Source organism: Carcharodon carcharias, chromosome 5, assembly GCF_017639515.1.
Source record: "Carcharodon carcharias isolate sCarCar2 chromosome 5, sCarCar2.pri, whole genome shotgun sequence".
Lineage (NCBI taxonomy): Eukaryota > Metazoa > Chordata > Chondrichthyes > Lamniformes > Lamnidae > Carcharodon > Carcharodon carcharias.
In genome coordinates this window covers 4,233,186-4,360,099 of record NC_054471.1, presented here as the reverse complement: position 1 = coordinate 4,360,099, position 126,914 = coordinate 4,233,186, and the positions used below count along the sequence as shown (strand labels likewise).

The window sequence follows — 126,914 nt, the reverse complement described above, 5'->3', positions numbered from 1 at the left end:
CAAAGTCTATTTGATTGGCACCACACCCACAAACATTCACTCCCTCCACCACCGACGCACAGTAGCAGCAGTGTGTGTACCATCTACAAGATGCACTGCAGGAACTCACCAAGGCTCCTTAGACAGCACCTTCCAAACCCACGACCACTACCATCTAGAAGGACAAGGGCAGCAGATAGATGGGAACACCACCACCTGGAAGTTCCCCTCCAAGTCACTCACCATCCTGACTTGGAAATATATCACCGTTCCTTCACTGTCACTGGGTCAAAATCCTGGAATTCCCTCCCTAACAGCACTGTGGGTGTACCTACACCACATGGACTGCAGCGGTTCAAGAAGGCAGCTCACCACCACCTTCTCAAGGGCAATTAGGGATGGGCAATAAATGCTGGTCCAGCCAGCGAAGCCCACATCCTGTGAATGAATTAAAAATTTTAAATAATTGGCAAGGTGCCACATCAAATCTGATTATGCAAAATAAGAGCTCATGGTGTTGGGGGTAACATATTAGCATGGATGGAGGATTGGTTAGCTAACAGGAAGCAGAGAATGGGGATACATGGATCTTTTTCAGGGTGGCAAGGTGTAATGAGTGGAGTGCCACAGGGATCAGTGCTGGGGCCTCAACTGTTCACAGAATATATCAATGGCTTGGATGAAAGGACCGAATGAATGGTTGCTAAATTTACTGATGACGCAAAGATAGGAAAGTTAGCTGTGTGGAGAACAGAAGGAGGCTGCAAAGGAACATAGACAGGTTACATGAGTGGGAAAATTCATCAGGTGGAGTGGGAAAATGTGAACTTATCCACTTTGGCATATTATTGAAATGGAGAGAGATTGCAGAACTCTGAGGGACCTGGGTGTCCTGGTACATGAATGACAAAAGGTTAGCGTGCAGGTCCAGCGAGGGATTAGGAAGGCAAGTGGAATCCTGTCATTTATTGCCGGATGAATGGAATGTAAGGGTAGGGATGTTTTGCCAAAGTTGTACCAGGCATTGGTGAGGTCACATCCTGTGTACAGTTTTGGTCTCCTTATCCAAGAAAGGAGATAAACACGTTAGAAGCAGTTCAGAGGAGGTTCACTCACCTGATACCTGGGATGCAGGGGTTGTCTTATGAGGAAAGGCTGGACAGGCTGGGCTTGTATCCATTGGAGTTTAGAAGATTGACAGGTGATCTTATTGAAACATGGAAGGTCCTGAGGGGATTTGACAGGGTGGATGCTGAGTGGATGTTTTCCCTTGTGCAGCAGACTAGCACTAGGGGACACAGTTTAAAAATAAGGGGTCTCCCAGTGAAGATGGAGGTGAGAGGAAGTTTTTTTTTTCTCTGAGGGTTGCAAATCTTTGGACCTCTCTTCTCTGGAGAGAGTTGGGAGCACAGTCAATGAATATTTTTAGGGCAGAGGTAGATAGATTCTTGAGTAACAAGGGAGTCAAAGGTTATTGGGTGTTGGTGGAATGTGGAGTTCAGACCACAATCCGATCAGCCATGGTCTTATTGAATAGTGGAGCAGGCTTGAGGAGCCGAATGGCCTACTCCTGCTCCTATTTCGTATATTTGCATTATCAATTGTTATAAAATAACCCATCTGGTTCACAAACTGGAAGGAAATCCGCCCTCCTTACTTGGACTGGCTCACATGTGACTCCAGACCCACAGCAACGTGATTGGCTCTTAATTGCCCTCGAAATAGCCCAGTGAGCCACTTAGTTCAAGGGCAATTAGGAATGGGCAACAAATGCTGGTTTTGCCAGCAATGCTCACAGCCCATCACCCCAGACACTGCCTGAGAAATCAGCCAGGTCCCTCTGAATGTCAATCTTTTTACATGTATAATGCCTTTTAAAAAAACTCTGCTTTTTCTATCCTTACGACCAAAGTGAATAACTTCACACTTCCCCACATTATACTCCATCTGGCATCTTGTTGCCCACTCACTTACCCTGTCTATATCTCTTTGCAGCCTCTCAGTGTCCTCCTCACAGCTTACCTTCCCAACTTGCCTTGTATCATCAGTAAAGTTAGCTACATTACTCTCCAACTCTTCATCTAAATTTTTAATATTAATATTAATGGTTTGGATGAGTGGACAGAAAAGTGTCCAATGGAATTCGACCCGGAAATGTGTAAGGTAATGCATTTGCGGAGGACAAACAAAGCAAGGGATTACTCAATAAAGGGGAGGATATTGAGAGGGGTCGTGGAAGTGAGAGACCTTGGAATGCATGTCCACAGGTCCCTAAAGGTGGCAGGACAGGTGGACAAGGTGTTCAAGAGAGCATATGGAATGCTTTCCTTTGTTGGGTGAGATATTGAATACAAAAGCAGGGATGTAATGTTGGAACTGTACAAAACTCTGGTTAGGCCACAGCTGGAGTATTGTGTACAGTTCTGGTCACCACATTACAGGAAGGACATAATTGCTCTGGAGAGAGTACAGAGGTGATTTACAAGAATGTTGCCAGGGCTTGAAAATTGCAGTCATGAGGAAAGATTGGATAGGCGAGGGTTAGGTTTGGGGTCAAAGTTAGGATTTGGGGTCACAATAAGTGTTCGGTATTATGGTTAGGATTCGGGGTCACGATTAGGGTTCAGAATCATGGTTAGGGTTTGGGGTTACAATTAGGGTTTGGGGTCATGGTTAGGGCCTGAGGTCACAATTAGGGTTCAGGGTCATGGTTAGGGTTCAGGGTCACAATTAGAGTTCAGGGTCATGGTTAGGGTTCAGGGTCACAATTAGGGTTCAGGATCATGGTTAGGGTTCAGGGTCACAATTAGAGTTCAGGGTCATGGTTAGGGTTCAGGGTCACAATTAGAGTTCAGGGTCATGGTTAGGGTTCAGGGTCACAATTAGGGTTCAGGGTCATGGTTAGTGTCTGGGGTCATGGGTAGGGTCCGAGGTCACGGTTAGGGTTCAGGGTCACAATTAGGGTCCCAAGTCATCATGAGGGTTTGGGATCAAGGTTAGGGTTTGAGGTCACAGTTAGGGTTTGGGGTCATGGTTAGGTTTTGGGGTCACAATTAGGGTTTGGTGTCACGGTTAGGGCTCAGGGTCACATTTAGGGTTTGGGGTCAAGGTTAGGGTTTGGGGTCAAGGTTAGGGTTTGGTGTCACGGTTAGTGCTTGGGGTCACAGATAGGGTTTGGGGTCACAGTTAGAATTGGCGGTCTGGGTCAGGGTTAGAGTTAGTGCTTTCAGTTTACTTGGTGTTGAGGGTATTAGGGTTTGGAGTCAGGAAAAGAAGCTCTGTGGTTTCCCTAGTGATGGGGTTAGGGGTCAGGGTTCCTGTTGTTTCCTGGTGATGGGGGGGCTGTGGGCAGTTAGAAGTAGGGTTCCTATTGTCTCCCTTGGGGGGGTGGCAGTTAGGACTAGGGTTTGGGTCACAATACTGGGTCAGGGTAAGGATTAGGGTTGGGATTTCCCTGGTGATGGGGGGGTTAAGGTTTGGATTGGGGATAGGGTCAGGGTTAGGGTCTGGGTCAGGGTTAGCATTAGGTTCAGGGTTTAGGTTAGGGTCAGGGTTTGGGTTAGGATCGGGGTCAGGGTTATGGTCAGGGTTTGGGTTAGGTTCAGGGTTAAGGTTTGGATTGGGGTGGGGGTCTAGGGTTTGGATTAAGGTTAGGGTTAGGGTCCGGGTTAGGGTTAGAGTTAAGGTTAGGGTTAGTGTATGGGTTAGGGTAATGGTCAGGCTTAAGGCATGGGTTAGGGTTAGGGTCTGGGTTAGGGTCTGGGTCAGGGTTAGCATTAGGTTTGGGGTTTGGGTTAGGATCGGGGTCAGGGTTAGGGTCAGGGTTTGGGTTAGGTTCAGGGTTAAGGTTTGGATTGGGGTGAGGGTCTAGGGTTTGGATTAAGGTTAGGGTTAGGGTCTGGGTTAGGGTTAGGGTTAGTGTATGGGTTAGGGTTAGGGTCAGGGTTAAGGTATGGGTTAGGGTTAGGGTCTGGGTTAGGGTTAGGGTCTGGGTTAGGGTTAGGTTTATGCTTTGGGTTAGGGTCTGGGTTAGGGTTAGGGTCTGGGTTAGGGTTAGGATTAGGATAAGGGTTAGGTTTATGCTCTGGGTTAGGGTCTGGGTTAGGGTTAGTGTCTGGGTTAGGGTTAGGATTAGGATATGGGTTAGGTTTATGCTCTGGGTTAGGGTTAGGGTCTGGGTTAGGGTTAGGATTAGGATATGGGTTAGGTTTACCCTCTGGGTTAGGGTCTGGTTAAGGGTTAGGGTTAGGTTTGGGTATGTGTTAGGGTCTGGGTTAGGATTAGGGTTTGGGTTAGGGTTAGGATCTGGGTTAGGGTTAGGGTTAGGGTATGGGTTAGTTTATGCTCTGGGTTAGGGTCTGGTTAAGGGTTAGGGTTAGGTTTGGGTATGTGTTAGGGTCTGGGATAGGGTTAGGATCTGGGTTAGGGTTAGGGTATTGGTTAGTTTATGCTCTGGTTTAGGGTCTGGTTAAGGGTTAGGGTTAGGTTTGGGTATGTGTTAGGGTCTGGGTTAGGGTTAGGGTCTGGGTTAGGGTTAGGGTCTGGGTTAGGGTTAGTGTTTAGGTTAGGGGTCAAGGTTTAGGTTAGGGTTAGGGGTCAGGGTCCAGTCAGTGTTTGGGTTAAGGTTCGATTTAGGGTCAGGGTCCCTGCTGTTTCCCTGGTGATGGGGGGCAGTTAGGGTTAGGGTATGGGTTTGGGTTAGGGTTAGGGTTTGGGCTAGGGTTAGGGTTAGAGTTAGGGGTTAGGGCTAGGGTTTGGGTTAAGGTTAGGGTCAGGATTAGGGTTTGGGTTAGGGTCAGGATTAGAGGTTAGTGTTAGGGTTAGTGTTAGGGTTGGGATTAGCATTAAGGTTAGGGCTAGGATTAGGATGAGGGTTAGGGTTTAGATTTGTGTTAGGGGTCAGGGGTCAGGTTTAGGGCTCAGAGTTCCTGTGGTTTCCCTGGTGATGGTGGGGTGACTGTGTTAGGGTTCGGGTTAGGGGTTAGGTTTAGGGGTCAAGGTTCCAATGGCTTCCTTGGTGATGGGGGTTTAGGGTTATGGTCAGGGTTAGGGGTCAGGGATTGTGTGGTTTCCCATAAGACGATAAGACGAAAGAGCAGAGGTAGGCTATTTGGCCCATCGAGTCTGTTACGCCATTCAATGAGATCATGGCTGATTTGATAATCCTCAACTCCACTTTCCTGCCTTTTCCCTGTAACCCTTGATTCCATTACTGATTAAAAATCTGTCTATCTCAGCCTTGAATATACTTAACGACCCAGCCTCTACATCCCTCTGCGGTGAGGAATTCCACAGATTGACTTCCCTCTGAGAGAAGAAATCCCTCCCTATCTCTGTTTTAAATGGGCGCCCCCTTACTCTGAGATTATGCCCTCTGGTCCTAGACTCTCCCACAAGTGGAAACAACCTCTCAGCATCTACCCTGTCAAGCCCCCTAAGAATCTTATATGTTTCAATAAGGTCATCTCTCATTCTTCTAAACTCCAATGAGTACAGACCCAACCTACTCAACCTCTCCTCATAAGAAAATCCCTCCATCCCTGGGATCAACCTAGTGAACCTTCTCTGGACTGCCTCCAATGCCAGTGTATCTTTCCTTAGATAAGGGGACCCAAACTGTTCACAGTCTACTAGGTGTGGTCTAACTAGTGCCTTGTATAGTTTTAGCAAGACTTCCCTATTTTTATACTCCATTCCCTTTGAAGTAAAGGCCAACAGTCCATTTGCCTTACCTATTACCTGTTGAACTTGTATGCTAGCTTTTTGTGATTCATGCACGTGGACCCCCAAATCCCTCTGTGCTGCAGCTTTCTGCAGTCTTTCTCCATTTAAATAATATTCAGCTCCTCTATTCTTCCTACCAAAGTGCATAACCTCACATTTTCCCACATTATATTCCATCTGCCGCATTTTTTTCCACTCACGTAACCTGTCTATATCCCCCTGTAGACTCCTTGTGTCACTCTCACCACTTGCCTTCCCACCTATTTTTGCGTCATCCGCAAACTTGGCGAGAGTACATTCATTTCCCTCGTCCAAGTCATTAATATATATTGTAAATAATTGTGGCCCCAGCACTGATCCCTGTGGCACTCCACTAGTTACAGGTTGCCATCCTGAAAATACCCTCCTTATCCCAACTCTCTGTCCTCTATTAGTTAGCCAGTCCTCTATCCATGCTAATATACTACCCCCAACACAATGTGTTCTTATCTTGTTAAGTAGCCTTATGTGTGGTACCTTATTGAACGCCTTTTGGAAATCCAAATATATTACATCTACTGGTTCCCCTTTATCTATCCAGCTTATTACCACCTCAAAGAATTCTAATAAATTTGTCAGGCATGATTTCCCCTTCATGCTGACTCTGCTGGATTATATTATGTATTTCTAAATACTCTGCTACTACATTCTCTGCTAATAGACTCCAACATTTTCCCAATGACAGATGTTAAGCTAACTGGCCTACAGTTACCTGTTTTTTGACTCCTTTTCTCCAGTCCTCTGGGACTTTTCCAGAATCTAAGGATTCTTGGAAGATTACTACCAACGCATCCACTATCTCTGCGGCTACTTCCTTTAATATCCTAGGATGCAACCCATCAGGTCCAGGGGACTTATCGGCCTTTAGCCCCATTAGTTTCCCTAGTACTTTTTCTCTAGTGACAGTTATTGTATTTAATTCCTCCCCCCTTTTGCCCCATGATTATTTAGTATTTTTGGAATGTTATTAGTATCTTCTACCATGAAGACTGATGCAAAGTATTTATTCAACTCCTCTGCCATTTCCTGGTTCCCCATTATTATTTCCCCAGCTTCATTATCTAAGGGACCTGTGTTCACTTTGCCCCTCTCTTCCTTTTTATATATTTAAAGAAGCTGTTACTGTCCGTTTCTATATTACTTGCTAGTTTACCCTCAAAGGTTATTTTCTCCCTCTTTATTATGTTTTTGTTCATCTTCTGTTGGTTTTTAAAACATTCCCAATCCTCTGCCTTATCACTGATCTCTGCCACATTGTATGTTTTTTCCTTCACTTTGATACTATCCTTAACTTCCTTGGTTAAGCTTGGTTGGTTTATCCCTTTCCTAAAACCCTTCCTCACTGGGACATATATTTATTGTGAGTCATGAATTATTTTCTTGAACGTCTGCCATTGTTCATCAGCCGTCTTTTCTGCTAAACTCCTTTCCCAGTCCACTCCAGCCAACTCTGCCCCCATTCCTTTGTAATTACCATTATTTAAGTTTAGCACAGTTGGTTCTGAACTAAGTTTCTCACTCTCAAACTGAATGCTAAATTCCACCATGTTATGGTCACTGTTTCCTAGGGGATCTTTTACTCTGAGATCATTTATTAAACCTGCCTCATTACACATTACCAGATCCAAAATGAGCCTGATCCCTGGTTGGACCCACAACATATTGTTCTAGGAAACTGTCCCGAATATACTCTATGAATTCTTGCTCATGGCTACCTCTGCCCATTTGATTTTCCCAATCTACATGGAGATTAAAGTCACCCATGATTAATATACTGCCTTTTATTACATACCCTCCTGATTTATTCTCTGTCCTACAGCATAGCTACAGTTAGGGGGCCTATAGACTACTCCCACCCCAGTGTTGTCTTCCCCTTGTTATTTCTTACCTCCACCCATATGGATTCGACATCTTCCAATGCAAGATCATTTCTTGCTATTGAACTTATTCCATCTCCTACTAGCAAAGCTATCCCAGTACCTTTTCCTTCCAGCCTGTCCTTTCAAAAAGTCACATACCTCTGAATATTTAGTTCCCAGCTTTGATCTCCTTGTAACCATGTCTCTGTAATGGCTTTAAGATCATACCCATTCATCTCTGTTTGTGCCGTTAATTCATTTATTTTGTTCTGAATACTGCGTGCATTTAAGTAAAGAGCCATTAATTTTGCCTTTTTATCAGTTTTTCCCCCTTTGACCCTATTTGCTGCTGTTTTTTATGTTTGTACACTCAATCCCTTCCTGTCACACTGTGAGTATCATTACCTAAGTAGCAGCCCTGCAATGGCGCCATATCCTTTTGCTTTGTAAGCCTACTTATCCCTTCTCCAGAGCCCTCCCCCAATATTTAGTTTAAAGCCCTCTCTACAGCCCTAGTTATTGGATTTGCCAGGACACTGGCCCTAGTACGGCTCAAGTGAAGCTCATCCCACCAGAACAGCTCCCTTCTACCCCAGTACTGATGCCAGTGCCCCATGAACTGAAACTCATTCCTCCCACACCAATCTTTGAGCCAAGCATTTAACTCCTTGACTTTACTTACCCTATACCAGTTTGCCTGTGGTTCAGGGAGCAATCCTGAGGTTACCTTGGAGGTTCTCCTTTTAAATTTAGCTTCTAACTGTTCAAATTCTTTCAGCAGAACCTCCTTTCTAGCCCTGTCAATGTCGTTGGTACCAAAGTGGACAACGACAACTGGATCCCTCCCCTCTCCCTCCAACTTCCCCTCCAGCCCTGAGGAGATGTCCTTAACCCTGGCACGGGACAGGCAACACAGCCTTCGGGACCCACGTTTCCCTGGTGATGGGTTAGCGTTAGGGGTCAGGGTTAGGGGTCAGGATCAGGGTTAGGGGTCAGGGTTCCTGTGGTTTCCCTGGTGATGGGGGGGGGGGGCGGTCCCTGGGTTAGGGTTAGGGGTCAGGGTTAGGGTTCCTGTGGTTTCCCTGATGATGGGGAGGGGGGGCGGTCCGTGGGTTAGGGTCAGGGTTAGGGGTCACGTTCCTGTGGTTTCCCTGGTGATGGAGGGGGGGAGGGGCGGTCCCTGGGTTAGGGTTAGGGTTAGGGGTCAGGGTTCCTGTGGTTTCCCTGGTGATGGGGACGGTCCCCGAGTTAGGGTTAGGGTTAGGGGTCAGGGTTCCTGTGGTTTCCCTGGTGATGGGGGCGGTCCTGGGTTGTCTGGAGCATTGATCTCAGAGGGGAAAGGTCAGGTTGCGTCACTCTCTCGCCCCACCCCCTGTAACCATGGTGATGGCTCCTGGTTTCCACTCGGACCTCTTATCCCGCCGGACCGCCAGCAGCGGCGGAGCGCAGCCAGCGGTAGCTTCCGGGCGGAAACAATCGGCAGAGACAGACCGGAGTGTTCAACCCCTTACCCGGGGAAGCTGAGAGAGGCCAGGCCGCAGGATAGAGCCGCTGTGAGAGGCCCCGACCTCAACCTCAACCTCAACCTCCAGAGAGAGAGAGAGAGAGGGAGACAGCTGGAGGAGGAAGGGGGGAGGGAGTGAGGGAGAGGGGGGGAGGGAGTGAGGGGGAGGGGGAGGGAGTGAGGGAGAGGGGGGGAGGGAGTGAGGGAGAGGGGGGGAGGGAGTGAGGGGGAGGGGGAGGGAGTGAGGGAGAGGGGGGGAGGGAGTGAGGGAGAGGGGGGAGGGAGTGGGGGGGAGGGGGAGGGAGTGAGGGAGAGGGGGTGAGGGAGAGGGGAGGGAAAGGGAAGGAGTGAGGGGAGGGGGAGGGAGGGAGGGAGGGGGAGGGAAAGGGGAGGGGGAGGGAGTGTAGACTGGAGTGAGGTAGCCACCTGGAGTGAGGGGGAGGGGAGGGGAGGGAGGTAGACACCTGGAGTGAGGGGGAGGGGGAGGGAAAAGGAGGGAGTGAGGGGGAGGGAGTGTAGACTGGAGGGAGGTAGACACCTGGAGTGAGGGGGAGGGAGTCAGGGGGAGGGAGTGTTGACTGGAGGGAGGTAGACACCTGGAGTGAGGTGGAGGGAGTCAGGGGGAGGGAGTGTTGACTGGAGGGAGGTAGACACCTGGAGTGAGGTGGAGGGAGTGTTGACTGGAGGGAGGTAGACACCTGGAGTGAGGGGGTGGCACAGTGGAATGAGGGTGAAGAGAAAGATTGTAACAGAATTGGTGAAGAAGAGAGTGGACAGTGATATCTCATTGTAAAAGGAGGGCGAGGCACATTCAGCATCTGAAGAGAGAGGATTGCAGCTGGTGGTGCAGAGCAGTGACACACGGGTCAGTTGTCGGACTGCCAGAACTTAGCAGGATCAAGGGGAAGTCAGACAGGTAAGCATCAATTCCAACAACTCACTATAACAACTTCATAACGTCAACACATCTTGAACATCAGATAGATTTCTGATCATTCTGGATTTCCATTTTGCCCAAATCTTTCTTTGCCTGCGTTTTATTTGTTCAGCAGTGACACAAGTGCACTGCAACAACTGCCCTGTACACTGGGACTATGTTGACTTGCGGAGGTCTTTGTTGTCAAACACACACTGCAGTAGCAGAAGGCTGAGCTGGTGCAGCTGATCTGGTGTTGGATCTCCTCGTCACTGGTGGCCTTTTGAGAGAGGTGGCTGCCAAGGTGTGGGAAGTGCTCAACATATTCCAGAGTCGCTCCTCCAACATATATGGGAAGTGGAATATTTGGCTGACCAGGTGTGGATGAATGAGTTTTGTTTTGGCAACTTTCAAGGACTGACCAAGCCTCATGTACGCCGAATTGAAGAGATCCAGAGAAAAGCAAAATACTGCGGATGCTGGAAACCTGAAACAAAAACAGAAAATGCTGGTAAAACTCAGCAGGTCTGGCAGCATCTGCAGAGGGAGAAACAGAGTTAGCGTTTCAAGTCCAATATGACTGTTCTTTGGAACTTGCGAAGATCTGAAGAAGAGTGGTTTGCAAATCTGTTGCAGAATGGGTAACAACACTAGTCATCCACACACTAGATCGTGCTTGCCTATGGTGGTCAGTTTAGTTCTGGTGTGGAGGTGACTGAGGTTAGAGTTTTCCATCTCAACAGTATTTAATACTCACACCTGAGGACGGGTTAATCTTTGATGAGGTAAATAACCAATGTCCGGTAGATTGCAAATAATATGGGGGCTGTCAGGAAGCAGTTGCAGGATTGTCATGAAGTTTTTTGGACATCCAAATCTCTGGAGCACAATCCACAGAGCCTCCCGATTTACTGAGCCAAATGCTTTGGTCAGGTGATGAATGCAATGAAGAGTTCCTGGTGTTGTTCTTAATGCTTTTTTTGGGATTTATCTGGCAACTAAAACCATGTCGGTGGTTCCTCTGGAAGGTCTAAAGCCTCACCGTGTCTCTGCGAGGATTTCTTCAGCCACATGGACTAGGCAATTCAGGAGAGAATGGCAGGTTTTTCCCTACTATGGACAAGAGGGAAATACCTTGTTAGTTTCATTGGCGTGGTGGTATTGTCGCTGGACCAGTAATCCAGAAACCCAGGGTGATGCTCCCAGGACAAAGTCAACATGGATTTATGAAAGGGAAACAATGTTTGACAAACTCACAGGAGTTTTATGAGGACCTAACTAGCAGAATAGATAAGGGAGAACCAGTGGATGTAGTGTATTTTGATTTTCAAAAAGCTTTTGATAAAGTCCCACATAAGTGGTTAGTGCGCAAAATTAAAGCACATGGGATTGGGGGTAATATATTGACATGGATTGAGAATTGGTTAGCAGATAAGAAACAGAGAGTAGGAATAAATGGGTCTTTTTCAGAGTGGCCAGTGGTGACTAGTGGGGTACCGCAGGGATCAGTGCTTGGGCCCCAGCTATTCACAATATATATCAATGATTTGGATGAGAGATCCAAATGTAATATTTCCATGTTTGCTGATGACATGAAACTTGATGGGAATGTGAGCGATGAGGAGGGGGTTAAGAGGCTTCAAGGCAATTTAGACAGTTTGAGTGAGTGGGCAAATGCATGGCAGATGCAGTATAACTTGGATAAGTGTGAATTATCCACTTTGGTAGGAAAAACAGAATGGCAGAGTATTATTTAAATGGTGATAGATTGGGAAATGTTGATGTATAAAGGGACCTGGGTGTCCTTGCACACCAATCACTAAAAACATGCATGCAGGTGCAGCAAGCAGTTAAGAAGGCAAATGGTATGTTGGCCTTCATTGTGAGAGGACTTGAGTACAGGAGCAGGGATGTCTTACTGCAGCTGTACAGGGCCTTGGCGAGACCACACCTGGAGTACTGTGTGCAGTTTTGGCTTCCTTACCTGGGGAAGGATATACTTGCCAAAGAGGAAGTGCAGCAAAGGTTCACCAGACTGATTCCTGGGATGGCAGGATTGTCGTATGAGGAGAGATTGGGCCGACTAGGCCTGTATTCACTGGAATTTAGAACAATGAGAGGGGATCTCACTGAAAAGTATAAAATTCTGACAGGGATGATGTTTCCTCTGGCTGGGGGTCTGAAACAAGAGGTCACGGTCTCAGGATACAGGGTAAGCCATTTAGGACTGAGATGAGGAGAAACTTCTTCACTCAGGGGAGAGTGAGCCCTTGGAATTCTCCACCACAGAAGCTGTGGAGAGCAAGTCACTGAATATATTTCAGAAGGAAATAGATTTCTGGACTCTAGAGGCATTAAGGGGTATGGGGAGACAGCGGGAGTACGACATTGAGATCAGCCATGGTGGAGCAGGTTCAAAGGGCCAAATGAACGATTACTGCTCCTATTTTCTTTGTTTTTATAGAGGCATATTGATTATGGCTGAGCTGTAGGTGAATTATCTTGAGCCTTTAAAAAATATTTTCACGGGATATGGGCATCGCTGGCTAGACTGGCATTTATTGCCCATCTCTAGTTATCTTTGAGAAGATAGTGGTGAGCTGCCTTCTTGAGCCGCTGCAGTCCATGTGGTGTAGGTACACCCACAGTGCTGTTAGGGAGGGAGTTCCAGGATTTTGACCCAGCGACAGTGAACAATAATACAATTATATTTATACAATTGGGGAATTCTGGCAAGACCAACTCTGTGGACACAAGGGTCACTATCAGCCTTTCTTGCCCACTGCAGGGTCTTGGAGCTATGTGGATGTTCATCACTGAATGAACAAGTCTGCCCAGCAGGCGACAGACCCCCACATGGATCGAATGCTATAGATGTCACTTAGATTGTTGACTTGAACAATGACGGCATCCAGAAAGTGCCAATGTTTTGATGGCGGATCCCTCCAAGTGGATTTTTATTTGCCCTTCTGGCAGGTGGACACTTGTTCCTTCAGCTGCCTCTTCCCATGTAGGCGTGTCTCACTGAGGGCAGTGATGTCAATCTGGAGTCTCAACAGCTCCTATACAATTGCAGTTCTTTCATGAGATTCTCCATGTGCGTTCTAACATTCCAAGTTGCAAAGTTTAAAGTTTCCTTTCTTTGACCATGAAGACGGTGATCCCTCAGTAGATGGTTTTCCAGCCAGGAGGAAGTGGGACAGCCTATTTTAAGAGCAGCTTTTCTAGATCCTTCCCCATTTGAGGTGAGCAGCGGGTATCCTGAAGAGGACAGCTCAGTGACAGTTGCTGCTGTCCAAAGATGACTCTGTCCCAATGCAGGTGTCCAACAACCTTCATGCATCTGTTGTCTGTGTGCAGATTCTTGACTCGAGACTCCCAGGTCACAGCCCTGTCCCCATTCCAATCGTCCATCGCCAAAACGCTTTAAGGGAAGACGATGGCATAGTGGTATTGATGCTGGACTAGTGAGTTTAAATCCTACCACAGCAGCTGGTGGAATTTAAATTCAATTGATTAAAAAATTCAATTCATAAAATATGTGGAATTGAAAGTGAGTCTCAGTAATGGTGACCACTGATTGTCATAAAAAACCGGTACAGTTCACTAACCCTTTAGGGAAGGAAATCCGCCCTCCTTACCTGGTCTGGCCTACATGTGACTCCACACCCACAGCAATGTGCTTGACTCTTAACTGCTCTCAATTAGGGAAGAGCACCAAATGCTGGCACCCCATAAATGAACAAAAAAACCAACTGGGCAGCTGGGCCCTGGTAGAAGCCTGGGCATGACTTTGTTAGCGAGGGGAGCTTGGGGTGCCCCCATTGTCCACCAGTTGGTAGTCAGATTTTGGTGGTGTGTCGAACCACAATGACTACGGCTACCTTGCTGCTGCAACCTTCACAGCTAGTCAGGCTGTTCACTCGACTGATATCTGATACCTGGAATGGAGGGGTGGGAGACAGTTATCTTCTGTGGAAAGGCTGGACAGGCTGGGCCTGTATCCATTGGAGTTTAGAAGACTGAGAGGTGATCTTATTGAAACATAGAAGATCCTGAGGGGACTTGACAGGATGGATGCTGAAAGGATGTTTCCTCATGTGGGAGAGACTAGAACTAGGGGATAGGGTTTAAAATGAGAAGAAACTTTTTCCTTCAGTGGGCCGTGAGCCTTTGAAACTCTTCCCCAGAGAGCAATGGGGGCAGGTTCAGTGAATATTTTTAAGGCAGAGGGAGACAGATTCTTGATTAACAAAGATTATTGGGGGCAGGCAGAATGTGGAGTTGAGACCACAATCAGGCCAGCCATGATCTTATTGAATGGCAGGGCAGGCTCAAGGGGCTGAATGGCCTCCTCCTTCTCCTAATTCCTATGTTCATATGTATGTCTGTGTTTTCGTATTGTTATGATGTGGCCGGTGGTATTTGTCAGGCTGACCAAATCCACAAGGGAAACTTGGCCACAATATCACAATGATTTTGCAATTTGTATTTATTACCAGAAGGCCTATGCACTGAAGTCAGAAGTAATGAGTCCACTACCACCTTTAGAGGTTTTAAAGATTAAATTAAAACATTTATTAACAAAATAAGAAAATCCTTAAACACAAACACAAGATTACAGTTACACAATTATAACAGTTCCCAAAATTTCTACTTAACCAGACTCCTAACTACAAATCCCCTATAAGGCAACAGGCCAAATAGATTCCCAATTTATAAAGTCATCCAGCAATATTACCACAAGCCACTGGACAATGGACTTCCAAAAACTCTTAACACAACTTTGGTTTCTGGAACAGCAAACTTCTGTAGCATGGCTCGAGGCTTTTTCCCCAAGTCTGTTTCACACAGTCACCTTTCAAGATCTCACACAGCCACACCCCGCACAGCCTTCCATCCTTCTTTAAATATATTTTCTTCCATTTTGATCTGTAAATCCCATTGTTTCAACTTGCCTTTAGAAGTTACTTTTCCCAGAATATAATAATCTTTCACGTTATTATGGTCAGCACTTTTGGAAAAATCAATGTAATAACCTCGTCTTCTTTATCTTGCCAATTGTAAACGTTTTCCATGTCCCTGTGAAAATCAAACACCTTTCCCACTTATCTACAAATGCAAATTTCATTCACACCATCTCTGTTGAGACCTCACCCTAGTTTACTCATCTCCATTTCAAATGCCTGTTTTACCCCAACTTCTTTGATAATTTAAACCTTGCAGCCTAATCGTCTCTAGTTTAGTTAAATTAGCCACACACACAGAACCACACACACACACACACACACACACACACATATAAGCCTGCTTTAAAATACCCCACAGTAATATTAGGAAAAATATCATAGTTCCTTGACACCTCCCCCCTTATGGAAAAATGAACTGCCATAATTTTAAAAGACGGTTTAATTTTCTCAACCCATCTTACATTACTGACTATAGTTATCTATGTACACAAAGCTATTACACTACAATGTACACGCATTACATAACAATCTGTGTACAAATTCTTAGTATCAACAGAGGCCATTTCAGTCTATTGTTCACGTTTCAAATGTCCAATTTCCTTTGAACTTTAAACTCTTGACAATGCACCCGCAACTAAAATTTCTCATCCAGCTATATATATAATCTGTAAATTAAACAGTCGCAGCAATAAACTCTATCTGAACAGTTTAGCACTTCGGTCTTGAAATTTGTCCAGAAATATTAAAGGATTGTGGCCTGTATAAACAATTGTTTCTGACAAATTGCTGGCAACATAAACCTGAATGCTGCAATGCTAACACCAGACCTCGAGTCTCTTTCTCAATGGCTGAGTATCTTTTCTGAAGTACGTCCAGCTTCTGTGAAAAATATCAATTCCTGTTTCATCTTCTTGTGACAGCACCTCACCAATGCCCAAGTCACTTGCATCGATCACCAACTTAAATTGCTTGGCATAATTAGGTGCTGCCAAAACTGGTGGCGTAGTCAACACAGTTTATAAACTGTCAAATGCCTTCTGACACTCCAGTGTCCAATGAAATTTTTTGTTCTTTTTTAATAGCTCAGTCAGTGGAGCAACCACTTGGCTAAAGTTTGGTTCAAATTTCCAGTAAAACCCACTCATGCCCAGAAACCTCAAAGCTTCTCATTTTGTTGTAGGCATTGGGAAATCCACGATAACCTTGACTGTCACATCTCTCGGAGCCACCTTACCTTGTCCAATGGTATGGCCTAGACACATAACTTGCTCTTTTGCAAATTCATTCTTAGCCAAGTTAACCAAATTAGCTTCTTACAGTCGATCAGACAGTTCTTTCAGATTTTCTAAATACTCCTCCCACATCCGATTGAAAACCGCACAATTCCTCAGTCCTGCAATTACTTTGAAGTGTCGCCGGTGCATTCTTCATACCAAATGGCATCACTTTAAACTGATATAGTCTATCTGGTGTTATAAAAGTTGTCAGCTCTTTTGCTCTTACCGATGACAGTAATTGCCAATATCCTCGCTGCAAGTCAATCTTTCTGATAAACTCTGATTGTCCCACTTTCTCAATACAATCTTCAACCATTCCCCATATTAATATGAGGAGAAATATGATAGTTCCTTGACAGTATGAGAGACACAGCCTTCCTTTGCCTGTTCTGCTGTTGTGGACTTTATAGACCACACTTTGTCTCACACATCTCCCTGACCTTGCTGCTTGGAGCAAGGATCTGCCAACAGTGTCACTCGAGGGATGGACAAGCCTCTTCACCACATCAAGGTGATAACCCACAGAGGGGCATGTACACACACAACATTGGCATCTACTTGGCAATGTGGAAACTGCCCAGCAATGTCCTGTCCACAAAAGGGACAACTCCAACCCGGCCAATTACACAACCTCCCACCCGCCTCATCAGTCTACTCTTGATCATCATACAGTAATGGAAGGGGTCATCAACAGTGTTATCAAGTGGCACTTGCTTCGCAATAACCTGCTCACTGACATCCAGTTTGGGTTCCACCAGGGCCACTCAGCTCCTGACCTCATTACAGCCTTGGCTCAAACATGGACAAAAGAGATGAACTCCCGAGGTGAGGTGAGAGTGACTGCCCTTGACATCAAGACAGCATTTGACCGAGTGTGACATCAAGGAGCCCCAGCAAAACTGGAGTCAATGGGAATCAGGGGGAAAACTCTCCGCTGGTTGGAGTCATACCTAACACAAAGGAAGATGGTTGTGTTGTTGGAGGTCAGTCATTTCAGTTCCAGGATATCACTGCAGGAGTCCCTCAGGGTAGTGTCCTCGGCCCAACCATATTCAGCTGCTTCATCTCTGACCTTCATTCCATCATAAGGTCAGAAGTGGAGATGTTCGCTGATAATTGCACAATGTTCAGCACCATTCACGACTCCTCAGATACTGAAGCAGTCCATGTCCAAATGCAGCAAGACCTGGACAATATCCAGGCTTGGCTGACAAGTGGCAAGTAACATTCACGCCACACAAGTGTCAGGCAATGACCATCTCCAACAAGAGAGAATCTAACCACCGCCCCTTGACATTCAATGGCATTACCATCACTGAATCCCCCACTATCAACATTCTGGGGGTTACCATTGACCAGAAACTGAACTGGACTAGCCAGATGAGCATTGGCTACAAGAGCCAGTCTGAGGCTGGGAATCCTGCGATGAGTAATTCATTTCCTAACTCCCCAAAGCCTGTCCACCATCTACAAGGCACAAGTCAGGAGTATGTTGGAATACTCTCCACTTGCCTGGACGAGTGCAGCTCCCACAACACTCAAGAAGCTGGACACCATCCAGGGCATAGCGGCTCACTTGATTGGCACCCCATCCACAAACATTCACTCCCTCCACCACCGACGCTCAGTAGCAGTAGTGTGTGTACCATCTACAAGATGCACCAAGGTTCCTTCGACAGTACCTTCCAAACCCACCATCTCTACCATCTAAAAGGACAAGGGCAGCAGATCGATGGGAACACCACCACCTGCAAGCTCCCCTCCAAGTCACCCACCATCCTGACTTGGAAATATATTGCCGTTCCTTCACTGTCACTGGGTCAGAATCCTGGAACCCCCTCTCTAAGACCACATGGTGTGCAGCAGTTCAAGAAGGCAGTTCACCGCCTTCTAAAGGACGATTAGGGATGGGCAATAAAAATGCTGGCCTCACCAGCGAAGCCCACATCCCATTAAAGATTTTTATAAAAAACACACGCTCCCAAGTGAGTGCCAAAGAGCATTCCAACAAGGTCATGGCCAGGACACTTTGGATGACGGGGGAGTTTGAGAACTAAAAAAAAACCGTGGACGATGTATGTCAAGTGAATTCTTCAAGTGTAAACCATGGCCAACAATAAGTTTAGCGGGGAGGTGAAGAGGAAAATAAGACTTGCAAAGAGAGAGCCTGAGATTAGAATGGCTGTTGTGACTGGGCTGGGAGGAGTGCACTGTCTGTCTCCAGATCCACTACTGCACAGGTCACAACATCGATTTGAATAATTTCCCCCGTTAGCTATACAGCCAAATCTGTGCTTTACTTGTGAATCTCAGAATGACCACTCCACGCCCAGGTTCCTTCAATAAATAACAACATTATTAGCTTATTATAAAACCAGACTTGTCAAGTAGAATGCAAAGCTTATTTAAATACAGTATAAAACATGGAAGCCTAATCATTATTCTTTCTAAATACCCTAACTTATACACACCGTGCACATGCACATATCAAAAAAATAATAAAATAGAGGAATTCTGCCAAACGGTCAAAAGCCAGTGGTTCAACGGGAAGAGGATAGATGATGGAGTCTATGAAATGGTGTCCGGGTTATATGGTTGGGGTCTCAGCACTGGTCTGCGAAACAATCGATGACTTTTGCACTACTTTTCAGGCGGCCTTTGCGGAGTATAGTAAATAAGATTGGGGAGTTACAGGCACAGATTGCCATGTGGAATCATGTTGTTGTGGCGATAACAGGGACCTGGCTGAAGGAAGGGCAGAACTGGGTGTTAAATATTCCCAGGTACAAGGTGTTTAGAAAAGATAGGAAAGGAAGGAAAGGAGGGGTGGTGGTGGTATTGGTTAAGGAGAGCATTGCAATGCTGGAGAAAGAGGATGTCCCAGAGGGTTCAAGGTCTGAATCAATTTGGCTCGAGCTCAGGAACAAAAAGGGTGCAATTACATTGCTCGGTGTAGTCTATAGATCGTCAAACAGTGAGAAGGACGTAGAGGAACAAATCTGCAGGGAAATTACAGAGAGATACAAGCATTATAGAGTAGTTATAATGGGGGACTTTAATTACGCGGATGTAGACTGGGACAGTGGTAGTGTAAAGGGTGGAGAGGGGCAAAAGTCGCTAGATTGTGATCAGGAGAATTTTCTACAGCAGTATGTGTCCAATCCAACAAGAAATGACGCACTATTGGACCTGGTTCTTGGAAATGAGGCGGGCCAAGTAGATCAAGTGTCAGTGGGGGAACATTTAGGAGACGGTGATCATTGTATTGTATGTTGTAGGATGATGATAGAAAAGGACGATAGGTAATCCAGAGTAAAAATAATTAACTGGACAAGAGCCGACTTTGATGGGGCAAGAACAGAGCTGGGCCAGATAGACTGGAATGAAAGATTGGCAGGAAAAACTGTAGCTGAATAATGGGCTACCTTCAAAAAAGAATTGGTTTGGGCACAGTCAAGGTATATTCCATCGAAAGGGAAAGGTAGGACTAACAAATCCAGAGCTCTCTGGATGAATAAGGAGATTGAAATTAAGATAAAGAAGAAAAAGTGCACTAATGACAGGTGTCAGGTAGAAAATACAATTGAGAACCAAGAGGAATACAGAAGGTTCAGAGGGGAGGTGAAAAAGCATATTATAGAAACAAAGAGAGACTGTGAGAAAAGACTGGCAGTCAACATAAAGAGGAATCCCAAAGTCTTCTATAGGCATGTGATTGGTAGAAGGACGGTAAAAGGAGGAGTAGGGCCGATTAGGGACCTAAAAGGGAATTTACACATGGATGAAGGGACAATGCCTGAGGTATTAAATGAATTCTTTGTATCCGTCTTTACCAAGGAGGTAGATGGTACCCGGGTCATGGTGACAGATGAGGAAACTCTGTCACTAGAAGGGTTCAGAATTGATAAGCAGGAAGTGTTGAATAGACTGTGGGTGTTTAAACAAGGCACTGGGACCGGATGAGAAGCATCCAAGGATATTGAAGGAAGTGAGAGTAGAAATTGCAGGGTCACTGGCCATAATCTTTCAGTCTTCCCTAGACTCAGGGGAGGTGCCAGAGGACTGGAGAATTGCAAACATTACACCCTTGTTCAAAAAAGATTGTAAGAAGAAGCCCAGCAATTACAGACCAGTCAGTTTAACTTCAGGTGGGCAAGATTCTAGAAACAATTATTCGGGATAGAATTAGTAGTCGCATGGTAAAATATGGGTTGATAAGGAAGAGCCAGCATGGATTTCTAAAGGGGAAATCATGTTTAACTAACTTGCTGGAGGTTTTTGAAGAGGTAACAGAAAAGGTCAATGAGGGTAATGCTGTTGATGTGGTGTATATGGACTTTCAAAAGGCATTTGACACAGAGCCACACAACCGACTTGTGAGAAAAGTTATTGCTCATGGAACAAAAGGGACAGTAGCAACGTGGAGACAGTGTTATACAGTTCCACGGAAACTGACTCTCACTGGGGTACGGGTCCCACACACACTGACTCTCACTGGGGTACAGTTCCACACACGCTGACTCTCGCTGGGGTACAGTTCCACACACACACGGACTCAGTAGGGTATGGGCTCCACACACACTAACTCTCACTGGGGTACGGGTCCCAGACACTCTGACTCTCACTGGGTTACAGTTCCACACACACGCTGACTCTCATTGGGGTACAGTTCCACACAGGGACTTTCTTTGGGGAACAGTTGATTTCAGTACTATACCCCAGTGTTATACAGTGACAGACCTGACCCCACCAGTACTGTACCCCAGTGTTATACAGAGACAGACCTGTCCACACTAGGACTATACCCCAGTGTTATACAGTGACAGACCTGTCCCCACCAGTACTGTACCCCAGTATTATGCAGTGGCAGACCTGTCCCCACCACTACTGTACCGCAGTGTTATACAGTGACAGACCTGACCCCACCAGTACTGTACCCCAGTGTTATACAGTGACAGACCTGTCTCCACCAGTACTGTACCCCAGTGTTATACAGTGACAGACCTGTCCCCACCAGTACTGTACCCCAGTGTTATACAGTGCCAGACCCGTCCCCACCAGTACTGTACCCCAGTGTTATACAGTGACAGACCCGTCCCCACCAGTACTGTACCCCAGTGTTATATACACAGTGACAGACCTGTCCCCACCAGTACTGTACCCTAGTGATATACAGTGACAGACCCATCCCCACCAGTACTGTACCCCAGTATTATGCAGTGACAGACCTGTCCCCATCACTACTGTACCCCAGTGTTATACAGTGACAGACCTGCCCCCTCCAGTACTGTACCCCAGTGTTATACAGTGACAGACCTGTTCCCCACCAGTACTGTACCCCAGTGTTATACAGTGACAGACCTGCCCCCACCAGTACTGTACCCCAGTGTTATACAGTGACAGACCCGTCCCCACCAGTACTGTACCCCAGTGTTATATAGTGACAGACCAGTCCCCACCAATACTGTACCCCAGTGTTATACAGTGACAGACCTGTCCCCACCAGTACTGTACCCCAGTATTATGCAGTGACAGACCTGTCCCCACCACTACTGTACCCCAGTGTTATACAGTGACAGACCTGCCCCCACCAGTACTGTACCCCAGTGTTATACAGTGACAGATCTGTCATCACCAGTACTGTACCCCAGTGTTATACAGTGACAGACCTGTCCCCACCAGTACTATACCCCAGTGTTATACAGTGACAGACCTGTCCCCACCAGTGCTGTACCCCAGTGTAATACAGTCGCAGACCTGTCCACACCAGTACTGTCCCCCAATGTTATACAGTGACAGACCTGTCCCCACCAGTACTGTACCCCAGTGTTATACAGTGACAGACCTGTCACCACCAGTACTGTATCCCAGTGTTATACAGTGACAGACCCATCCCCACTAGTACTGTACCTCAGTGTTATACACTGACAGACCTGTCCCCACCAGTACTGTACCCCAGTGTTATACAGTGACAGACCTGTCCCCCCCAGTACTGTACCCCAGTGTTATACAGTGACAGACCTGTCCCCACCAGTACTGTACGCCAGTGTTATACAGTGACAGACCCTTCTCCACCAATACTGTACCCCAGTGTTATACAGTGACAGACCTGTCCCCACCAGTACTATACCCCAGTGTTATACAGTGATAGACCTGTCCCCAGCAGCACTGTACCCCAGTGTTATACAGTGACAGACCAGTCCCCACCAGTACTGTACCCCAGTGTTATACAGTGACAGACCTATCCCCACCAGTACTGTACCCCAGTATTATGCAGTGACAGACCTGTCCCCATCACTACTGTACCCCAGTGTTATACAGGGACAGACCTGCCCCCACCAGTACTATACCCCAGTGTTATACAGTGACAGACCTGTTCCCCACCAGTACTGTACCCCAGTGTTATACAGTGACAGACCTGCCCCCACCAGTACTGTACCCCAGTGTTATACAGTGACAGACCCGTCCCCACCAGTACTGTACCCCAGTGTTATACAGTGACAGACCAGTCCCCACCAGTACTGTACCCCATTGTTATACAGTGACAGACCTGTTCCCACCAATACTGTACCCCAGTGTTATACAGTGACAGACCTGCACCCACCAGTACTGTACCCCAGTGTTATACAGTGACAGACCTGTCCCCACCAGTACTGTACCCCAGTATTATGCCGTGGCAGACCTGTCCCCACCACTACTGCACCGCAGTGTTATACAGTGACAGACCTGACCCCACCAGTACTGTACCCCAGTGTTATACAGTCACAGACCTGTCTCCACCAGTACTGTACCCCAGTGTTATACAGTGACAGACCTGTCCCCACCAGTACTGTACCCCAGTGTTATACAGTGCCAGACCCGTCCCCACCAGTACTGTACCCCAGTGTTATACAGTGACAGACCCGTCCCCACCAGTACTGTACCCCAGTGTTATACAGTGACAGAACTGTCCCCACCAGTACTGTACCCTAGTGATATACAGTGACAGACCCGTCCCCACCAGTACTGTACCCCAGTGTTATACAGTGACAGATCTGTCCCCACCAGTACTGTACCCTAGTGATATACAGTGACAGACCCGTCCCCACCAGTACTGTACCCCAGTATTATGCAGTGACAGACCTGTCCCCATCACTACTGTACCCCAGTGTTATACAGGGACAGACCTGCCCCCACCAGTACTGTACCCCAGTGTTATACAGTGACAGACCTGTACCCCACCAGTACTGTACCCCAGTGTTATACAGTGACAGACCTGCCCCCACCAGTACTGTACCCCAGTGTTATACAGTGACAGACCCGTCCCCACCAGTACTGTACCCCAGTGTTATACAGTGACAGACCAGTCCCCACCAGTACTGTACCCCAGTGTTATACAGTGACAGACCTGTCCCCACCAGTACTGTACCCCAGTATTATGCAGTGACAGACCTGTCCCCACCACTACTGTACCCCAGTGTTATACAGTGACAGATCTGCCCCCACCAGTACTGTAACCCAGTGTTATACAGTGACAGACCTGACCCCACCAGTACTGTACCCCAGTGTTATACAGTGACAGATCTGTCATCACCAGTACTGTACCCCAGAGTTATACAGTGACAGACCTGTCCCCACCAGTACTATACCCCAGTGTTATACAGTGACAGACCTGTCCCCACCGGTGCTGTACCCCAGTGTAATACAGTGACAGACCTGTCCCCCCCAGTACTGTACCCCAGTGTTATACAGTGACAGACCTGTCCCCACCAGTACTGTACGCCAGTGTTATACAGTGACAGACCGTTCTCCACCAGTACTGTACCCCAGTGTTATACAGTGACAGACTGTCCCCACCAGTACTATACCCCAGTGTTATACAGTGATAGACCTGTCCCCAGCAGCACTGTACCCCAGTGTTATACAGTGACAGACCAGTCCCCACCAGTACTGTACCCCAGTGTTATACAGTGACAGACCTATCCCCACCAGTACTGTACCCCAGTATTATACAGTGTCAGACCTGTCCCCACCACTACTGTACCCCATTGTTATACAGTGACAGACCTGCCCCCACCAGTACTGTACCCCAGTGTTATACAGTGACAGACCTGTTCCCCACCAGTACTGTACCCCAGTGTTATACAGTGACAGACCTGTCCCCACCAGTACTGTACCCCAGTATTATGCAGTGGCAGACCTGTCCCCACCACTACTGCACCGCAGTGTTATACAGTGACAGACCTGACCCCACCAGTACTGTACCCCAGTGTTATACAGTCACAGACCTGTCTCCACCAGTACTGTACCCCAGTGTTATACAGTGACAGACCTGTCCCCACCAGTACTGTACCCCAGTGTTATACAGTGCCAGACCCGTCCCCACCAGTACTGTACCCCAGTGTTATACAGTGACAGACCCGTCCCCACCAGTACTGTACCCCAGTGTTATACAGTGACAGATCTGTCCCCACCAGTACTGTACCCTAGTGATATACAGTGACAGACCCGTCCCCACCAGTACTGTACCCCAGTGTTATACAGTGACAGATCTGTCCCCACCAGTACTGTACCCTAGTGATATACAGTGACAGACCCGTCCCCACCAGTACTGTACCCCAGTATTATGCAGTGACAGACCTGTCCCCATCACTACTGTACCCCAGTGTTATACAGGGACAGACCTGCCCCCACCAGTACTGTACCCCAGTGTTATACAGTGACAGACCTGTTCCCCACCAGTACTGTACCCCAGTGTTATACAGTGACAGACCTGCCCCCACCAGTACTGTACCCCAGTGTTATACAGTGACAGACCCGTCCCCACCTGTACTGTACCCCAGTGTTATACAGTGACAGACCAGTCCCCACCAGTACTGTACCCCATTGTTATACAGTGACAGACCTGTTCCCACCAATACTGTACCCCAGTGTTATACAGTGACAGACCTGCCCCCACCAGTACTGTACCCCAGTGTTATACAGTGACAGACCTGTCCCCACCAGTACTGTACCCCAGTATTATGCAGTGGCAGACCTGTCCCCACCACTACTGCACCGCAGTGTTATACAGTGACAGAACTGACCCCACCAGTACTGTACCCCAGTGTTATACAGTCACAGACCTGTCTCCACCAGTACTGTACCCCAGTGTTATACAGTGACAGACCTGTCCCCACCAGTACTGTACCCCAGTGTTATACAGTGCCAGACCAGTCCCCACCAGTACTGTACCCCAGTGTTATACAGTGACAGACCCGTCCCCACCAGTACTGTACCCCAGTGTTATACAGTGACAGATCTGTCCCCACCAGTACTGTACCCTAGTGATATACAGTGACAGACCCGTCCCCACCAGTACTGTACCCCAGTGTTATACAGTGACAGATCTGTCCCCACCAGTACTGTACCCTAGTGATATACAGTGACAGACCTGCCCCCACCAGTACTGTACCCCAGTGTTATACAGTGACAGATCTGTCCCCACCAGTACTGTACCCTAGTGATATACAGTGACAGACCTGCCCCCACCAGTACTGTACCCCAGTGTTATACAGTGACAGACCCGTCCCCACCAGTACTGTACCCCAGTGTTATACAGTGACAGATCTGCCCCCACCAGTACTGTACCCCAGTGTTATAGAGTGACAGACCTGACCCCACCAGTACTGTACCCCAGTGTTATACAGTGACAGATCTGTCATCACCAGTACTGTACCCCAGAGTTGTACAGTGACAGACCTGTCCCCACCAGTACTATACCCCAGTGTTATACAGTGACAGACCTGTCCCCACCAGTACTGTACCCCAGTGTTATACAGTCACAGACCTGTCTCCAGCAGTACTGTACCCCAGTGTTATACAGTGACAGACCTGTCCCCACCAGTACTGTACCCCAGTGTTATACAGTGCCAGACCCGTCCCCACCAGTACTGTACCCCAGTGTTATACAGTGGCAGACCCGTCCCCACCAGTACTGTACCCCAGTGTTATACAGTGACACTGTATAACAGTGTCCCCACCAGTACTGTACCCTAGTGATATACAGTGACAGACCCGTCCCCACCAGTACTGTACCCCAGTGTTATACAGTGACAGATCTGTCCCCACCAGTACTGTACCCTAGTGATATACAGTGACAGACCTGCCCCCACCAGTACTGTACCCCAGTGTTATACAGTGACAGACCCGTCCCCACCAGTACTGTACCCCAGTGTTATACAGTGACAGACCAGTCCCCACCAGTACTGTACCCCAGTGTTATACAGTGACAGACCTGTCCCCACCAGTACTGTACCCCAGTATTATGCAGTGACAGACCTGTCCCCACCACTACTGTACCCCAGTGTTATACAGTGACAGATCTGCCCCCACCAGTACTGTACCCCAGTGTTATACAGTGACAGACCTGACCCCACCAGTACTGTACCCCAGTGTTATACAGTGACAGATCTGTCATCACCAGTACTGTACCCCAGAGTTATACAGTGACAGACCTGTCCCCACCAGTACTATACCCCAGTGTTATACAGTGACAGACCTGTCCCCACCAGTGCTGTACCCCAGTGTAATACAGTCGCAGACCTGTCCCAACCAGTACTGTCCCCCAATGTTATACAGTGACAGACCTGTCCCCACCAGTACTGTACCCCAGTGTTATACAGTGACAGACCTGTCCCCACCAGTACTGTACCTCAGTGTTATACACTGACAGACCTGTCCCCACCAGTACTGTACCCCAGTGTTATACAGTGACAGACCTGTCCCCCCCAGTACTGTACCCCAGTGTTATACAGTGACAGACCTGTCCCCACCAGTACTGTACGCCAGTGTTATACAGTGACAGACCGTTCTCCACCAGTACTGTACCCCAGTGTTATACAGTGACAGACTGTCCCCACCAGTACTATACCCCAGTGTTATACAGTGATAGACCTGTCCCCAGCAGCACTGTACCCCAGTGTTATACAGTGACAGACCTGTCCCCACCAGTACTATACCCCAGTGTTATACAGTGACAGAACTGTCCCCACCAGTGCTGTACCCCAGTGTAATACAGTCGCAGACCTGTCCCCACCAGTACTGTCCCCCAATGTTATACAGTGACAGACCTGTCCCCACCAGTACTGTACCCCAGTGTTATACAGTGACAGACCTGTCACCACCAGTACTGTATCCCAGTGTTATACAGTGACAGACCCATCCCCACTAGTACTGTACCTCAGTGTTATACATTGACAGACCTGTCCCCACCAGTACTGTACCCCAGTGTTATACAGTGACAGACCTGTCCCCCCCAGTACTGTACCCCAGTGTTATACAGTGACAGACCTGTCCCCACCAGTACTGTACGCCAGTGTTATGCAGTGACAGACCCTTCTCCACCAATACTGTACCCCAGTGTTATACAGTGACAGACCTGGCCCCACCAGTACTATACCCCAGTGTTATACAGTGATAGACCTGTCCCCAGCAGCACTGTACCCCAGTGTTATACAGTGACAGACCAGTCCCCACCAGTACTGTACCCCAGTGTTATACAGTGACAGACCTATCCCCACCAGTACTGTACCCCAGTATTATGCAGTGACAGACCTGTCCCCACCACTACTGTACCCCATTGTTATACAGTGACAGACCTGCCCCCACCAGTACTGTACCCCAGTGTTATACAGTGACAGACCTGTTCCCCACCAGTACTGTACCCCAGTGTTATACAGTGACAGACCTGCCCCCACCAGTACTGTACCCCATTGTTATACAGTGACAGACCTGACCCCACCAGTACAGTACCCCAGTGTTATACAGTGACAGATCTGTCATCACCAGTACTGTACCCCAGTGTTATACAGTGACAGACCTGTCCCCACCAGTACTATACCCCAGTGTTATACAGTGACAGACCTGTCCCCACCAGTACTGTACCCCAGTGTTATACAGTGACAGACCTGTCCCCACCAGTACTATACCCCAGTGTTATACAGTGATAGACCTGTCCCCAGCAGCACTGTATCCCAGTGTTATACAGTGACAGACCTGTCCCCACCAGTTCTGCATCCCAGTGTTATACAGTGACAGACCTGTCCCCACCAGTTCTGCATCCCAGTGTTATACAGTGACCGACCTGTCCCCAGCAGTTCTGCACCCCAGTGTTATACAGTGACAGACCTGTACCCCACCAGCACTGTACCCCAGTGTTATACAGTGTCAGACCTGTTCCCACCAGTTCTGCACCCAGTGTTATACAGTGACAGACCTGTCCCTCGTGTGAGTGGCTTTCCTGCCCTGATGTGCTTATTGTTGACTATCTTGCTCTTGTTTTGCAGCATGTTGTCATTGAAGGGAACTCTCATCCTGCTGTTGCTGTTCTTTAGCAGTTTCTTTGGCAGTATCTTCATGTTGGCTCCCTTTCTTCCCATCATGCTGCTGTCCCCGGCCTGTTATCGCTGGATCACTGAGCGTATTGTTGCTATCTGGCTCACCCTTCCTGTGGTAAGTGAGCATCTCTCGGTGAATGATGCTGAATCTGGCTCCTGTTTTCAATTAGATAACCTCGTTCCCATTCTCCCGGATTTCTCCTGAGCTTGTTCCTCAGCCATCTTAACCCTCTCGTCTTTCCCTTGTTGTCTCTGCCAGGCTCTGTTGGAGATGGTGCTTGGTGTGAGAGTGGTCATCACTGGGGATGGCTTCGTGCCTGGTGAGCGCAGTGTGATCATCATGAACCATCGAACACGCCTGGACTGGATGTATCTGTGGAGTTGTCTGCTGCGATACAGCTACCTCAGAATGGAAAAGATCTGCCTCAAGTCATCCCTCAAATCCATTCCGGGCTTTGGTTAGTGCACCTGACTGCTGGACGCTTACCCAATCACAGATACAAGGGCAGGGGGCTGTGCCGGAGGGATGGACAGGGCAGTTGGGCCTGCCTGCGTTGTGTGAATGAGCCTCGGGTTGACGTATTTGATGAGACCATGTAGGAGGAGCTTTGCTCTCTAAACCCACAGCCAATGCTGACTTCCCACCTAAACCCAGCCATCCATACAGGAGAATCATCCTCAGCCTGTACAGAGTTACTGACAGGTTCAGTGAGTGGGTAATAAGGTGGCGAAGTGTAAAGTTATTCACTTTTGTCCTAAGAATAGAAAAGTCGAATAATTTTTAAAAGTGGAGAAACTTGTAAATTTTGATGTGCGAAGGGACTTGAGTGGACTGGTGCAAGGAACAAAGAGTTAGCATGTGGGTGCAGCAAGCAATGAGGAAGGCAAATGGCTTGCTGTCCTTTCTTGCAAGTAGATCGGAGGACAGGAATAAGCAAGTGTCCCTCCAACTGTATAGGACCACACCTGGAGTAGTGCGCACAGTTTTGGTCTCTACATCTAAGGAGAGATACACTTCATATTGGAGGTGGTACAACAGTGGTATTCACTAGAAAATAGTGAGGGCTGGTTGGGATATTAGAAAATTTTAAACTAGCCACAAATAGAATTGTAAAAAATCTTATGGATTCATTGTGATTTTATTTATTCAAAAAGGTATCCTGATAAGTAAAACACAAAACAAATGATAAAAGAGGAACATGTCAGTAACTGTATACAGTACACCAAGTGTCATCTGATCCAGGCTCTATGTGTTGAGCAGAACTGCTCGAGTTCTCTTAACGTGCTAATTCTTAAATCTACTTATCCTCCTGCTCTCCACCCCTCCCGCTCCCCCGCTGCTACCCTCTTCCAACCCTTGGTGTGAGTGAGGGTGTAGGAAAGGGGGTGGCGGGAGGAGCTGTGAGTGGGATGGTGGGGGAGGGAGGGGTCAGCAGGACGAGACCACAAGCAAGACGAGCGTGTAGTGAACGCTGCTGCTGCTACTGCACAGTGATGGCTCACTCCATTGGACCCTGGCATGGGAAGGTTGTCTTATGATGAGAGGCTGAGTAAATTGAGTTTATATTCCCTGGAGTTCAGAAGTATGAGGTAATCCCATTGAAACATACAAGATTATGAAGAGGCTTCACAGGGTGGACACTGAGAGCTTGTTTCTCCAGCCGGGGAACCTAGAACACAGGGGCACGGTCACTGGATAAGGGGCCAAGGATTTAAAAAAGAGTTGAAGAGAAATGCCTACATTCGGAGGGTTGTCAGTGTTTGAAATTCTCTACCCCAGAGGTTGCTCGATGCTCCATTGTTGAATATATTTAAGGCTGGGGATGGACTCAGGGATTCGAGGGCAATTGGGGGGCAGGGTGAGAAAGTGGAGTTCAGGCTGATCAGCAGCCCTAAGGGTATCGAATAGCAGAGCAGACTTCAGGGGCTGAATGGACGACTGCTCCTAGTTCTAATGTTCCTACAACCCACGTGAGGGATTTCCAATGAGTAAATGAACCTAATGCTGTACCTGTCCTGGGAGTGTTTGATGGGGACAGTGTAGAGGGAGCTTTACTCTGTATCTAACCCTGTGCTGTACCTGTCCTGGGAGTGTTTGATGGAGACCGTGTAGAGGGAGGTTTACTCTGTATCTAACCCCGTGCTGTACCTGTCCTGGGAGTGTTTGATGGGGACAGTGTAGAGGGAGCTTTACTCTGTATCTAACCCCGTGCTGTACCTGTCCTGCGAGTGTTTGATGGGGACAGTGTAGAGGGAGCTTTACTGTGTATCTAACCCCGTGCTGTACCTGTGTTGGAAGTGTTTGATGGTGACAGTGTAGAGGAACCTTTCTACTCTTGGAAGATGGTGGCATAGTGGAAATTTCATTGGACCAGTAATCCAGAGGCCCAGGACAATGCTCTGGAGACATGGGTTCGAATCCCACCTTGGTAGCTGGTGGGAATTTATATTTAATTAATAAATACAATTAATTAAAAATACACCTGGAATATAAAGCTGGTCCCAGTAACGGTGACCATGAAACTATCAGCGATTGTTGTAAGAACCCATCTGGGTCACTAATGTCCTTTAGGGATGGAAATCTGCTGTCCTTACCTGGTCTGGCCTACATGTGACTCCAGACCCACGGCAATGTGGTTGGCAATTAAATGCCCTCCGCAAGCCACTCAGTTCAAGGGCATTTAGGGATGGGCAATAAATGCTGGCCTTGCCAATGACGCCCACATCCCAGGAACGAATAAAATAATCCTGGACCCCAAATCTCGGGAGGTTGTCAAGGCCTTAATGAGAGTACAGGAGAGATTGACCTGAACAGTACCAGGGACGAGAGGCTTCAGTTAACGTGGAGAGACTGGAGAAGCTAGGATAGTTCTCCTTAGAGCTGAAAAGATGAAGAGGAGATTTAATAGTGGTGTTGAAAATTATGAACAGTTTCAATTTAAAACAAAGTATGGAGAAACTGTATTCGGTGCCTGAGGGTGACTGACCAGAATCTGCAGGTTAAGGTGATTGGCAAAAAACTCAGAGGCAACCTGATGGGAAATGAAGATAAGAAATAGGAGCAGGAGTAGGCCATTCAGCCCTTTGACTCTGTTCCGCCATTCAATGAGATCGTGGCTGATCTACTTCAACACCACTTTCCTGCATGTTCCCCGTGTCCCTCGATGTCTTTAACATGTAGAAATCTATCGATCTCAGTCTTGAACATACTCAATGACTGAGCTTGCACAGCCCCCTGGGGTAGAGAATTCCAAAGATTCACCACCCACCCTCTGACTGAAGAAATTCCTCCTTATCTCAGCCCGAAATAACCTGCCCCTTATTCTGAGACTGTGTCCCCTGGTTCTATACCGCACCCCCCCACAGCCAGGGGGAAATATCCTTCCTGCATCTACCCTGTTGAGCCCTGTAAGAATTATTGATATTTGAATGAGATCACCCCTCATTCTTCTAAATTCCAGAGAATAAAGGCCCAGTCTATTTAATCTTTCCTCATAGGACAATCCCTCCATCCCAGGAATGAGTTTAGTGAACCTTTGTTGCACCCCCTCTGTGCCATGTATATCTTTCGTTAGGTAAGGAGACCAAAACTGTACAAAATACCCCAGGTGTGGTGTCACCAAGGCTGTATGTAATTGCAGTCAGTCATCACTACTCCTAGACTTAAATCCTCTTGTAATAAAGGCCAACATAGAAACGTAGAAACTAGGAGCAGGAGTAGGTCATTCTGCCCTTCGAGCCTGCTCCGCTATTCATTATGATCCCGGCTGAGCCTCTATCTCAACGCCATGCTCCCTATTTCTCCCCACACCTCTTTACGACTTTAGAGTCCAGAAATCTATCTATTTCCTTAAACATATTCAGTGACTTGCCCTCCACTGTGCTCTGTGGTAGAGAATTCCACAGGTTCACCACCCTCTGAGTGAAGAAGTTTCTCCTCATCTCAGGCCTAAATGGTCTACCCCATTTCCTGAGACTGTGACCCCTTATCCTAGCACCCCCCCCCGGCCAGAGGAAACATCATCCCTGCATCCAGTCTGTCCATCCCTGACAGAATTTTATATGTTTCAGTGAGATCCCCTCTCAGTGTTCTAAACTCCAGTGAATACAGGCCTAGTTGACCCAATCTCTCCTCATACAACAATCCAGCTATCCCAGGAATGAGTCTGGTGAACCTTCACTGCACTCCCTCTATGGCAAGCATATCCTTTCTTATCCTTTCATATCATTTGTCTTTTTAATTGTTTGCAGTCCCTGCATGTTAGCTTTCAGTGACTCATGAACATGGACATCCATGTCCCTTTGGAGTACAACACTTGGCAGCCTCTCACCATTTAAGAAATACTCTGTATTTCTGTTTTTCCTACCAAAGTGGATAACTTCACATTTTTCCACGTTATATTCTGTCTGCCATGTTCTTGCACGCTCACTCAGCCTCTCCAAATCTTCTTGAAGTGTCTCTGCATTCTCCTCACAACTCATACTTACACCTAGTTTTGTGTCATCAGCAAACTTGGAAATATTACATTGAATCCCCACTTCCAAATCATTGATATAGATTGTGACGAGCACTGAACCTTATGGTACCCCACTCATTACAGCCTGAAAATGACCCATTTATTCCTACTCTCTGTTTTCTGTCCGTTAACTGGTTCTGAATCCATACCGGGTATATTCCCCTAATTGCATGTGCTCTAATTTCATTCACTAACCTCCCGTGTGGGACCTTATCAAAAGCTTTCTGAAAATCAAAACATGCCACATCCACCAGTTCCCCCTTATCCATTCTGCTAGTTTCTAACATTTAGAAACGTTTTCTCACAGTGATTTGTTGTGGTCTGATCTTTATTGCCTGGGAAAATTCAAGAACAATTTTGAAAAAGTTATAAAGAATCAAATGGGAACTGTACAGGTCCATAGGGAAAGAGTAACTAATTAGGCAACTTGACCAAGGAGCTGGCAGGGACCAGCTCGATGTCTAAAGTTAAAACCCTGTGGCCAAAGCTGCTAATCGGAGCCAGAAGCAAACGGCATACTTCCTGTTGCAAGAACTGCAACTTTTGAGATGCAAACTAGTAGCCAAAGGATTTACTGTGTATCTGACCCGTGTTGTACCTGTCCTGGGAGTGTTTGATGGGGACAGTGTAGAGGGAACTTTACTCTGTATCTAACCCCGTGCTGTACCTGTCCTGGGAGTGTTTGATGGGACAGTGTAGAGGGAGCTTTACTCTGTATCTAACCCTGTGCTGTACCTGTCCTGGGAGTGTTTGATGGGAACAGTGTAGAGGGAGCTTTACTCTGTATCTAACCCCGTGCTGTACCTGTCCTGGGAGTGTTTGATGGGGACAGTGTAGAGGGAGCTTTACTCTGTATCTAACCCCGTGCTGTACCTGTCCTGAGAGTGTTTGATGGGGACAGTGTAGAGGGAGCTTTACTCTGTATCTAACCCTGTGCTGTACCTGTCCTGGGAGTGTTTGATGGGGACAGTGTAGAGGGAGCTTTACTCTGTATCAACCCTGTGCTGTACCTGTCCTGGGAGTGTTTGATGGGGACAGTGTAAAAGGCAGTGATTCTTACCCCGTAAGGAAGGACGTGTGAGTCCTAGGCTAATGCGTAATTACTGAAACACACTGAATGTGTTTGCAAATGGAGTGATGGAGTTATTAAAAGCCCGAGTCCTCTGTGAGGATAGGCTGTGGCTCCGTCATGATAGTCTTCACCTCCCGCCTGCACCAGGCCCACCTCCCACTCTCTGCCTGTATGCACAGACTGCACGGAAACCACAGGAGGAGGGTGGCTCCGATCTGCTCTGCTACAGGACTTCATGCTTTTCACTGCAGCGGTTTCTCTGCTCTCAGTAATTTACTGGAAACCTTCCGGCCACCTCTTCACATCTCAAAACTTTACAACTCTTAGAACAGGAAACGCTCAGCTCGCTGCCAACGCTGTTAACAATCTGTGTCACAAGTTGTCTTATCAGCCAATTCTCTCTAACTTCCCCTCAACTGAAAACTTAGCATCATTCGAAAATGCATTGCTTTGTTTTTAACCGAAGAGGAATCTCAGCACAGGGTTAGATACAGTGTAAAGTTCCCTCTACACTGTCCCCATCAAACACTCCCAGGACAGGTACAGCACAGGGTTAGATACAGAGTAAAGCTCCCTCTACACTGTCCCCATCAAACACTCCCAGGACAGGTACAGCACGGAGTTAGGTAAAGCTCCCTCTACACCGTCCCCATCAAACACTCCCAGGACAGGTACAGCACGGAGTTAGATACAGAGTAAAGTTCCCTCTACACTGTCCCCATCAAACACTCCCAGGACAGGTACAGCACGGGGTTAGATACAGAGTAAAGCTCCCTCTACACTGTCCACGTGAAACACTCGCAGGACAGGTACAGCACGGGGTTAGATACAGAGTAAAGCTCTCTCTACACTGTCCCCATCAAACACTCCCAGGACAGGTACAGCACGTGGTTAGATACAGAGTAAAGCTCCCTCTACACTGTCCCCATCAAACACTCCCAGGACAGGTACAGCACGGGGTTAAATACAGAGTAAAGCTCTCTCTACACTGTCCCCATCAAACACTCCCAGGACAGGTACAGCACAGGGTTAGATACAGAGTAAAGCTCCCTCTACACTGTCCCCATCAAACACTCCCAGGACAGCTACAGCACGAGGTTAGATACAGAGTAAAGCTCCCTCTACACTGTCCCCATCAAACACTCCCAGGACAGGTACAGCACGGGGTTAGATACAGAGTAAATCTCCCTCTACACTGTCCCCATCAAACACTCCCAGGACAGGTACAGCACGGGGTTAGATACAGAGTAAAGCTCCCTCTACATCGTCCCCATCAAACACTCCCAGGACAGGTACAGCACGGGGTTAGATACAGAGTAAAGTTCCCTCTACACTGTCCCCATCAAACACTCCCAGGACAGGTACAGCACGGGGTTAGATACAGAGTAAATCTCCCTCTACACTGTCCCCATCAAACACTCCCAGGACAGGTACAGTGCGGGGTTAGATACAGAGTAAAGCTCCCTCTACACTGTCCCCATCAAACACTCCCAGGACAGGTACAGCACGGGGTTAGATACAGAGTAAATCTCCCTCTACACTGTCCCCATCAAACACTCCCAGGACAGGTACAGCACAGGGTTAGATACAGAGTAAAGCTCCCTCTACATCGTCCCCATCAAACACTCCCAGGACAGGTACAGCACGGGGTTAGGTACAGAGTAAATCTCCCTCTACACTGTCCACATCAAACACTCCCAGGACAGGTACAACACGAGGTTAGATACAGGATAAAGCTCCCTCTACGCTGTCCCCATCAAACACTCCCAGGACAGGTACAGCACGGGGTTAGATACAGAGTAAAGCTCCCTCTACGCTGTCCCCATCAAACACTCCCAGGACAGGTACAACACGGGGTTAGATACAGAGTAAAGCTCCCTCTACACTGTCCCCATCAAATACTCCCAGGACAGGTACAGCACGGGGTTAGATACAGAGTAAAGCTCCCTCTACACTGTCCCCATCAAATACTCCCAGGACAGGTACAGCACGGGGTTAGATACAGAGTAAAGCTCCCTCTACACTGTCCCCATCAAACACTCCCAGGACAGATACAGCACGGGGTTAGATACAGAGTAAAGCTGCCTCTACACCGTCCACATCAAACACTCCCAGGACAGGTACAGCACAGGGTTAGATACAGAGTAAAGCTCCCTCTACACTGTCCCCATCAAACACTCCCAGGACAGGTACAACACGAGGTTAGATACAGGATAAATCTCCCTCTACACTGTCCCCATCAAACACTCCCAGGACAGGTACAGCACGGGGTTAGATACAGAGTAAAGCTCGCTCTACACCATCCCCATCAAACACTCCCAGGACAGGTACAGCACGGGGTTAGATACAGAGTAAAGCTCCCTCTACACTGTCCCCATCAAACACTCCCAGGACAGGTACAGCACGGGGTTAGATACAGAGTAAAGCTCCCTCTACACTGTCCCCATCAAACACTCCCAGGACAGGTACAGCACGGGGTTAGATACAGAGTAAAGCTCCCTCTACACTGTCCCCATCAAACACTCCCAGGGCAGGGGAGGTGTTGGCATAGTGATAATGTTGGTGGACTAGTAATTCAGAGACACAATATTATGCTCTGGGGACCCAGGTGGAATTTGAACTCAATAACAAACTGGAATTAAAAGTCTGATTATGAGTGTGAAACCATTGTGGATTGTAAACACCCATCTGGGTCACTAATGGCCTTTAAAGAAGGAAATCATCTGCCCTGAAGGAACTGAGGCCATTCTGGCTAAGTTTGCAGATGATACAAAGATAGGTGGAGGGACAGGTAGTATTGAGGAGTCGGGGAGGCTGCAGAAGGATTTGGACAGGTTAGCAGAATTGGCAAAGAAGTGGCAGATGGAATACAACGTGGGGAAGTGTGAGGTCATGCACTTTGGTAGGAAAAATAGAGGCATAGACTATTTTCTAAATGGGGAGAGAATTCAGAAATCTGGAGTGCAAAGGGACTTGGGAGTCCTAGTCCAGGATTCTCTTAACTTGCAGGTTGAGTCGGTAGTTAGGAAGGCAAATGCAATGTTGACATTTATTTCGAGAGGACTAGAATATAAAAGCAGGGATGTGCTGCTGAGGCTTTATAAGGCTCTGGTCAGACCACATTTAGAATATTGTGAGCAATTTTGGGCCCCGTATCTCAGGAAGGATGTTCTGGTCCTGGAGACGGTCCAGAGGAGGTTCATGAGAACGATCCCAGGAATGAAAGGCTTAACATATGAGGAACGTTTGAGGACTCTGGGTCTATACTCAATGGAGTTTAGAAGGATGAGGGGGGATCTGATTGAAATTTACAGAATACTGAAAGGCCTGGATAGAGTGGACGTGGGGAAGATGTTTCCATTAGTAGGAGAGACTAGGACCCGAGGGCACAGCCTCAGAGTAAAGGGAAGACCTTTCAGAACAGAGATGAGGAGAAACTTCTTTAGCCAGAGAATGGTGAATCTATGGAATTCATTGCCACAGAAGGCTGTGGAGGCCAGGTCATTGAGTGTATTTAAGACCGAGATAGATAGGTTCTTGATTGGTAAGGGGGTCAAAGGTTACGGGGAGAAGGCGGGAGAATGGGGTTGAGAAACTTATCAGCCATGATTGAATGGCGGAGCAGACTTGATGGGCCGAATGGCCTAATTTCTGCTCCTATGTTTTATGGTCTTAACTGAAATGGGCTACATGTGACTTCAGCAATGTGGTTGTCTCTGAAATGGCCTAGTAAGCCACTCAGTTGTATCAAACCACTACAAAGTCACAAGAAAGGAATAAAAGTCCTCCTTACTAACTTCTGGGGGCTAGTGCCAAAATTGGGAGAGCTGTCTCACAGACTAGTCAAGCAACAGCCTGACATAGTCATCCTCACAGATAATGTCCCAGACACCTCCATCACCATCCCTGGGTATGTCCTGTCCCACCGGCAGGACTGACCCAGCAGAGGTGGTGACACAGTGGTATACAGTCAGGAGGGAGTTGCCCTGGGAAGCCCTCAACATCGACTCTGGACTCCATGAAGTCTCATGGCATCAGGTCAAACATGGTCAAGGAAACCTCCTGCTGATTATCACGTACCACCCTCCCTCAGCTGATGAACATGTTGAACATCACTTGGAAGCACCGAGTGTGGCAAGGGAGCAAAATGTACTCTGGGTGGGGGACTTCAATGTTCATCACCAAGAGAGGCTCCCTGTCTCTCTCTCTCCCATGTCTCCCTGTCTTTCTCTCTGGCTGTCTCTCTCTCTCGCTGTCTGTCTCTCTCTCGCTGTCTGTCTCTCTCTCGCTGTCTGTCTCTCTCTCTCGCTGTCTCTCTCTCTCTCTCGCTGTCTCTCTCTCTCTCGCTGTCTCTCTCTCTCTCTCTCGCTGTCTCTCTCTCTCTCGCTGTCTCTCTCTCTCTCGCTGTCTCTCTATTTCTCGCTGTCTCTCTCGCTGTCTCTCTCGCTCTCTCTCTGTCTTGCTCTCGCTTTCGCTGTCTCTCGCTCTCGCTTTCGCTGTCTCTCGCTCTCGCTTTCGCTGTCTCTCGCTTTCGCTGTCTCTCGCTCTCGCTTTCGCTGTCTCTCGCTCTCTCTTGTCTCTCTCTCTCTCGCTGTCTTTCTCTCTCTCTCTCTCGCTGTCTCTCTCTCTTGCTGTCTCTCTCTCTTGCTGTCTCTCTCTCTTGCTGTCTCTCTCGCTGTCTCTCTCTCGCTGTCTCTCTCGCTCTCTCTCGTTTTCGCTCGCTCTCGCTTTCGCTCTCTCTTGCTCTCACTTTCGCTCTCTCTTGCTCTTGCTTTCGCACTCTCTTGCTCTTGCTCTCTCTCGCTGTCTCTCTCTCACTCGCTGTCTCTCTCTCTGTCTCGCTGTCTCTCTCGCTGTCTCTCTCGCTGTCTCTCTCGCTGTCTCTCATTCTCGCTGTCTCTCATTCTCGCTGTCTCTCATTCTCGCTGTCTCTCATTCTCGCTGTCTCTCATTCTCGCTGTCTCTCATTCTCGCTGTCTCTCATTCTCGCTGTCTCTCATTCTCGCTGTCTCTCATTCTCGCTGTCTCTCATTCTCGCTGTCTCTCATTCTCGCTGTCTCTCATTCTCGCTGTCTCTCATTCTCGCTGTCTCTCATTCTCGCTGTCTCTCATTCTCGCTGTCTCTCATTCTCGCTGTCTCTCTCTCTCGCTGGCTCTCACTCTCGCTGTCTCTCTCTCTCTGTCTCTCTCGCTGTCTCTTGTTCTCGCTCTCGCTCACTCTCTCCGCTGTCTCTCGCTCTCTCGGCCTCTCTCTGCACAGTCCCCAGTTGTTCTCCCTTTGCCAATCCCCCCTCTCCCTCTGCTCACTCTGCTTTGTTTCCCTTTCAGGCTGGGCAATGCAGATGGCAGCATTTATCTTTGTCCGGAGGAATTGGGAAGAGGACCAGGAGTACCTCAGAGACATGTTGGACTACCTGTGTGATATCAAGCATCCTCTGCAGCTTCTTATGTTCCCCGAGGGCACAGATCTCACAGGTAGGTTTCTCAACCCTTCTCTCCATCACCTCCTGTCCCATCAGCACCTCCAGCCTGCCAGGCACCGGCTTCCTTAGTTACTTATTTTCTACTTGAACAAAGTTAACGACTCACACTCAGTTTGCAATATCTAACTCTGCTTATTGCTTATTGATCATCTATTCAGAAAACCACTTTTAGCTGATTGACTGTTAACTGCACTGTAAAGTAGGTAGCTTAGCTAACTTGCAGTTTCTTTTATACTTTTTAAAGCTCACAGTCAAATCCTAAATGTGCAATAAAAGTTCAGCTTGTGAAGTAGAGAGCAGAGAATTCCCATGTGCACCATATCCCCAAGTCTAGCCTGAGCCCAGAACAGATTGCTGTGTCCCACTTGTTTAACCTTGGGGTTGGGGAAGGCTTGGGAAATGAGGAGCCAGGATAACATTAACAGTCACTTGACGAGAGTGGGTTAATTAAGGAAAGCCAGCATGGATTTGTTAAACTAGCTTTCTTGAGTTTTTGTTGAGGTAACTGATCGTTGATGAGAGTGATGCTCATGTTCATATGGTTTATATGGACTTAGAATTATAGAATGGTTAGAGCACAGAAGGAGGCCATTCGGCCTGCCTTGTCCATGCTGGCTCTCTGCAAGAGCAACACACCTATCCCCACTCTCCTGACTTTTCTCCATAGCCCTGCAAAATCTTTCCCTTCAGATAATTATCCAATTCTCATATGAAAGTCTCGATTAAACCTGCATCCTCCACACACTCCTAACCATTCACTAGGGAAAAATTGTGTTCCCTCAGGTCTCCACTGCTTCTTTTGTCAATCACTTGACATCTGTTCTCTCTGGTTCTTGATCCTTCCACCAACGGGAACAGTTTCTCCCTATCTATCCGTCCAGATCCCTCATGATTTTGAATACCTTGATCAGATCTCCTCTCAACTGTCCCTTCTCCAAGGAGAACAGTCCCAACTTCTCCAATCTATCTACATAACTGAAGTCCCTCATCCCTGAAACCATTCTCATGAATCTTTCCTGCACACTCTCCAAAGCTTTCACATCCTTCCTAGAGTGTGACATCAAGAGCGGATCACAATACTCTATTTGACGCTGAACTAGTGTTTTATAAAGGTTTATCATAACTTTGCTTTGTGCTCTATGCTCCTATTGATAAAGCCCAGGACACTGTATGCTTTATAAACCGCTCTCTGAGTCTGTTCTGTCAGCTTCAATGATTTATGCACATTTGTACCAGGGCCCTCTGTTTCTTTAGAATTGTACCCTTTATTTTACATTGCCTCTTTACATTCTTCCTACCAAAATAAATAACTTCACATTTCTCTGCATTAACTTTTATCTGCCACTTGCCCCGTCCATTCCCCCAAACTGTCTACATCCCCTTGAAGTCTCTCACTATCTTCCTCACAGTTCACATCGCTTCAAAGCTTTGTGTCATCCGCAAATTTTGAACTTGTGTCCTGTACACCCAAGTCTAGGTCGTGAATATATATCAGGAAAAGCAGGGGCCCGAACACCAATCCCTGGGGAACTCCTCCTCCAGTCCGAAAGCAGCCATTCATCACAACCCTCTGTTTCCTGTCACACTCAGAACTTTCTATCCATGCTGACACTATCCCCTCTATCCCATGGACTCTCACTTTGCTCACAAGCCTGTTGTGTGTCACTTCATTAGGTACCTTTTGGAAGTCCGTGTACACCACATCAACAGCATTACCCTCATCGACCCTCTCCTTACCTCATCAAAAACTCCAGCAAGTTAGCTGAACATGATTTTCCCTTAAATCCACGCTGGCCTTCCTTAATTTTGTCTCAGACTTTTGTTTCCAGAAGCTTCCCCATCACTGAGGTTAAACGGACTGGCCTGTAGTTGCTGGGTTTATCCTTCCACCCTTACTAGATGAAGGGTATAACGTGTGCAATTCTCCAGCCCTCTGGCACCATCCCTGTTTCTAAGGGGGAATGGGATTTCTTCCCTATTCCCTCAGTATCAGTCCTGATCTTTCTTCAGGCAGCTCTCCGATATTGCCATGAGATCATATTCCCTTCTGGTTATCTACAGCTGCAGCTCACCAACCTTATTTTCCATGGTTTGTGTTTACATGCATGGTAAGCCTAACTTAGACCTTATTACACTCCCTCTTCATCCGTCTCCTCTAGTGCCATCTGTCTCCCAATTCTTCCTGCATCTTGTTTCTCCTTCACAGTGCTGCACCCTGGCTCCCACCCACTGCCCAGTTCGTTTCAACCCACCTGAACGGCACTAGTAAATCACCCCACGTGAACATTGATCCTAACCCGGTTGAGTTGCAACCTGTCCGGTCTGCACAGCAGCCACGACAACATTCCCCCGCCCCCCCCTCAAACACTCCACCTCCCCCGCCCACTCCAAAGCCCCAGGCACCCTCAACATGTCCCTCACACTCCCTCATAACCCTCGCACTCTGACCTTCTCCCCCATGTCCCTCATACTCTGACCTTCTCCCCTATACCCCTTGCACTCTGACCTTCACGAACATATGAATTAGGAGCAGGAGGAGGACATTCGGCCCCTCGAGCCTGCTCTGCCATTCAATAAGATCATGGCTGATCTGATTTTAACCTCAATCCCACATTCCTGCCGACCCCCGATAACCTTTCACCCCCTTGTTAATCAAGAATCTATCTAGCTCTGCTTTAAAAATATTCAAAAACTCTACTTCCACCACCTTTTCAAGAAGAGAGTTCCAAAGACACTCAACCCTTTGAGAGAAAAAATTTCTCCTCATCTCTGTCTTAAATGAGCGACCCCTTATTTTTAAACAGTGACCCCTAGTTCTAGATTCTCCCACAAGAGGAAACATCCTCTCCACACTCACCCTGTCAACATCCCTCAGGATCTTATATGCTTCAATTAAGTCACCCCTCACTCTTCTAAACTCCAGTGGATACAAGCCTAACCTGTCCAGCCTTCCCTCATAAGACAACCCACCTATTTACATCTTTCCTTAAATAAGGAGACCAGTGCTGTACACAATACTCCAGATGTGGTCTCACCAATGCCCTGTGTAACTGAAGCATAACCTCCCAACTTTTGTCATCAATTCCCCTCACATTATATAACATTCTATTGTCTTTCCTAATCACCTGTTGTACCTGCAAACTAACCTTTTGTGATTCATGCACTGGGACACCCAGATCCATCTGAATTCAGAGTTCTACAATCTCTCACCATTTAGATAATAAGCCTCTTTTTTATTCTTCCTGCCAAAATGAACAATTTCACATTTGCCCACATTATTCTACATTTGCCAGGTTTTTGCCCACTCACTTAACCTATCGATGTCACTTTGTATCCTCCTTATGTCCTCTTCACAATTTACTTTCCTACCTATCTTTGTGTCATCAGCAAATTTAGCCACCATTCCTTCAGTACCTTCATCCAAGTCAGTTATATAACTTGTTAAAAGTTGAGCCCCAGCACTGAACCCTGTGGCTCACCACTCGCCACATCCTGCCAACCATTTATGCCAACTCTCTGCTTCCTATTAGCCAGCCAATCTTCTATCCATGCCAATATGTTACCCCCTACACCATGAGCTTTTATTTTCTGCAATAACCTGTGATGTGGCACTTTATCAAATGCCTTCTGGAAATCTAAGTACAGTACATCCACTGGTTCCCCTTTATCCACAGCACATGTGACTCCTTCAAAGAACTCCAATAAATTGGTTAAACATGATTTCCCTTTCACAAAACCATGTTGACTCTGCCTGATTGCTTTGAATGTTTCGAAGTGCCCTGCTATGACATCTTTAATAATAGCTTCTAACATTTTCCCTATGACAGATGTTAGGCTAACTGGCCTTTAGTTTCCGACTTTCTGTTTCCCTCCCTTTTTGAATAAAGGAATTATATTTGCTATTTTCCAATCTAATGGAATCTTCCCTGAATCTAGGGAATTTGGGAAAATTAAAACCAGTGCATCAACTATCTCACCAGCCACTCCTTTCAAGATCTTAGAGCGAAGTCCATCCGGACCTGGGGATTTGTCAGCCTGCAGACCCAACAATTTGCTCAATATCACTTCCCTGGTGATTGTAATTTTCCCGGGTTCCTCCCTCCCTTCCATTTCCTGATTCACAGCTATTTCCGGGATGTTACTTGTCTCCTCTATAGTGAAGACCAAAGCAAAATACCTGTTTAATTCATCCACCATCTCCCTACTTTCTATTATCAATTCCCTAGACGCACTCTCTATAGGACCAACGCTCCCTTTGTTAACCCTTTTCTTATTTAAATATCTATAGAAGCTCTTACTATCCGTCTTTATATTACTCACTAGCTTTCTCTCATACTCTAATTTTTCCCTCCTTATTAATCTTTGTCATCCTTTGCTGTGTTTTATATTCTTTCCAATCTTCTGACCTGCCACCCGTCTTTGTGTAATTATATGTTTTTTCTTTAAGTTTGATATTGTCTTTAACTTTTTTAATTAGCCACGGATGGTGGGTCCTCCCCTTGGGATTTTCCTTTCTCATTGGAATGTGTATATTCTGTTTATTCTGAAATATCTCTGTCAATGTCTGTCACTGAACCCCTATTGACACAGCCCTTAACCTCATTTGCCAGTTCACTCTAGCTAGCTCTGCTTTCACACCCTCATAATTGCCCTTATTTAAGTTCAAAATACTAGGCTTGGATGCATTCGTTTCTCCCTCAAAATGAAGGTAAAATTCAATCATTTTATGATCGCTGCTACCTAGGGCTGCCTTCACTGGGAGGTTATCAATTAACCCTATCTCGTTGCACAATGCCAGGTTTCTGGTTGGCTCCAGAACGTGCTGTTCTAAGAAACTATCCCAAAAACATTCTATGAACTCATCTACGCTACCTTTGCCCATCTGCTTTTTCCAGCCTATATGTTGATTAAAATCCCCCATGATTATTACCGTACCTTTCTGACAATCTCCCATTATCTCTCCTTTTATACTCTGCCTTACTGTGTAGTTACAATTTGGGGGCCTGTACATCACTCCCACAAGTGACTTCTTGTCTTTATCAGCCATCATCTCAACCCAAACCGCTTCTACATCCTGGTTTCCTGAACTTAGGCATCCCTCTCTAATGTGCGAATACATTAATTAACAGAGACCCCTCCACCTTTTCCTAGTTTCTAAATGTGGCTTACCCTTCAATATTCAGCTCCTTCCTAAATGTGACATACCCTTCAATATTCAGCTCCTTCCTAAATGTGACATACCCTTCAATATTCAGCTCCTTCCTAAATGTGACATACCCTTCAATATTCAGCTCCTTCCTAAATGTGACATACCCTTCAATATTCAGGCTCCTTCCTAAATGTGACATACCCTTCAATATTCAGCTCCTTCCTAAATGTGACATACCCTTCAATATTCAGCTCCTTCCTAAATGTGACATACCCTTCAATATTCAGCTCCTTCCTAAATGTGACATACCCTTCAATATTCAGGCTCCTTCCTAAATGTGACATACCCTTCAATATTCAGCTCCTTCCTAAATGTGACATACCCTTCAATATTCAGCTCCTTCCTAAATGTGACATACCCTTCAATATTCAGCTCCTTCCTAAATGTGACATACCCTTCAATATTCAGCTCCTTCCTAAATGTGACTGTACCCTTCAATATTCAGCTCCTTCCTAAATGTGACATACCCTTCAATATTCAGCTCCTTCCTAAATGTGACATACCCTTCAATATTCAGCTCCTTCCTAAATGTGACATACCCTTCAATATTCAGCTCCTTCCTAAATGTGACATACCCTTCAATATTCAGCTCCTTCCTAAATGTGACTGTACCCTTCAATATTCAGCTCCTTCCTAAATGTGACATACCCTTCAATATTCAGCTCCTTCCTAAATGTGACTGTACCTTCAATATTCAGCTCCTTCCTAAATGTTGCTTACCCTTCAATATTCAGCTCCTTCCTAAATGTGACATACCCTTCAATATTCAGCTCCTTCCTAAATGTGAAGTACCCTTCAATATTCAGCTCCTTCCTAAATGTGACTTACCCTTCAATATTCAGCTCCTTCCTAAATGTGACATACCCTTCAATATTCAGCTCCTTCCTAAATGTGACATACCCTTCAATATTCAGCTCCTTCCTAAATGTGACTGTACCCTTCAATATTCAGCTCCTTCCTAAAGGTGACATACCCTTCAATATTCAGCTCCTTCCTAAATGTGACATACCCTTCAATATTCAGCTCCTTCCTAAATGTGACATACCCTTCAATATTCACCTCCTTCCTAAATGTGACATACCCTTCAATATTCAGCACCTTCCTAAATGTGACATACCCTTCAATATTCAGCTCCTTCCTAAATGTGACATACCCTTCAACATTCAGCTCCTTCCTAAATGTGACGTACCCTTCAATATTCAGCTCCTTCCTAAATGTGACATACCTTCAATATTCAGCTCCTTCCAAAATGTGACATACCCTTCAATATTCAGCTCCTTCCTAAATGTGACATACCCTTCAATATTCAGCTCCTTCCTAAATGTGACATACCCTTCAATATTCAGGTCCTTCCTAAATGTGACATACCCTTCAATATTCAGCTCCTTCCTAAATGTGACATACCCTTCAATATTCAGCTCCTTCCTAAATGTGAAGTACCCTTCAATATTCAGCTCCTTCCTAAATGTGACATACCCTTCAATATTCAGCTCCTTCCTAAATGTGACGTACCCTTCAATATTCAGCTCCTTCCTAAATGTGACATACCCTTCAATATTCAGCTCCTTCCTAAATGTGACATACCCTTCAATATTCAGCTCCTTCCTAAATGTGACATACCCTTCAATATTCAGCTCCTTCCTAAATGTGATGTACCCTTCAATATTCAGGTCCTTCCTAAATGTGACATACCCTTCAATATTCAGCTCCTTCCTAAATGTGACATACCCTTCAATATTCAGCTCCTTCCTAAATGTGACTGTACCCTTCAATATTCAGCTCCTTCCTAAATGTGACATACCTTCAATATTCAGCTCCTTCCTAAATGTGACTGTCCCTTCAATATTCAGCTCCCTCCTAAATGTGACATACCCTTCAATATTCAGCTCCTTCCTAAATGTGACATACCCTTCAATATTCAGCTCCTTCCTAAATGTGACATACCCTTCAATATTCAGCTCCTTCCTAAATGTCACATACCCTTCAATATTCAGCTCCTTCCTAAATGTGACATACCCTTCAATATTCAGCTCCTTCCTAAATGTGACTGTACCCTTCAATATTCAGCTCCTTCCTAAATGTGACATACCCTTCAATATTCAGCTCCTTCCTAAATGTGACATACCCTTCAATATTCAGCTCCTTCCTAAATGTGACATACCCTTCAATATTCAGCTCCTTCCTAAATGTGACTGTACCCTTCAATATTCAGCTCCTTCCTAAATGTGACATACCCTTCAATATTCAGCTCCTTCCTAAATGTGACAGTACCCTTCAATATTCAGCTCCTTCCTAAATGTGACTTACCCTTCAATATTCAGCTCCTTCCTAAATGTGACATACCCTTCAATATTCAGCTCCTTCCTAAATGTGACATACCCTTCAATATTCAGCTCCTTCCTAAATGTGACATACCCTTCAATATTCAGCTCCTTCCTAAATGTGACTGTACCCTTCAATATTCAGCTCCTTCCTAAATGTGACATACCCTTCAATATTCAGCTCCTTCCTAAATGTGACATACCCTTCAATATTCAGCTCCTTCCTAAATGTGACATACCCTTCAATATTCAGCTCCTTCCTAAATGTGACATACCCTTCAATATTCAGCTCCTTCCTAAATGTGACATACCCTTCAATATTCAGCTCCTTCCTAAATGTGACATACCCTTCAACATTCAGCTCCTTCCTAAATGTGACATACCCTTCAATATTCAGCTCCTTCCTAAATGTGACATACCCTTCAATATTCAGCTCCTTCCTAAATGTGACATACCCTTCAATATTCAGCTCCTTCCTAAATGTGACATACCCTTCAATATTCAGCTCCTTCCTAAATGTGACATACCCTTCAATATTCAGCTCCTTCCTAAATGTGACTTACCCTTCAATATTCAGCTCCTTCCTAAATGTGACATACCCTTCAATATTCAGCTCCTTCCTAAATGTGACTGTACCCTTCAATATTCAGGCTCCTTCCTAAATGTGACTTACCCTTCAATATTCAGCTCCTTCCTAAATGTGACATACCCTTCAATATTCAGCTCCTTCCTAAATGTGACATACCCTTCAATATTCAGCTCCTTCCTAAATGTGACTGTACCCTTCAATATTCAGCTCCTTCCTAAATGTGACATACCCTTCAATATTCAGCTCCTTCCTAAATGTGACATACCCTTCAATATTCAGCTCCTTCCTAAATGTGACTGTACCCTTCAATATTCAGCTCCTTCCTAAATGTGACATACCCTTCAATATTCAGCTCCTTCCTAAATGTGACATACCCTTCAATATTCAGCTCCTTCCTAAAGGTGACATACCCTTCAATATTCAGCTCCTTCCTAAATGTGATGTACCTTCAATATTCAGGTCCTTCCTAAATGTGACTTACCCTTCAATATTCAGCTCCTTCCTAAATGTGACATACCCTTCAATATTCAGCTCCTTCCTAAATGTGACATACCCTTCAATATTCAGCTCCTTCCTAAATGTGACTGTACCCTTCAATATTCAGCTCCTTCCTAAATGTGACATACCCTTCAATATTCAGGTCCTTCCTAAATGTGACATACCCTTCAATATTCAGCTCCTTCCTAAATGTGACATACCCTTCAATATTCAGCTCCTTCCTAAATGTGACATACCCTTCAATATTCAGCTCCTTCCTAAATGTGACGTACCCTTCAACATTCAGCTCCTTCCTAAATGTGACATACCCTTCAATATTCAGCTCCTTCCTAAATGTGACATACCCTTCAATATTCAGCTCCTTCCTAAATGTGACGTACCCTTCAATATTCAGCTCCTTCCTAAATGTGACATACCCTTCAATATTCAGCTCCTTCCTAAATGTGACATACCCTTCAATATTCAGCTCCTTCCTAAATGTGACATACCCTTCAATATTCAGCTCCTTCCTTAATGTGACTTACCCTTCAATATTCAGCTCCTTCCTAAATGTGACATACCCTTCAATATTCAGCTCCTTCCTAAATGTGACATACCCTTCAATATTCAGCTCCTTCCTAAATGTGACATACCCTTCAATATTCAGCTCCTTCCTAAATGTGACATACCCTTCAATATTCAGCTCCTTCCTAAATGTGACATACCCTTCAATATTCAGCTCCTTCCTAAATGTGACTTACCCTTCAATATTCAGCTCCTTCCTAAATGTGACATACCCTTCAATATTCAGCTCCTTCCTAAATGTGACATACCCTTCAATATTCAGCTCCTTCCTAAATGTGACATACCCTTCAATATTCAGCTCCTTCCTAAATGTGACATACCCTTCAATATTCAGCTCCTTCCTAAATGTGACATACCCTTCAATATTCAGCTCCTTCCTAAATGTGACATACCCTTCAATATTCAGCTCCTTCCTAAATGTGACATACCCTTCAATATTCAGCTCCTGCCTAAATGTGACATACCCTTCAATATTCAGCTCCTTCCTAAATGTGACATACCCTTCAATATTCAGCTCCTTCCTAAATGTGACATACCCTTCAATATTCAGCTCCTTCCTAAATGTGACTTACCCTTCAATATTCAGCTCCTTCCTAAATGTGACATACCCTTCAATATTCAGCTCCTTCCTAAATGTGACATACCCTTCAATATTCAGCTCCTTCCTAAATGTGACATACCCTTCAATATTCAGCTCCTTCCTAAATGTGACATACCCTTCAATATTCAGCTCCTTCCTAAATGTGACATACCCTTCAATATTCAGCTCCTTCCTAAATGTGACATACCCTTCAATATTCAGCTCCTTCCTAAATGTGACATACCCTTCAATATTCAGCTCCTTCCTAAATGTGACATACCCTTCAATATTCAGCTCCTTCCTAAATGTGACATACCCTTCAATATTCAGCTCCTTCCTAAATGTGACATACCCTTCAATATTCAGCTCCTTCCTAAATGTGACATACCCTTCAATATTCAGCTCCTTCCTAAATGTGACATACCCTTCAATATTCAGCTCCTTCCTAAATGTGACATACCCTTCAATATTCAGCTCCTTCCTAAATGTGACATACCCTTCAATATTCAGCTCCTTCCTAAATGTGACATACCCTTCAATATTCAGCTCCTTCCTAAATGTGACATACCCTTCAATATTCAGCTCCTTCCTAAATGTGACATACCCTTCAATATTCAGCTCCTTCCTAAATGTGACATACCCTTCAATATTCAGCTCCTTCCTAAATGTGACATACCCTTCAATATTCAGCTCCTTCCTAAATGTGACATACCCTTCAATATTCAGCTCCTTCCTAAATGTGACATACCCTTCAATATTCAGCTCCTTCCTAAATGTGACATACCCTTCAATATTCAGCTCCTTCCTAAATGTGACATACCCTTCAATATTCAGCTCCTTCCTAAATGTGACATACCCTTCAATATTCAGCTCCTTCCTAAATGTGACATACCCTTCAATATTCAGCTCCTTCCTAAATGTGACATACCCTTCAATATTCAGCTCCTTCCTAAATGTGACATACCCTTCAATATTCAGCTCCTTCCTAAATGTGACATACCCTTCAATATTCAGCTCCTTCCTAAATGTGACATACCCTTCAATATTCAGCTCCTTCCTAAATGTGACATACCCTTCAATATTCAGCTCCTTCCTAAATGTGACATACCCTTCAATATTCAGCTCCTTCCTAAATGTGACATACCCTTCAATATTCAGCTCCTTCCTAAATGTGACATACCCTTCAATATTCAGCTCCTTCCTAAATGTGACATACCCTTCAATATTCAGCTCCTTCCTAAATGTGACATACCCTTCAATATTCAGCTCCTTCCTAAATGTGACATACCCTTCAATATTCAGCTCCTTCCTAAATGTGACATACCCTTCAATATTCAGCTCCTTCCTAAATGTGACATACCCTTCAATATTCAGCTCCTTCCTAAATGTGACATACCCTTCAATATTCAGCTCCTTCCTAAATGTGACATACCCTTCAATATTCAGCTCCTTCCTAAATGTGACATACCCTTCAATATTCAGCTCCTTCCTAAATGTGACATACCCTTCAATATTCAGCTCCTTCCTAAATGTGACATACCCTTCAATATTCAGCTCCTTCCTAAATGTGACATACCCTTCAATATTCAGCTCCTTCCTAAATGTGACATACCCTTCAATATTCAGCTCCTTCCTAAATGTGACATACCCTTCAATATTCAGCTCCTTCCTAAATGTGACATACCCTTCAATATTCAGCTCCTTCCTAAATGTGACATACCCTTCAATATTCAGCTCCTTCCTAAATGTGACATACCCTTCAATATTCAGCTCCTTCCTAAATGTGACATACCCTTCAATATTCAGCTCCTTCCTAAATGTGACATACCCTTCAATATTCAGCTCCTTCCTAAATGTGACATACCCTTCAATATTCAGCTCCTTCCTAAATGTGACATACCCTTCAATATTCAGCTCCTTCCTAAATGTGACATACCCTTCAATATTCAGCTCCTTCCTAAATGTGACATACCCTTCAATATTCAGCTCCTTCCTAAATGTGACATACCCTTCAATATTCAGCTCCTTCCTAAATGTGACATACCCTTCAATATTCAGCTCCTTCCTAAATGTGACATACCCTTCAATATTCAGCTCCTTCCTAAATGTGACATACCCTTCAATATTCAGCTCCTTCCTAAATGTGACATACCCTTCAATATTCAGCTCCTTCCTAAATGTGACATACCCTTCAATATTCAGCTCCTTCCTAAATGTGACATACCCTTCAATATTCAGCTCCTTCCTAAATGTGACATACCCTTCAATATTCAGCTCCTTCCTAAATGTGACATACCCTTCAATATTCAGCTCCTTCCTAAATGTGACTGTACCCTTCAATATTCAGCTCCTTCCTAAATGTGACATACCCTTCAATATTCAGCTCCTTCCTAAATGTGACATACCCTTCAATATTCAGCTCCTTCCTAAAGGTGACATACCCTTCAAAATTCAGCTCCTTCCTAAATGTGATGTACCTTCAATATTCAGCTCCTTCCTAAATGTGACATACCCTTCAATATTCAGCTCCTTCCTAAATGTGACATACCCTTCAATATTCAGCTCCTTCCTAAATGTGACATACCCTTCAATATTCAGCTCCTTCCTAAATGTGACTTACCCTTCAATATTCAGCTCCTTCCTAAATGTGACATACCCTTCAATATTCAGCTCCTTCCTAAATGTGACATACCCTTCAATATTCAGCTCCTTCCTAAATGTGACATACCCTTCAATATTCAGCTCCTTCCTAAATGTGACATACCCTTCAATATTCAGCTCCTTCCTAAATGTGACATACCCTTCAATATTCAGCTCCTTCCTAAATGTGACATACCCTTCAATATTCAGCTCCTTCCTAAATGTCACGTACCCTTCAACATTCAGCTCCTTCCTAAATGTGACATACCCTTCAATATTCAGCTCCTTCCTAAATGTGACATACCCTTCAATATTCAGCTCCTTCCTAAATGTCACGTACCCTTCAACATTCAGCTCCTTCCTAAATGTGACATACCCTTCAATATTCAGCTCCTTCCTAAATGTGACATACCCTTCAATATTCAGCTCCTTCCTAAATGTGACATACCCTTCAATATTCAGCTCCTTCCTAAATGTGACTTACCCTTCAATATTCAGCTCCTTCCTAAATGTGACATACCCTTCAATATTCAGCTCCTTCCTAAATGTGACATACCCTTCAATATTCAGCTCCTTCCTAAATGTGACATACCCTTCAATATTCAGCTCCTTCCTAAATGTGACATACCCTTCAATATTCAGCTCCTTCCTAAATGTGACATACCCTTCAATATTCAGCTCCTTCCTAAATGTGACAGTACCCTTCAATATTCAGGCTCCTTCCTAAATGTGACATACCCTTCAATATTCAGCTCCTTCCTAAATGTGACATACCCTTCAATATTCAGCTCCTTCCTAAATGTGACATACCCTTCAATATTCAGCTCCTTCCTAAATGTGACATACCCTTCAATATTCAGCTCCTTCCTAAATGTGACTTACCCTTCACTATTCAGCTCCTTCCTAAATGTGACATACCCTTCAATATTCAGCTCCTTCCTAAATGTGACATACCCTTCAATATTCAGCTCCTTCCTAAATGTGACATACCCTTCAATATTCAGCTCCTTCCTAAATGTGACATACCCTTCAATATTCAGCTCCTTCCTAAATGTGACATACCCTTCAATATTCAGCTCCTTCCTAAATGTGACATACCCTTCAATATTCAGCTCCTTCCTAAATGTGACATACCCTTCAATATTCAGCTCCTTCCTAAATGTGACATACCCTTCAATATTCAGCTCCTTCCTAAATGTGACATACCCTTCAATATTCAGCTCCTTCCTAAATGTGACATACCCTTCAATATTCAGCTCCTTCCTAAATGTGACATACCCTTCAATATTCAGCTCCTTCCTAAATGTGACATACCCTTCAATATTCAGCTCCTTCCTAAATGTGACATACCCTTCAATATTCAGCTCCTTCCTAAATGTGACATACCCTTCAATATTCAGCTCCTTCCTAAATGTGACATACCCTTCAATATTCAGCTCCTTCCTAAATGTGACATACCCTTCAATATTCAGCTCCTTCCTAAATGTGACATACCCTTCAATATTCAGCTCCTTCCTAAATGTGACTTACCCTTCAATATTCAGCTCCTTCCTAAATGTGACATACCCTTCAATATTCAGCTCCTTCCTAAATGTGACATACCCTTCAATATTCAGCTCCTTCCTAAATGTGACATACCTTCAATATTCAGCTCCTTCCTAAATGTGACATACCCTTCAATATTCAGCTCCTTCCTAAATGTGACATACCCTTCAATATTCAGCTCCTTCCTAAATGTGACATACCTTCAATATTCAGCTCCTTCCTAAATGTGACATTCCCTTCAATATTCAGCTCCTTCCTAAATGTGACATACCTTCAATATTCAGCTCCTTCCTAAATGTGACATACCCTTCAATATTCAGCTCCTTCCTAAATGTGACATACCCTTCAATATTCAGCTCCTTCCTAAATGTGACATACCCTTCAATATTCAGCTCCTTCCTAAATGTCACGTACCCTTCAACATTCAGCTCCTTCCTAAATGTGACATACCCTTCAATATTCAGCTCCTTCCTAAATGTCACGTACCCTTCAACATTCAGCTCCTTCCTAAATGTGACATACCCTTCAATATTCAGCTCCTTCCTAAATGTGACGTACCCTTCAACATTCAGCTCCTTCCTAAATGTGACATACCCTTCAATATTCAGCTCCTTCCTAAATGTGACATACCCTTCAATATTCAGCTCCTTCCTAAATGTGACATACCCTTCAATATTCAGCTCCTTCCTAAATGTGACATACCCTTCAATATTCAGCTCCTTCCTAAATGTGACATACCCTTCAATATTCAGCTCCTTCCTAAATGTGACATACCCTTCAATATTCAGCTCCTTCCTAAATGTGACATACCCTTCAATATTCAGCTCCTTCCTAAATGTGACATACCCTTCAATATTCAGCTCCTTCCTAAATGTGACATACCCTTCAATATTCAGCTCCTTCCTAAATGTGACATACCCTTCAATATTCAGCTCCTTCCTAAATGTGACATACCCTTCAATATTCAGCTCCTTCCTAAATGTGACATACCCTTCAATATTCAGCTCCTTCCTAAATGTGACATACCCTTCAATATTCAGCTCCTTCCTAAATGTGACATACCCTTCAATATTCAGCTCCTTCCTAAATGTGACATACCCTTCAATATTCAGCTCCTTCCTAAATGTGACATACCCTTCAATATTCAGCTCCTTCCTAAATGTGACATACCCTTCAATATTCAGCTCCTTCCTAAATGTGACATACCCTTCAATATTCAGCTCCTTCCTAAATGTGACATACCCTTCAATATTCAGCTCCTTCCTAAATGTGACATACCCTTCAATATTCAGCTCCTTCCTAAATGTGACATACCCTTCAATATTCAGCTCCTTCCTAAATGTGACATACCCTTCAATATTCAGCTCCTTCCTAAATGTGACATACCCTTCAATATTCAGCTCCTTCCTAAATGTGACATACCCTTCAATATTCAGCTCCTTCCTAAATGTGACATACCCTTCAATATTCAGCTCCTTCCTAAATGTGACATACCCTTCAATATTCAGCTCCTTCCTAAATGTGACATACCCTTCAATATTCAGCTCCTTCCTAAATGTGACATACCCTTCAATATTCAGCTCCTTCCTAAATGTGACATACCCTTCAATATTCAGCTCCTTCCTAAATGTGACATACCCTTCAATATTCAGCTCCTTCCTAAATGTGACATACCCTTCAATATTCAGCTCCTTCCTAAATGTGACATACCCTTCAATATTCAGCTCCTTCCTAAATGTGACATACCCTTCAATATTCAGCTCCTTCCTAAATGTGACATACCCTTCAATATTCAGCTCCTTCCTAAATGTGACATACCCTTCAATATTCAGCTCCTTCCTAAATGTGACATACCCTTCAATATTCAGCTCCTTCCTAAATGTGACATACCCTTCAATATTCAGCTCCTTCCTAAATGTGACATACCCTTCAATATTCAGCTCCTTCCTAAATGTGACATACCCTTCAATATTCAGCTCCTTCCTAAATGTGACATACCCTTCAATATTCAGCTCCTTCCTAAATGTGACATACCCTTCAATATTCAGCTCCTTCCTAAATGTGACATACCCTTCAATATTCAGCTCCTTCCTAAATGTGACATACCCTTCAATATTCAGCTCCTTCCTAAATGTGACATACCCTTCAATATTCAGCTCCTTCCTAAATGTGACATACCCTTCAATATTCAGCTCCTTCCTAAATGTGACATACCCTTCAATATTCAGCTCCTTCCTAAATGTGACATACCCTTCAATATTCAGCTCCTTCCTAAATGTGACATACCCTTCAATATTCAGCTCCTTCCTAAATGTGACATACCCTTCAATATTCAGCTCCTTCCTAAATGTGACATACCCTTCAATATTCAGCTCCTTCCTAAATGTGACATACCCTTCAATATTCAGCTCCTTCCTAAATGTGACATACCCTTCAATATTCAGCTCCTTCCTAAATGTGACATACCCTTCAATATTCAGCTCCTTCCTAAATGTGACATACCCTTCAATATTCAGCTCCTTCCTAAATGTGACATACCCTTCAATATTCAGCTCCTTCCTAAATGTGACATACCCTTCAATATTCAGCTCCTTCCTAAATGTGACATACCCTTCAATATTCAGCTCCTTCCTAAATGTGACATACCCTTCAATATTCAGCTCCTTCCTAAATGTGACATACCCTTCAATATTCAGCTCCTTCCTAAATGTGACATACCCTTCAATATTCAGCTCCTTCCTAAATGTCACGTACCCTTCAACATTCAGCTCATTCCTAAATGTGACATACCCTTCAATATTCAGCTCCTTCCTAAATGTGACAGACCTTTCAATATTCAGCTCCTTCCTAAATGTGACATACCCTTCAATATTCAGCTCCTTCCTAAATGTGACATACCCTTCAATATTCAGCTCCTTCCTAAATGTGACATACCCTTCAATATTCAGCTCCTTCCTAAATGTGACATACCCTTCAATATTCAGCTCCTTCCTAAATGTGACATACCCTTCAATATTCAGCTCCTTCCTAAATGTGACATACCCTTCAATATTCAGCTCCTTCCTAAATGTGACATACCCTTCAATATTCAGCTCCTTCCTAAATGTGACATACCCTTCAATATTCAGCTCCTTCCTAAATGTGACATACCCTTCAATATTCAGCTCCTTCCTAAATGTGACATACCCTTCAATATTCAGCTCCTTCCTAAATGTGACATACCCTTCAATATTCAGCTCCTTCCTAAATGTGACATACCCTTCAATATTCAGCTCCTTCCTAAATGTGACATACCCTTCAATATTCAGCTCCTTCCTAAATGTGACATACCCTTCAATATTCAGCTCCTTCCTAAATGTGACATACCCTTCAATATTCAGCTCCTTCCTAAATGTGACATACCCTTCAATATTCAGCTCCTTCCTAAATGTGACATACCCTTCAATATTCAGCTCCTTCCTAAATGTGACATACCCTTCAATATTCAGCTCCTTCCTAAATGTGACATACCCTTCAATATTCAGCTCCTTCCTAAATGTGACATACCCTTCAATATTCAGCTCCTTCCTAAATGTGACATACCCTTCAATATTCAGCTCCTTCCTAAATGTGACATACCCTTCAATATTCAGCTCCTTCCTAAATGTGACATACCCTTCAATATTCAGCTCCTTCCTAAATGTGACATACCCTTCAATATTCAGCTCCTTCCTAAATGTGACATACCCTTCAATATTCAGCTCCTTCCTAAATGTGACATACCCTTCAATATTCAGCTCCTTCCTAAATGTGACATACCCTTCAATATTCAGCTCCTTCCTAAATGTGACATACCCTTCAATATTCAGCTCCTTCCTAAATGTGACATACCCTTCAATATTCAGCTCCTTCCTAAATGTGACATACCCTTCAATATTCAGCTCCTTCCTAAATGTGACATACCCTTCAATATTCAGCTCCTTCCTAAATGTGACATACCCTTCAATATTCAGCTCCTTCCTAAATGTGACATACCCTTCAATATTCAGCTCCTTCCTAAATGTGACATACCCTTCAATATTCAGCTCCTTCCTAAATGTGACATACCCTTCAATATTCAGCTCCTTCCTAAATGTGACATACCCTTCAATATTCAGCTCCTTCCTAAATGTGACATACCCTTCAATATTCAGCTCCTTCCTAAATGTGACATACCCTTCAATATTCAGCTCCTTCCTAAATGTGACATACCCTTCAATATTCAGCTCCTTCCTAAATGTGACATACCCTTCAATATTCAGCTCCTTCCTAAATGTGACATACCCTTCAATATTCAGCTCCTTCCTAAATGTGACATACCCTTCAATATTCAGCTCCTTCCTAAATGTGACATACCCTTCAATATTCAGCTCCTTCCTAAATGTGACATACCCTTCAATATTCAGCTCCTTCCTAAATGTGACATACCCTTCAATATTCAGCTCCTTCCTAAATGTGACATACCCTTCAATATTCAGCTCCTTCCTAAATGTGACATACCCTTCAATATTCAGCTCCTTCCTAAATGTGACATACCCTTCAATATTCAGCTCCTTCCTAAATGTGACATACCCTTCAATATTCAGCTCCTTCCTAAATGTGACATACCCTTCAATATTCAGCTCCTTCCTAAATGTGACATACCCTTCAATATTCAGCTCCTTCCTAAATGTGACATACCCTTCAATATTCAGCTCCTTCCTAAATGTGACATACCCTTCAATATTCAGCTCCTTCCTAAATGTGACATACCCTTCAATATTCAGCTCCTTCCTAAATGTGACATACCCTTCAATATTCAGCTCCTTCCTAAATGTGACATACCCTTCAATATTCAGCTCCTTCCTAAATGTGACATACCCTTCAATATTCAGCTCCTTCCTAAATGTGACATACCCTTCAATATTCAGCTCCTTCCTAAATGTGACATACCCTTCAATATTCAGCTCCTTCCTAAATGTGACATACCCTTCAATATTCAGCTCCTTCCTAAATGTGACATACCCTTCAATATTCAGCTCCTTCCTAAATGTGACATACCCTTCAATATTCAGCTCCTTCCTAAATGTGACATACCCTTCAATATTCAGCTCCTTCCTAAATGTGACATACCCTTCAATATTCAGCTCCTTCCTAAATGTGACATACCCTTCAATATTCAGCTCCTTCCTAAATGTGACATACCCTTCAATATTCAGCTCCTTCCTAAATGTGACATACCCTTCAATATTCAGCTCCTTCCTAAATGTGACATACCCTTCAATATTCAGCTCCTTCCTAAATGTGACATACCCTTCAATATTCAGCTCCTTCCTAAATGTGACATACCCTTCAATATTCAGCTCCTTCCTAAATGTGACATACCCTTCAATATTCAGCTCCTTCCTAAATGTGATGTACCCTTCAATATTCAGCTCCTTCCTAAATGTGACATACCCTTCAATATTCAGCTCCTTCCTAAATGTGACATACCCTTCAATATTCAGCTCCTTCCTAAATGTCACGTACCCTTCAACATTCAGCTCCTTCCTAAATGTGACATACCCTTCAATATTCAGCTCCTTCCTAAATGTGACATACCCTTCAATATTCAGCTCCTTCCTAAATGTGACATACCCTTCAATATTCAGCTCCTTCCTAAATGTGACATACCCTTCAATATTCAGCTCCTTCCTAAATGTGACATACCCTTCAATATTCAGCTCCTTCCTAAATGTGACATACCCTTCAATATTCAGCTCCTTCCTAAATGTGACATACCCTTCAATATTCAGCTCCTTCCTAAATGTGACATACCCTTCAATATTCAGCTCCTTCCTAAATGTGACATACCCTTCAATATTCAGCTCCTTCCTAAATGTGACATACCCTTCAATATTCAGCTCCTTCCTAAATGTGACATACCCTTCAATATTCAGCTCCTTCCTAAATGTGACATACCCTTCAATATTCAGCTCCTTCCTAAATGTGACATACCCTTCAATATTCAGCTCCTTCCTAAATGTGACATACCCTTCAATATTCAGCTCCTTCCTAAATGTGACATACCCTTCAATATTCAGCTCCTTCCTAAATGTGACATACCCTTCAATATTCAGCTCCTTCCTAAATGTGACATACCCTTCAATATTCAGCTCCTTCCTAAATGTGACATACCCTTCAATATTCAGCTCCTTCCTAAATGTGACATACCCTTCAATATTCAGCTCCTTCCTAAATGTGACATACCCTTCAATATTCAGCTCCTTCCTAAATGTGACATACCCTTCAATATTCAGCTCCTTCCTAAATGTGACATACCCTTCAATATTCAGCTCCTTCCTAAATGTGACATACCCTTCAATATTCAGCTCCTTCCTAAATGTGACATACCCTTCAATATTCAGCTCCTTCCTAAATGTGACATACCCTTCAATATTCAGCTCCTTCCTAAATGTGACATACCCTTCAATATTCAGCTCCTTCCTAAATGTGACATACCCTTCAATATTCAGCTCCTTCCTAAATGTGACATACCCTTCAATATTCAGCTCCTTCCTAAATGTGACATACCCTTCAATATTCAGCTCCTTCCTAAATGTGACATACCCTTCAATATTCAGCTCCTTCCTAAATGTGACATACCCTTCAATATTCAGCTCCTTCCTAAATGTGACATACCCTTCAATATTCAGCTCCTTCCTAAATGTGACATACCCTTCAATATTCAGCTCCTTCCTAAATGTGACATACCCTTCAATATTCAGCTCCTTCCTAAATGTGACATACCCTTCAATATTCAGCTCCTTCCTAAATGTGACATACCCTTCAATATTCAGCTCCTTCCTAAATGTGACATACCCTTCAATATTCAGCTCCTTCCTAAATGTGACATACCCTTCAATATTCAGCTCCTTCCTAAATGTGACATACCCTTCAATATTCAGCTCCTTCCTAAATGTGACATACCCTTCAATATTCAGCTCCTTCCTAAATGTGACATACCCTTCAATATTCAGCTCCTTCCTAAATGTGACATACCCTTCAATATTCAGCTCCTTCCTAAATGTGACATACCCTTCAATATTCAGCTCCTTCCTAAATGTGACATACCCTTCAATATTCAGCTCCTTCCTAAATGTGACATACCCTTCAATATTCAGCTCCTTCCTAAATGTGACATACCCTTCAATATTCAGCTCCTTCCTAAATGTGACATACCCTTCAATATTCAGCTCCTTCCTAAATGTGACATACCCTTCAATATTCAGCTCCTTCCTAAATGTGACATACCCTTCAATATTCAGCTCCTTCCTAAATGTGACATACCCTTCAATATTCAGCTCCTTCCTAAATGTGACATACCCTTCAATATTCAGCTCCTTCCTAAATGTGACATACCCTTCAATATTCAGCTCCTTCCTAAATGTGACATACCCTTCAATATTCAGCTCCTTCCTAAATGTGACATACCCTTCAATATTCAGCTCCTTCCTAAATGTGACATACCCTTCAATATTCAGCTCCTTCCTAAATGTGACATACCCTTCAATATTCAGCTCCTTCCTAAATGTGACATACCCTTCAATATTCAGCTCCTTCCTAAATGTGACATACCCTTCAATATTCAGCTCCTTCCTAAATGTGACATACCCTTCAATATTCAGCTCCTTCCTAAATGTGACATACCCTTCAATATTCAGCTCCTTCCTAAATGTGACATACCCTTCAATATTCAGCTCCTTCCTAAATGTGACATACCCTTCAATATTCAGCTCCTTCCTAAATGTGACATACCCTTCAATATTCAGCTCCTTCCTAAATGTGACATACCCTTCAATATTCAGCTCCTTCCTAAATGTGACATACCCTTCAATATTCAGCTCCTTCCTAAATGTGACATACCCTTCAATATTCAGCTCCTTCCTAAATGTGACATACCCTTCAATATTCAGCTCCTTCCTAAATGTGACATACCCTTCAATATTCAGCTCCTTCCTAAATGTGACATACCCTTCAATATTCAGCTCCTTCCTAAATGTGACATACCCTTCAATATTCAGCTCCTTCCTAAATGTGACATACCCTTCAATATTCAGCTCCTTCCTAAATGTGACATACCCTTCAATATTCAGCTCCTTCCTAAATGTGACATACCCTTCAATATTCAGCTCCTTCCTAAATGTGACATACCCTTCAATATTCAGCTCCTTCCTAAATGTGACATACCCTTCAATATTCAGCTCCTTCCTAAATGTGACATACCCTTCAATATTCAGCTCCTTCCTAAATGTGACATACCCTTCAATATTCAGCTCCTTCCTAAATGTGACATACCCTTCAATATTCAGCTCCTTCCTAAATGTGACATACCCTTCAATATTCAGCTCCTTCCTAAATGTGACATACCCTTCAATATTCAGCTCCTTCCTAAATGTGACATACCCTTCAATATTCAGCTCCTTCCTAAATGTGACATACCCTTCAATATTCAGCTCCTTCCTAAATGTGACATACCCTTCAATATTCAGCTCCTTCCTAAATGTGACATACCCTTCAATATTCAGCTCCTTCCTAAATGTGACATACCCTTCAATATTCAGCTCCTTCCTAAATGTGACATACCCTTCAATATTCAGCTCCTTCCTAAATGTGACATACCCTTCAATATTCAGCTCCTTCCTAAATGTGACATACCCTTCAATATTCAGCTCCTTCCTAAATGTGACATACCCTTCAATATTCAGCTCCTTCCTAAATGTGACATACCCTTCAATATTCAGCTCCTTCCTAAATGTGACATACCCTTCAATATTCAGCTCCTTCCTAAATGTGACATACCCTTCAATATTCAGCTCCTTCCTAAATGTGACATACCCTTCAATATTCAGCTCCTTCCTAAATGTGACATACCCTTCAATATTCAGCTCCTTCCTAAATGTGACATACCCTTCAATATTCAGCTCCTTCCTAAATGTGACATACCCTTCAATATTCAGCTCCTTCCTAAATGTGACATACCCTTCAATATTCAGCTCCTTCCTAAATGTGACATACCCTTCAATATTCAGCTCCTTCCTAAATGTGACATACCCTTCAATATTCAGCTCCTTCCTAAATGTGACATACCCTTCAATATTCAGCTCCTTCCTAAATGTGACATACCCTTCAATATTCAGCTCCTTCCTAAATGTGACATACCCTTCAATATTCAGCTCCTTCCTAAATGTGACATACCCTTCAATATTCAGCTCCTTCCTAAATGTGACATACCCTTCAATATTCAGCTCCTTCCTAAATGTGACATACCCTTCAATATTCAGCTCCTTCCTAAATGTGACATACCCTTCAATATTCAGCTCCTTCCTAAATGTGACATACCCTTCAATATTCAGCTCCTTCCTAAATGTGACATACCCTTCAATATTCAGCTCCTTCCTAAATGTGACATACCCTTCAATATTCAGCTCCTTCCTAAATGTGACATACCCTTCAATATTCAGCTCCTTCCTAAATGTGACATACCCTTCAATATTCAGCTCCTTCCTAAATGTGACATACCCTTCAATATTCAGCTCCTTCCTAAATGTGACATACCCTTCAATATTCAGCTCCTTCCTAAATGTGACATACCCTTCAATATTCAGCTCCTTCCTAAATGTGACATACCCTTCAATATTCAGCTCCTTCCTAAATGTGACATACCCTTCAATATTCAGCTCCTTCCTAAATGTGACATACCCTTCAATATTCAGCTCCTTCCTAAATGTGACATACCCTTCAATATTCAGCTCCTTCCTAAATGTGACATACCCTTCAATATTCAGCTCCTTCCTAAATGTGACATACCCTTCAATATTCAGCTCCTTCCTAAATGTGACATACCCTTCAATATTCAGCTCCTTCCTAAATGTGACATACCCTTCAATATTCAGCTCCTTCCTAAATGTGACATACCCTTCAATATTCAGCTCCTTCCTAAATGTGACATACCCTTCAATATTCAGCTCCTTCCTAAATGTGACATACCCTTCAATATTCAGCTCCTTCCTAAATGTGACATACCCTTCAATATTCAGCTCCTTCCTAAATGTGACATACCCTTCAATATTCAGCTCCTTCCTAAATGTGACATACCCTTCAATATTCAGCTCCTTCCTAAATGTGACATACCCTTCAATATTCAGCTCCTTCCTAAATGTGACATACCCTTCAATATTCAGCTCCTTCCTAAATGTGACATACCCTTCAATATTCAGCTCCTTCCTAAATGTGACATACCCTTCAATATTCAGCTCCTTCCTAAATGTGACATACCCTTCAATATTCAGCTCCTTCCTAAATGTGACATACCCTTCAATATTCAGCTCCTTCCTAAATGTGACATACCCTTCAATATTCAGCTCCTTCCTAAATGTGACATACCCTTCAATATTCAGCTCCTTCCTAAATGTGACATACCCTTCAATATTCAGCTCCTTCCTAAATGTGACATACCCTTCAATATTCAGCTCCTTCCTAAATGTGACATACCCTTCAATATTCAGCTCCTTCCTAAATGTGACATACCCTTCAATATTCAGCTCCTTCCTAAATGTGACATACCCTTCAATATTCAGCTCCTTCCTAAATGTGACATACCCTTCAATATTCAGCTCCTTCCTAAATGTGACATACCCTTCAATATTCAGCTCCTTCCTAAATGTGACATACCCTTCAATATTCAGCTCCTTCCTAAATGTGACATACCCTTCAATATTCAGCTCCTTCCTAAATGTGACATACCCTTCAATATTCAGCTCCTTCCTAAATGTGACATACCCTTCAATATTCAGCTCCTTCCTAAATGTGACATACCCTTCAATATTCAGCTCCTTCCTAAATGTGACATACCCTTCAATATTCAGCTCCTTCCTAAATGTGACATACCCTTCAATATTCAGCTCCTTCCTAAATGTGACATACCCTTCAATATTCAGCTCCTTCCTAAATGTGACATACCCTTCAATATTCAGCTCCTTCCTAAATGTGACATACCCTTCAATATTCAGCTCCTTCCTAAATGTGACATACCCTTCAATATTCAGCTCCTTCCTAAATGTGACATACCCTTCAATATTCAGCTCCTTCCTAAATGTGACATACCCTTCAATATTCAGCTCCTTCCTAAATGTGACATACCCTTCAATATTCAGCTCCTTCCTAAATGTGACATACCCTTCAATATTCAGCTCCTTCCTAAATGTGACATACCCTTCAATATTCAGCTCCTTCCTAAATGTGACATACCCTTCAATATTCAGCTCCTTCCTAAATGTGACATACCCTTCAATATTCAGCTCCTTCCTAAATGTGACATACCCTTCAATATTCAGCTCCTTCCTAAATGTGACATACCCTTCAATATTCAGCTCCTTCCTAAATGTGACATACCCTTCAATATTCAGCTCCTTCCTAAATGTGACATACCCTTCAATATTCAGCTCCTTCCTAAATGTGACATACCCTTCAATATTCAGCTCCTTCCTAAATGTGACATACCCTTCAATATTCAGCTCCTTCCTAAATGTGACATACCCTTCAATATTCAGCTCCTTCCTAAATGTGACATACCCTTCAATATTCAGCTCCTTCCTAAATGTGACATACCCTTCAATATTCAGCTCCTTCCTAAATGTGACATACCCTTCAATATTCAGCTCCTTCCTAAATGTGACATACCCTTCAATATTCAGCTCCTTCCTAAATGTGACATACCCTTCAATATTCAGCTCCTTCCTAAATGTGACATACCCTTCAATATTCAGCTCCTTCCTAAATGTGACATACCCTTCAATATTCAGCTCCTTCCTAAATGTGACATACCCTTCAATATTCAGCTCCTTCCTAAATGTGACATACCCTTCAATATTCAGCTCCTTCCTAAATGTGACATACCCTTCAATATTCAGCTCCTTCCTAAATGTGACATACCCTTCAATATTCAGCTCCTTCCTAAATGTGACATACCCTTCAATATTCAGCTCCTTCCTAAATGTGACATACCCTTCAATATTCAGCTCCTTCCTAAATGTGACATACCCTTCAATATTCAGCTCCTTCCTAAATGTGACATACCCTTCAATATTCAGCTCCTTCCTAAATGTGACATACCCTTCAATATTCAGCTCCTTCCTAAATGTGACATACCCTTCAATATTCAGCTCCTTCCTAAATGTGACATACCCTTCAATATTCAGCTCCTTCCTAAATGTGACATACCCTTCAATATTCAGCTCCTTCCTAAATGTGACATACCCTTCAATATTCAGCTCCTTCCTAAATGTGACATACCCTTCAATATTCAGCTCCTTCCTAAATGTGACATACCCTTCAATATTCAGCTCCTTCCTAAATGTGACATACCCTTCAATATTCAGCTCCTTCCTAAATGTGACATACCCTTCAATATTCAGCTCCTTCCTAAATGTGACATACCCTTCAATATTCAGCTCCTTCCTAAATGTGACATACCCTTCAATATTCAGCTCCTTCCTAAATGTGACATACCCTTCAATATTCAGCTCCTTCCTAAATGTGACATACCCTTCAATATTCAGCTCCTTCCTAAATGTGACATACCCTTCAATATTCAGCTCCTTCCTAAATGTGACATACCCTTCAATATTCAGCTCCTTCCTAAATGTGACATACCCTTCAATATTCAGCTCCTTCCTAAATGTGACATACCCTTCAATATTCAGCTCCTTCCTAAATGTGACATACCCTTCAATATTCAGCTCCTTCCTAAATGTGACATACCCTTCAATATTCAGCTCCTTCCTAAATGTGACATACCCTTCAATATTCAGCTCCTTCCTAAATGTGACATACCCTTCAATATTCAGCTCCTTCCTAAATGTGACATACCCTTCAATATTCAGCTCCTTCCTAAATGTGACATACCCTTCAATATTCAGCTCCTTCCTAAATGTGACATACCCTTCAATATTCAGCTCCTTCCTAAATGTGACATACCCTTCAATATTCAGCTCCTTCCTAAATGTGACATACCCTTCAATATTCAGCTCCTTCCTAAATGTGACATACCCTTCAATATTCAGCTCCTTCCTAAATGTGACATACCCTTCAATATTCAGCTCCTTCCTAAATGTGACATACCCTTCAATATTCAGCTCCTTCCTAAATGTGACATACCCTTCAATATTCAGCTCCTTCCTAAATGTGACATACCCTTCAATATTCAGCTCCTTCCTAAATGTGACATACCCTTCAATATTCAGCTCCTTCCTAAATGTGACATACCCTTCAATATTCAGCTCCTTCCTAAATGTGACATACCCTTCAATATTCAGCTCCTTCCTAAATGTGACATCCTTCAATATTCAGGTCCTTCCTAAATGTGACATACCCTTCAATATTCAGCTTCGTCCTAAATGTGAAATACCCTTCAATATTCAGCTCCTTCCTAAATGTGACATACCCTTCAATATTCAGCTCCTTCCTAAATGTGACATACCCTTCAATATTCAGCTCCTTCCTAAATGTGACATACCCTTCAATATTCAGCTCCTTCCTAAATGTGACATACCCTTCAATATTCAGCTCCTTCCTAAATGTGACATACCCTTCAATATTCAGCTCCTTCCTAAATGTGACATACCCTTCAATATTCAGCTCCTTCCTAAATGTGACATACCCTTCAATATTCAGCTCCTTCCTAAATGTGACATACCCTTCAATATTCAGCTCCTTCCTAAATGTGACATACCCTTCAATATTCAGCTCCTTCCTAAATGTGACATACCCTTCAATATTCAGCTCCTTCCTAAATGTGACATACCCTTCAATATTCAGCTCCTTCCTAAATGTGACATACCCTTCAATATTCAGCTCCTTCCTAAATGTGACATACCCTTCAATATTCAGCTCCTTCCTAAATGTGACATACCCTTCAATATTCAGCTCCTTCCTAAATGTGACATACCCTTCAATATTCAGCTCCTTCCTAAATGTGACATACCCTTCAATATTCAGCTCCTTCCTAAATGTGACATACCCTTCAATATTCAGCTCCTTCCTAAATGTGACATACCCTTCAATATTCAGCTCCTTCCTAAATGTGACATACCCTTCAATATTCAGCTCCTTCCTAAATGTGACATACCCTTCAATATTCAGCTCCTTCCTAAATGTGACATACCCTTCAATATTCAGCTCCTTCCTAAATGTGACATACCCTTCAATATTCAGCTCCTTCCTAAATGTGACATACCCTTCAATATTCAGCTCCTTCCTAAATGTGACATACCCTTCAATATTCAGCTCCTTCCTAAATGTGACATACCCTTCAATATTCAGCTCCTTCCTAAATGTGACATACCCTTCAATATTCAGCTCCTTCCTAAATGTGACATACCCTTCAATATTCAGCTCCTTCCTAAATGTGACATACCCTTCAATATTCAGCTCCTTCCTAAATGTGACATACCCTTCAATATTCAGCTCCTTCCTAAATGTGACATACCCTTCAATATTCAGCTCCTTCCTAAATGTGACATACCCTTCAATATTCAGCTCCTTCCTAAATGTGACATACCCTTCAATATTCAGCTCCTTCCTAAATGTGACATACCCTTCAATATTCAGCTCCTTCCTAAATGTGACATACCCTTCAATATTCAGCTCCTTCCTAAATGTGACATACCCTTCAATATTCAGCTCCTTCCTAAATGTGACATACCCTTCAATATTCAGCTCCTTCCTAAATGTGACATACCCTTCAATATTCAGCTCCTTCCTAAATGTGACATACCCTTCAATATTCAGCTCCTTCCTAAATGTGACATACCCTTCAATATTCAGCTCCTTCCTAAATGTGACATACCCTTCAATATTCAGCTCCTTCCTAAATGTGACATACCCTTCAATATTCAGCTCCTTCCTAAATGTGACATACCCTTCAATATTCAGCTCCTTCCTAAATGTGACATACCCTTCAATATTCAGCTCCTTCCTAAATGTGACATACCCTTCAATATTCAGCTCCTTCCTAAATGTGACATACCCTTCAATATTCAGCTCCTTCCTAAATGTGACATACCCTTCAATATTCAGCTCCTTCCTAAATGTGACATACCCTTCAATATTCAGCTCCTTCCTAAATGTGACATACCCTTCAATATTCAGCTCCTTCCTAAATGTGACATACCCTTCAATATTCAGCTCCTTCCTAAATGTGACATACCCTTCAATATTCAGCTCCTTCCTAAATGTGACATACCCTTCAATATTCAGCTCCTTCCTAAATGTGACATACCCTTCAATATTCAGCTCCTTCCTAAATGTGACATACCCTTCAATATTCAGCTCCTTCCTAAATGTGACATACCCTTCAATATTCAGCTCCTTCCTAAATGTGACATACCCTTCAATATTCAGCTCCTTCCTAAATGTGACATACCCTTCAATATTCAGCTCCTTCCTAAATGTGACATACCCTTCAATATTCAGCTCCTTCCTAAATGTGACATACCCTTCAATATTCAGCTCCTTCCTAAATGTGACATACCCTTCAATATTCAGCTCCTTCCTAAATGTGACATACCCTTCAATATTCAGCTCCTTCCTAAATGTGACATACCCTTCAATATTCAGCTCCTTCCTAAATGTGACATACCCTTCAATATTCAGCTCCTTCCTAAATGTGACATACCCTTCAATATTCAGCTCCTTCCTAAATGTGACATACCCTTCAATATTCAGCTCCTTCCTAAATGTGACATACCCTTCAATATTCAGCTCCTTCCTAAATGTGACATACCCTTCAATATTCAGCTCCTTCCTAAATGTGACATACCCTTCAATATTCAGCTCCTTCCTAAATGTGACATACCCTTCAATATTCAGCTCCTTCCTAAATGTGACATACCCTTCAATATTCAGCTCCTTCCTAAATGTGACAGTACCCTTCAATATTCAGCTCCTTCCTAAATGTGACATACCCTTCAATATTCAGCTCCTTCCTAAATGTGACATACCCTTCAATATTCAGCTCCTTCCTAAATGTGACATACCCTTCAATATTCAGCTCCTTCCTAAATGTGACATACCCTTCAATATTCAGCTCCTTCCTAAATGTGACATACCCTTCAATATTCAGCTCCTTCCTAAATGTGACATACCCTTCAATATTCAGCTCCTTCCTAAATGTGACATACCCTTCAATATTCAGCTCCTTCCTAAATGTGACATACCCTTCAATATTCAGCTCCTTCCTAAATGTGACATACCCTTCAATATTCAGCTCCTTCCTAAATGTGACATACCCTTCAATATTCAGCTCCTTCCTAAATGTGACATACCCTTCAATATTCAGCTCCTTCCTAAATGTGACATACCCTTCAATATTCAGCTCCTTCCTAAATGTGACATACCCTTCAATATTCAGCTCCTTCCTAAATGTGACATACCCTTCAATATTCAGCTCCTTCCTAAATGTGACATACCCTTCAATATTCAGCTCCTTCCTAAATGTGACATACCCTTCAATATTCAGCTCCTTCCTAAATGTGACATACCCTTCAATATTCAGCTCCTTCCTAAATGTGACATACCCTTCAATATTCAGCTCCTTCCTAAATGTGACATACCCTTCAATATTCAGCTCCTTCCTAAATGTGACATACCCTTCAATATTCAGCTCCTTCCTAAATGTGACATACCCTTCAATATTCAGCTCCTTCCTAAATGTGACATACCCTTCAATATTCAGCTCCTTCCTAAATGTGACATACCCTTCAATATTCAGCTCCTTCCTAAATGTGACATACCCTTCAATATTCAGCTCCTTCCTAAATGTGACATACCCTTCAATATTCAGCTCCTTCCTAAATGTGACATACCCTTCAATATTCAGCTCCTTCCTAAATGTGACATACCCTTCAATATTCAGCTCCTTCCTAAATGTGACATACCCTTCAATATTCAGCTCCTTCCTAAATGTGACATACCCTTCAATATTCAGCTCCTTCCTAAATGTGACATACCCTTCAATATTCAGCTCCTTCCTAAATGTGACATACCCTTCAATATTCAGCTCCTTCCTAAATGTGACATACCCTTCAATATTCAGCTCCTTCCTAAATGTGACATACCCTTCAATATTCAGCTCCTTCCTAAATGTGACATACCCTTCAATATTCAGCTCCTTCCTAAATGTGACATACCCTTCAATATTCAGCTCCTTCCTAAATGTGACATACCCTTCAATATTCAGCTCCTTCCTAAATGTGACATACCCTTCAATATTCAGCTCCTTCCTAAATGTGACATACCCTTCAATATTCAGCTCCTTCCTAAATGTGACATACCCTTCAATATTCAGCTCCTTCCTAAATGTGACATACCCTTCAATATTCAGCTCCTTCCTAAATGTGACATACCCTTCAATATTCAGCTCCTTCCTAAATGTGACATACCCTTCAATATTCAGCTCCTTCCTAAATGTGACATACCCTTCAATATTCAGCTCCTTCCTAAATGTGACATACCCTTCAATATTCAGCTCCTTCCTAAATGTGACATACCCTTCAATATTCAGCTCCTTCCTAAATGTGACATACCCTTCAATATTCAGCTCCTTCCTAAATGTGACATACCCTTCAATATTCAGCTCCTTCCTAAATGTGACATACCCTTCAATATTCAGCTCCTTCCTAAATGTGACATACCCTTCAATATTCAGCTCCTTCCTAAATGTGACATACCCTTCAATATTCAGCTCCTTCCTAAATGTGACATACCCTTCAATATTCAGCTCCTTCCTAAATGTGACATACCCTTCAATATTCAGCTCCTTCCTAAATGTGACATACCCTTCAATATTCAGCTCCTTCCTAAATGTGACATACCCTTCAATATTCAGCTCCTTCCTAAATGTGACATACCCTTCAATATTCAGCTCCTTCCTAAATGTGACATACCCTTCAATATTCAGCTCCTTCCTAAATGTGACATACCCTTCAATATTCAGCTCCTTCCTAAATGTGACATACCCTTCAATATTCAGCTCCTTCCTAAATGTGACATACCCTTCAATATTCAGCTCCTTCCTAAATGTGACATACCCTTCAATATTCAGCTCCTTCCTAAATGTGACATACCCTTCAATATTCAGCTCCTTCCTAAATGTGACATACCCTTCAATATTCAGCTCCTTCCTAAATGTGACATACCCTTCAATATTCAGCTCCTTCCTAAATGTGACATACCCTTCAATATTCAGCTCCTTCCTAAATGTGACATACCCTTCAATATTCAGCTCCTTCCTAAATGTGACATACCCTTCAATATTCAGCTCCTTCCTAAATGTGACATACCCTTCAATATTCAGCTCCTTCCTAAATGTGACATACCCTTCAATATTCAGCTCCTTCCTAAATGTGACATACCCTTCAATATTCAGCTCCTTCCTAAATGTGACATACCCTTCAATATTCAGCTCCTTCCTAAATGTGACATACCCTTCAATATTCAGCTCCTTCCTAAATGTGACATACCCTTCAATATTCAGCTCCTTCCTAAATGTGACATACCCTTCAATATTCAGCTCCTTCCTAAATGTGACATACCCTTCAATATTCAGCTCCTTCCTAAATGTGACATACCCTTCAATATTCAGCTCCTTCCTAAATGTGACATACCCTTCAATATTCAGCTCCTTCCTAAATGTGACATACCCTTCAATATTCAGCTCCTTCCTAAATGTGACATACCCTTCAATATTCAGCTCCTTCCTAAATGTGACATACCCTTCAATATTCAGCTCCTTCCTAAATGTGACATACCCTTCAATATTCAGCTCCTTCCTAAATGTGACATACCCTTCAATATTCAGCTCCTTCCTAAATGTGACATACCCTTCAATATTCAGCTCCTTCCTAAATGTGACATACCCTTCAATATTCAGCTCCTTCCTAAATGTGACATACCCTTCAATATTCAGCTCCTTCCTAAATGTGACATACCCTTCAATATTCAGCTCCTTCCTAAATGTGACATACCCTTCAATATTCAGCTCCTTCCTAAATGTGACATACCCTTCAATATTCAGCTCCTTCCTAAATGTGACATACCCTTCAATATTCAGCTCCTTCCTAAATGTGACATACCCTTCAATATTCAGCTCCTTCCTAAATGTGACATACCCTTCAATATTCAGCTCCTTCCTAAATGTGACATACCCTTCAATATTCAGCTCCTTCCTAAATGTGACATACCCTTCAATATTCAGCTCCTTCCTAAATGTGACATACCCTTCAATATTCAGCTCCTTCCTAAATGTGACATACCCTTCAATATTCAGCTCCTTCCTAAATGTGACATACCCTTCAATATTCAGCTCCTTCCTAAATGTGACATACCCTTCAATATTCAGCTCCTTCCTAAATGTGACATACCCTTCAATATTCAGCTCCTTCCTAAATGTGACATACCCTTCAATATTCAGCTCCTTCCTAAATGTGACATACCCTTCAATATTCAGCTCCTTCCTAAATGTGACATACCCTTCAATATTCAGCTCCTTCCTAAATGTGACATACCCTTCAATATTCAGCTCCTTCCTAAATGTGACATACCCTTCAATATTCAGCTCCTTCCTAAATGTGACATACCCTTCAATATTCAGCTCCTTCCTAAATGTGACATACCCTTCAATATTCAGCTCCTTCCTAAATGTGACATACCCTTCAATATTCAGCTCCTTCCTAAATGTGACATACCCTTCAATATTCAGCTCCTTCCTAAATGTGACATACCCTTCAATATTCAGCTCCTTCCTAAATGTGACATACCCTTCAATATTCAGCTCCTTCCTAAATGTGACATACCCTTCAATATTCAGCTCCTTCCTAAATGTGACATACCCTTCAATATTCAGCTCCTTCCTAAATGTGACATACCCTTCAATATTCAGCTCCTTCCTAAATGTGACATACCCTTCAATATTCAGCTCCTTCCTAAATGTGACATACCCTTCAATATTCAGCTCCTTCCTAAATGTGACATACCCTTCAATATTCAGCTCCTTCCTAAATGTGACATACCCTTCAATATTCAGCTCCTTCCTAAATGTGACATACCCTTCAATATTCAGCTCCTTCCTAAATGTGACATACCCTTCAATATTCAGCTCCTTCCTAAATGTGACATACCCTTCAATATTCAGCTCCTTCCTAAATGTGACATACCCTTCAATATTCAGCTCCTTCCTAAATGTGACATACCCTTCAATATTCAGCTCCTTCCTAAATGTGACATACCCTTCAATATTCAGCTCCTTCCTAAATGTGACATACCCTTCAATATTCAGCTCCTTCCTAAATGTGACATACCCTTCAATATTCAGCTCCTTCCTAAATGTGACATACCCTTCAATATTCAGCTCCTTCCTAAATGTGACATACCCTTCAATATTCAGCTCCTTCCTAAATGTGACATACCCTTCAATATTCAGCTCCTTCCTAAATGTGACATACCCTTCAATATTCAGCTCCTTCCTAAATGTGACATACCCTTCAATATTCAGCTCCTTCCTAAATGTGACATACCCTTCAATATTCAGCTCCTTCCTAAATGTGACATACCCTTCAATATTCAGCTCCTTCCTAAATGTGACATACCCTTCAATATTCAGCTCCTTCCTAAATGTGACATACCCTTCAATATTCAGCTCCTTCCTAAATGTGACATACCCTTCAATATTCAGCTCCTTCCTAAATGTGACATACCCTTCAATATTCAGCTCCTTCCTAAATGTGACATACCCTTCAATATTCAGCTCCTTCCTAAATGTGACATACCCTTCAATATTCAGCTCCTTCCTAAATGTGACATACCCTTCAATATTCAGCTCCTTCCTAAATGTGACATACCCTTCAATATTCAGCTCCTTCCTAAATGTGACATACCCTTCAATATTCAGCTCCTTCCTAAATGTGACATACCCTTCAATATTCAGCTCCTTCCTAAATGTGACATACCCTTCAATATTCAGCTCCTTCCTAAATGTGACATACCCTTCAATATTCAGCTCCTTCCTAAATGTGACATACCCTTCAATATTCAGCTCCTTCCTAAATGTGACATACCCTTCAATATTCAGCTCCTTCCTAAATGTGACATACCCTTCAATATTCAGCTCCTTCCTAAATGTGACATACCCTTCAATATTCAGCTCCTTCCTAAATGTGACATACCCTTCAATATTCAGCTCCTTCCTAAATGTGACATACCCTTCAATATTCAGCTCCTTCCTAAATGTGACATACCCTTCAATATTCAGCTCCTTCCTAAATGTGACATACCCTTCAATATTCAGCTCCTTCCTAAATGTGACATACCCTTCAATATTCAGCTCCTTCCTAAATGTGACATACCCTTCAATATTCAGCTCCTTCCTAAATGTGACATACCCTTCAATATTCAGCTCCTTCCTAAATGTGACATACCCTTCAATATTCAGCTCCTTCCTAAATGTGACATACCCTTCAATATTCAGCTCCTTCCTAAATGTGACATACCCTTCAATATTCAGCTCCTTCCTAAATGTGACATACCCTTCAATATTCAGCTCCTTCCTAAATGTGACATACCCTTCAATATTCAGCTCCTTCCTAAATGTGACATACCCTTCAATATTCAGCTCCTTCCTAAATGTGACATACCCTTCAATATTCAGCTCCTTCCTAAATGTGACATACCCTTCAATATTCAGCTCCTTCCTAAATGTGACATACCCTTCAATATTCAGCTCCTTCCTAAATGTGACATACCCTTCAATATTCAGCTCCTTCCTAAATGTGACATACCCTTCAATATTCAGCTCCTTCCTAAATGTGACATACCCTTCAATATTCAGCTCCTTCCTAAATGTGACATACCCTTCAATATTCAGCTCCTTCCTAAATGTGACATACCCTTCAATATTCAGCTCCTTCCTAAATGTGACATACCCTTCAATATTCAGCTCCTTCCTAAATGTGACATACCCTTCAATATTCAGCTCCTTCCTAAATGTGACATACCCTTCAATATTCAGCTCCTTCCTAAATGTGACATACCCTTCAATATTCAGCTCCTTCCTAAATGTGACATACCCTTCAATATTCAGCTCCTTCCTAAATGTGACATACCCTTCAATATTCAGCTCCTTCCTAAATGTGACATACCCTTCAATATTCAGCTCCTTCCTAAATGTGACATACCCTTCAATATTCAGCTCCTTCCTAAATGTGACATACCCTTCAATATTCAGCTCCTTCCTAAATGTGACATACCCTTCAATATTCAGCTCCTTCCTAAATGTGACATACCCTTCAATATTCAGCTCCTTCCTAAATGTGACATACCCTTCAATATTCAGCTCCTTCCTAAATGTGACATACCCTTCAATATTCAGCTCCTTCCTAAATGTGACATACCCTTCAATATTCAGCTCCTTCCTAAATGTGACATACCCTTCAATATTCAGCTCCTTCCTAAATGTGACATACCCTTCAATATTCAGCTCCTTCCTAAATGTGACATACCCTTCAATATTCAGCTCCTTCCTAAATGTGACATACCTTCAATATTCAGCTCCTTCCTAAATGTGACATACCCTTCAATATTCAGCTCCTTCCTAAATGTGACATACCCTTCAATATTCAGCTCCTTCCTAAATGTGACATACCCTTCAATATTCAGCTCCTTCCTAAATGTGACATACCCTTCAATATTCAGCTCCTTCCTAAATGTGACATACCCTTCAATATTCAGCTCCTTCCTAAATGTGACATACCCTTCAATATTCAGCTCCTTCCTAAATGTGACATACCCTTCAATATTCAGCTCCTTCCTAAATGTGACATACCCTTCAATATTCAGCTCCTTCCTAAATGTGACATACCCTTCAATATTCAGCTCCTTCCTAAATGTGACATACCCTTCAATATTCAGCTCCTTCCTAAATGTGACATACCCTTCAATATTCAGCTCCTTCCTAAATGTGACATACCCTTCAATATTCAGCTCCTTCCTAAATGTGACATACCCTTCAATATTCAGCTCCTTCCTAAATGTGACATACCCTTCAATATTCAGCTCCTTCCTAAATGTGACATACCCTTCAATATTCAGCTCCTTCCTAAATGTGACATACCCTTCAATATTCAGCTCCTTCCTAAATGTGACATACCCTTCAATATTCAGCTCCTTCCTAAATGTGACATACCCTTCAATATTCAGCTCCTTCCTAAATGTGACATACCCTTCAATATTCAGCTCCTTCCTAAATGTGACATACCCTTCAATATTCAGCTCCTTCCTAAATGTGACATACCCTTCAATATTCAGCTCCTTCCTAAATGTGACATACCCTTCAATATTCAGCTCCTTCCTAAATGTGACATACCCTTCAATATTCAGCTCCTTCCTAAATGTGACATACCCTTCAATATTCAGCTCCTTCCTAAATGTGACATACCCTTCAATATTCAGCTCCTTCCTAAATGTGACATACCCTTCAATATTCAGCTCCTTCCTAAATGTGACATACCCTTCAATATTCAGCTCCTTCCTAAATGTGACATACCCTTCAATATTCAGCTCCTTCCTAAATGTGACATACCCTTCAATATTCAGCTCCTTCCTAAATGTGACATACCCTTCAATATTCAGCTCCTTCCTAAATGTGACATACCCTTCAATATTCAGCTCCTTCCTAAATGTGACATACCCTTCAATATTCAGCTCCTTCCTAAATGTGACATACCCTTCAATATTCAGCTCCTTCCTAAATGTGACATACCCTTCAATATTCAGCTCCTTCCTAAATGTGACATACCCTTCAATATTCAGCTCCTTCCTAAATGTGACATACCCTTCAATATTCAGCTCCTTCCTAAATGTGACATACCCTTCAATATTCAGCTCCTTCCTAAATGTGACATACCCTTCAATATTCAGCTCCTTCCTAAATGTGACATACCCTTCAATATTCAGCTCCTTCCTAAATGTGACATACCCTTCAATATTCAGCTCCTTCCTAAATGTGACATACCCTTCAATATTCAGCTCCTTCCTAAATGTGACATACCCTTCAATATTCAGCTCCTTCCTAAATGTGACATACCCTTCAATATTCAGCTCCTTCCTAAATGTGACATACCCTTCAATATTCAGCTCCTTCCTAAATGTGACATACCCTTCAATATTCAGCTCCTTCCTAAATGTGACATACCCTTCAATATTCAGCTCCTTCCTAAATGTGACATACCCTTCAATATTCAGCTCCTTCCTAAATGTGACATACCCTTCAATATTCAGCTCCTTCCTAAATGTGACATACCCTTCAATATTCAGCTCCTTCCTAAATGTGACATACCCTTCAATATTCAGCTCCTTCCTAAATGTCACGTACCCTTCAACATTCAGCTCCTTCCTAAATGTGACATACCCTTCAATATTCAGCTCCTTCCTAAATGTGACATACCCTTCAATATTCAGCTCCTTCCTAAATGTGACATACCCTTCAATATTCAGCTCCTTCCTAAATGTGACATACCCTTCAATATTCAGCTCCTTCCTAAATGTGACATACCCTTCAATATTCAGCTCCTTCCTAAATGTGACATACCCTTCAATATTCAGCTCCTTCCTAAATGTGACATACCCTTCAATATTCAGCTCCTTCCTAAATGTGACATACCCTTCAATATTCAGGTCCTTCCTAAATGTGACATACCCTTCAATATTCAGCTCCTTCCTAAATGTGACATACCCTTCAATATTCAGCTCCTTCCTAAATGTGACATACCCTTCAATATTCAGCTCCTTCCTAAATGTGACATACCCTTCAATATTCAGCTCCTTCCTAAATGTGACATACCCTTCAATATTCAGCTCCTTCCTAAATGTGACATACCCTTCAATATTCAGCTCCTTCCTAAATGTGACATACCCTTCAATATTCAGCTCCTTCCTAAATGTGACATACCCTTCAATATTCAGCTCCTTCCTAAATGTGACATACCCTTCAATATTCAGCTCCTTCCTAAATGTGACATACCCTTCAATATTCAGCTCCTTCCTAAATGTGACATACCCTTCAATATTCAGCTCCTTCCTAAATGTGACATACCCTTCAATATTCAGCTCCTTCCTAAATGTGACATACCCTTCAATATTCAGCTCCTTCCTAAATGTGACATACCCTTCAATATTCAGCTCCTTCCTAAATGTGACATACCCTTCAATATTCAGCTCCTTCCTAAATGTGACATACCCTTCAATATTCAGCTCCTTCCTAAATGTGACATACCCTTCAATATTCAGCTCCTTCCTAAATGTGACATACCCTTCAATATTCAGCTCCTTCCTAAATGTGACATACCCTTCAATATTCAGCTCCTTCCTAAATGTGACATACCCTTCAATATTCAGCTCCTTCCTAAATGTGACATACCCTTCAATATTCAGCTCCTTCCTAAATGTGACATACCCTTCAATATTCAGCTCCTTCCTAAATGTGACATACCCTTCAATATTCAGCTCCTTCCTAAATGTGACATACCCTTCAATATTCAGCTCCTTCCTAAATGTGACAGTACCCTTCAATATTCAGCTCCTTCCTAAATGTGACATACCCTTCAATATTCAGCTCCTTCCTAAATGTGACATACCCTTCAATATTCAGCTCCTTCCTAAATGTGACATACCCTTCAATATTCAGCTCCTTCCTAAATGTGACATACCCTTCAATATTCAGCTCCTTCCTAAATGTGACATACCCTTCAATATTCAGCTCCTTCCTAAATGTGACATACCCTTCAATATTCAGCTCCTTCCTAAATGTGACATACCCTTCAATATTCAGCTCCTTCCTAAATGTGACATACCCTTCAATATTCAGCTCCTTCCTAAATGTGACATACCCTTCAATATTCAGCTCCTTCCTAAATGTGACATACCCTTCAATATTCAGCTCCTTCCTAAATGTGACATACCCTTCAATATTCAGCTCCTTCCTAAATGTGACATACCCTTCAATATTCAGCTCCTTCCTAAATGTGACATACCCTTCAATATTCAGCTCCTTCCTAAATGTGACATACCCTTCAATATTCAGCTCCTTCCTAAATGTGACATACCCTTCAATATTCAGCTCCTTCCTAAATGTGACATACCCTTCAATATTCAGCTCCTTCCTAAATGTGACATACCCTTCAATATTCAGCTCCTTCCTAAATGTGACATACCCTTCAATATTCAGCTCCTTCCTAAATGTGACATACCCTTCAATATTCAGCTCCTTCCTAAATGTGACATACCCTTCAATATTCAGCTCCTTCCTAAATGTGACATACCCTTCAATATTCAGCTCCTTCCTAAATGTGACATACCCTTCAATATTCAGCTCCTTCCTAAATGTGACATACCCTTCAATATTCAGCTCCTTCCTAAATGTGACATACCCTTCAATATTCAGCTCCTTCCTAAATGTGACATACCCTTCAATATTCAGCTCCTTCCTAAATGTGACATACCCTTCAATATTCAGCTCCTTCCTAAATGTGACATACCCTTCAATATTCAGCTCCTTCCTAAATGTGACATACCCTTCAATATTCAGCTCCTTCCTAAATGTGACATACCCTTCAATATTCAGCTCCTTCCTAAATGTGACATACCCTTCAATATTCAGCTCCTTCCTAAATGTGACATACCCTTCAATATTCAGCTCCTTCCTAAATGTGACATACCCTTCAATATTCAGCTCCTTCCTAAATGTGACATACCCTTCAATATTCAGCTCCTTCCTAAATGTGACATACCCTTCAATATTCAGCTCCTTCCTAAATGTGACATACCCTTCAATATTCAGCTCCTTCCTAAATGTGACATACCCTTCAATATTCAGCTCCTTCCAAAATGTGACATACCCTTCAATATTCAGCTCCTTCCTAAATGTGACATACCTTCAATATTCAGCTCCTTCCTAAATGTGACATACCCTTCAATATTCAGCTCCTTCCTAAATGTGACATACCCTTCAATATTCAGCTCCTTCCTAAATGTGACATAACCTTCAATATTCAGCTCCTTCCTAAATGTGACATACCCTTCAATATTCAGCTCCTTCCTAAATGTGACATACCCTTCAATATTCAGCTCCTTCCTAAATGTGACATACCCTTCAATATTCAGCTCCTTCCTAAATGTGACATACCCTTCAATATTCAGCTCCTTCCTAAATGTGACATACCCTTCAATATTCAGCTCCTTCCTAAATGTGACATACCCTTCAATATTCAGCTCCTTCCTAAATGTGACATACCCTTCAATATTCAGCTCCTTCCTAAATGTGACATACCCTTCAATATTCAGCTCCTTCCTAAATGTGACATACCCTTCAATATTCAGCTCCTTCCTAAATGTGACATACCCTTCAATATTCAGCTCCTTCCTAAATGTGACATACCCTTCAATATTCAGCTCCTTCCTAAATGTGACATACCCTTCAATATTCAGCTCCTTCCTAAATGTGACATACCCTTCAATATTCAGCTCCTTCCTAAATGTGACATACCCTTCAATATTCAGCTCCTTCCTAAATGTGACATACCCTTCAATATTCAGCTCCTTCCTAAATGTGACATACCCTTCAATATTCAGCTCCTTCCTAAATGTGACATACCCTTCAATATTCAGCTCCTTCCTAAATGTGACATACCCTTCAATATTCAGCTCCTTCCTAAATGTGACATACCCTTCAATATTCAGCTCCTTCCTAAATGTGACATACCCTTCAATATTCAGCTCCTTCCTAAATGTGACATACCCTTCAATATTCAGCTCCTTCCTAAATGTGACATACCCTTCAATATTCAGCTCCTTCCTAAATGTGACATACCCTTCAATATTCAGCTCCTTCCTAAATGTGACATACCCTTCAATATTCAGCTCCTTCCTAAATGTGACATACCCTTCAATATTCAGCTCCTTCCTAAATGTGACATACCCTTCAATATTCAGCTCCTTCCTAAATGTGACATACCCTTCAATATTCAGCTCCTTCCTAAATGTGACATACCCTTCAATATTCAGCTCCTTCCTAAATGTGACATACCCTTCAATATTCAGCTCCTTCCTAAATGTGACATACCCTTCAATATTCAGCTCCTTCCTAAATGTGACATACCCTTCAATATTCAGCTCCTTCCTAAATGTGACATACCCTTCAATATTCAGCTCCTTCCTAAATGTGACATACCCTTCAATATTCAGCTCCTTCCTAAATGTGACATACCCTTCAATATTCAGCTCCTTCCTAAATGTGACATACCCTTCAATATTCAGCTCCTTCCTAAATGTGACATACCCTTCAATATTCAGCTCCTTCCTAAATGTGACATACCCTTCAATATTCAGCTCCTTCCTAAATGTGACATACCCTTCAATATTCAGCTCCTTCCTAAATGTGACATACCCTTCAATATTCAGCTCCTTCCTAAATGTGACATACCCTTCAATATTCAGCTCCTTCCTAAATGTGACATACCCTTCAATATTCAGCTCCTTCCTAAATGTGACATACCCTTCAATATTCAGCTCCTTCCTAAATGTGACATACCCTTCAATATTCAGCTCCTTCCTAAATGTGACATACCCTTCAATATTCAGCTCCTTCCTAAATGTGACATACCCTTCAATATTCAGCTCCTTCCTAAATGTGACATACCCTTCAATATTCAGCTCCTTCCTAAATGTGACATACCCTTCAATATTCAGCTCCTTCCTAAATGTGACATACCCTTCAATATTCAGCTCCTTCCTAAATGTGACATACCCTTCAATATTCAGCTCCTTCCTAAATGTGACATACCCTTCAATATTCAGCTCCTTCCTAAATGTGACATACCCTTCAATATTCAGCTCCTTCCTAAATGTGACATACCCTTCAATATTCAGCTCCTTCCTAAATGTGACATACCCTTCAATATTCAGCTCCTTCCTAAATGTGACATACCCTTCAATATTCAGCTCCTTCCTAAATGTGACATACCCTTCAATATTCAGCTCCTTCCTAAATGTGACATACCCTTCAATATTCAGCTCCTTCCTAAATGTGACATACCCTTCAATATTCAGCTCCTTCCTAAATGTGACATACCCTTCAATATTCAGCTCCTTCCTAAATGTGACATACCCTTCAATATTCAGCTCCTTCCTAAATGTGACATACCCTTCAATATTCAGCTCCTTCCTAAATGTGACATACCCTTCAATATTCAGCTCCTTCCTAAATGTGACATACCCTTCAATATTCAGCTCCTTCCTAAATGTGACATACCCTTCAATATTCAGCTCCTTCCTAAATGTGACATACCCTTCAATATTCAGCTCCTTCCTAAATGTGACATACCCTTCAATATTCAGCTCCTTCCGAAATGTGACATACCCTTCAATATTCAGCTCCTTCCTAAATGTGACATACCCTTCAATATTCAGCTCCTTCCTAAATGTGACATACCCTTCAATATTCAGCTCCTTCCTAAATGTGACATACCCTTCAATATTCAGCTCCTTCCTAAATGTGACATACCCTTCAATATTCAGCTCCTTCCTAAATGTGACATACCCTTCAATATTCAGCTCCTTCCTAAATGTGACATACCCTTCAATATTCAGCTCCTTCCTAAATGTGACATACCCTTCAATATTCAGCTCCTTCCTAAATGTGACATACCTTCAATATTCAGCTCCTTCCTAAATGTGACATACCCTTCAATATTCAGCTCCTTCCTAAATGTGACATACCTTCAATATTCAGCTCCTTCCTAAATGTGACATACCCTTCAATATTCAGCTCCTTCCTAAATGTGACATACCCTTCAATATTCAGCTCCTTCCTAAATGTCACGTACCCTTCAACATTCAGCTCCTTCCTAAATGTGACATACCCTTCAATATTCAGCTCCTTCCTAAATGTGACATACCCTTCAATATTCAGCTCCTTCCTAAATGTGACATACCTTCAATATTCAGCTCCTTCCTAAATGTGACATACCCTTCAATATTCAGCTCCTTCCTAAATGTGACATACCCTTCAATATTCAGCTCCTTCCTAAATGTGACATACCCTTCAATATTCAGCTCCTTCCTAAATGTGACATACCCTTCAATATTCAGCTCCTTCCTAAATGTGACATACCCTTCAATATTCAGCTCCTTCCTAAATGTGACATACCCTTCAATATTCAGCTCCTTCCTAAATGTGACATACCTTCAATATTCAGCTCCTTCCTAAATGTGACATACCCTTCAATATTCAGCTCCTTCCTAAATGTGACATACCCTTCAATATTCAGCTCCTTCCTAAATGTGACATACCCTTCAATATTCAGCTCCTTCCTAAATGTGACATACCCTTCAATATTCAGCTCCTTCCTAAATGTGACATACCCTTCAATATTCAGCTCCTTCCTAAATGTGACATACCCTTCAATATTCAGCTCCTTCCTAAATGTGACATACCCTTCAATATTCAGCTCCTTCCTAAATGTGACATACCCTTCAATATTCAGCTCCTTCCTAAATGTGACATACCCTTCAATATTCAGCTCCTTCCTAAATGTGACATACCCTTCAATATTCAGCTCCTTCCTAAATGTGACATACCCTTCAATATTCAGCTCCTTCCTAAATGTGACATACCCTTCAATATTCAGCTCCTTCCTAAATGTGACATACCCTTCAATATTCAGCTCCTTCCTAAATGTGACATACCCTTCAATATTCAGCTCCTTCCTAAATGTGACATACCCTTCAATATTCAGCTCCTTCCTAAATGTGACATACCCTTCAATATTCAGCTCCTTCCTAAATGTGACATACCCTTCAATATTCAGCTCCTTCCTAAATGTGACATACCCTTCAATATTCAGCTCCTTCCTAAATGTGACATACCCTTCAATATTCAGCTCCTTCCTAAATGTGACATACCCTTCAATATTCAGCTCCTTCCTAAATGTGACATACCCTTCAATATTCAGCTCCTTCCTAAATGTGACATACCCTTCAATATTCAGCTCCTTCCTAAATGTGACATACCCTTCAATATTCAGCTCCTTCCTAAATGTGACATACCCTTCAATATTCAGCTCCTTCCTAAATGTGACATACCCTTCAATATTCAGCTCCTTCCTAAATGTGACAGTACCCTTCAATATTCAGCTCCTTCCTAAATGTGACATACCCTTCAATATTCAGCTCCTTCCTAAATGTGACATACCCTTCAATATTCAGCTCCTTCCTAAATGTGACATACCCTTCAATATTCAGCTCCTTCCTAAATGTGACATACCCTTCAATATTCAGCTCCTTCCTAAATGTGACATACCCTTCAATATTCAGCTCCTTCCTAAATGTGACATACCCTTCAATATTCAGCTCCTTCCTAAATGTGACATACCCTTCAATATTCAGCTCCTTCCTAAATGTGACATACCCTTCAATATTCAGCTCCTTCCTAAATGTGACATACCCTTCAATATTCAGCTCCTTCCTAAATGTGACATACCCTTCAATATTCAGCTCCTTCCTAAATGTGACATACCCTTCAATATTCAGCTCCTTCCTAAATGTGACATACCCTTCAATATTCAGCTCCTTCCTAAATGTGACATACCCTTCAATATTCAGCTCCTTCCTAAATGTGACATACCCTTCAATATTCAGCTCCTTCCTAAATGTGACATACCCTTCAATATTCAGCTCCTTCCTAAATGTGACATACCCTTCAATATTCAGCTCCTTCCTAAATGTGACATACCCTTCAATATTCAGCTCCTTCCTAAATGTGACATACCCTTCAATATTCAGCTCCTTCCTAAATGTGACATACCCTTCAATATTCAGCTCCTTCCTAAATGTGACATACCCTTCAATATTCAGCTCCTTCCTAAATGTGACATACCCTTCAATATTCAGCTCCTTCCTAAATGTGACATACCCTTCAATATTCAGCTCCTTCCTAAATGTGACATACCCTTCAATATTCAGCTCCTTCCTAAATGTGACATACCCTTCAATATTCAGCTCCTTCCTAAATGTGACATACCCTTCAATATTCAGCTCCTTCCTAAATGTGACATACCCTTCAATATTCAGCTCCTTCCTAAATGTGACATACCCTTCAATATTCAGCTCCTTCCTAAATGTGACATACCCTTCAATATTCAGCTCCTTCCTAAATGTGACATACCCTTCAATATTCAGCTCCTTCCTAAATGTGACATACCCTTCAATATTCAGCTCCTTCCTAAATGTGACATACCCTTCAATATTCAGCTCCTTCCTAAATGTGACATACCCTTCAATATTCAGCTCCTTCCTAAATGTGACATACCCTTCAATATTCAGCTCCTTCCTAAATGTGACATACCCTTCAATATTCAGCTCCTTCCTAAATGTGACATACCCTTCAATATTCAGCTCCTTCCTAAATGTGACATACCCTTCAATATTCAGCTCCTTCCTAAATGTGACATACCCTTCAATATTCAGCTCCTTCCTAAATGTGACATACCCTTCAATATTCAGCTCCTTCCTAAATGTGACATACCCTTCAATATTCAGCTCCTTCCTAAATGTGACATACCCTTCAATATTCAGCTCCTTCCTAAATGTGACATACCCTTCAATATTCAGCTCCTTCCTAAATGTGACATACCCTTCAATATTCAGCTCCTTCCTAAATGTGACATACCCTTCAATATTCAGCTCCTTCCTAAATGTGACATACCCTTCAATATTCAGCTCCTTCCTAAATGTGACATACCCTTCAATATTCAGCTCCTTCCTAAATGTGACATACCCTTCAATATTCAGCTCCTTCCTAAATGTGACATACCCTTCAATATTCAGCTCCTTCCTAAATGTGACATACCCTTCAATATTCAGCTCCTTCCTAAATGTGACATACCCTTCAATATTCAGCTCCTTCCTAAATGTGACATACCCTTCAATATTCAGCTCCTTCCTAAATGTGACATACCCTTCAATATTCAGCTCCTTCCTAAATGTGACATACCCTTCAATATTCAGCTCCTTCCTAAATGTGACATACCCTTCAATATTCAGCTCCTTCCTAAATGTGACATACCCTTCAATATTCAGCTCCTTCCTAAATGTGACATACCCTTCAATATTCAGCTCCTTCCTAAATGTGACATACCCTTCAATATTCAGCTCCTTCCTAAATGTGACATACCCTTCAATATTCAGCTCCTTCCTAAATGTGACATACCCTTCAATATTCAGCTCCTTCCTAAATGTGACATACCCTTCAATATTCAGCTCCTTCCTAAATGTGACATACCCTTCAATATTCAGCTCCTTCCTAAATGTGACATACCCTTCAATATTCAGCTCCTTCCTAAATGTGACATACCCTTCAATATTCAGCTCCTTCCTAAATGTCACGTACCCTTCAACATTCAGCTCCTTCCTAAATGTGACATACCCTTCAATATTCAGCTCCTTCCTAAATGTGACATACCCTTCAATATTCAGCTCCTTCCTAAATGTGACATACCCTTCAATATTCAGCTCCTTCCTAAATGTCACGTACCCTTCAACATTCAGCTCCTTCCTAAATGTGACATACCCTTCAATATTCAGCTCCTTCCTAAATGTGACATACCCTTCAATATTCAGCTCCTTCCTAAATGTGACATACCCTTCAATATTCAGCTCCTTCCTAAATGTGACATACCCTTCAATATTCAGCTCCTTCCTAAATGTGACATACCCTTCAATATTCAGCTCCTTCCTAAATGTGACATACCCTTCAATATTCAGCTCCTTCCTAAATGTGACATACCCTTCAATATTCAGCTCCTTCCTAAATGTGACATACCCTTCAATATTCAGCTCCTTCCTAAATGTGACATACCCTTCAATATTCAGCTCCTTCCTAAATGTGACATACCCTTCAATATTCAGCTACTTCCTAAATGTGACATACCCTTCAATATTCAGCTCCTTCCTAAATGTGACATACCCTTCAATATTCAGCTCCTTCCTAAATGTCACGTACCCTTCAACATTCAGCTCCTTCCTAAATGTGACATACCCTTCAATATTCAGCTCCTTCCTAAATGTGACATACCCTTCAATATTCAGCTCCTTCCTAAATGTGACATACCCTTCAATATTCAGCTCCTTCCTAAATGTGACATACCCTTCAATATTCAGCTCCTTCCTAAATGTGACATACCCTTCAATATTCAGCTCCTTCCTAAATGTGACATACCCTTCAATATTCAGCTCCTTCCTAAATGTGACATACCCTTCAATATTCAGCTCCTTCCTAAATGTGACATACCCTTCAATATTCAGCTCCTTCCTAAATGTGACATACCCTTCAATATTCAGCTCCTTCCTAAATGTGACATACCCTTCAATATTCAGCTCCTTCCTAAATGTGACATACCCTTCAATATTCAGCTCCTTCCTAAATGTGACATACCCTTCAATATTCAGCTCCTTCCTAAATGTGACATACCCTTCAATATTCAGCTCCTTCCTAAATGTGACATACCCTTCAATATTCAGCTCCTTCCTAAATGTGACATACCCTTCAATATTCAGCTCCTTCCTAAATGTGACATACCCTTCAATATTCAGCTCCTTCCTAAATGTGACATACCCTTCAATATTCAGCTCCTTCCTAAATGTGACATACCCTTCAATATTCAGCTCCTTCCTAAATGTGACATACCCTTCAATATTCAGCTCCTTCCTAAATGTGACATACCCTTCAATATTCAGCTCCTTCCTAAATGTGACATACCCTTCAATATTCAGCTCCTTCCTAAATGTGACATACCCTTCAATATTCAGCTCCTTCCTAAATGTGACATACCCTTCAATATTCAGCTCCTTCCTAAATGTGACATACCCTTCAATATTCAGCTCCTTCCTAAATGTGACATACCCTTCAATATTCAGCTCCTTCCTAAATGTGACATACCCTTCAATATTCAGCTCCTTCCTAAATGTGACATACCCTTCAATATTCAGCTCCTTCCTAAATGTGACATACCCTTCAATATTCAGCTCCTTCCTAAATGTGACATACCCTTCAATATTCAGCTCCTTCCTAAATGTGACATACCCTTCAATATTCAGGCTCCTTCCTAAATGTGACATACCCTTCAATATTCAGCTCCTTCCTAAATGTGACATACCCTTCAATATTCAGCTCCTTCCTAAATGTGACATACCCTTCAATATTCAGCTCCTTCCTAAATGTGACATACCCTTCAATATTCAGCTCCTTCCTAAATGTGACATACCCTTCAATATTCAGCTCCTTCCTAAATGTGACATACCCTTCAATATTCAGCTCCTTCCTAAATGTGACATACCCTTCAATATTCAGCTCCTTCCTAAATGTGACATACCCTTCAATATTCAGCTCCTTCCTAAATGTGACATACCCTTCAATATTCAGCTCCTTCCTAAATGTGACATACCCTTCAATATTCAGCTCCTTCCTAAATGTGACATACCCTTCAATATTCAGCTCCTTCCTAAATGTGACATACCCTTCAATATTCAGCTCCTTCCTAAATGTGACATACCCTTCAATATTCAGCTCCTTCCTAAATGTGACATACCCTTCAATATTCAGCTCCTTCCTAAATGTGACATACCCTTCAATATTCAGCTCCTTCCTAAATGTGACATACCCTTCAATATTCAGCTCCTTCCTAAATGTGACATACCCTTCAATATTCAGCTCCTTCCTAAATGTGACATACCCTTCAATATTCAGCTCCTTCCTAAATGTGACATACCCTTCAATATTCAGCTCCTTCCTAAATGTGACATACCCTTCAATATTCAGCTCCTTCCTAAATGTGACATACCCTTCAATATTCAGCTCCTTCCTAAATGTGACATACCCTTCAATATTCAGCTCCTTCCTAAATGTGACATACCCTTCAATATTCAGCTCCTTCCTAAATGTGACATACCCTTCAATATTCAGCTCCTTCCTAAATGTGACAGTACCCTTCAATATTCAGCTCCTTCCTAAATGTGACATACCCTTCAATATTCAGCTCCTTCCTAAATGTGACATACCCTTCAATATTCAGCTCCTTCCTAAATGTGACATACCCTTCAATATTCAGCTCCTTCCTAAATGTGACATACCCTTCAATATTCAGCTCCTTCCTAAATGTGACATACCCTTCAATATTCAGCTCCTTCCTAAATGTGACATACCCTTCAATATTCAGCTCCTTCCTAAATGTGACATACCCTTCAATATTCAGCTCCTTCCTAAATGTGACATACCCTTCAATATTCAGCTCCTTCCTAAATGTGACATACCCTTCAATATTCAGCTCCTTCCTAAATGTGACATACCCTTCAATATTCAGCTCCTTCCTAAATGTGACATACCCTTCAATATTCAGCTCCTTCCTAAATGTGACATACCCTTCAATATTCAGCTCCTTCCTAAATGTGACATACCCTTCAATATTCAGCTCCTTCCTAAATGTGACATACCCTTCAATATTCAGCTCCTTCCTAAATGTGACTTACCCTTCAATATTCAGCTCCTTCCTAAATGTGACATACCCTTCAATATTCAGCTCCTTCCTAAATGTGACATACCCTTCAATATTCAGCTCCTTCCTAAATGTGCACGTACCCTTCAATATTCAGCTCCTTCCTAAATGTGACATACCCTTCAATATTCAGCTCCTTCCTAAATGTGACGTACCCTTCAATATTCAGCTCCTTCCTAAATGTGACATACCCTTCAATATTCAGCTCCTTCCTAAATGTGACATACCCTTCAATATTCAGCTCCTTCCTAAATGTGACATACCTTCAATATTCAGCTCCTTCCTAAATGTGACATACCCTTCAATATTCAGCTCCTTCCTAAATGTGACATACCCTTCAATATTCAGCTCCTTCCTAAATGTGACATACCCTTCAATATTCAGCTCCTTCCTAAATGTGACATACCCTTCAATATTCAGCTCCTTCCTAAATGTGACATACCCTTCAATATTCAGCTCCTTCCTAAATGTGACATACCCTTCAATATTCAGCTCCTTCCTAACTGTGACATACCCTTCAATATTCAGCTCCTTCCTAAATGTGACTTACCCTTCAATATTCAGCTCCTTCCTAAATGTGACATACCCTTCAATATTCAGCTCCTTCCTAAATGTGACATACCCTTCAATATTCAGCTCCTTCCTAAATGTGACATACCCTTCAATATTCAGCTCCTTCCTAAATGTGACATACCCTTCAATATTCAGCTCCTTCCTAAATGTGACATACCCTTCAATATTCAGCTCCTTCCTAAATGTGACATACCCTTCAATATTCAGCTCCTTCCTAAATGTGACATACCCTTCAATATTCAGCTCCTTCCTAAATGTGACATACCCTTCAATATTCAGCTCCTTCCTAAATGTGACATACCCTTCAATATTCAGCTCCTTCCTAAATGTGACATACCCTTCAATATTCAGCTCCTTCCTAAATGTGACATACCCTTCAATATTCAGCTCCTTCCTAAATGTGACATACCCTTCAATATTCAGCTCCTTCCTAAATGTGACATACCCTTCAATATTCAGCTCCTTCCTAAATGTGACATACCCTTCAATATTCAGCTCCTTCCTAAATGTGACATACCCTTCAATATTCAGCTCCTTCCTAAATGTGACATACCCTTCAATATTCAGCTCCTTCCTAAATGTGACATACCCTTCAATATTCAGCTCCTTCCTAAATGTGACATTACCCTTCAATATTCAGCTCCTTCCTAAATGTGACATACCCTTCAATATTCAGGTCCTTCCTAAGTTTGACATACCCTTCAATATTCAGCTCCTTCCTAAATGTGACATACCCTTCAATATTCAGCTCCTTCCTAAATGTGACCTACCCTTCAATATTCAGCTCCTTCCTAAATGTGACATACCCTTCAAATTCAGCTCCTTCCTAAATGTGACATACCCTTTAATATTCAGCTCCTTCCTAAATGTGACATACCCTTCAATATTCAGCTCCTTCCTAAATGTGACATACCCTTCAATATTCAGCTCCTTCCTAAATGTGACATACCCTTCAATATTCAGCTCCTTCCTAAATGTGACATACCCTTCAATATTCAGCTCCTTCCTAAATGTGACATACCCTTCAATATTCAGCTCCTTCCTAAATGTGACATACCCTTCAATATTCAGCTCCTTCCTAAATGTGACATACCCTTCAATATTCAGCTCCTTCCTAAATGTGACATACCCTTCAATATTCAGCTCCTTCCTAAATGTGACATACCCTTCAATATTCAGCTCCTTCCTAAATGTGACATACCCTTCAATATTCAGCTCCTTCCTAAATGTGACATACCTTCAATATTCAGCTCCTTCCTAAATGTGACATACCCTTCAATATTCAGGCTCCTTCCTAAATGTGACATACCCTTCAATATTCAGCTCCTTCCTAAATGTGACATACCCTTCAATATTCAGCTCCTTCCTAAATGTGACATAACTTTAATATTCAGCTCCTTCCTAAATGTGACATACCCTTCAATATTCAGCTCCTTCCTAAATGTCACGTACCCTTCAACATTCAGCTCCTTCCTAAATGTGACATACCCTTCAATATTCAGCTCCTTCCTAAATGTGACATACCCTTCAATATTCAGCTCCTTCCTAAATGTGACATACCCTTCAATATTCAGCTCCTTCCTAAATGTGACATACCCTTCAATATTCAGCTCCTTCCTAAATGTGACATACCCTTCAATATTCAGCTCCTTCCTAAATGTGACATACCCTTCAATATTCAGCTCCTTCCTAAATGTGACATACCTTCAATATTCAGCTCCTTCCTAAATGTGACATACCCTTCAATATTCAGCTCCTTCCTAAATGTGACATACCCTTCAATATTCAGCTCCTTCCTAAATGTGACATACCCTTCAATATTCAGCTCCTTCCTAAATGTGACATACCCTTCAATATTCAGCTCCTTCCTAAATGTGACATACCCTTCAATATTCAGCTCCTTCCTAAATGTGACATACCCTTCAATATTCAGCTCCTTCCTAAATGTGACATACCCTTCAATATTCAGCTCCTTCCTAAATGTGACATACCCTTCAATATTCAGCTCCTTCCTAAATGTGACATACCCTTCAATATTCAGCTCCTTCCTAAATGTGACATACCCTTCAATATTCAGCTCCTTCCTAAATGTGACATACCCTTCAATATTCAGCTCCTTCCTAAATGTGACATACCCTTCAATATTCAGCTCCTTCCTAAATGTGACATACCCTTCAATATTCAGCTCCTTCCTAAATGTGACATACCCTTCAATATTCAGCTCCTTCCTAAATGTGACATACCCTTCAATATTCAGCTCCTTCCTAAATGTGACATACCCTTCAATATTCAGCTCCTTCCTAAATGTGACATACCCTTCAATATTCAGCTCCTTCCTAAATGTGACATACCCTTCAATATTCAGCTCCTTCCTAAATGTGACATACCCTTCAATATTCAGCTCCTTCCTAAATGTGACATACCCTTCAATATTCAGCTCCTTCCTAAATGTGACATACCCTTCAATATTCAGCTCCTTCCTAAATGTGACTTACCATTCAATATTCAGCTCCTTCCCTAATGTCACGTACCCTTCAATATTCAGCTCCTTCCTAAATGTGACATACCCTTCAATATTCAGCTCCTTCCCAAATGTGACATACCCTTCAATATTCAGCTCCTTCCTAACTGTGACATACCCTTCAATATTCAGCTCCTTCCTAAATGTGACATACCATTCAATATTCAGCTCCTTCCTAAATGTGACATACCCTTCAATATTCAGGTCCTTCCTAAATGTGACATACCTTCAATATTCAGCTCCTTCCTAAATGTGACAAACCCTTCAATATTCAGGTCCTTCCTAAATGTGACATACCCTTCAATATTCAGGTCCTTCCTAAATGTGACATACCTTCAATATTCAGCTCCTTCCTAAATGTGACATTCCCTTCAATATTCAGCTCCTTCCTAAATGTGACATACCCTTCAATATTCAGCTCCTTCCTAAATGTGACATACCCTTCAATATTCAGCTCCTTCCTAAATGTGACATACCCTTCAATATTCAGCTCCTTCCTAAATGTCACGTACCCTTCAACATTCAGCTCCTTCCTAAATGTGACATACCCTTCAATATTCAGCTCCTTCCTAAATGTGACATACCCTTCAATATTCAGCTCCTTCCTAAATGTGACATACCCTTCAATATTCAGCTCCTTCCTAAATGTGATGTACCCTTCAATATTCAGCTCCTTCCTAAATGTGACATACCCTTCAATATTCAGCTCCTTCCTAAATGTGACATACCTTCAATATTCAGCTCCTTCCTAAATGTGACATACCCTTCAATATTCAGCTCCTTCCTAAATGTGACATACCCTTCAATATTCAGCTCCTTCCTAAATGTGACATTCCCTTCAATATTCAGCTCCTTCCTAAATGTGACATACCCTTCAATATTCAGCTCCTTCCTAAATGTGACATACCCTTCAATATTCAGCTCCTTCCTAAATGTGACATACCCTTCAATATTCAGCTCCTTCCTAAATGTGACATACCCTTCAATATTCAGCTCCTTCCTAAATGTGACATACCCTTCAATATTCAGCTCCTTCCTAAATGTGACATACCCTTCAATATTCGGCTTCTTCCTAAATGTGACATACCCTTCAATATTCCGGTCCTTCCTAAATGTGACATACCCTTCAATATTCAGCTCCTTCCTAAATGTGACATACCCTTCAATATTCAGCTCCTTCCTAAATGTGACATACCCTTCAATATTCAGCTCCTTCCTAAATGTGACATACCCTTCAATATTCAGCTCCTTCCTAAATGTGACAGACCCTTCAATATTCAGCTCCTTCCTAAAGGTGACATACCCTTCAATATTCAGCTCCTTCCTAAATGTGACATACCCTTCAATATTCAGCTCCTTCCTAAATGTGACATACCCTTCAATATTCAGCTCCTTCCTAAATGTGATGTACCCTTCAATATTCAGCTCTTCCTAAATGTGACATACCCTTCAATATTCAGCTCCTTCCTAAATGTGACATACCCTTCAATATTCAGCTCCTTCCTAAATGTGACATACCCTTCAATATTCAGCTCCTTCCTAAATGTGACATACCCTTCAATATTCAGCTCCTTCCTAAATGTGATGTACCCTTCAATATTCAGGTCCTTCCTAAATGTGACATACCCTTCAATATTCAGCTCCTTCCTAAATGTGACATACCTTCAATATTCAGCTCCTTCCTAAATGTGACATACCCTTCAATATTCAGCTCCTTCCTAAATGTGACATACCCTTCAATATTCAGCTCCTTCCTAAATGTGACATACCCTTCAATATTCAGGTCCTTCCTAAATGTGACATACCCTTCAATATTCAGCTCCTTCCTAAATGTGACATACCTTCAATATTCAGCTCCTTCCCTAATGTCACGTACCCTTCAAAATTCAGCTCCTTCCTAAATGTGACATACCCTTCAATATTCAGCTCCTTCCTAAATGTCACGTACCCTTCAACTTTCAGCTCCTTCCTAAATGTGACATACCCTTCAATATTCAGCTCCTTCCTAAATGTGACATACCCTTCAATATTCAGCTCCTTCCTAAATGTCACGTACCCTTCAACATTCAGCTCCTTCCTAAATGTGACATACCCTTCAATATTCAGCTCCTTCCTAAATGTGACATACCTTTCAATATTCAGCTCCTTCCTAAATGTGACATACCCTTCAATATTCAGCTCCTTCCTAAATGTGACATACCCTTCAATATTCAGCTCCTTCCTAAATGTGACATACCCTTCAATATTCAGGTCCTTCCTAAATGTGACATACCCTTCAATATTCAGCTCCTTCCTAAATGTGACATACCCTTCAATATTCAGCTCCTTCCTAAATGTGACATACCCTTCAATATTCAGGTCCTTCCTAAATGTGACATACCTTCAATATTCAGCTCCTTCCTAAATGTGACATACCCTTCAATATTCAGGTCCTTCCTAAATGTGACATACCCTTCAATATTCAGCTCCTTCCTAAATGTGACATACCCTTCAATATTCAGCTCCTTCCTAAATGTGACATACCCTTCAATATTCAGCTCCTTCCTAAATGTGACATACCCTTCAATATTCAGCTCCTTCCTAAATGTGACATACCCTTCAATATTCAGGTCCTTCCTAAATGTGACATTCCTTCAATATTCAGCTCCTTCCTAAATGTGACATACCCTTCAATATTCAGGTCCTTCCTAAATGTGACATACCCTTCAATATTCAGGTCCTTCCTAAATGTGACATACCTTCAATATTCAGCTCCTTCCTAAATGTGACATACCCTTCAATATTCAGGTCCTTCCTAAATGTGACATACCTTCAATATTCAGCTCCTTCCTAAATGTGACATACCCTTCAATATTCAGCTCCTTCCTAAATGTGACATACCCTTCAATATTCAGCTCCTTCCTAAATGTGACATACCCTTCAATATTCAGCTCCTTCCTAAATGTGACATACCCTTCAATATTCAGCTCCTTCCTAAATGTGACATACCCTTCAATATTCAGCTCCTTCCTAAATGTGACATACCCTTCAATATTCAGCTCCTTCCTAAATGTGACATACCCTTCAATATTCAGCTCCTTCCTAAATGTGACATACCCTTCAATATTCAGCTCCTGCCTAAATGTGACATACCTTCAATATTCAGCTCCTTCCTAAATGTGACATACCCTTCAATATTCAGCTCCTTCCTAAATGTGACATACCTTCAATATTCAGCTCCTTCCTAAATGTGACATACCCTTCAATATTCAACTCCTTCCTAAATGTGACTTACCCTTCAATATTCATCTCCTTCCTAAATGTGACATACCCTTCAATATTCAGCTCCTTCCTAAATGTCACGTACCCTTCAACATTCAGCTCCTTCCGAAATGTGACATACCCTTCAATATTCAGCTCCTTCCTAAATGTCGCGTACCCTTCAACATTCAGCTCCTTCCTAAATGTGACATACCTTCAATATTCAGCTCCTTCCTAAATGTGACATACCCTTCAATATTCAGCTCCTTCCTAAATGTGACATACCCTTCAATATTCAGGTCCTTCCTAAATGTGACATACCCTTCAACATTCAGCTCCTTCCTAAATGTGATGTACCTTTCAATATTCAGCTCCTTCCTTAATGTGACGTACCTTCAATATTCAGCTCCTTCCTAAATGTGACATTCCCTTCAATATTCAGCTTCTTCCTAAATGTGACATACCCTTCAATATTCAGCTCCTTCCTAAATGTGACATACCCTTCAATATTCAGCTCCTTCCTAAATGTCACGTACCCTTCAACATTCAGCTCCTTCCTAAATGTGACATACCTTCAATATTCAGCTCCTTCCTAAATGTGACATACCCTTCAATATTCAGCTCCTTCCTAAATGTGACTTACCATTCAATATTCAGCTCCTTCCCTAATGTCACGTACCCTTCAACATTCAGCTCCTTCCTAAATGTGACATACCCTTCAATATTCAGCTCCTTCCTAAATGTGACATACCCTTCAATATTCAGGTCCTTCCTAAATGTGACATACCTTCAATATTCAGCTCCTTCCTAAATGTGACATACCCTTCAATATTCAGGTCCTTCCTAAATGTGACATACCCTTCAATATTCAGGTCCTTCCTAAATGTGACATACCTTCAATATTCAGCTCCTTCCTAAATGTCACGTACCCTTCAACATTCAGCTCCTTCCTAAATGTGACATACCCTTCAATATTCAGCTCCTTCCTAAATGTGACACACCCTTCAATATTCAGCTCCTTCCTAAATGTGACATACCCTTCAATATTCAGCTCCTTCCTAAATGTGACGTACCTTCAATATTCAGCTCCTTCCTAAATGTGACTTTCCCTTCAATATTCAGCTCCTTCCTAAATGTGACATACCCTTCAATATTCAGCTCCTTCCTAAATGTTACATACCTTCAATATTCAGCTCCTTCCTAAATGTGACATACCCTTCAATATTCTGCTCCTTCCTAAATGTGACATACCCTTCAATATTCAGCTCCTTCCTAAATGTGACATACCCTTCAATATTCAGCCCCTTCCTAAGTGTGATGTACCCTTCAATATTCAGCTCCTTCCTAAAGGTGACATACCCTTCAATATTCAGCTCCTTCCTAAATGTGACATACCCTTCAATATTCAGCTCCTTCCTAAAGGTGACATACCCTTCAATATTCAGCTCCTTCCTAAATGTGACATACCCTTCAATATTCAGCTCCTTCCTAAATGTGACATACCCTTCAATATTCAGCTCCTTCCTAAATGTCACGTACCCTTCAATATTCAGCTCCTTCCTAAATGTGACATACCCTTCAATATTCAGCTCCTTCCTAAATGTGACATACCCTTCAATATTCAGCTCCTTCCTAAATGTGACATACCCTTCAATATTCAGCTCCTTCCTAAATGTGACATACCTTCAACATTCAGCTCCTAATTGTAACCATGTCTCTATAATGGCTATCAGATCGTACTTATTTTCTATTTACGTTATCAGTTCATCGTTTTGTTTTGAATGCTACGTGCATTTAGATACAGAGCCTTTTGTTTTGCCCTTTTTTTATTTTTGTAGTGTCCAGCCTTATCTGCTGATTTACTCTTGGGTCTGTACTCTCTGTCCCTTCCTGGCACAGTCTGTTTATCATTTCCCATATTAATACCTCTCCCTCTTACCTTGTCTCTACTCTTTGGTTTACCACATCTTCCCTAATTTGATCCTTTGCCCCCAGTATTCAGTTTAAAACCCTCTCTAGCTCCCTAGTTAGGCAGCTCACGAGGACACTAGCCCCAGCACAGTTCAGACGTAGACTGTCCCAATGGTACATATCCCACTTTCCCCAGTACTAGTGCTCCGCAGACTGGAACCTATCTCTCCCACACCAGTCTTTGAGCCACACATTCATCTCTCTCATCTTATTTGTCCTATGCCAGTGGCTCAGGTGATAATCCAGAAATTATTACCTTTGAGGTTCTGCTTCTTAACTTGCACCTAGCTCGACATACTGACTATGCAGAGCCTCATTCTTCATCCTGCCTATGTCTTTGGTACCTACATAGGCCAGGGCCACTGGATCGTCCCCCTCCCTCTGCAAGTTCCTCGCCAGCATTGAGCAGATGTGCCGAACCCTGCCACCAGGCAGGCAGCACAGCCTTCTGGATTCTCGCTTTTTGCTACAGAGAACAGCGTTAATCCCCCTCACTATACTGTCCCCCACTACAACTACATTCCTTTTTGTTTCTCAACTTGGATGGATTCCTGTACCACGGTGCCCTGGTCAATTTGCTTATCCAGCCTGCAGCCCCCATTTTCATCCAAACAAGCTGAGAGCCCCCACTCTCATCCAAACAAGCTGAGAGCCCCCACTCTCATCCAAACAAGCTGAGAGCCCCCACTCTCATCCAAACAAGCTGAGAGCCCCCACTCTTATCCAAACAAGCTGAGAGCCCCCACTCTCATCCAAACAAGCTGAGAGCCCCCACTCTCATCCAAACAAGCTGAAAGAACCTCAAACCTGTTGGACAATTGCAGAGGCTGACACTGCTGCACTCCTGCCCTCAGGGTCCCCTTACCTGCCTCACTCACAATCAGACCCTCCTGTCTCTGACCACTGACCAAATCAGAAAACCCAATCTTTGGTGGTGCGACTGCCCCTGGTATATAGCTTCCAGGCAACTTCACCCCTTCCTGATATGTCACAGTGTCTGCAGCTCAGCCTCCAGCTCAATGACTCTGAGCTGAAGGCCCTCAAGCCACAAACACTTATGCAGATGTGTTTACCCTGGATCAGAATGTTACCCAGGAGCTCCCACATGCTGCAGCCCTGCCACATCACCTGTCCTGCCATCCTTAATGTGTTTTAAATAATTAATTATATTCATCACTTATTTATGTTGCTACCTTATATATTTGATTAACTTTACCACCCATTTGTGTATTATTAGGGACAGAATGGAACTTACCCACTTACCAAATATTCACCAAACAGCTAGCGCCTTTCCCTGTAGTAGAGCAAGAACCAATTTCTAGATAAAAAAAGGAAATGAAAACTCCTTCTCCCCTTCACTGAACTCCCCTCTCACCAAACTCAGCTAGTCAGCTTCTCCCCCATATCCCTCACCCTCTGACCTTCACCCCCATATCCCTCACCCTCTGACCTTCACCCCCATATCCCTCACCCTCTGACCTTCACCCCCATATCCCTCACCCTCTGACCTTCTCCCCCATATCCCTCGCCCTGTGATCTCCCCCATATCCCTCGCCCTGTGACCTTCACCCCCATATCCCTCGCCCTGTGACCTTCACCCCCATATCCCTCACTCTCTGACCTTCTCCCCCATATCCCTCACTCTCTGACCTTCTCCCCCATATCCCTCGCCCTGTGATCTCCCCCATATCCCTCGCCCTGTGACCTTCGTCCCGATATCCGTCACACTCTGACCCTCTCCTCCAACCCCCTTACACTCTGACCTTCTCCCACAAACTCCTCACACCCTCAGCTTCTCCCCCATGCCCCCCACCCTCTTTCTCCCTCATATCGCTTGCCCAGTTCCCCCATAACTGTCGCCCTTGACCACCTCAGGAAATCATGTTTGACTTTTTTTTATTTGTTCATGGGGTGTGGACATCGCTGGCTAAGGCAGCATTTATTACCCATCCCTAACTGCCCTTGTTCAGAGGGCATTTAGAAGTCAACCACATTGCTGTGGGTCTGGAGTCACATGTAGCCCAGACCGGGTAAGGACAGCAGATTTCCTTCCCTAAAGGACATTAGTGACCCAGATGGGTTTTTACAGCAATTGGAAATGGTTTCCAGATATTTATTTAATTCAAATTGCACCATCTGCTGTGATGGAACCTGGGCTCCCAGGGTCTCTGGAATACTAGTCTAGTGACAATACCACTGAACCACCAGGTCCCTACTAATTTATTGGGGTTCTTTGAGGAAGTAACAAACAATGTGGATAAAGGAGAACCTGTGGATGTGCTGTACATGGATCTCCAAAAGGCATTTCACAAGGTGCCACATCAAACCTTACTATGCAAAATGACAGCTCATCGTGTCGGGGGTAACATATTAGCATGGATAGAGGATTGGTTAGCTAACAGGCAGCAGAGAGTAGGGATGGCAAGGTGTAACAAGTGGAGTGCCACAGGGATCAGTGCTGAGGCCTCAACTATTTACAATTTATATCAATGACTTGGATGATGGGATCGAATGTATGTTTGCTAAATTTGCTGATGACACAAAGGTAGGTGGGAAAGTTAGCTGTGTTGAGGATATAAGTAGTCTGCAAAGGGACATGGACAGGTTAAGGGCAAATATTTGGCGGATGAAATATAATGTGGGGAAACATGAAATTGTCCCACTTAGGCAAGAAGAATAGAAAAGCAGTATATTATTGAAATGGAGAGAGATTGCAGAACTCTGAGGGACCTGGGTGTCCTGGTACATGAATGACAAAAGGTTAGCGTGCAGGTCCAGCGAAGGATTAGGAAGGCAAGTGGAATGCTGTCATTTATTGCCAGATGAATGGAATGTAAGGGTAGGGATGTTTTGCCAAAGTTGTACCAGGCATTGGTGAGGTCACATCCTGTGTACAGTTTTGGTCTCCTTATCCAAGAAAGGAGATAAACACGTTAGAAGCAGTTCGGAGGAGGTTCACTCACCTGATACCTGGGATGCAGGGGTTGTCTTATGTGGAAAGGCTGGACAGGCTGGGCTTGTATCCATTGGAGTTTAGAAGATTGACAGGTGATCTTATTGAAACATAGAAGGTCCTGAGGGGATTTGACAGGGTGGATGCTGAGTGGATGTTTTCCCTTGTGCAGCAGACTAGCACTAGGGGACACAGTTTAAAAATAAGGGGTCTCCCAGTGAAGATGGAGGTGAGAGAAAGTTTTTTTTTCTCTGAGGGTTGCAAATCTTTGGACCTCTCTTCTCTGGAGAGAGTTGGGAGCACAGTCAATGAATATTTTTAGGGCAGAGGTAGATAGATTCTTGAGTAACAAGGGAGTCAAAGGTTATTGGGTGTTGGTGGAATGTGGAGTTCAGACCACAATCCGATCAGCCATGGTCTTATTGAATAGTGGAGCAGGCTTGAGGAGCCGAATGGCCTACTCCCCCCTACTTCATATGTTTCTATATCCCTCGCACTCTGACCTTCTCCCCATATCCCTCGCACTCTGACCTTCTCCCCATATCCCTCGCACTCTGACCTTCTCCCCATATCCCTCGCACTCTGACCTCCTCCCCCATCCCTCTCACTTTGACCTCCTCCCCCATCCCTCGTACTCTGACCTCCTCCCCATATCCCTCACACTCTGACCTCCTCCCCCATCCCTCGCACTCTGACCTCCTCCCCATCCCTCGCACTCTGACCTCCTCCCCATATCCCTCGCACTCTGACCTTCTCCCCATATCCCTCGCACTCTGACCTCCTCCCCCATCCCTCGCACTCTGACCTCCTCCCCATATCCCTCGCACTCTGACCTTCTCCCCATATCCCTCGCACTCTGACCTCCTCCCCCATCCCTCACACTCTGACCTCCTCCCCCATCCCTCGCACTCTGACCTTCTCCCCATATCCCTCGCACTCTGACCTCTTCCACATATCCCTCGCACTCTGACCTTCTCCCCATATCCCTCGCACTCTGACCTCCTCCCCCATCCCTCGCACTCTGACCTCCTCCCCCATCCTTCGCTCTCTGACCTCCTCCCCCACCCCTCACACTCTGACCTCCTCCCCCACCTCTCGCACTCTGACCCTCTCCCCCACCTCCCTCGCACTCTGACCTCCTCCCCCATCCCTCGCACTCTGACCTCCTCCCCCACCCCTCGCACTCTGACCTCCTCCCCCATCCCTCACACTCTGTCCCTCTCCCCCAAATCACTCGCACGGAACTGCCTCGTCCTGCTGATCTCTTTCTTTTCAGTTATTGCTTGTATAGTGCAGTTAGGTTTGGCTTTGACAGATGCATCAGGACCGTCATGTTTATTTTAAAAAGTTCTATTAAAATTCCTGGCAATGTTGAAATAGTTTCCAGTAGTTTAGACTGTTTTGTTTTCAGGCAATGCTGAGAGGCTCAGGGAAGTATGCAAGTTCTTTAAGCTATCTAACGGCCGGTGTGGGGAGTTGTACTGGAATTGGGTGGTGGGGAGCTGGTGATGTGAAGTAGGTGAATAATTCCTCCAGTCCTGGGTGCAGCTTGAAACTCAACCTTGACATTCTGTTCCGAGCTAACCTGAACCTATCTGTTATCTGCTGCTCTCCTCCCTCTCTCCCATCCCCCCAAATTATCTCTCCCGTCCCCTACCCATCCCCCTCTGCTCGCCTCCCTAAAGGATTGATTTATAGACTGTTTTCAAGAGCTGAGATCTAGTAAGGAGCCAAGATAGAAGATTAAGTACAAGAGATTTCAACCAGGCAGGATCTTGTTCACACACAGTAGTGAGGCTGCGTGAGTCAGCTCCAGGGTTAGTGGCTGAGACAACATTTGAAGATTGGATTGGATAGGAGCATGAAGTAAAGGGGTTAAAGAGATACAGGAAGAGGGTAACTGATTGAAACTGTTTGCTGCTGGGGAGGGTAAAAGCTCACACAAACTGGTTGGGCTGAAGGGCCTGTTTCTGTGTTTGCTCACTCACTTTTCCAGAACCACTTCACCCAATTCAGGGTGGAGGGGAGTCAGATCCTGTCCGGACGGGCAATGGGTGCTGGACAGGGTGCACCCATGATGGGACATCAGTCCGTCACAGAGCACACTCTCACGCACAGACACACACACTAGGGAACAATTTAATGTAGCCAGACCAGCTAAACCAGCACATCATTTGGCAGTGAGAGGAAACCGGAGCACCTGGAGAAAACCCACACAGACACGGGGAGAACTTGCAAACTCCCTGTTTCTGTGCGTTAACTTCATATATGGACCATGCCCCTTCCCGTTCACTCCCACTGTACACAATCCCAATGGACCCAAACCCCTTCCCGTTCACTCCCACTGTACACAATCCCAATGGACCCAAACCCCTTCCCGTTCACTCTCACTGTACACAATCCCAATGGACCCAAACCCCTTCCCGTTCACTCCCACTGTACACAATCCCAATGGACCCAAACCCCTTCCCGTTCACTCCCACTGTACACAATCCCAATGGACCCAAACCCCTTCCCGTTCACTCCCACTGTGCACAATCCCAATGGACCCAAACCCCTTCCCGTTCACTCCCACCGTACACAATCCCAATGGACCCAAACCCCTTCCCGTTCACTCCCACTGTACACAATCCCAATGGACCCAAACCCCTTCCTGTTCACTCCCACTGTACACAATCCCAATGGACCCAAACCCCTTCCTGTTCACTCCCACTGTACACAATCCCAATGGACCCAAACCCTTCCCGTTCACTCCCACTGTACACAATCCCAATGGACCCAAACCTGTTCCAGTTCACTCCCACTGTATACAATCCCAATGGACCCAAACCCCTTCCTGTTCACTCCCACTGTACACAATCCCAATGGACCCAAACCCCTTCCCGTTCACTCCCACTGTACACAATCCCAATGGACCCAAACCCCTTCCTGTTCACTCCCACTGTACACAATCCCAATGGACCCAAACTCCTTCCTGTTCACTCCCACTGTACACAATCCCAATGGACCCAAACCCCTTCCCGTTCAACCCCACTGTACACTATTCGAATGGACCCAAAGCCCTTCCCGTTCACTCCCACTGTACACGATCCCAATGGACCCAAACCCCTTCCCGTTCACTCCCACTGTACACAATCCCAATGGACCCAAACCCCTTCCCGTTCACTCCCACTGTGCACAATCCCAATGGACCCAAACCCCTTCCTGTTCACTCCCACTGTACACAATCCCAATGGACCCAAACCTCTTCCCGTTCACTCCCACTGTACACAATCTCAATGGACCCAAACCCTTTCCCGTTCACTCTCACCGTACACAATCTCAATGGGCCCAAACCCCTTCCCATTCACTCCCACTGTACACAGTCCCAATGGATCCAAACCCTTTCCCGTTCACTCCCACCGTACACAATCCCAATGGACCCAAACCCCTTCCCGTTCATTCCCACTGTATGAAATCCCATTGGAACAAAGCCAGTCTTTTTCCCTGTGGCTGTTTGCGACAGACTGTCTCTCTCTCAGGATGTTGGTGGCCGTTACTAGCTGTTAGTCAGTCAGTGTTGAAGGTTACCGAGGGTCTGAAGGTCTAATCATTCTGTATAAATCAGACGATGTACTTCCTGTTTTCTACTGATTTTGTTGAAATGTTGTTGCTCAGTGAGTGAATGAATAAATAGGTTCTGGGACAAGGATTAATAGCCTTGGTTATTTTTAACAACTGTTTACATGATTCCCAGCCAAGTATAAAATTCCTTGGCAAATGTGTACTGAATTTGTCAGAATTTAGATTCTGGCTGCACTTCCTTACATGAAGGGGAGGGAGTGGGGGTTTGTGAGAGAACATGTTTAATTATCCAACCTCTCAACTCTCTGTAACCAGCTAGGAAATACAATAATCTGACAGCTTTTTCAAAACTCCACCTGACCGACACTCTGTCTCCCCATAACCCCCGACCCCACCTACACCCTGTCTCCCCATAACCCCCAACCCCATAACCCCCGACCCCACCTACACCCTGTCTCCCCATAACCCCCGACCCCACCTACACCCTGTCTCCCCATAACCCCCAACCCCATAACCCCCGACCCCACCTACACACTGTCTCCCCATAACCCCCGACCCCACCTACCCACCCTCTCCCCATACCCACAACCCCACCGAACCCCTTCCCATATTCTTTTATTTGTTCATGGCATGAGGGCATCACTGCCTAGCCCAGCATTTATTGCTCATCCCTAATTGCCCTTGAGAAGGTGGTGGTGAGCTGCCTTCTTGAACCTCTGCAGTCCATGTGGTGTAGGTACACCCACAGTGCTGTTAGGGAGGGAGTTCCAGGATTTTAACCCAGTGACAGTGAAGGAACAGTGATATATTTCCAAGTTAGGATGGTGAACGACATGGAAGGGAACTTCCAGGTGGTGGTGTTCCCATCTATCTGCTGCCCTTGTCCTTCTAGATGGTAGTGGTCATGGGTTTGGAAGGTGCTGTCTAAGGAGCCTTGGTGAGTTGCTGCAGTGCATCTTGTAGATGGTACACACACTGCTGCCACTGTGCGTCGGTGGTGGAGGGAGTGAATGTTTGTGGATGTGGTGCCAATCAAGTGGGCTGCTTTGTCCTGGACGGTGTCAAACTTCTTGAGTGTTGTGGGAGCTGCACTCCGTCCAGGCAAGTGCAGAGCATTCCATCACACTCCTGACTTGTGCCCTGTAGATGGTGGACAGGCTTTGGGGGAGTCAGGAGGTGAGTTACTCGCTGCAGGATTCCCAGCCTCTGAGCTGCTCTTGTAGCCACAGTATTTATATGGCTGGTCCAGTTCAGTTTCTGGTCAATGGTGCCCCTCCCCCCACCTCTTCCCCACATCCCCCAGCTCCAGCTTCTCGCCAGTGATTCTGACACTACCCTCTCAGTCACACTGTGGGACAGGGCCACAGATGGTAGGGATGAGGATTACGTACACCGCATTAGTGATGTGTTTATAATGCTGCTGTGGGCTGTTTCTTAGATTCCACCAAAGCACGGAGTGATCAGTTTGCCAATTCTCGTGGCCTGCCAACATACGAATATGTCCTCCACCCCCGGACTAATGGCTTCTCCTACATTGTCGAGCAGCTACGGAAAGGTGAGTACCACTCCTGCCTTTATCTATCCTTTAATCCTCCATCTTGTTCTCAGCCCCTATTTCACCATGTGCTGTTGGCAGTATCCATTGTTTAAGCACTGTCACTCCCCAGGTTGTACTAGCTCTTGATTCCTCTGCTATTGATCCCCTCCTCACTCCCTCTCTTCCTCCCTTGCTCCCCTGTATGGTACTGACTGTCTCCATTCCTCCAATCTTTGCGCTCTAGACAGCGATTAGGAGCAGGAACCCTGGCTGATTCCCCCTTTCTCTCTCTAACCCAGGGATCACTGGACAGTGATCAGGAACAGGAACCCTAGCTGATTTCCCCTCTCTCTCTCTAACCCAGGGGTCACTGGACAGTGATCAGGAGCAGGAACCCTGGCTGATTTCCCCCCTCTCTCTCTCTCTCTAACCCAGGGATCACTGGACAGTGATCAGGAGCAGGAACCCTGGCTGATTTCCCCCCCTCTCTCTCTCTCTCTAACCCAGGAATCACTGGACAGTGATCAGGAACAGGAACCCTGGCTGATTTCCCCTCTCTCTCTCTAACCCAGGGGTCACTGGACAGTGATCAGGAGCAGGAACCCTGGCTGATTTCCCCCCTCTCTCTCTCTCTCTAACCCAGAATCACTGAACAGTGATCAGGAGCAGGAACCCTGGCTGATGTCCCCCCTCTCTCTCTCTCTCTAACCCAGAATCACTGGACAGTGATCAGGAGCAGGAACCCTGGCTGATTTCCCCCCTCTCTCTCTCTCTCTAACCCAGAATCACTGGACAGTGATCAGGAGCAGGAACCCTGGCTGATTTCCCCTTTCTCTGTAACCCAGGGATCACTGGACAGTGATCAGGAGCAGGAACCCTGGCTGATTTCCCCCCTCTCTCTCTCTCTCTAACCCAGAATCACTGGACAGTGATCAGGAACAGGAACCCTGGCTGATTTCCCCTTTCTCTCTCTAACCCAGGGATCACTGGACAGTGATCAGGAGCAGGAACCCTGGCTGATTTCCCCTCTCTCTAACCCAGGAATCACTGGACAGTGATCAGGAGCAGGAACCCTGGCTGATTTCCCCTCTCTCTCTCTAACCCAGGGGTCACTGGACAGTGATCAGGAGCAGCATCTCTGGCTGATTTCCCCTTTCTCTCTGTAACCCAGGGATCACTGGACAGTGATCAGGAGCAGGAACCCTGGCTGATTTCCCCTCTCTGTAACCCAGGAATCACTGGACAGTGATCAGGAGCAGGAACCCTGGCTGATTTCCCCCCTCTCTCTCTCTCTCTAACCCAGGGATCACTGGACAGTGATCAGGAGCAGGAACCCTGGCTGATTTCCCCTCTCTCTAACCCAGGGGTCACTGGACAGTGATCAGGAGCAGGAACCCTGGCTGATTTCCCCCCTCTCTCTCTCTCTCTAACCCAGGGATCACTGGACAGTGATCAGGAGCAGGAACCCTGGCTGATTTCCCCCCTCTCTCTCTCTCTCTAACCCAGGGATCACTGGACAGTGATCAGGAGCAGGAACCCTGGCTGATTTCCCCTTTCTCTCTAACCCAGGGATCACTGGACAGTGATCAGGAGCAGGAACCCTGGCTGATTTCCCCTCTCTGTAACCCAGGGATCACTGGACAGTGATCAGGAGCAGGAACCCTGGCTGATTTCCCCTCTCTGTAACCCAGGGATCACTGGACAGTGATCAGGAGCAGGAACCCTGGCTGATTTCCCCTCTCTCTCTCTAACCCAGGGGTCACTGGACAGTGATCAGGAGCAGGAACCCTGGCTGATTTCCCCTCTCTCTCTCTAACCCAGGGGTCACTGGACAGTGATCCGGAGCAGGAACCCTGGCTGATTTCCCCTCTCTGTAACCCAGGAATCACTGGACAGTGATCAGGAGCAGGAACCCTGGCTGATTTCCCCCCCTCTCTCTCTCTCTAACCCAGGGATCACTGGACAGTGATCAGGAGCAGGAACCCTGGCTGATTTCCCCTCTCTCTCTCTAACCCAGGGGTCACTGGACAGTGATCAGGAGCAGGAACCCTGGCTGATTTCCCCCCTCTCTCTCTCTCTCTAACCCAGAATCACTGGACAGTGATCAGGAGCAGGAACCCTGGCTGATTTCCCCCCTCTCTCTCTCTAACCCAGAATCACTGGACAGTGATCAGGAGCAGGAACCCTGGCTGATTTCCCCTCTCTGTAACCCAGGGATCACTGGACAGTGATCAGGAGCAGGAACCCTGGCTGATTTCCCCCCTCTCTCTCTCTAACCCAGGAATCACTGGACAGTGATCAGGAGCAGGAACCCTGGCTGATTTCCCCCCTCTCTCTCTCTAACCCAGAATCACTGGACAGTGATGAGGAGCAGGAACCTGGCTGATTTCCCCCCTCTCTCTCTCTAACCCAGGGATCACTGGACAGTGATCAGGAGCAGGAACCCTGGCTGATTTCCCCTCTCTCTCTCTAACCCAGGGATCACTGGACAGTGATCAGGAGCAGGAACCCTGGCTGATTTCCCCTCTCTCTCTAACCCAGGAATCACTGGACAGTGATCAGGAGCAGGAACCCTGGCTGATTTCCCCCCTCTCTCTCTCTCTCTCTAACCCAGGGATCACTGGACAGTGATCAGGAGCAGGAACCCTGGCTGATTTCCCCTCTCTGTAACCCAGGGGTCACTGGACAGTGATCAGGAGCAGGAACCCTGGCTGATTTCCCCCCTCTCTCTCTCTCTAACCCAGGGATCACTGGACAGTGATCAGGAGCAGGAACCCTGGCTGATTTCCCCTCTCTCTCTCTAACCCAGGGATCACTGGACAGTGATCAGGAGCAGGAACCCTGGCTGATTTCCCCTCTCTCTCTAACCCAGGGATCACTGGACAGTGATCAGGAGCAGGAACCCTGGCTGATTTCCCCCCTCTCTCTCTCTCTAACCCAGGGATCACTGGACAGTGATCAGGAGCAGGAACCCTGGCTGATTTATTTTTCTGCTGTTATCCCTCTCTAGTAAGGAAATCAGGCAGGCACCCTGGCTAACTCCCACAGATCAGGAATCCATGCTGGAATCTCTCCAAATTCCCTTTGTTTTAATTTATTCCTTGGATTTTGGGAATTGCTGTCAGGGCTGGTATTTATTCCTGACCCTGGTCCGATGACGGTGGTGGTGAGCTGCCTTGCATGTTGATCATGTTTCCCCGAGTGTCTCGCTGGGCCTTCTCCACAGGCACTTAAAGCAGAAACTACTGCTTGGTTAGGGGCTCGAGTCACACAGAGGCCAGACTGGGTTAGGAGAGCAGGTTTCCTTCTTTTGAGGATATTACTGAATCAGGTGGGGTTTTTTTAGACCATTTGACACTTACTGATCCCGGTTTTTTATTTATTTTTAAGACTGAACTCAAACCCTTAAGCTGGTCCTCTAAACTAAGGACTCAGCTCTCAGGAGAATGACAGGCCCTGACTTCCTGTGTGGCAAGTGGAGTGAAAACACTTAGCTGGTTTAGTTTCCTTGATGTCAGCTGCTTTTGAGTCTGTGTCCTGTTTACAACAAGTTACGATGTGGCAGCTGTGGGTTAGCTACGCTCTGTGCTTTGCTGCTCTGCACTCCGCTGACTGCAAGCTGATCCATATACCGGCCATTCAGCGCAGAATATCCTCTCAAGATCTTTCAACTCTACAGACAGAGAAAGTGAGAAGGTGAAACAGAGAGAGACGCATAGGGGGAGAGTCAGAGACCAGCACAGAGTGAGAGAGGGGGACCCAGATGAAGAGGCATGCAGTGAGAGACAGGTGCACACCGAAGACCTGTGTCCATATGCAGCAAGACCTGGAAATATTCAGGCTTGGGCTGATGATCATAGAAAAGAATCATAGAAAGCTTACAGCACAGAAAGAGGCCACTCGGCCCATCGTGTCTGTGCCGGCTGAAAACCGAGCCCCCCGCTGCCTCACCCCACTTTCCAGCATTTGGCCTGTAGACCTGCAGGTTCCGGCACTTGAGGTGCAGATCCAGACACCTTTTCAATGAGTTGCGGGTTTCTGCCTACACGACCCTTTCAGGCAGTGAGTTCCAGACCCCCACAATCCTCTGGGTAGAAAAATATTTCCTCATCCCCCTCTAATCTTTCTACCAATTACTTGAAATCTATGCCCCCTAATCACTGACCTCTTTGCACTTCCCATCCACTCTATACAGGCCCCTCACTATTTTGTATATCTCAATCAATCACCCTCAGCCTCCTCTATTCTAGGACAGGTACAGCACAGGGCTAGATACAGAGTAAAGCTCCCTCTGCACTGTCCCCATCAAACACTCCCAGGACAGGTACAGCACGGGGTTAGGTACAGAGTAAAGTTCCCTCTACACTGTCCCCATCAAACACTCCCAGGGCAGGTACAGCACTGGGTTAGATACAGAGTAAAGCTCCCTCTACACCGTCCCCATCAAACACTCCCAGGACAGGTACAGCACGGGGTTAGATACAGAGTAAAGCTCGCTCTACACTGTCCTCATCAAACACTCCCAGGACGGGTACAGCACGGGGTTAGATACAGAGTAAAGCTCCCTCTACACTGTCCCCATCAAACACTCCCAGGACAGGTACATCACGGGGTTAGATACAGAGTAAAGCTGCCTCTACACCGTCCCCATCAAACACTCCCAGGGCAGGTACAGCACGGGGTTAGATACAGAGTAAAGCTCCTTCTACACTGTCCCCATCGAACACTCGCAGGACAGGTACAGCATGGGGTTAGATACAGAGTAAAGCTCCCTCTACACTGTCCCCATCAAACACTCCCAGGACAGGTACAGCACGGGGTTAGATACAGAGTAAAGCTCCCTCTACACTGTCCCCATCAAACACTCCCAGGACAGGTACAGCACGGGGTTAGATACAGAGTAAAGCTGCCTCTACACTATCCCCATCAAACACTCCCAGGACAGGTACAGCACGGGGTTAGATACAGAGTAAAGCTCGCTCTACACCGTCCCCATCAAACACTCCCAGGACAGGTACAGCACGGGGTTAGATACAGAGTAAAGCTCCCTCTACACTGTCCCCATCAAACACTCCCAGGACAGGGACAGCACGGGGTTAGATACAGAGTAAAGCTCCCTCTACACTGTCCACATCAAACACTCCCAGGACAGGTACAGCACGGGGTTAGATACAGAGTAAAGCTCTCTCTACACTGTCCCCATCAAACACTCCCAGGACAGATACAGCACGGGGTTAGATACAGAGTAAAACTCCCTCTACACTGTCCCCATCAAACACTCCCAGGACAGGTACAGCACGGGGTTAGATACAGAGTAAAGTTCCCTCTACACTGTCCCCATCAAACACTCCCAGGACAGGTACAGCACGGGGTTAGATACAGAGTAAATCTCCCTCTGCACTGTCCCCATCAAACACTCCCAGGACAGGTACAGCACGGGGTTAGATACAGAGTAAAGCTCCCTCTACACTGTCTCCATCAAACACTCCCAGGACAGGTACATCACGGGGTTAGATACAGAGTAAAGCTGCCTCTACACCGTCCACATCAAACACTCCCAGGACAGGTACAGCACGGGGTTAGATACAGAGTAAAGCTCCCTCTACACTGTCCCCATCAAACACTTCCAGGACAGGTACAGCACGGGGTTAGATACAGAGTAAAGCTCCCTCTACACTGTCCCCATCAAACACTTCCAGGACAGGTACAACACGGGATTAGATACAGAGTAAAGCTCCCTCTACACTGTCCCCATCGAACACTCGCAGGACAGGTACAGCACCGGGTTAGATACAGAGTAAAGCTCACTCTACACTGTCCCCATCAAACACTCCCAGGACAGGTACAGCACGGGGTTAGATACAGAGTAAATCTCCCTCTACACTGTCCCCATCGAACACTCGCAGGACAGGTACAGCACCGGGTTAGATACAGAGTAAAGCTCCCTCCACACTGTCCCCATCAAACACTCCCAGGACAGGTACAGCACAGTGTTAGATACAGAGTAAAGCTCCCTCTACACTGTCCCCATCGAACACTCGCAGGACAGGTACAGCACCGGGTTAGATACAGAGTAAAGCTCCCTCCACACTGTCCCCATCAAACACTCCCAGGACAGGTAGAGCACGGGGTTAGATACAGAGTAAAGCTCCCTCTACACTGTCTCCATCAAACACTCCCAGGACAGGTACATCACGGGGTTAGATACAGAGTAAAGCTGCCTCTACACCGTCCACATCAAACACTCCCAGGACAGGTACAACACGGGATTAGATACAGAGTAAAGCTCCCTCTACACTGTCCCCATCGAACACTCGCAGGACAGGTACAGCACCGGGTTAGATACAGAGTAAAGCTCCCTCTACACTGTCCCCATCGAACACTCGCAGGACAGGGACAGCACGGGGTTAGATACAGAGTAAAGCTCCCTCTACACTGTCCCCATCGAACACTCGCAGGACAGGTACAGCACCGGGTTAGATACAGAGTAAAGCTCCCTCCACACTGTCCCCATCAAACACTCCCAGGACAGGTACAGGACAGGGTTAGATACAGAGTAAAACTCCCTCTACACTGTCCCCATCAAACACTCCCAGGACAGGTACAGGACAGGGTTAGATACAGAGTAAAGCTCTCTCTACACTGTCCCCATCAAACACTCCGAGGACAGGTACAGCACGGGGTTAGATACAGAGTAAAGCTCCCTCCACACTGTCCCCATCAAACACTCCCAGGACAGGTACAGGACAGGGTTAGATACAGAGTAAAGCTCCCTCTCTACACTTCAGAATTACTCAGCCAACAGCACTAAAACAGAATATCTGGTCATTTTTTTATTGCTGTTTGTGCTTTCATGCTGTGTTGAAATTGGTGACCGTATTTCTGACATTGTAATAGTGACTACAATTCAAACACAGCACAACAGAACTGCTGTCCTGATAGGACAGTCAAGGCTGCAGTTTGGGGTCTTGTCTGAAAATGGTGGCTCCACCAGCTCAGCATTTCATCTAGATTGCTCCATTGACAGAATATAAGAGATAAGAGCAGGAGTAGACCCGTTTGTCCATTGAGCCTGCTGCACACCTTTTATATATTCTTCTATGGTATGTGAGCATCACTGGCTGGGCCAACATTTAATCCCCATCCTTAGTTGCCCTTGGGAAGGTGGTGGTGAGCTGCCTTCTCAAAGCGCCATATCTTTTGCACTGATGTGCTGGGCTCCTCCATCATTGAGGATGGGGATATTTGTGCAGCCTCCTCCTCCAGTGAGTTGTTTAGTTGTCCATCACCATTCACAACTGGATGTGGCAGGACTGCAGAGCTTAGATCTGATCCGTAGGTTGTGGGATCACTTAGCTCTGTCTATCACTTGCTGCTTATGCTGTTTGACATGCAAGTAGTCCTGTGTTATCGCTTCACCAGGTTGACGCCTCATTTTTAGGTATGCCTGGTGCTGCTCCTGGAATGCCCTTCTGCACTCTTCATTGAACCAGGGTTGATCCCCATCACTCGATGGTAATGGTAGAGTGGGGGATATGCTGGGCCATGAGGTTACAGATTGTGTTCGAGTACTGCTGCTGCTGATGGCCCACAGCACCTCATGGATGCCCAGTCTTGAAATCTTAGATCTGTTCAAAATTTATCCAATTTAACACGGTGGTAGTGCCACACAACACGATGGAGAGTATCCTCAATGTGAAGGTGGGACTTTGTCTCCACAATGACTGTGTGGTGGTCATTCCTACCAATACTGTCATGGACAGATGTATCTGCAGCAGGCAGGTTGGTGAGGATGAGGTCAAGTATGTTTTTCCCTCTTGTTGGTTCCCTGAACACCTACCGCAGACCCAGTCTAGCAGCTATGTCCTTTAGGACTCGGTCAGCTCAGTCAGTAGTGGTGCTACCGAGCCACACTTGGTGATGGACATTGAAGTCTCCAATCTAGAGGAGGATTATATTCCCATGAGTCAGTGTCAATGGAAGTGTACCCCATTGGCTGTCCCACAACCAGAGCTTAAATTCAGTGAATACACCTGGAATTAAGGGGTAGTCTAATGGTGACCATGTAACCATTGTCAATTGTTGTAAAAACCCATCTGGGTCACTAATGCCCTTTAGGGAGGGAAATCTGCTGTCCTTACCTGGTCTGGCCTACATGTGACTCCAGACCCACAGCAATGTGGGTGACTCTGAAATGGCCGAGACAGACACTCAGTTGTATCAAACCACTACAAAGTCACAAAAAGGAATGAAACCAGCCAGACCATCCAGCATCCACCTAGTCACCGGAAACAACAACAGCAAACTCAGCCCTGTCAACCCTGCAAAGGATCCATGTCCCTGTTGACTGTCTCAGACTCCAAACGTCTATCAACCTCTGTCTTCAATATACTCAAGAACAGTGAAACCACAGCTCTCTTGAGGTCGAGAGTTTCAAAGATTTACAACCCTCTGATTTTAAGAAAAAGAGGGAGATTACAGACCGGAGGGTGGGAGGAAACAGCATTTTACTGACTGGTTAGCATAACATCAGTAGTAGGGAAAAGTCTATTATAAAGGATGTGATAACAGGACACTTAGAAAATATCAATGGGATTAGACAAATTCAGCATGGATTTATGAAAGGGAAACCATGTTTGACAAACCCACTGGAGTTTTTAGAGATAAAGGTAAAATACTGTGGAACTCTTTCTCTGGTACATCGAGGAGGGGGTGCAGAGGAGATTCACCAGGATGTTGCCTGGGATGAAACATTTAAGTTATGAAGAGAGGTTGGATAGACTTGGGTTGTTTTCATTAGAGCAGAGAAGACTGAGGGGCGACCTGATCGAGGTGTACAAGATTATGAGGGGCATGGACAGGGTGGATAGGGAGCAGCTGTTCCCCTTAGTTGAAGGGTCAGTCACAAGGGGACATAAGTTCAAGGTGAGGGACAGGAGGTTTAGGGGGGATGTGAGGAAAAACTTTTTTACCCAGAGGGTGGTGAGGGTCTGGAATGTGCTGCCTGGGAGGGTGGTGGAGGCGGGTTGCCTCACATCCTTTAAAAAGTACCTGGATGAGCAATTGGCACATCATAACATTCAAGGCTATGGGCCAAGTGCTGGTAAATGGGATTAGGTAGGTAGGTCAGGTGTTTCTCACGTGTCAGTGCAGACTCGATGGGCCGAAGGGCCTCTTCTGCACTGTGTGATTCTGTGATGACCGCTTCGGTGCTGTTTCATGCTCTCGTCTGGACCTGAAAAAATTTATTAATTTTGCTTCCAATTTCCACCCCTTCGTCACCTTCACACAGTCCATCTCTGACACTTCCCTTCCCTTCCTTGACCTCTCTGTCACAATTTCTGGTGATCGACTGTCCATCAATATTCATTACAAGCCTGCCGACTCCCACAGCTACCTCGACTACAGCTCCTCACACCCCGCTTCCTGTAAGGACTCCATCCCATTCTCTCAGTTCCTTCACCTCTGTCGCATCTGTTCCGATGATGCTACCTTCAAAAACAGTTCCTCTGACATGTCCTCCTTCTTCCTTAACCAAGGTTTTCCACCCACGGTCGTTGACGGGGCCCTCAACCGTGTCTGGCCCATCTCCCGCGCATCCACCCTCACACCTTCTCCTCCCTTCCAGAACCATGATAGGGTCCCCCTTGTCCTCACTTATCACCCCACCAGCCTCCGCATTCAAAGGATCATCCTCCGCCATTTCCACCAACTCCAGCATGATGCCACCACCAAACACATCTTCCCTTCACCCCCCCGGCGGCATTCCACAGGGATCGTTCCCTCCGGGACACCCTGGTCCACTCCTCCATCACCCACTACTCCTCAAATCCCCTCCCACGGCACCTTCCCATGCAACCGCAGAAGTTGCAACACCTGCCCCTTTACTTCCCCTCTCCTCACCGTCCAAGGGCCCAAACGCTCCTTCCAAGTGAAGCAGCATTTCACTGGCACTTCCCTCAGTTTAGTCTACTAGATTCGCTGCTCCCAATGTGGTTTCCTCTACATTGGAGAGACCAAACGCAGACTGGGTGACCGCTTTGCAGAACACCTTCGGTCTGTCCGCAAGCATTACCCAAACCTCCCTGTCACTTGCCATTTTAACACTCCACCCTGCTCTCATGCCCACATGTCCGTCCTTGGCCTGCTGCATTGTTCCAGTGAAGCTCAGCGCAAACTGGAGGAACAGCCCCTCATCTTCCGACTAGGCACTTTACAGCCTTCCGGACTTAGCACTGAATTCAACAACTTCAGACCATGAACTCTCTCCTGTGTCCCCACTCCCTTTTTGATACCCTTTGTGCCAAATATTTATTTTTAAATTTTTATATATATATATTTTTTCCCACCTATCATTATTATTTTTTAAATTTATTTCCGTTTTTATTCATTGTTTTATCCCCACCTTTTAGCCTATTTCAATGCCCCCCCAAGTTGAAGTTTTTAAGAGGACTTGTCTAGCAAAATGGATTTTTTTTTTAGTCGTTCGTGGGATATAAGCGTCACTTACATTTATTGCTCATCCCTAATTGCCCTTGTTCAGGGGCAGTTAAGAGTTAACCACATGGCTGTGGGTCTGGAGTCACATGTAGGTTAGACCAGGTAAGGACTGCAGATTTCCCTCCCTAAAGGACATTAGTGACCCAGATGAGTTTTTATTGGATTCAAATTCCACCATCTTCCGTGGTGGGATTCGAACCCAGGTCCCCAGGATTACCGGTCCTTCGAGAATACCACTGTGCTGCCACCTCTCCACAAGGGAGAACCAGTGGATGTGGTGTATTTTGATTTTCAGAAAGCTTTTGATAAAGTCCCACATAAAAGGTTAGTGTGTAAAATTATAGCACATGGCATTGGGGATAATACATTGACATGGATTGAGATTGGTTAGCAGATAGGAAACAGAGAGTAGGAATAAATGGGTCTTTTTCAGAGTGGCAGGTGGTGACTAGTGGGGTACCGCAGGGATCAGTGCTTGGGCCCCAGCTATTCACAATATACATCAATGATTTGGATGAGGGAACCAAATGTAATATTTCCAAAACAAAAACACAATTACCTGGAAGAACTCAGAAGGTCTGGCAGCAACGGCGGAGAAAAAAAGAGTTGACGTTTCGAATCCTCATGACCCTTCAACAGAACTAGGTGAAACCAAGGAAGGTGTGAAATATAAGCTGGTTTAAGGTATGTGTGTGGGGAGGGGGGGGGCATTGGGTGGGGGGAGAGAAGTGGAAGGGGGTGTGGTTGTAGGGACAAGCAAGCAGAAATAGAAGCAGATCATCAAAAGATGTCACAGACAACAGAACAAAAGAACACAGAGGTGTTGAAGTTTGTGATATTATCTAAACGAATGTGCTAATTAAGAATGGATGGTAAGGCGCTCAAGGTATAGCTCTAGTGGGGGTGGGGGGAGCATAAAAGATTTAAAAATATTTAAAAATAATGGAAATAGGTGGGAAAAGAAAAATCCATATAATTTATTGGAAAAAACAAAAGGAAGGGGGAAGAAACAGAAAGGGGGTGGGGATGGAGGAGGGAGTTCAAGACTTAAAGTTGTTGAATTCAATATTCAGTCCGGAAGGCTGTAAAGTGCCTAGTCGGAAGATGAGGGGCTGTTCCTCCAGTTTGCGTTGGGCTTCACTGGAACAATGCAGCAGGCCAAGGACAGACATGTGGGCGAGAGAGCAGGGTGGAGTGTTAAAATGGCAAGTGACAGGGAGGTTTGGGTCATTCTTGCGGACAGACCGCAGGTGTTCTGCAAAGCGGTCGCCCAGTTTACGTTTGGTCTCTCCAATGTAGAGGAGACCACATTGGGAGCAACGAATGCAGTAGACTAAGTTGGGGGAAATGCAAGTGAAATGCTGCTTCACTTGAAAGGAGTGTTTGGGCCCTTGGACGGTGAGGAGAGAGGAAGTGAAGGGGCAGGTGTTACATCTTTTGCGTGGGCATGGGGTGGTGCCATAGATGGGGTTGAGGAGTAGGGGGTGATGGAGGAGTGGACCAGGGTGTCCCGGAGGGAACGATCCCTACGGAATGCCGATGGGGGGGGTGAAGGGAAGATGTGTTTGGTGGTGGCATCATGCTGGAGTTGGCGGAAATGGCGGAGGATGATCCTTTGAATGCGGAGGCTGGTGGGGTGATAAGTGAGGACAAGGGGGACCCTATCATGTTTCTGGGAGGGAGGAGAAGGAGTGAGGGCGGATGCGCGTGAGATGGGCCGGACACGGTTTAGGGCCCTGTCAACCACCGTGGGTGGAAAACCTCGGTTAAGGAAGAAGGAGGACATGTCAGAGGAATTGTTTTTGAAGGTAGCATCATCGGAACAGATGTGACGGAGGCGAAGGAACTGAGAGAATGGGATGGAGTCCTTACAGGAAGCGGGGTGTGAGGAGCTGTAGTCGAGGTAGCTGTAGGAGTCGGTAGGTTTGTAATGGATATTGGTGGACAGTCTATCACCAGAGATTGAGACAGAGAAGTCAAGGAAGGGAAGGGAAATGTCAGAGATGGACCACGTGAAAATGATGGAGGGGTGGGGATTGGAAGCAAAATTAATAAATTTTTCCAAGTCCAGACGAGAGCATGAAGCAGCACCGAAGTAATCATCGATGTACCGGAGAAAGAGTTGTGGGAGGGGGCCGGAGTAGGACAGGAACAAGTTTTGTTCTGTTGTCTGTGACATCTTTTGATGATCTGCTTCTATTTCTGCTTGCTTGTCCCTACAACCACACCACCCCCCTCCACTTCTCTCCCCCCACCCAAACCACCCCCCCGGCCCCCCACACACACACCCCTTGAACCAGCTTATATTTCACCCCTTCCTTGGATTCACCTAGTTCTGTGTAAGTGTCATGAGGACTCGAAACGTCAACTCTTTTCTTCTCCGCCGTTGCTGCCAGACCTGCTGAGTTTTTCCAGGTAATTCTGTTTTTGTTTTGGATTTCCAGCATCCGCAGTTTTTTTGTTTTTATCTCTGTGTAATATTTCCAAGTTTGCTGATGACATGAAACTTGGTGGGAATGTGAGCTGTGAGGAGGGGGTTAAGAGGCTTCAAGATGATTTAGGCAGGGTGAGTGAGTGGGCAAATACATTGCAGATGCAGTATAACGTGGATAAGTGTGAATTATCCACTTTGTAGGAAAAACAGAATGGCAGAGTTTTATTTAAATGGTGATAGGTTGGGAAATGTGGATGTACAAAGGGACCTGGGTGTCCTTGTACACCAATCACTGAAAGCAAGCATGCAGGTACAGCAAGCAGTTAAGAAGGTAAATGGTATGTTGGCCTTCATTCCAAGAGGAGTTGAGCACAGGAGCAAAGATGTCTTACTGCAGCTGTACAGGGCCTTGGTGAGACCACACCTGGAGTACTGTGTGCAGTTTTGGCTTCCTTACCTAAGGAAGGATATACTTGCTATTGAGGGAGTGCAGCGAAGGTTCACCAGACTGATTCCTGGGATGGCTGGATTGTTGTATGAGGAGAGATTGGGCCGACTAGGCCTGTATTCGCTGGAGTTTAGAACAATGAGAGGGGATCTCACGGAAAAGTATAAAATTCTGTCAGGGATGGACAGACTGGACGCAGGGATGATGTTTCCTCTGGCTGGTGGGGGCGGGGGGGGGTGGGGGTGGGGGGGTCTAGGACAAGGAGTCACAGTCTCAGGATACAGGGTAGATATTTAGGACTGAGATGAGGAGAAACTTCTTCACTCAGAGGGTGGTGAATCTGTGGAATTCTCTATCACAGAGGCTGTGGAGGGCAAGTCACTGAGTATATTTCAGAAGGAAATAGATAGATTTCTGGACTCTGACGGGGTCAAGGGGTCTGGGGAGAGAGCAGAGGTTTGGCGTTGAGATCGAGGATTAGCCAGGATCATAATGAATAGCACAGCAGAATGGAAGGGCCCAATGACCTACTCCTGCTCCTAGTTTCTATGTTGCTACATTTTTCCCTTAATCGGTCCAAAACGGTTGAACTTTATCTTGAGAATGTAATGCTCTGCTTTGGACTTTCCACTTGACTCTCTGACAGTGCAGCACTCCCTCAGTACTGGCCCTCCGACAGTGCGGCACTCCCTCAGTACTGACCCTTTGACAGTGCGGCACTCCCTCAGTACTGACCCTCTGACAGTGCGGCACTCCCTCAGTACTGACCCTCTGACAGTGCGGCACTCCCTCAGTACTGACCCTCTGACAGTGCGGCACTCCCTCAGTACTGACCCTCTGACAGTGCGGCACTCCCTCAGTACTGACCCTCTGACACTGCGGCACTCCCTCAGTACTGACCCTCTGACAGTGCGGCACTCCCTCACTACTGACCCTCTGACAGTGCGGCACTCCCTCAGTACTGACCCTCTGACAGTGCAGCACTCCCTCAGTACTGACCCTCTGACAGTGCAGCACTCCCTCAGTACTGACCCTCTGACAGTGCAGCACTCCCTCAGTACTGACGCTCTGACAGTGCAGCACTCCCTCAGTACTGACCCTCTGACAGTGCAGCACTCCCTCAGTACTGACCCTCTGACAGTGCAGCACTCCCTCAGTACTGACCCTCTGACAGTGCAGCACTCCCTCAGTACTGACGCTCTGACAGTGCAGCACTCCCTCAGTACTGACCCTCTGACAGTGCAGCACTCCCTCAGTACTGACCCTTTGACAGTGCAGCACTCCCTCAGTACTGACCCTCTGACAGTGCAGCACTCCCTCAGTACTGACCCTCTGACAGTGCAGCACTCCCTCAGTGCTGACCCTCCGACAGTGACGCTGTCTCTTCCACTGCAGCACGTCATGTTCCTGTTTCAAACTCCACCGGCCGTCTCTGCCGCATCCGCCCAGTAACTCTTTCTGATTCTGCCCTAGGAAGCAACCTGGATGCCATTCACGATGTGACAGTCGCCTATCCGTACAACATCCCACAGTCCGAGAGGGACCTGTTCACCGGCAACTACCCCCGGGAGATCCACTTTTACATCCGCCGATACCCAGCCTCCCAGCTGCCCTCCTCAGTGGAGGGGCTGAAGGAGTGGTGCCGTCTGCGCTGGCACGACAAGGAGAAGCTGCTGCGCAATTATTATCAGGGAGGCCGCTCGTTCCTTGATCAGGTTCAAATCGAGAGCCAGACTCAAATTCTGATTCAGAGTATGACTCAAATTCAGAGTGAGGGTCTTGATCAGAGTCGGCTTCAGGTTCAGCGACGCACTCAGTTCTGGGGGAAGGGCTGGGGCTGGTGTCGGGGTCAGGGTCAGGGTCAGGGGCGCCATGCGGCTCAGGGCTTGGGTCACAGCAGGAGCCTGAACTGGGCTCAGGGACAGAGTCAGGCCGGGGATCAGGGTCCTGGCCCTCTCCCTCCCTGCAAGTCCAGAGGCCGGGTCTTCCTCATCAAGCTCTTCTCCATCGTGTACTGGACTGTCTTTGTGCTCGCCATGTTTGCGGTGATCTGGTCCTACACCCTGGCCAGATGGTACTTTGCCAGTGTGGCAATCTTTTTCATGGTGCAGGAGAAGCTGGCTGGAGGCTGTGAGGTGATGGAAGTGGCTGCGCACAACTGGAAGGCTTCCCACCAATGGAGGAAGAGGGAGTGATCCCCTTGGTCAATCCAGCCAATCCCAGGGGTTCTCCCATTGATCCAGCCAATCCTGGGCTTTCTCCGTCGATCCTGCCAATCACAGGACATTTCCCATCAATCCAGCCAATCCTGGTGCTCCTCCCATCTCTCGACAGTCCCCACCTTTCTAACAAGCCCAGAATAGGGCAAGACGCAGTTACCTGAACAATGTGAACCAGACTTTATCTCTCCTTTAGAGGGTAGCAAGGGGAGAGGAGAGGGAGGAAGGACAGGGGAGAGTGAGGAGGGAGGGAGGGAGGCAGAAGGAAAGAACAGGCTGGACAACAAAGGGAGGGAAGGAGAGCAGAAAGATGGGAGGGTATGGCTGGGGGATAGTTGCTGTCAGTGTACAGCTCTGATGTGTTCCATTTTAACCCGCTTTCACACACCACCTGAGGGAGGCTGAGTAATGATGGAAGTTTTAGCTACTCTCACTGTGCTGTGTTTCAAGCCACATCAGCAGAGGCACCTTGTGGGCAGAGAGTGGTTCACCCACTAGTAACCGTGGCTGAGTCTCAGGGTCAGTCGTTCATTAGGATGTTAATTATGTTCCCATGAGCATGAGACTGTGTAGATAGAACTGTACCCCAGTGAGAGTCAGTGTGTGTGTGTGGGATTGTACCCCAGTGAGAGTCAGTGTGTGTGTGGGACTGTACCCCAGTGAGAGTCAGTGTGTGTGTGGGACTGTACCCCAGTGAGAGTCAGTGTGTGTGTGGGACTGTACCCCAGTGAGAGTCAGCGTGTGTGGGATCCGTACCCCAGTGAGAGTCAGTGTGTGTGTGGGACTGTACCCCAGTGAGAGTCAGTGTGTGTGTGTGTGGGACCCATACCCCAGTGAGAGTCAGTGTGTGTGGGACTGTACCCCAGTGAGAGTGTGTGTGGGACCCGTACCCCAGTGAGAGTCAGTGTGTGTGGGACCCGTACCCCCAGTGAGAGTCAGTGTGTGTGGTACCCGTACCCCAGTGAGAGTCAGTGTGTGTGGTACCCGTACCCCAGTGAGAGTCAGTGTGTGTGGTACCCGTACCTCAGTGAGAGTCAGTGTGTGTGGGACCCGTACCCCAGTGAGAGTCAGTGTGTGTGTGGGACTGTACCCCGGTGAGAATCAGTGTGTGTGGGACTGTACCCCAGTGAGAGTCAGTGTGTGTGTGGGACTGTACCCCAGTGAGAGTCAGTGTGTGTGTGGGACTGTACCCCAGTGAGAGTCAGTGTGTGTGTGTGTGACCCATACCCCAGTGAGAGTCAGTGTGTGTGGGACTGTACCCCAGTGAGAGTCAGTGTGTGTGGGACCCGTACCCCAGTGAGAGTCAGTGTGTGTGGGACCCGTACCCCAGTGAGAGTCAGTGTGTGTGAAACCCGTACCCCAGTGAGAGTCAGTGTGTGGGACTCGTACCCCAGTGAGAGTCAGTGTGTATGTGGGACTGTACCCCAGTGAGAATCAGTGTGTGTGGGACTGTACCCCAGTGAGAGTCAGTGTCTGTGGGACTGTACCCCAGTGAGAGTCAGTGTGTGTGTGGGACTGTACCCCAGTGAGAGTCATTGTGTGTGTGTGACCCATACCCCAGTGAGAGTCAGTGTGTGTGGGACTGTACCCCAGTGAGAGTCAGTGTGTGTGGGACCAGTACCCCAGTGAGAGTCAGTGTGTGTGGGACTCGTACCCCAGTGAGAGTCAGTGTGTGGTACCCGTACCCCAGTGAGAGTTAGTTTGTGTGGAACTGTACCCCAGTGACAGTCAGTGTGTGTGGAACTGTACCCCAGTGAGAGTCAGTGTGTGTGGGACCTGTACCCCAGTGAGAGTCAGTGTATGTGTGGGATTGTACCCCAGTGAGAGTCAGTGTGTCTGGAACTGTACCCCAGTGAGTGACAGTGTGGGACTGTACCCCAGTGAGAGTCAGTGTGGGACTGTACCCCAGTGAGAGTCAGTGTGGGACTGTACCCCAGTGACAGTCAGTGTGGATCTATACCCCAGTGGCAGTCAGTATGTGTGGGACTGTACCCCAGTGACAGTCAGTGTGGAACTGTACCCCAGTGAGCTGTAAATGTCTCCTGAGTGTGTGCCTTTGAAGGTTTCAAAATACCTACATACTGGATGAGGAAAGCCATGGAGATACAGTCTTCAATATCAGCCTTTAACTGTCGATTGATGTCAAAAAGGAAAGATTATACCCTTGCTGGACTTTGCTTCGTGATGCAAGCGGGAGAGTTGTCCAGTTATATTTTCATGCTGGCAGAAAGAATGGCTTGGACTGTTTTTAATTTTAGAATGCCCAAAATGTTTCCTGACGTAGGAAGGATGTGTGTTCCTGGGAGTAGCTCTATCTGCTCTCCATATTCAACACTAGCTATGTACTTTTTATGAGAAATGCTGATGCTAATAAATATCTTCAGCTCTTCAACCCCTGTCTGAGTGTCTCATCACTAGATTCACTACATCAATGTGGCACACTGTGGGTGCAGTTACTCAGAGACTGACCTGTTACTCACTGGGACCTGGGATCAAACCTACTCCCAGGCAGAATGGGGACAATGCTTTGTGTGTGTGTCTGTCAACGTGTATGTATGTGTGTGTCTGCCTGTCCATGTGTGTGTCTGTCTGTATGTCAGTCTATGTGTGTGTGTGTATCTGTGTTATGGCACAGCAATGTGCTAAAGGCTGAGTTATTTAAAATCCCAGAGGAAAACTTTAAACATCTGTTATAATGTATATTTTCAATTGGTATGTTTGAGTTGCAGCTCTAAGTTCAGGAATAAGACCACCAAGTCTCAAGAGGTTTTTATATCAAACTAAATGAAACATTAATTTACAAGAAATCATACACATATACATGGCTACAAATTATTACTATCATAACTTTTAACAAATTCCCAAATTAATCTCCACTCAAGCAACAATAACCAACACACCAGGCAAAGCATTTTCCAGCTTCTGAATTCAAAATGAGGTTCCTTTCAATTTGGTTCCTTTGCAAATAGTTGTAGGTTTACAGCTGTTTAGATATTACACACCTCTGACTTCACACACAAAACCCTCTCAGGTTAAAGTCAGCTGTTCTCTTTGAATTAGTAATATAAACATATTGCTTGAGGTCTCTTAGCTAGGTGCAAGATTTCACCCACAGTTTTTGAATGGTTTATTCAACAAAATGCAAATGTACTCATTACTGTTTACATCTCAAACTACTTTACATCAAAGCACCCAGACTAGCTGGCTTCAATCCAATTAAGACACACAAGCTAAATTTCTATTTTTAAAAAATTTCAATAATATATACATATTATCTCTTCATGTCAGTCTGTGTCTACCTATGTGTGTCTGTGTTATGGTTTTATTTAGTGTGTAACGTACCTTAAGAATATACTTGTTAAGGAAGATCCCATGATCTGTAGTAACCAATACGAGTGTAGCGTGGGCTACCTCAGCAGTCGGTGTAGAGATAGAGTTGGAGTTGAAAGCACACGTGTAGTTGCTGCTGAGCGTATTGTGAATAAACTTCATGTTTCCACCCAAGAAGTGTCTGCAGTTCAACTCTATTAATAGTAGCAACTCAGCCACCCTTACAACAAACTGGTGGCGAGGATAAAACAGGATTGAACAGAAGAAATCAAGTGGGAAAGAAATCAGCACTGTACATGGCCCAGTGATTGTAAGTAGCAAGATCTATTAGAATTGAAGAAGTTATCCCCTCTCAAGATGCCACAATTTGGGAGAATTGATCCTTTTGAACCTGCCACAGACAATTGGTCTCAACACATAGAATGCCTCACGTTTTCAAGCGAATGAGATTATGGGGGAAGAGAAGAGGCGAGCGATCCTCTTGAGTACTTGTGAGACCAAAACCTACAGCTTGATTTGAAGTTTGTCAGCACCAAGTGCCCCAGATTTGAAGAATTTTGATGAATTGGTGGACCTCCGAAGGGTCATTTCCAACCCAAGCTCTCAGTCACGATGCTGAGGTTAAGGTTTAATTTGTGAAATAGAGCCCAGGTGAGAGAATTGCATGCTAAGTGGCAAATTTGAAGCAGCTAACAGAACATTGTGAGCTTGGCATGACTCTGAACGACATGCTCGGAGATCGTTTGGTGTGTGGCGTGAAAGAGGACACTATTCAGAATAGATTATTGCCCAAAGTGAGCCTAGATCTCAAGAAGGCACTAGAATAGTGCTGGCCATGGAAAGCGCAGTAAGAGATTGGAAGCAATACAGGGGGTGCAAAATGGCACTGTCCTCCACATCAGGTGCGAGACCTCAGCTGAAAGAGGTGCGAGAAAGCGAGACTCTGCCGAGAAGTGGGGAACAGCCTCCGCTAGCCGAAAAATAATGAAAAATAATTTAGCAGCGAAATGGAAGAATAATTTTAATAGAGGAGGAAACAATCAGTCTTTTGGCGATTGGCAGTTTAAAAAAATCGAATGCTACAATTGTCACAGAAATGGACACATGATGAGGAAATGCGGGGAAAGATTCAACAGGCTTGTGAACAAAAGAAGAAGCCCAATGAAATCTACAAAGTGGAAGAGCCTGAAACAACAAATTCAGACATTTACTCGTTTAATCTGAAAGTTGGAAAGACAGAACCAATATTTGTCACAATGAAAGTAAATGGCAAACCTGTCAGAATGGAAATGG

General features: G+C 44.4%; 1 protein-coding gene across 1 annotated transcript; it reads left to right on the top strand.

The window, feature by feature from the left end:
- The first annotated feature begins 9,729 nt into the window (after positions 1 to 9,729).
- On the top strand, positions 9,730 to 122,991 carry lclat1 (lysocardiolipin acyltransferase 1). The gene is made up of 6 exons (XM_041188215.1): positions 9,730 to 10,021; positions 28,574 to 28,739; positions 28,884 to 29,082; positions 39,542 to 39,688; positions 106,592 to 106,708; positions 121,546 to 122,991. Exons 2-6 carry the CDS (start codon positions 28,575 to 28,577, stop codon positions 122,265 to 122,267), a joined length of 1,350 nt encoding a protein of 449 aa, XP_041044149.1. The 5' UTR covers positions 9,730 to 10,021; position 28,574; the 3' UTR covers positions 122,268 to 122,991.
- The last annotated feature ends 3,923 nt before the right edge of the window (positions 122,992 to 126,914 follow it).

Excerpts from the sequence above, each read along its gene's own strand:
- lclat1 (XM_041188215.1), top strand. The coding sequence starts at position 28,575 with ATGTTGTCATTGAAGGGAACTCTCATCCTGCTGTTGCTGTTCTTTAGC. Across the intron at positions 39,689-106,591 it reads CGAGGGCACAGATCTCACAG|ATTCCACCAAAGCACGGAGT; the intron begins GTAGGTTTCTCA and ends GCTGTTTCTTAG. Across the intron at positions 106,709-121,545 it reads TGTCGAGCAGCTACGGAAAG|GAAGCAACCTGGATGCCATT; the intron begins GTGAGTACCACT and ends ATTCTGCCCTAG.